Source organism: Talaromyces amestolkiae (assembly GCF_001896365.1).
Source record: "Talaromyces amestolkiae strain CIB chromosome Unknown scaffold32.1, whole genome shotgun sequence".
In the NCBI taxonomy this organism is placed as follows: Eukaryota; Fungi; Ascomycota; class Eurotiomycetes; order Eurotiales; family Trichocomaceae; genus Talaromyces; species Talaromyces amestolkiae.
In genome coordinates this window covers 1-110744 of record NW_024468068.1, presented here as the reverse complement: position 1 = coordinate 110744, position 110744 = coordinate 1, and the positions used below count along the sequence as shown (strand labels likewise).

General features: G+C 43.8%; 32 protein-coding genes across 32 annotated transcripts; 18 read left to right on the top strand and 14 right to left on the bottom strand.

The window, feature by feature from the left end:
* Window positions 1-10201: 10201 nt before the first annotated feature.
* BHQ10_010313 (uncharacterized protein) lies at window positions 10202-11536 on the bottom strand (the record flags this gene model as incomplete). Its single annotated transcript, XM_040872930.1, has 1 exon — window positions 10202-11536. The coding sequence occupies one exon, from the start codon at window positions 11534-11536 to the stop codon at window positions 10202-10204; it is 1335 nt and encodes a 444-aa protein (XP_040738815.1).
* A 696-nt stretch (window positions 11537-12232) lies between these two features.
* BHQ10_010312 (uncharacterized protein) lies at window positions 12233-14262 on the top strand (the record flags this gene model as incomplete). Its single annotated transcript, XM_040872929.1, has 2 exons — window positions 12233-12394; window positions 12451-14262. The coding sequence occupies 2 exons, from the start codon at window positions 12233-12235 to the stop codon at window positions 14260-14262; spliced, it is 1974 nt and encodes a 657-aa protein (XP_040738814.1).
* Window positions 14263-14511: 249 nt separating this feature from the next.
* Window positions 14512-16373, bottom strand: BHQ10_010311 (uncharacterized protein; the record flags this gene model as incomplete). Its single annotated transcript, XM_040872928.1, has 5 exons — window positions 14512-15494; window positions 15557-15601; window positions 15657-15945; window positions 16001-16121; window positions 16177-16373. 5 exons carry the CDS (start codon window positions 16371-16373, stop codon window positions 14512-14514), a joined length of 1635 nt encoding a protein of 544 aa, XP_040738813.1.
* Window positions 16374-21450: 5077 nt separating this feature from the next.
* On the top strand, window positions 21451-29584 carry BHQ10_010310 (uncharacterized protein; the record flags this gene model as incomplete). Its single annotated transcript, XM_040872927.1, has 4 exons — window positions 21451-22023; window positions 22087-23569; window positions 23708-28585; window positions 28656-29584. 4 exons carry the CDS (start codon window positions 21451-21453, stop codon window positions 29582-29584), a joined length of 7863 nt encoding a protein of 2620 aa, XP_040738812.1.
* A 744-nt stretch (window positions 29585-30328) lies between these two features.
* BHQ10_010309 (uncharacterized protein) lies at window positions 30329-31942 on the top strand (the record flags this gene model as incomplete). Its single annotated transcript, XM_040872925.1, has 1 exon — window positions 30329-31942. The coding sequence occupies one exon, from the start codon at window positions 30329-30331 to the stop codon at window positions 31940-31942; it is 1614 nt and encodes a 537-aa protein (XP_040738811.1).
* A 1014-nt stretch (window positions 31943-32956) lies between these two features.
* On the top strand, window positions 32957-37400 carry BHQ10_010308 (uncharacterized protein; the record flags this gene model as incomplete). Its single annotated transcript, XM_040872924.1, has 11 exons — window positions 32957-33620; window positions 33677-33954; window positions 34342-34450; window positions 35021-35322; window positions 35400-35610; window positions 35674-35705; window positions 35761-36617; window positions 36676-36728; window positions 36788-37057; window positions 37124-37263; window positions 37341-37400. 11 exons carry the CDS (start codon window positions 32957-32959, stop codon window positions 37398-37400), a joined length of 2976 nt encoding a protein of 991 aa, XP_040738810.1.
* A 591-nt stretch (window positions 37401-37991) lies between these two features.
* BHQ10_010307 (uncharacterized protein) lies at window positions 37992-39225 on the top strand (the record flags this gene model as incomplete). The annotated part of the gene is made up of 5 exons (XM_040872923.1): window positions 37992-38073; window positions 38139-38383; window positions 38442-38686; window positions 38766-38839; window positions 38924-39225. The coding sequence occupies 5 exons, from the start codon at window positions 37992-37994 to the stop codon at window positions 39223-39225; spliced, it is 948 nt and encodes a 315-aa protein (XP_040738809.1).
* Window positions 39226-39983: 758 nt separating this feature from the next.
* On the bottom strand, window positions 39984-41162 carry BHQ10_010306 (uncharacterized protein; the record flags this gene model as incomplete). The annotated part of the gene is made up of 1 exon (XM_040872922.1): window positions 39984-41162. The coding sequence occupies one exon, from the start codon at window positions 41160-41162 to the stop codon at window positions 39984-39986; it is 1179 nt and encodes a 392-aa protein (XP_040738808.1).
* Window positions 41163-41824: 662 nt separating this feature from the next.
* Window positions 41825-42736, bottom strand: BHQ10_010305 (uncharacterized protein; the record flags this gene model as incomplete). Its single annotated transcript, XM_040872921.1, has 2 exons — window positions 41825-42670; window positions 42728-42736. 2 exons carry the CDS (start codon window positions 42734-42736, stop codon window positions 41825-41827), a joined length of 855 nt encoding a protein of 284 aa, XP_040738807.1.
* A 513-nt stretch (window positions 42737-43249) lies between these two features.
* Window positions 43250-44842, top strand: BHQ10_010304 (uncharacterized protein; the record flags this gene model as incomplete). The annotated part of the gene is made up of 1 exon (XM_040872920.1): window positions 43250-44842. The coding sequence occupies one exon, from the start codon at window positions 43250-43252 to the stop codon at window positions 44840-44842; it is 1593 nt and encodes a 530-aa protein (XP_040738806.1).
* Window positions 44843-45294: 452 nt separating this feature from the next.
* Window positions 45295-46974, bottom strand: BHQ10_010303 (uncharacterized protein; the record flags this gene model as incomplete). The annotated part of the gene is made up of 2 exons (XM_040872919.1): window positions 45295-46307; window positions 46362-46974. The coding sequence occupies 2 exons, from the start codon at window positions 46972-46974 to the stop codon at window positions 45295-45297; spliced, it is 1626 nt and encodes a 541-aa protein (XP_040738805.1).
* A 1281-nt stretch (window positions 46975-48255) lies between these two features.
* BHQ10_010302 (uncharacterized protein) lies at window positions 48256-49465 on the bottom strand (the record flags this gene model as incomplete). The annotated part of the gene is made up of 3 exons (XM_040872918.1): window positions 48256-48489; window positions 48534-49022; window positions 49325-49465. The coding sequence occupies 3 exons, from the start codon at window positions 49463-49465 to the stop codon at window positions 48256-48258; spliced, it is 864 nt and encodes a 287-aa protein (XP_040738804.1).
* Window positions 49466-54729: 5264 nt separating this feature from the next.
* BHQ10_010301 (uncharacterized protein) lies at window positions 54730-55890 on the bottom strand (the record flags this gene model as incomplete). The annotated part of the gene is made up of 5 exons (XM_040872917.1): window positions 54730-55107; window positions 55172-55438; window positions 55506-55551; window positions 55613-55671; window positions 55741-55890. The coding sequence occupies 5 exons, from the start codon at window positions 55888-55890 to the stop codon at window positions 54730-54732; spliced, it is 900 nt and encodes a 299-aa protein (XP_040738803.1).
* A 1599-nt stretch (window positions 55891-57489) lies between these two features.
* BHQ10_010300 (uncharacterized protein) lies at window positions 57490-58713 on the top strand (the record flags this gene model as incomplete). Its single annotated transcript, XM_040872916.1, has 4 exons — window positions 57490-57792; window positions 57875-58008; window positions 58063-58466; window positions 58529-58713. The coding sequence occupies 4 exons, from the start codon at window positions 57490-57492 to the stop codon at window positions 58711-58713; spliced, it is 1026 nt and encodes a 341-aa protein (XP_040738802.1).
* Window positions 58714-62844: 4131 nt separating this feature from the next.
* Window positions 62845-63898, bottom strand: BHQ10_010299 (uncharacterized protein; the record flags this gene model as incomplete). The annotated part of the gene is made up of 3 exons (XM_040872913.1): window positions 62845-62886; window positions 62960-63369; window positions 63463-63898. The coding sequence occupies 3 exons, from the start codon at window positions 63896-63898 to the stop codon at window positions 62845-62847; spliced, it is 888 nt and encodes a 295-aa protein (XP_040738801.1).
* Window positions 63899-67093: 3195 nt separating this feature from the next.
* Window positions 67094-68607, top strand: BHQ10_010298 (uncharacterized protein; the record flags this gene model as incomplete). Its single annotated transcript, XM_040872912.1, has 2 exons — window positions 67094-67291; window positions 67369-68607. 2 exons carry the CDS (start codon window positions 67094-67096, stop codon window positions 68605-68607), a joined length of 1437 nt encoding a protein of 478 aa, XP_040738800.1.
* Window positions 68608-68980: 373 nt separating this feature from the next.
* On the bottom strand, window positions 68981-70747 carry BHQ10_010297 (uncharacterized protein; the record flags this gene model as incomplete). Its single annotated transcript, XM_040872911.1, has 6 exons — window positions 68981-69023; window positions 69086-69442; window positions 69493-70061; window positions 70115-70344; window positions 70405-70502; window positions 70563-70747. 6 exons carry the CDS (start codon window positions 70745-70747, stop codon window positions 68981-68983), a joined length of 1482 nt encoding a protein of 493 aa, XP_040738799.1.
* Window positions 70748-72125: 1378 nt separating this feature from the next.
* BHQ10_010296 (uncharacterized protein) lies at window positions 72126-73851 on the bottom strand (the record flags this gene model as incomplete). The annotated part of the gene is made up of 2 exons (XM_040872910.1): window positions 72126-72986; window positions 73051-73851. The coding sequence occupies 2 exons, from the start codon at window positions 73849-73851 to the stop codon at window positions 72126-72128; spliced, it is 1662 nt and encodes a 553-aa protein (XP_040738798.1).
* Window positions 73852-74775: 924 nt separating this feature from the next.
* Window positions 74776-79375, top strand: BHQ10_010295 (uncharacterized protein; the record flags this gene model as incomplete). The annotated part of the gene is made up of 8 exons (XM_040872909.1): window positions 74776-75195; window positions 75246-75547; window positions 75631-76312; window positions 76381-76486; window positions 77587-77796; window positions 77910-78460; window positions 78539-79166; window positions 79263-79375. 8 exons carry the CDS (start codon window positions 74776-74778, stop codon window positions 79373-79375), a joined length of 3012 nt encoding a protein of 1003 aa, XP_040738797.1.
* Window positions 79376-79826: 451 nt separating this feature from the next.
* BHQ10_010294 (uncharacterized protein) lies at window positions 79827-80834 on the top strand (the record flags this gene model as incomplete). The annotated part of the gene is made up of 1 exon (XM_040872908.1): window positions 79827-80834. The coding sequence occupies one exon, from the start codon at window positions 79827-79829 to the stop codon at window positions 80832-80834; it is 1008 nt and encodes a 335-aa protein (XP_040738796.1).
* Window positions 80835-81288: 454 nt separating this feature from the next.
* Window positions 81289-81744, top strand: BHQ10_010293 (uncharacterized protein; the record flags this gene model as incomplete). The annotated part of the gene is made up of 1 exon (XM_040872907.1): window positions 81289-81744. The coding sequence occupies one exon, from the start codon at window positions 81289-81291 to the stop codon at window positions 81742-81744; it is 456 nt and encodes a 151-aa protein (XP_040738795.1).
* Window positions 81745-84343: 2599 nt separating this feature from the next.
* Window positions 84344-85134, top strand: BHQ10_010292 (uncharacterized protein; the record flags this gene model as incomplete). Its single annotated transcript, XM_040872906.1, has 2 exons — window positions 84344-84471; window positions 84558-85134. The coding sequence occupies 2 exons, from the start codon at window positions 84344-84346 to the stop codon at window positions 85132-85134; spliced, it is 705 nt and encodes a 234-aa protein (XP_040738794.1).
* Window positions 85135-85782: 648 nt separating this feature from the next.
* BHQ10_010291 (uncharacterized protein) lies at window positions 85783-86700 on the top strand (the record flags this gene model as incomplete). Its single annotated transcript, XM_040872905.1, has 1 exon — window positions 85783-86700. The coding sequence occupies one exon, from the start codon at window positions 85783-85785 to the stop codon at window positions 86698-86700; it is 918 nt and encodes a 305-aa protein (XP_040738793.1).
* A 3841-nt stretch (window positions 86701-90541) lies between these two features.
* Window positions 90542-93195, top strand: BHQ10_010290 (uncharacterized protein; the record flags this gene model as incomplete). The annotated part of the gene is made up of 2 exons (XM_040872904.1): window positions 90542-91457; window positions 92963-93195. The coding sequence occupies 2 exons, from the start codon at window positions 90542-90544 to the stop codon at window positions 93193-93195; spliced, it is 1149 nt and encodes a 382-aa protein (XP_040738792.1).
* Window positions 93196-93219: 24 nt separating this feature from the next.
* BHQ10_010289 (uncharacterized protein) lies at window positions 93220-94757 on the bottom strand (the record flags this gene model as incomplete). Its single annotated transcript, XM_040872902.1, has 4 exons — window positions 93220-93356; window positions 93424-93489; window positions 93546-94520; window positions 94580-94757. 4 exons carry the CDS (start codon window positions 94755-94757, stop codon window positions 93220-93222), a joined length of 1356 nt encoding a protein of 451 aa, XP_040738791.1.
* Window positions 94758-96251: 1494 nt separating this feature from the next.
* On the top strand, window positions 96252-97355 carry BHQ10_010288 (uncharacterized protein; the record flags this gene model as incomplete). Its single annotated transcript, XM_040872901.1, has 1 exon — window positions 96252-97355. The coding sequence occupies one exon, from the start codon at window positions 96252-96254 to the stop codon at window positions 97353-97355; it is 1104 nt and encodes a 367-aa protein (XP_040738790.1).
* Window positions 97356-98811: 1456 nt separating this feature from the next.
* On the bottom strand, window positions 98812-99162 carry BHQ10_010287 (uncharacterized protein; the record flags this gene model as incomplete). The annotated part of the gene is made up of 1 exon (XM_040872900.1): window positions 98812-99162. The coding sequence occupies one exon, from the start codon at window positions 99160-99162 to the stop codon at window positions 98812-98814; it is 351 nt and encodes a 116-aa protein (XP_040738789.1).
* Window positions 99163-99287: 125 nt separating this feature from the next.
* Window positions 99288-99866, top strand: BHQ10_010286 (uncharacterized protein; the record flags this gene model as incomplete). Its single annotated transcript, XM_040872899.1, has 1 exon — window positions 99288-99866. The coding sequence occupies one exon, from the start codon at window positions 99288-99290 to the stop codon at window positions 99864-99866; it is 579 nt and encodes a 192-aa protein (XP_040738788.1).
* Window positions 99867-100633: 767 nt separating this feature from the next.
* Window positions 100634-101366, bottom strand: BHQ10_010285 (uncharacterized protein; the record flags this gene model as incomplete). The annotated part of the gene is made up of 2 exons (XM_040872898.1): window positions 100634-101033; window positions 101095-101366. 2 exons carry the CDS (start codon window positions 101364-101366, stop codon window positions 100634-100636), a joined length of 672 nt encoding a protein of 223 aa, XP_040738787.1.
* A 3202-nt stretch (window positions 101367-104568) lies between these two features.
* Window positions 104569-106526, top strand: BHQ10_010284 (uncharacterized protein; the record flags this gene model as incomplete). Its single annotated transcript, XM_040872897.1, has 4 exons — window positions 104569-105053; window positions 105205-105343; window positions 105443-105996; window positions 106058-106526. The coding sequence occupies 4 exons, from the start codon at window positions 104569-104571 to the stop codon at window positions 106524-106526; spliced, it is 1647 nt and encodes a 548-aa protein (XP_040738786.1).
* A 483-nt stretch (window positions 106527-107009) lies between these two features.
* On the top strand, window positions 107010-108124 carry BHQ10_010283 (uncharacterized protein; the record flags this gene model as incomplete). The annotated part of the gene is made up of 3 exons (XM_040872896.1): window positions 107010-107481; window positions 107564-108045; window positions 108098-108124. The coding sequence occupies 3 exons, from the start codon at window positions 107010-107012 to the stop codon at window positions 108122-108124; spliced, it is 981 nt and encodes a 326-aa protein (XP_040738785.1).
* Window positions 108125-108373: 249 nt separating this feature from the next.
* On the bottom strand, window positions 108374-109886 carry BHQ10_010282 (uncharacterized protein; the record flags this gene model as incomplete). Its single annotated transcript, XM_040872895.1, has 2 exons — window positions 108374-109004; window positions 109069-109886. The coding sequence occupies 2 exons, from the start codon at window positions 109884-109886 to the stop codon at window positions 108374-108376; spliced, it is 1449 nt and encodes a 482-aa protein (XP_040738784.1).
* Between the last annotated feature and the right edge of the window lie 858 nt (window positions 109887-110744).

The following is a 110744-nucleotide window of genomic DNA, read 5'->3' as shown; positions in this document are numbered from 1 at the left end:
TATTGCAAATTATATTAATAGTAATATTTCTACTTAATTGTCTTGATTTTAATCTAAATAGTATCATAAGTATTATTTAATTATTTATATTATTCTTTTAGTTARTTTATTTATTTATTAGTGATTTACTATTRATAGKTTATATTTAATTCTATATATCTTTATAATTATTTACTAATATTTTGATCTGAATAGCTTATCTTAATTTAARATAATTATTTTTAGTAATCTAGTCTAACTAAATACTTTTTATAATATWAATATTATATATTATTTAGCTGTTAGATCTTTTAGTATTAATTTTATAATAATATATTTTATTAATCTATTAATAATAATAATAATCTCTATATATCGCAGTCTAGTGATTAAATCTTTTAATTCTAGTAATTCTTATATAAAATTAATTATAAGATTTTTCTATAATTCTTTTAATATTTTTAATAGTTGTATCTTTCTATATGGTTAGTAATTGATTAGCTTATTTCTATTATAATTATTATATTTACTAATATATTCTATAATTCTCTTTCTTATATTTAGGAAATAATATTATCTTTATATCTTTTCTATAGTTCTATCGATTTCTTAGTGTCCTTATAATAGTGGATTGTGATGTTCTCTAATAATTTCTATAATCATTGTTTGAGATATGAGTATAGATCTATTCTATACTACTAATCTATTTTATCATACTACTTCTTTATTCAGAACTATTATACTAATTATTTTATTCTTTTTAATTGCTTATATCATTTACTAATAAAATCCTATTTTATTAATAATAATTATAGTGGTGAGTATTGCTTTATTATTATATTATATTCTATCTTTATCTTTAATTAGTATGTTAGTTTTTGGTTACTTAAGACCTATAGTGTAATCTAGTCTTCTACTAAGGGTATCTATAATAATATTTTCTTTTCCTTTAATATGTTTAATTTGAAACTTAAACTTAGATAAATATTCTACTTATCTAACTTGTTGTCTAACTAGCTCTTTTATTATTATAAAATATTTAAGATTATAATAGTTACTTTTTATAATTATMTCTTCTTTTACCCCTTATAGATAATATTTTTATTATTTAAATACTTCAACTATTATAAGTAATTCTTTATTATAAATATCATAGTTTCTTTCTACTATAGTAAATTTTCTTAAAAAAAAAATAACTAGTCTTTATTTCTTATTATTATCTGGTTATTTAAGAATAATTCCTAATATATATCCTAATATGTCTATTTATATAAAATATAGTTTATTAAGATTATATAGTATAAATATTAGTATATTTTTAATTAATTTCTTAATATTATTAAATACTTTTTCCCTTTACTTATTCTATTTAAATTCTAGATCTTTCTTGAGGAGTTTAGTTAATGGCTAAGCTGCTTTAGAGTAATTCTATAAGTAATATCGAATATATCTACTAGTTTCTAGAAATCCTTATACTTTCTTAATATTTATTAATGTTAGCTAATTCAATATTAAGTCTATTTTCTCTAGTTAGATTTTTAATCCTTCTAAGATATAAACTATTCCTAAGTAATTAACTATAGTAGTKTCAAATTTATATTTMTTAATTTTAAGAATTAATCCTATATCTATAAATTTCTTTATTATAAGTCGTATATATCCATTATATTCTTTTAGCTCCTTAGAGAATATAATAATATCATTAAAATATACTATAATGAACTTATTAAGATATTCTATTAAAATATAAGTTATATATCTTATAAATTCTATAAGAAGTTGTTTTAAATCTATTAATATAACTATTTATTTAAATAATTCTATATTTATTAGGAAAGTAATTTTCTAGATATCCTCTTTAGCAGTTCTAAGGTTATAATAACCTTATTAAATATTAAAGACTGTTATAATCTTTACTMTTTATAATAAATCTTTCTTCTATTCTTAATATAATACTTTATTTATATTATTAATTATTCTGTTATTTAATACTCTATAATTAATCACTATTTATTCTATTCTATCCTTTTTTAACATAAATATAGATAAGCTAGAGACTAGTCCTTATCCTTCACATATATATCCTACAGCTAGGAATTCTCTAATAAACTTATTTTCTAATTCTAGCTAGTCTTATGACTTATATTATTACTTAACTAAAGATAATATAAATTTTAATTTTAATAATATCTATACTTTATATTCTAATATATAGTTTAATAATTAATATTCCTTTTTTATAAATAATTTAATAAAATTATAATATTTCTTAGATAACTTTGTAAGTATCTTCTTTAATTCTTATTTATATTATTCTTTAGATTTTAGTTATATTATAATTTTCTATTTTTTAGATTTCTTATATTTTTCTTTAGATTGCTCCTAATTCTTTTTAAATATAATTTACTTTCTTTTAATTTTATTTTTTATAATAAGCTTTAGCATTTTTTACACCTCTAGTTCATCTAAGCTAGTATTTTTCTTTAGTCCTATCTATAAGAGTGTTTTCTTTAATMTCTTCTATAGACTTATAATTCTTTTATATTCTCTTAATTTAATCCTTAGGATGCGGTTATCGATTAAGACTATTCTAGTTATTTAATTGATAATAGGATTCTGTTTTTATAGCTATAGTATTCCTAATACTATATTATATCTACTTATTATTATAATATTAAATATAGTTATTATTGTGTATAATCTTAATTTTAATAGTATTAGTTTAGTTTTGATTTTATATCCTTATATAATTAAATTTCTATTAATTCCTACAATATCAATTTATTAGTTTATTTTATACTTCTTAATTTATAGCTTTTTTATAATTTCAGGATATATATAGTTTCTAGTAGCTCCTAAATCAAGTAGGATTCGTAATTTTATATTATAAATTTCTACTAAGATAATAATAGTTTAATATTTTTAATTAATTATAATAGCAATTATATATTTTTTTTAATATTATTCTATATAATTTCAGATAGCTCAAATATATTCTTCTAGATAGTTTATATATAGTCTATTATAGTGATATTAATAAAATATTATTTTATATATTTCTTCTAAGAGGTCTGAATAAAATAGATATTTATTTTCTTTATATATATATCTATAAGTTAAGTTTTTATTTAGGTATGTAAACTTMACTTATACTATAATCYCTARTATTCTAGAGAAYTACTAATTAATTTTCTTACTAAAATAGTAGAATTTATATCTATTATTATAGTATATTATTTAATATACTTTAATATATATGCATCCTCCTAAATGTAGATAATGTATACATAAGTAGTTCAGTATATATCCTAGTTGTCTACTATATAGTCAGTGTCTAATAAAGTTCAAGATTCATTCATATATTGCTACTAGGATCTTATTATTATATTTATAAATTAAATAGTCTTAGTATATCTATTTATAATATTTTYTATATTATTTAATATATTCTTTCTAAATATATTAAGATTCTTTCTAGTAGGTTRCTTTAGTAGGTATATAATTATATATATTATTTYTYTAATTCTATTTTATATTCTAAATTTCTTATTTAGTTATCTATATTATCTTATAGCTTTATTCAKTTTTATAGTTATTTATTTCTTATATAATTATATACTAATATTATTTCTTTTCTTTATATATTTTTATAATTTGATTAATTCTTTTATAGAGATCTAGATAGGATTTTAATTATTCTTAATCTAAGACTAGCTGACTTATCACCTATTCATCACCATCTTATAATATTAATTAAGAATAAAATAATTTAATTAGTAAAAAATCTTTATAGTTAGTATTTTTACTAGACTCTTCTACTTCTATAGGTTTTTCTATATTTATAGATACTCATATCTTTTATATCTTATAGCTCTGCTTATTCCTTAAAAGCATATAATAAGCATCCTTATATATAGCTATAGATACTTAGATATTCTTTTCTTTTAATATTCTTTATATTTCTTCTTCATCCAATATTATCTATTCCTATAGAAGTCTTTCTATATTTCTAGATATTTTAATCTTTCTATAATATTATATTACTTCTTTAATATTATTATCTAGATCTATTAGCTTATCTAATGCTTATTGAATTTCTTTCTATAATTATTTCTATTTCTTAGTTTACTATTAGATTCTTTTCTTATACTATTCTAGTAATTTATTATCAGTTTCTAAGATTTCTTTAGTACTACTCTCTTCTAGTGTTATTATATAGATAGCTATTATAATTTATTATTATAAATCTTAATTAACTATTCCTCAGTTCTTTCTTAGCTTTTAATATTTATTTATAAAATATCCTAATATTCTACAGTTAAAGCAGACTTTTTTTTTAACTAATTTTTTTTTTTCTTCTTTAATTAACATAGTATTTATTTATATAATAATATCACTATCTTTATCTCGAGTTCTTCTTTAAGATGTATTTAACTAGTATCCTCCTTGCCAGTATTAATAGCTTTAAGATTAATAGTATCCTTCTTTCTCTAACTATTATATTCAAATCTATAAGTTAATCTATAATATAGCTTCTATTATTTTTTTTAGTATATCTAGCTATAGTATCATCTATAAAATTTAATCCTTTATATTTTCTTTCAAATTCTTATAGAACTAGTTTTATAGTTTTTACTCTCTCTATTATAGCTTACTAAATACTTAAAGGAATTTCATAATATATTCTCTAATAGATCTATACTACTTAATTCTCTTAATTTAATATATAGTATCAAGTTCTTTATTTACTATTCTATATAATTAATTCAGTTTTTCTTCAAAATACGCAAAGCTACTAAAGTAATTAATTATCTTAGGATTATATTAATCTTTATTACTAGTTAGATAATCATTTATATAAGATATAAACTATATTATAGCATCTCTAGTAAGAAAGCTGGTAGCTATTATAACTTTATTAACTTTAGTAGTAATTTATCTGATATTATTTGTAAAATAGATTTATAGCTTTATTAGAAAAACTTTTAGAGTTCCTTATTCTTCTAAGAATAATTCAACCTTCTCTATCCAAAATATGTATATGGGCGTCGACGTCGCCCATTTTGGGTTCGGGTTAGGGTTAAAATTTTACTAATAAAAATCTAGAGTAAAGACTGTGTCGCCTATTTACAGAAATCTGTGTCGCCTATTTAGCATTTCCTAAGTAATCTTGCTCAAAATTGTACTATATGTTTTTCTACTATTTATTTATATATGCTTATTATTTTAGTAGAATATATTAAGCTAATAATTGGTATTAGCATTGTAAAGTAGACAAGTTTAATAATATATTTTTATTAGGGTATAGCTAGAGCTATATTATAGTATATATTTTAGATATAAGCCTACTATTAATTAGCTAGTTATTTAGCTAGTTATTTTGCTAGTTACTTGATCAGTTATTTTACTAATCATTAATAGGGGTAGTATTTATCTATCTAGTCTATAGATTTTTGAATTTATTCCTATTTATTTCTACTATTTTATTTCTATAAAATAGGCTAGATATCCACTATATATAATCTACTACTATTAATAGTATAATGAATATTAATCTATTATAGAATATATATTTTAAGTGACTTGCTGGTTTTCTTATTATGATATATTATGAATACTATTATAATATTTAACCAAGCTAGATTAAGGATTATTTAAAGCATGTTTATAGTTATATATTATCTATAGTCTGAACCTAGCTAGGTGATGAGATCTATAATTAGCCCAATATTATTATTGATCCTATTGAACTAAAGATTCTTTTAATCTAAACCTAAGCTATTCTATAATTAATAAATCCTATGCTTAGATAGTAGTATATATTAATATCTAAATTATATTAGTATATTTACTAGTATAAAGATACTATATATTACTATTAATAAAAAAAGTATTAATAGAGCTGGATAATCTAAAAAGGCTATTCTATCTGATTTTAATAATCTACTATTTAGAAGTATAAGGAATAGATATATTAATCTATATTATATTAGTAACTGTTTTCTAAATAATTAAATTCTTAATATTTTACTATTATTAATAAAAAGAAGAATTCTTATTTTATTCCTATCATATCTAAATTTATAATTTAAGAATAAACCAGCTAGTAGTATACTAAATATAAGAAGTAAACTGCCTAAAGAATCTAGTAGAACTATATAGATAAGACTAATCTATAGCTATGTAGCTATATTAAATAGGTTGGATATTATATTTAGATTTATTTTCTAGTACTTAGTTATTAGAATATATCAATATGCTTATTATAGATAATCTAATAGATTAATCTCTTATTACTATAATAAATAAAATTAAAAAAAAGAAAAAGAAGAGATTAATAAAATTTTATTAAAAAATTTATATATAAAAGTAATTTATTAATGCTAAAATTATATCTTAAATTCTATATTAAGAAAAGTATTATAAAATATAATATTTAATCTATATTTTTAATTACTTTATAACTATAATAAATTATATTTTTAAATTTAGATATAAGTTTTAAATTAATAAGAATTACTTATAATTTTAATTTAGTTCTAAGGCTGTAATCTTATAAGAAAGAAGATAGTTATAAAATTATAGATTAAATAATATTATAATAAGCTCTTTATATCTTAGATATATAATTTATATAATCTTAGCTAGATTTAGTTATATATTAGTTAGCAAACAAACTTCATAGTGAGGCTATAGAGGCCACGATTCCTAGAGAGCAGCAAATAGCTACAAACGCTATATAACCCTACGTTTCTTACCCTACTGAGCACCCGTACTACTACGTCCTTGTAAACCCCTCTTACAGATCATAACACCAGTCCCCGAACCGCCTGCTGCGAGGCAAAAAAGTGATTCAAAAGGATCATCCTAACGAGCGAAGAAGAACGTGGGTTTGGGTTCCATCTCAGAATGAATGTAGTCTTATCCAGAGCAGCTCTGAGAGTAACCAGGCTTTCTTGAGATACAGCTTTCGGAATATAGGACAGCAACTCCTTCGCGTAAGCTGCCACCACCAGCGTAACCTTGTCAATTTTTATTTTTATAAGAGTCAGCATAGTTGTATATACTATAGATCATAAGGTGAGAAAAGTCAGACATTAGTTCTACTGCCTCTATCTTAATATATAATATATTGATTATCTTACAGATAGCCTCTCTCGTCTTTCTACCTTTGGCTAGAGTATTCCCAGATGTAATTGTTCTGTAATAAGTGCATGGATCATCGTCCTTGTGGGCGATATGCTTCTCTTCCCATTCTACTAGACAGCGATCACAGGACAGCGCATTGCCTGGTAGCGTATTCTGTAGATGCGCATGCTCTATAATGAAGAGATGATCTAACTTGATATTCAGCCGGCCGAAAGTTTTCTAGGTTCGCATTCTCTTTTCTATTGCTTCTCAAAGGTAAATAGGGTATTAAGGATCATCATAAAGTTCAGTAGCTCTCATCTAAGCTAGAGCATTCAGTAAGGACTTTGGCAGATTTTCTAAGAAATTTATAAGTTAGATACTAATATTTTTATTAATTTTATCTATATCATATTGAATAACACCACTATAAGAGCTCTTAGAATAACTAATAATCATATTATCTAGATAAATATTATGCTTTATAGAGGGAGCTTCTTTACTAATATTCATTATTAAGCTAATGTAAAGTAACTTACTAAATATTTATATTATATAATTAGTAATATTAATGGCTAAAGTACTCCGATACTGTTTATCTAGTAAATAGATAATTATAATCTAATGCTGGCTGATTCTTGCCAAGATGTATATATTAGTATCAGATTTTCTTTGCTCTTCAAGGATATCAAACTTTCTGTCCAGCATCAAAATGGCAGTAGCCGCCTCGATGAGCAGGGCACATACCCAGCCAACCTGGAACTCACGTTTCGGTAGAGTTTCCATTAAAGGCACAAGTCAGATAGCAAGCATGAACCCGATTCAGTTAAAACACAAGACACGATGGCTCTATATATAATAAGCCAGAAAGATCTTTAGAACACTGGTGTTATTGCAGTTTGGTCGCCTTAGATGGCACTAGGCCAAGAGACAACCACCCTGATCTTTTAAAGCTTACTCTCCTATCAGATCTCAATTTATCTATAGAAATTACTACAAACAATATAATTAATGCTTAGAAGAAATGCAATTATACGCCCTATAAACCAGGATTTCGCTTACTAATTTCCCCCTAAAGGTCTTTCATGACCAAACCTCATATCTCAGAGCACCACCAATAGTTCATTTTCCTCACTTGTATTCATTCATTATGAAAAGAAAAGTTATCATCTCATCTAGACATAATTTAGGCTTTCTGAGAATCGCAAAAGCTTGGACCATGACTAATGTAAGACCAAATGGGCGATCACTTTGATCGGCAGAGCTGTGACGCTCGTTGTATTGGCAAGTTGTTGTGTTGTCTTTGACCGCACTGGATGGCATTTGGTAGCTTGAGCAATCTGGGAGGTAGTTAGTAAGTTCGTTACTGATGATAAAATCTCTGATCACGTGAAGTTGTTATGGCTTCCGTTACTGACCCGCGCTCCCCACGTGAAGAAATGAGACTACAACAGTAATCTTGGTGACTTTACGTAAAATGAGGGTGCTGGAACCTTTTCTATGTACGGAGAAAATGGAGTCAATAGAAATTTAGTTGTTGCTTTGGGCTGGAGTACTGGTGCCGCTCAGCAGGTTGCTATAATTTTTAATATAAATCTTGGGGATCTAATCTACTCCGCAAATTACAACACCACCAGCTCTAGCTCCTACCTCTCTATATACAGCTGGATTAACTCTGCTCAGGCTAAATTCTGCATCGTTAAGAACTATAATAGTTATAATCCTTATGCTAAAGCTATTAGCCTTAGTATCCTATCCTCTAATAGAAGTATATACCAAGTCTACACTAATACCCATATTAATCAGCCATCTATCATAGGAATAAACGCTTTCACGCAGTTCTTCTATATTCGAAAGAGTAAGCACTGATCCAGAACCACCACTACTGGCAACCATTTCAACTTCTAGGCCGAGCATGGCTTTGGCAACTCATACAATTATCAGGTCATGGCAGTAGAGGCGTTCAGTGGCGCGGGCAGTGCCAGTGTATCTTTCGATTGCGTCATGCTGCGACACATCAATTTCTTTTCCAAAATTATAATTTTCTTTGGCACTGGCGATTGCTTTGTCAGCCATTACGCTACTCATACGGGAGCGATGGTCTCTTTGTGAGACAAGTAAGTTACCCTAGCAGAGAACGAAGTAGGGCAGATACATAGATTTTCACACCATCAATGACGAGAATGGCAGTCGCCGTCCTAATGTGGTTGTTAGTGACAGAAGGTTGAAACCTGGATGTTGTTCGAAACTTGCAATTTGGTGAATATAGAAAGCGCAGGCATGAGACAAGGTATAGTAGGAGATGTAAGATCGACGAACGTGCTTAGGGTGAAAAAGATAGTGTAGCTAAGGTGGAAATACCATATCTGTTGTGGAAGTGGAAACTATCTAACATATCCTGTTAAGAACGTCGATAAATATTTGATACCCATGCTAAATATGCCTACCCGTGTACATATTCTGAGAATAGAAGCCCCTTGACAGCTTCTCATCTTAATTGAATCTTGATAATGTGCGGCATTTCATCTACGTAATGTTAATCATACGTTGATTTATGAATAAAAAAAACACAATTTTAATTTTTAAATAGGTATAATATTAATGTAGATATGGACGTCCCATATTGATCAAGAATCCACCAACAATCCAAGACAATGATTGATAAGCTCTAGATTCAAGATATCGCTTGGAGGATTTCACGCAGCTAACTGTAGCTTACCATGTCATGCACGATTCCGCCGCTCACCCAAAAGGAACCGGTACATTACAACTGTAAAGTATCATACACGATAGTCGAGTACAGTTAACTGTAGATTTGTGACAGACGGACGGCTGGGTAAACGATGCACAAGAAGAAATAGAATTACCTCGATAAATATCTGGATAAATTATATCCATGTATTCATTCGTGGAAGGTACCAAATGGTCTGCGTATTCGGATCAAGAGAGATGAGCCAAACGTCATTTTTGAAAGAGAAAAGGAACACCAGTATTGAAGGATGGTGCATCACCGAGTAACTGACTGTTGAGAACATTTCTATAAATAGTAGCTTGTGACCCTTCGACGCATTATATATTTTGTGACGTGTACTGATCAAGCCTTGACCAACAACTTGGGCCCTGCTTTCAGAACGCGAACAAACACGATGATGAATCCAGCCGCAGCGATGGTTACACCTCCGTATACCCAAAGACCAGTCCAATTGAGGGAGCCAGTCGTCCCGAGAATCGCACCAGCACTTGGTCCGCCGATTAACAAGCCCAGACCTCCAATGGCAAAGCCCTGCCCAACGCGTGTACCAATCAATGCCCTGTTAGGCGTAAGCATAGCGAAGCATACCGGCGGTAACGCCACAATAACACCGCTGAAAAATCCTGTTATCACGGCCTCTACTACCATGCCCGCCGTGTTGGTGACACCGAGCATACAGAAGACTGTAACGCTCAGAATAAGAGCCATAGGCGCAAATGTATTAAATACCCCAATGCGATCAGATAGTGCGTTGGGGGCGATTCGACCGAAGATTGACGCTGCGTTGAAAATCGCTACCATGTAGAATCCCAATGAGCTATCCGTGAATCCCTTGTTGATCGGGTAGTAGGAGATGTAGAAGATGAGCACCGAGTTACCAATAAACACAATGAGGACGGCTAATGCGAAGATAATATAGGGTGTATCGGTAAATGAAGCCCAATCGATGACAGCGCGAGGCTTTGGCGGACGTATGCGCTGCTTCATGACAATCACAGGGATGCTGAATGTTCCAAGCGCAATGAAGGCGACGGTTCGGACAGCCCAAGGAAAACCGATGTGGTCGATGAGTCGATAGAGCACAATGGGGTAGATGACACCACCAAGCGATGCACCCGAAGAACCAATGCCAACCGCCAGGCCGAGGTGCGAACTGAACCACGTCGGGAGTAGCGAGACAGTCGGTGTGAAAAGCAGACCGCTGCCGAACCCAACACAGAGAGCCTGTGCTAGCATTGCTTGCCAGTATTCCTTGCAAAGGGAGAGCATCATATAGCCAAATACAATGAGAAAACTACCGGTAAGGAGAAGTAAGCGAAGGTAGCCTCGGTCGTAGATAGGGCCCGCGACGATGCCAGTTAACTGAAGGAGAAAGCATTGGATAGATCCGATCCAGGCGATGTTGGAAGAGGACTGAGTGAACAAGGCCCCCGATTCATAGTACGTTTGGAAGACAGCAAAGGTATTTATCAGTCCCCAAGTATTGAAGAAGATCATGAAGGCCCCAGCGACCTGAAGCCATGCTGTGAGCCCACCATTGGGAGGTGGAGGAGGACCCGTGGGCTTTGTGATCTCAGGCTTGGGAGGTTCAACAGCGTTGGATTCACTGTCTATAGCACTGCTGGGTAGAGCTGCCTCTTTGTTTGTATTGGCTTCGCTGCTTGGATCTGAAGACATGTTTGGTCACTGCACTTCGTAGGGAAAAAGAATCACAGAATACACGGCAACAAGTGTCCTGAGTCGAATGACTATGCTGGTAAATAGCGCCACAGACATTGTGTAGACGAAAGACAACAGTTTTATGCAACACACCCTTAAGGGGCAGGAACATGGTGTTCGTTTGTCCGCCGTCGCGGACCTGGCGCTGACAAATACGTTCACATGCCGCTTCCGCCGTCGCGGGCCTAGAGCTGACAAATGCATGTACATGCCGCTTCCGCCGTGACGGCGGAGAAAGACAGTCAACTCATTTCAGCCCTTGTCTGCAAACCTGATTCTTCCGAAAACACAATACAACTCTGTATTTGACCTCTCTCCGCTACGGGGCAAAGGGAACTCGCCGTGACGGAGAGCTACATAACCACGCAAGGAGCCGCGGTCTTTCGAACACGGTCTATCATGCCCGGTGACACGGAAGGAGAAGCAGCAGCAATGCTAATACCGAACCCGGGTTCAATAACTAATCATCGTAAAATCCGAAAAGGGACGCGGTCGTGTTGGGAATGCAAGCGGCGGAAAATCAAGTGCATTTTCCCTTCCTCGGGTGAGGCCACTTGCATATTCTGCCATCGCCGACGTGTACCATGCATTAGTCAGGAGATCCCAGAGTCCCTAGGCAAAACTAAAGAGGGCAATCGCAGCCTCGGTGATCGTATGGCCAGGATTGAAGATGCACTAAAGGACTTGCTTCATAGCAAGGATACCGAGTACTCTGGTGATGTTGGAGAATATCCCCAGCATAAGGGCCGGTGTCCAGCACATGGAGCATTAGGTCTGACGCCTTTACCAGTCCGAACACCCCTGACTCCTGCAAAGGTGAGTTTATTCCTAGCTTTAATTCTATACGAACCTCTAACTGACTATGGTCTCAGTCGTTAGAAGACTACAGTCTACATCGAGCACTGCTTGCATCTGTGTCACCAGCCGTGTCAGCTTCAGCGGAGACTGATAGCACTAACGCACACCCCTTGCTAGCAGCATTTCCCACCGAAGAGGACGTGAAGATATTGCTCTTTGAAAGCTATAGAACTTCACGCTATACGTTGCTCGTCTATACCCAGCCGCACAGTCAATTGACCCCAGAGAACCTTGGGGCACCGTTTCTCCCTGAACAATGTTTTACTGCCAGTACCCATCCAGTCATCATCGCCAAACGTATGCTCATCCTAGCAATCACAGCCCAGGCCCCATGTGAAGAATTCCTCGGACTTTCGGAGTCACCAACCGTACTCAGTCGCCGCTTAGTTACGGTCGCAGTGTCATGGTTGGCGACCCAGGATGAGATTCACAGTTCCGTCGACAGCTTAGTGTGTATAATTCTCGAAGCTGTCTATGAAACAAATTGCGGCAACTTGCGTAGAGCATGGATTATCTATCGCAGGGCAATGGCGGTTGCCCAAACGATGGGCCTACACCGATCACCAGTACCTCCTGTAAAACAGGTGGATGCTGCACTTAACGTTGACCTGGAGTTCATATGGTTCCGTATCATCTATATGGACAGGTATCTTAGCTTGTTGCTTGGCTTGCCACAAGCAACAAGTGATAAGAGCATAGGAGTTTCATTGAACTCGCAGTTTGAACCGCCGCTTGGTCAATTTGAGCGACAGCTTAACATCGTTGCGTCGCTTATTCTAGAACGCAACGACCGTACCTTTACTATGGACGACATTGTTACAACAAAAACTATAGATTCTAAATTGCTTCAGATATCGACCAATATGCCTGCAAGTTTCTGGCGACCTCCCAATTTCCAGACGCTCGCTGTAGGGTCACCCGATAATCTCCTAGAAGCAATACGGTTATCAGCTCACGTATTTTACTGCGGCTTACTGATCCAGCTTCATCTGCCGTTTATGATGCATGGAATAAACAATAACGTCAATCCTGAGTATTCCAAGATGACGTGCGTTAACGCCAGTAGGGAGATTCTATCTCGTTTCATTGCTCACCGGAACTTCCAGCCCAAGTCATCGTGCTCACGACCCGTTGACTTCTTTGCGCTTCAAGCCTCAATGACACTTTTACTTGCTCATTTGGATTCTCATAACCACCACACCACAACAAATTTTCTAGCCCACCAACGTCTCAGTGACCGCGCCGTGCTGGATCAAGTGTTGGAGAGAATGGATCTGATGAGAGACAACAATAAAGATGTAGTCATGAGAGATGCAGGTGGACTGATTCGTCAATTAATCGAGATCGAGGCGGATGCAGCCAATGGAGGTCGCTATAATGCTAGCACGCTTGTAGTGGATGAACAAGACGGTATGAAACGTATTGCAGATGAGGGTTGTGGCGAACTGCGTTTACCCATTCCATACCTTGGAACGATCAAGATAACTCGACAGGGAACTATCTGCCGCGAGCTATTACAACAGGCCACTACGATAGGGCCGTATCAAACTCCACAGACCAATTTTCCGTCTCAGGAGCCAGTCTACAATTCGTTTGCATCCGTGCATCATACATCACCGTCTTCCAATGTCCACGAGCCATTAAATCAGTTGCAGGTTCCTCCCCGAAGATCTCCATATCCTAGGGAGATAATGGCACCGGCACAGCTCAACAATCAGCTTCATCTTGAAGATGCCTCCGCGGGGATGCATGATTGGGCGTTTCAGGGTACTGATGTGGCTTTCTTTGATAGTTTAATGAGAGCATATCCTGATATAGGACAGTAGTCTGAGATTTCATGTAATTTGCTTTTCAATATTACGATTTTTTCTGGCCTGACTAGTCGCCACTTTATTTGTTTCTTAGGCATGATTCGCCAATTTGTGTATTCTGAAGAAAGGAAAATCGAGCTACCCATTGATTTTTATTCATATTGAACTTGTGAAAAATCAAATTTTCTGCAGTAAGAGATACTAAGCTCCAATTCGTCGAGCTATCCCTTATCATCTGCATTATCTTCCAATAGAAAAAGGCATCTACCTACTGAAAACCTTGAACTCAACACCCTGAGGCTTGTTATATGCTGGAATGAAGAAGTCTCCATTCATCTTCACGTCATGCGCAGTTGTGTTGTAGAGCTTAATGACACCGATTTCATCGCCAATACTGACGTCCGGACTGGCCCATAACCTCCAAGTCTGAGCCATCACCAAACGCATGATTCCATATGCCTGATTCATCCCCAAACAGATGCGACCACCCTTACCAAAGCCCACATTGTACCTGTCCAGCTTCTTACCCTCTTCGCCCAACCAGCGATCAGGATCGAATCTCCAGCTATTAGGGAAATGGCGCTCGTCATGGTGTAATATCACGCTGGTCATACCTACAGAAGTGTTTGGTGGAATTACCCAGGTTTTGGATCGCTGTGTGTCTTGAAATACCAGCGCAGTATCAGGATTCGAGCGGAAGTGTGGCGTTGTATTACCGTAGATTAATCGAGTAGCCTCTTTGAGGACAGCAGTTAAGTATGGAAGACCCTCCAAGGTAGTTAGTGGAATGTTGGCAAGATCATTGACGGTTGGCATGACGCCCTTCAGCTCTTCCTTGAGCTTGCGTAGTACGTCTGGGTTGTCGATCATCCAAAACAATAGATGCTCCAGGGTTGTAGCTGTGGTAAGTGTTCCGGCCATGAGTACCATTTCTGCGTCCTGGGCGACTCGGCCGATTTTCCTTTCAGCGGGAGGCAACTTGGCTGACTCTAAGAGCGATAGAGCTACCGGCTGCGTTTCTTTCCCGGCCCATTCGGTCTTCGGCATGGAAGAGAGCTTCTCGACTTTCTGTCGTGTTATGTGTTTCTGTTCCATGAACATGCTAAGTGATGGGTTAATGTGCTTGATGACGACTTGTGGTAGAGACATCATCAGATCGTTCAACCAAGGCAGACGTTTTGTGACGTGGAATGACATTGCGCCGTTTAAAGAGGCATCACGTTCTGTCGAGTCAAAGTCAGGTGTCTCTACAGGTTGGTTGAATTAGTATGCTTTGCAATTATTGTGCGGGTATTGTAGATATACTTACCAAGTTTGGAAGAATGCTGCCCAAAAGTGAGCATCTGCATCAAGTCTGACACAGAAACTTGTCAGCTCGTATCTACGTTCTCATCTGGGGTTAAATATACCATTACTCAATGCCGCATACATGCAGTTTGCGTTGACTGCCTGATCCGTATCCTTGAAGTTGTTGAGTCGTTGAAGGAGGACATTGAGTCTCTCCTGAATAACCGGCTGCAGCTTTCTTACGTACAAGGTGCTGAAGTACGGGTTGAGGGCAGCGCGACGCATTCGGTGCGTGTCATGATCGATCGTGGAGAAAAGCGAATCATCCAGTCCGAAAAACTTGGTCAAACTCGGTGTTTTGTTCACTCGTCTTTTGCTTGATGCACTAGGGTAAAGCGTATCGTAGAAGTCCTGATTACAAAGTTAGAAGAGAACCATAGGTAGTGATCTCTTGAAGTCAACATACTGGATCTCCAATGTGTAGATCAGTTGGCGAAATTCTGACGATAGGTCCGTACTCTCTGTGCATCGCGGCAACTCTGTAGACATATTTCCCGCCCAGCCAGTTGTTATAGTAGATTTCATATCTACATAGCATCAGCATTCACTGTCGGTCAACATATGAGTTCGGAGAGGAGTTACAAATGAGTGAGAGCTGCGAGACGTGGTCCAGGAAATTGGGCTATAGGGCTCATGTAAAGCCTCCATACTGCGATATACACAAAGAAAGCTGCCATGGCCGTCCCAACAGCCCATGAATAGACGGCCGGGGTATTAATGAAATCCATGAACAGTTTGTTGAAATTTACCTCAGGAAAGGTGGCTGATAAGTAGTCCATGATGATTGAAGAAGACGATTATGCCTTCGGCAATGGTGAGTATTATAACGGTGTGTGATCAGATACAGTATGTTAAATTGTCAAAGTGAGAGTGCTACAAGTCGAATAGACCTCAAATTGAGAGTGAGTATGCATTTATATATACACCCCCTGCGCTCCCACGTAAACAGTTTGAATAGTCTGGTCCACTTTACTTTCAGCTCTCCTATCGCATCTCTACAACACGGGCCAGAAGCTTAACAAGCCTTTTACTCGCCTCAATCTGAGGACTCTCTCTTATCACTTTTAATTAGTCCCGATTATCCACCATGTAGTGTTGCTTACGATGTCTTCTGCCGCTGAAACGGACAGTATGAAATATAGTTACGACGGAGTGCTGCATGTAGTCACCCAAGTCAATAAATATCGCCGGCGAATGAGAAGATTGAGATTCGATAATTACTAAATTGTAATAGCCGACAGGGAAGTCCATTTTTCGGCACTTTGTGTAGACCGGATACTTGTAGGCAATAATTCCAGAAGCTCCAACTATACGTAGATGCTCTGGTCAATGTAGCTGAAAGAGAATGCTCTGAGTATCGGTAAGAGACTGTAATACATCACAATCAGTCTGTCTCATCTGTAATGTACAATCACCACTACTATCAACCTAAGAGGATCGGAATCTCTTGCCGCCTTGGCTCTAGGCCTTGACGTTTGCCAAAATGGGACCAATTTAGGGTCATAGACTGGACTAACGTAACTCTTTGATTTTATGTAGTATCTATGAACGTAATGCAGCTAGAATAGATTAAAATGGCCTGAATCTGGCCTTGGCGGGACTAATGGGAATTCCATGGGTGGGGATTGAATATGCATATTTCCCAATGGAAGTAATATCTTCAGGGTTCCATGGGAATTGTCAAGGTATATTTGACTCTAAAAATCGATGAGTACTATTCTAGCCCTCTTCAGTTCTCTTTGAATATTACTTTTCGCAAGCTCACCTATGAACCTGGATGTGGGAGATCAAAGAAGCCTCAAATCTCAACTGATTACAAAACTAGGTATTCTATTTGACATTCAATGTTAACTGTATGCAGATATATTGGACGGGCTTTTGTGAAAAGAGACAGGGCCATCATTCAGCAAGTCTTTATATTTATAATATAAATCCTAAGTGACTGCAGAATCCTTGATATCTCGTATATACCCTGACAGATCCCCGTTTTGCGCCATCAGGGCCATCAAGGTCATCATATAGACTATATGTGATTGGCCATTGGTATCTGATGCGAGGATAACGGCGGGCTAAGTAAGCACACTTTTACCAACATAGGCGTTCATTCCGCAATTACCCGATTTGGCCACGCGAAGCTGCATGTGCGCGTGTTGGGTTAGGAATCTGCCATCTGCACACTTTAACAAGCACTGGGTATGGCTGGTAAAAAACACATGTGTTGCTCTCCAACATCACGCGCAGCGTTATTGGTTATTAGACTTGATCACGTGAGGATAAAGAAAGATATTACTTTAAAGATATAGGGTGTACAGAGCAACACATTATGATCGGCGGGATACTGTACACGGAACATAAAGAACTAGATGTATAAAGGCGCCCATGCACCATTATGCCTGAACCAAATCCTGCTACGATTCATGAATGTGATAATTTCATGTCCTCGACATGCGCAGTTGGCAACAACTCCAGAATCTGCTTCAGGATTGGTGAGAATCGTCGTTATTATACGCGTAATTCGGGCTATGAACTGCACAAGTCATTGTTGTTGCTTTATAATACTTAATTCCGCCGTCACGGACAATATGGCCGGGTGATCAGTGACCCACTACACTTGGACGTAAGTAGCATCACGGACGTGAAATAACAGTACTTAGCTTAACGACATGCTTCCTTTCGATATGAAGTAGTTGTCTGCTTTTTAAATCTTAGCGGCTTCGTATAGCAATGGTTCTCACATATATGAGCCTAGCTTACGCCCGAGCAATTCACTCACATTACCTTGACTCTGCCCCACGCTTGTTTGTTTTATCCAACATAAAATACAGTGACATTTACGGAGCAGAATGATGCGGCCAATGCCATGTGTTGGTAGTGGCGCCAGACAGGGTTCAAAACCATGATGCCTCCAGAATTCGGCCCCATATTCCTCGCGTTGGCTAGCGATTCTGCTAGGGGCCGCTAAACCCTCAGGCGAGCAATTGATGTTGATAGTGGCGATAAGAAATAGGTAGAGAGGGTCTAATGTCCGGTCGTGAGGATGGAAGTAAGGAAGGAATCAAGGAATCAAGGAAGGTTGGTTGGTTGTTGGTTCGTATTTACCCTTGCTTGCTGATTCTAGGACTGTTATCACTGTACTAACCCGAGATCATCAACTTTTAGCAAGAACATATATATCGCAGGCCATTGGAAACCCCATTTTGGGCCCAGGATCAAACCTTCTGCATCTTAAACTGCATTCGTAAATGGCTTGCCGCTTGGAGGAATTTGTGTAAACATGATTCGAAATGATTCTCATGACAGGCGTGACAAACACTAGTTTTGAGAATTTCTTCCCGGCACATTTACCTGACTATCAAAGCGAGACTATCCACTACAATTTCGATTCATGGACAGGAGGCTCGCTCCATGGATCGCAACTTCCCCCTCACCTTACGCCTACGAATGCCGAAAGGTGTGACGATACACATTTACCTGACTGTCAAAGTGAGACTATCCACTACAATTTCGAATCATGGACAGGAGGTGCGCTCCATGGGTCGCAACTTCCCCCTCACCTTCCGCCAACGGATGCCGAAAGGTGTGACGATATCGAGCAAATTTACAAACAAATTCACCAATCTCTTGACCGACTCATATCGAGAATACCGCTCTGTACTCCGTCACGCCTAAACCAAGTCAGGAACCAGAACTGTAAGCTCATCGCCAAACTCAAGTCGTTGGAAAGTGCAATCAATAAGCACACGACACAAGGGGCCATTTCGAACAATTCAGAATATCTTGGCTATTCACAGGCAAGCAGCGAACCCTCAAGCTTATTACCAGTTCGAGACCCATCCAGTACCGGTGGACATTTTCCTATTGCAGAAACGCAGGACGGGTGGCTAGAAGTTTCGGAGAATTGTGCGACACCTGTGCATAATGCACCGGGCGAGAGGATGCTACATCATGCTTCATGCACGTGGTCCTCACGTGCTTCCTCAAATTCAATTAATCATAGCTCCAAACTTGCCAAAAAGTTGCTCTTAATTGGCAATCAAGAAACTAGGACACAAGTTGCAGAATTCTCTATGCAACTTCAGTTACCTAGGTCTTCCATTGAATTGCCAAGGCTTTCTCAGTTTCCAAAAGTTACAAAATCCGCCGACGGTCATCATTTTTTGCAATTAGTCATCAACTTGGGCCTCACAATCGAGGACAGCATCTTTGTTGAACAAAATGCCAGAATTCGAAAAAGAATTGCCATGGCTCACTTCTATCATGCATACACACTAGCCCAAGAAAATCCCAAAGTCTTCCTTTCGTGGTGTGATCATCAAGGGGTACCAGGCTACTCAATGCTACCCAAGGGAGGTAATAAATCGATCGTGCAACGTCGATTTGCTGACCTAATCTTCTCCCGAGACATGCAACTCGGGTCAGATAATGCAGATAACGCCAAACGACGAGTAGCAAAGGTACAAATGTGGAGGAAGAGCGGAAAGAAATGGGCACAGTTTATTAAGCGTTTCGGCTACGGAATACTTCTACTTCTTCCGCCATGTCTCTCGGATGAAGAGTATGTAATCTTCCCTGGCAGCATGTCGCGATGCCATTAACAAAATCACAGCTTACGAATTGCTTCCGACGAAGTCATCAGCGATGGATTAGACTTGATTGAAAATCGGAAACATTCTTTTATAGATATATTGAATCAAGTGAACAATCTCTTTGAAATTCACTTTTCTTTACCGGATGCCACTGGGGCATCAGTAATACCGGTCTCGCCGACGGCTTAGTGGTTCAGGATGAAGAACGGCCCAGAACATATCATAATCACAATACTTTATTACATGTTCGGGACACTTGGTTGGAATACCGATGTTCCATGAATACAGCGACTGAGATCATAAGATTTGATTTATAGTTGATAGCACACCGTTGGTGTATTTTTAGGGGGCCAACTTTGGGAGTTTAGACTCTTTGAGACATGCCTTTAGAGGCTCTAACCACCTTCCTAGTGGGGATCTTTGTTCTTAGCGTAGAGTGACACATGTATCGGAAGACATAACTTCCTGTAAGAGAGATTAATCCCTATCATAATGATTGAAACAATCTAAGCAAGGTTGTAATGTAACATCAAATGGCCCCAAAATGGTCGAAGGTTGTGAAGTCATAAGATTAGTCCAGAGACCAAGGAATTGTGCGTGGAAATGCGATCATGGAATTCAGCAGGCGCCAAATACATCGTACAGAGAAGCTATCCATTAGATGCGTACAATATTGTTTGTGATGAATTGAGACATAAAACTAACCTATCATGTCCACGAAGAGTTACTCAAATATTCAGCTTGTGATGGCAAAAACTAGCCTGCCACGCAATGGCTTCAATGCAAAACAATGGGTCTTATCTCTGCATACCTAGACTTTAACAATCTGGCCCCTATTCAGTCAATAGCTCAGTGACTTGTGATGCAGATCAAGATATCTATCTTTCCTCTACTGGACCGTACCATTCGAATATTTCGAATACGAGCCTGAAGGCATAGTGTGTGCAATTTTGAAAATACTAACTAAGGCTTCGCTCTTCAAGCAATACATGTGCGATAGAAAAAAGAATTTCTTCAAATTGAACGTAGACCCCCGTTCAAAAATTTTGAAATTTCTCCTTTTCTGCTGGAGAATATCAACTAGAACTCAGATTCCTTTCAACAATATTCGGTCCATAACGCTGTCACCTTCTTTCAACAACAAATCTACTCTATTGGGATCTCTCGCTGTGTGACTCGCATCGTCCTCCGTGACTAAGTTATGTCAGCCTCAATCACCCGAGGACTTCCCTCAGTTCTATTGTTTGGGCCACACACGGATTTCCCTGAAATGAAGGTCTTTGATGAGTATCGCCAATATCTGAACCATACCCCTCGACTTGTAGCACTGAGAGATGCAGTATATGCCTTACCTCAATTCTGGAAACTCTTAATAGAGTTTGACCCTACCTTGTCCCCGGTTCCTGGGTCCAAGTATCTATCTGAATTAGAGCGGTGGCTTCAAGACGGCACTCCACTGGTCCACACACACAGCAAAGCGCCCAATCATTATAGCCTTCCGATCACATTCTTATCACATATCATTCAGTACAGTCGCTACCTAGATCGGCTTGGCGTCGACTCCCACTCAAAGGTCATCAACGAGGTGAAGGAAGGTGGTATTCAAGGTCAGTGCGCTGGTTTTATCAGCGCCATTACGGTGGCTCTATGTAGCGACGATACTAGCCTTGGTAAAATTGCCGCTATTGGTCTCCGTCTGGCTGTGTGCATCGGAGCCTATGTCGACCAAGACAGCACATATTCTTCTGAGGCTACAGATTTCATAGCGGTTGCTATTCGATGGCGTGGAAACAATCCCGATGACAGGACAGGAATCACTACGATTCTACGGTCCATCCCTGATGTAAGTGTTGATTCCCATTGTCTAAGTCATATCACCCTACTCAGGCGCTAAAATTTGCACCAGGCATACATTTCCAGCGTCAACGATGATACAAGTGTGACAGTCATTACCAAAAGCAGTGATTTACCAACCTTGGAAGATGAGGCCTGTAAGCATAACTTGCGAGTCAAGCCGATTCCTGTGTATGGTCGTTTTCACCACCAAAAGCACTCACATGTAGTTGACAAGTTTACGGACTCTGTACTATTTTCTTTGGGGCTGCAGTTTCCTAAAATCAACCAACTCCAAACACCAGTTCGTGACACAGCTACTGGTCATATTATCTCTACAAGTTCATTGTCTCGACTTGCCTTATTGAATACCTTGGTCAATGCCATGGACTGGTACGGAACAGTACGATCTTCCGTGGAGCAGCTTTCCAAGCCCACCTGCAAGATTGCCGTCGCTGGGTTTATTCCATGTGTACCGCAAGCGATCACTCGGAACCAGAATATCAAAGTCTTTGCTTTGTCTAGTGACTATGCTGCATACATTTCTTTGATGGATGCTTCTGTTGATAGCCAAAAGAACGATAGTGGCCCAGATATCATTAGGGCCCATGCCGTGGAAAGCAAAGATGAATTATCCAAATATCCAGAGCACTCAATCGCCATAGTCGGTGTGGCAGGACGCTTCCCAGGAGCTGAGTCAGTGGATGAGCTTTGGGAATTGCTTAAAGACGGCCGGACGATGGTAGAGCCTGCGCCAATCGATCGTTTCAAGCTTCCTCAAACCGGAGCCTATGCCGATAAAAAGTGGTGGGGAAACTTTCTGAAAGACTCGGATGCCTTTGACCATAAGTTTTTTGGAAAGTCATCTCGTGAAGCTGTTGCATGGGACCCCCAACAGCGAATTCTACTTGAGGTCGTGTACGAGGCATTGGAATCAGCGGGCTATTTCGGTGCCTCAAATCCACAACCCTCTGATTACGGCTGCTACATTGGAGCTGTTATGAGCAATTGGTACGATAACATGTCGTGCTACCCTGCGTCTGCATACGGAACGGTTGGTGTTTCTCGTTGCTTCCATAGCGGCCAAATGAGTCACTACTTTGGGTGGACTGGTCCATCATTGTCCATTGATACAGCTTGCTCTTCGTCTCTCGTCGCTATTCATACAGCCTGTAAAGCAATATGGTCTGGTGAATGTTCTCGGGCAGTCGCTGGAGGAACAAATGTATTTGCTAGTCCTTTCGACTATCTGAACCTCGCCGCTGCTGGCTTCCTGAGCCCCTCTGGGCAGTGTAAGCCGTTCGATGCGAATGCAGACGGCTACTGCCGTGGTGAGGCTGTATCAGTCATTGTGCTGAAGCGTCTATCGGATGCTATTGCTGATAATGATCATATTCATGGCGTAATCGTTGGATCTGCTCTCAACCAGAATCATAATTTTGGTGCTATAACTGCACCTAATTCTGATTCGCAGATTGATCTCTACAAGAAGGTTGTTGAACTTAGTCAACTGAAGGCTGAAGAGGTTACATATGTGGAAGCCCATGGAACTGGAAGTAAGCATTGTATTCCTTGTTGTCTTACCCTACCTTACTCCTCGTGGTCACTATGATGATCAAAATACGTGTTTCGACATATTGTTCTCGAGTCAAGGACAAATGATTGGACTTCGAATACTGACCATTTCCAAATAGCTGGCGTTGGTGACCCCATTGAGGTCCGAAGCATCCTTGAGACCTTTGGTGGTCCCCAGAGAGATTCTCTTCTCCATTTTGGCTCTATCAAAGGCAATATTGGACATACCGAGGCGACTGCGGGAATCTCTGGTCTCGTGAAGGTTTTACTAATGATGAAGCATCATATGATTACGACACAAGCGAGTCATACAACTCTCAACCCAAAAATCCCCAATTTCGAACGCGATCAGATGTGTATTTCCCGCGAGAATATACCTTGGAAGGCTTCAAACCTTGTGGCATGTGTTAACAGTTATGGTGCAGCCGGCAGTAATTCGGCTCTTATTGTTCGTGAAGGCCCTTCGATCAAATCTGAGAATGCTCGAGTGAAGCTTTCAAAATATCCTCTGTTCCTTTCGGCTGGATCTTTGAACACTCTTTCGCAGTACAGCAAGAAGCTGCTGGACTGGCTAAGTGTAGTGAAGCCTGACGCTCATTCCAACTTTCTATCGTCGCTGAGCTTTAATCTTGCAGACAGAGGTAATCATCAGCTATCTCATGTCCTGTCAGTAACCTTCAGTACTGTGCAAGATCTCAAGACAAAACTGGAGGCAGCGGTATCTGGTTCAGACCTAGCCACCGTGTCACTGAAGAACAGGAAGCCTATAGTGCTGGTTTTTGGAGGACAAGAAAGTGATTTCATTGATCTCTCAAAAGAGGTTTATGAAGCATCTGCAGTATTCCGAAAGCATCTTGATGCGGTCAACAGTCTTTTGCTTTCTGCCGGCCTTGATAGTTTCTACCCAAGCATATTTGATAGATCTCCATCCCAAGACCTGGTGATGCTTCACTCGGCACTTTTCGCGATTCAGTATGCATCAGCGAAGACGTGGATAGATTGCGGATTAGAAGTAAGCGCAGTTGTTGGCCACAGCTTCGGGCAGCTTACTGCATTGTGTATATCTGGCGTGCTATCGCTGCCCGATGCACTGAAAATGGTTTCCGGAAGAGCGTCACTCATGCAGAAGCACTGGGGCCCTGAACCTGGATCTATGCTATTTTTGCAAGCTAACAGAGCTACTGTTGAGAAACTTCTTCAATCTCTAACCAATGATCCCGAGAATCTCTATGCAGAAATTGCTTGTTACAATGGCCCCGAGAGTCATGTTGTTGTGGGTTCTGAAAGAGCTATTGAGTTTCTTCAAAAGCTTATTTCGAACCCATCAGAATTCCGACATATACGCACTAAGAAGCTTAATGTCACTCATGGTTTTCATTCGCGATATACCGAGTCAATGTTGCCTCATATCGAATCTTTGGCTATGGAACTGGAATGGAGAATTCCAAAGATCCACCTCGAGACCACCGATGAACTCGAGAGCAACGCGAAGCCTGACTTCAGTATAGTTTCAAAGCACACAAGGCAACCGGTATACTTCCAACAAGCCATTACAAGGCTCACTGCCAAGTTTTCTGAGTGCACATGGATCGAGGCTGGTCGTGGATCTTCAGTAATTCAACTCGTAAAGAATTCTGTGCCAAAATCGGGAGCGAATGCTTTCTATTCCCCTCAACTGAGTTCGGCAAATGGGCAAGAGTCTCTCACTGATATTACTGCAGATCTCTGGAGAAATGGCTATTCAACACAATTCTGGTCATTTCACAGAATTCAAAAAGCAGAATATGAGTTTTTAAGCCTACCCCCCATTCAGTTCGAGAAGACACGACACTGGCTTGAATTCAAAGGCAGAGAGCTCGAATCGAAACCCGCTACCGAAGAGCTTGAGAAAGTGGTGGAGCAAAAGCGTGAGCTCCTCACTTTCCGCGACTTCAAGACTAAAGCAAAGAATGATGCAGTTTTTCAAATCGACCCTCATGCAGATCGCTTCAAGTGCATGTTAGGAGGACACGTCATGGCTGGACAGCCTCTTTGTCCTGCATCTTTGTATTTTGAAGTCGTGACTCGTGCAGCTCTATATCTTCAGAACGATACAGAGGCAAAAACATTTGTTCCAGATATGGATGACTTGGTCATGAAGTCGCCAATCGGACAAAGCACAACGAAGACGATATTGCTTACATTAACAAAAGCCAGCGACTTGCCACCTTCTTGGACCTTCTCTATAACAACCGTGGAGACAAAGGTTCCTCAGTCAGAGCCATTTGAGCATTCCACTGGGAAAGTATCTCTGAAGCGGCGAGATGATGCGAACGCCAGTCGAGAATTCAGACGATATGAGAGCTTATCTGGGTTAAGCCGCTATCAAGACATAATTCGCCATAGCGATGCCGAAAAGATGAAAGGCAGCCACATCTATCGTGCCTTCAACAATGTTGTATATTACGGCAAGCCATTCCATGGTATCAAGGAAATAGCTAGCGTTGGTCTAGAATCTGCTGGTATCGTCAAAATAACACCAGCGTTGGAGGATCCAGCCGACCAGCGTCTCACTGATACACCGATGACCGATAGTTTCATGCAATTTGCTGGATTTCTCGTAAACTACTTCAACAATCCAAGTTTTGAAGATGTGTATGTGTGCATGCACATCGAGCATATCGAAATCGGTGGTGGCTTTGACCCCGATGCTGGAGAGTGGTTCGTTCATGCGGTCATGACTGAAGTCAGCCCGACAGAATCTAGTGCAGACGCATACGTCTTTGACTCTAGAACGAACAAGATGGTCATGGGTGTATTTGGCCTGCGATTTTCTAAGATGGCACAGTCTTCACTCGTTAGAATTTTGAAGAGTGTCAACAAGACTGTAACAGACAACAAAGCGCCAGTAAAGGCTACGGTGAGAACTACTATTACTGCTCCAACAGTTCCGAATACCCAACCTCATCCCAATCAAGTGCCACCAGCGCCACCGTCAGTCAAAAAATCTGCTGGCAAGCGTGAGGAGCTTTTTCAGCTGTTATCCAAGATTACAGATGTCCCACGCGAAGAATTGAAGGACACTACAACTTTAGACGACATTGGCATCGATTCGCTCATGGCGACTGAGGTCCTCAACGAAATTCGGGCAACTCTAGGTCTTACCATTGATTTATCTAGCTTTTTGTTCTTCCCTAGTCTCTGTGATCTCACAGGATATGTTAACGAAAAGCTAGGCATCAGTGAAGCTATCGAGGAGGAGGTTGTCTCCCCTCTAGCCTCCGTGGCTCCAAAAATGTCTATCTCAACTGCTGCCGTTACAACTGATTCTGCGGCTACTGTCCGTGCAGTAAAAGCATCTATTGGAAAGCGTCAAGAAGTGTTTCAACTCTTATCTGATGTTACCGATTTCCCTCTTGAGGCACTGACGGATGATACGACCTTAGAGACAATCGGAGTCGATTCTTTAATGGCTACTGAGATTCTGAATGAATTTCAAGCAAACTTTGGTATTACCATTGACCTCTCGACGTTCTTATTCTTCGGATGTCTTGGGGAACTTGTCGATCATGTCAATGCCAAGATGGGCCTCACCGGTGTAGACGATGATGGTACATCGCCCAGTACACCAACTTCGAGTAGGGACTCTATTAGTCAGTCCACAGGCACTAATACACCAGACATTAGCTACACCTCGAGTCCCTCAGAGGGAGAGGCGAAGGTTGAAGAGATAATATTGCCGGACATGCGACCTTCTGTGACTTCGGCACTGGAAGCATTCGAGCAGACACGCTTCAATTACGATAGGATTGCGGAAAGTACTCAGGCTGCCGGATTCTGGGAAACTACTTACCCATATCAGAAACAACTTGTTCTTGCTTACATTGCGGAGGCATTCGCTGAGCTAGACTGTGACTTGAGGAAGGTGCCAGCCGGTGATGTGGTTCCCCAAATCAAAGCCCTACACAGACACAAAAGGCTCGTGCACCACCTCTATCACATACTGGAAGACGGAGACCTGATTACTTCCTCCAAGGACAATAAAAGCTTTGTCCGTACCAGTGTTCCAGTCGATCCAACACCGGCCGAGGCCATCTACAAGCGTATCATTGACTTATTTCCGCAGCATGCTAGTGTCCATAAGTTGACACACGCCATTGGATGTGAATTGGCTAGATGCTTGAGAGGTGCTGCAGATGGAATGCAGATAATATTCGGAAACCGTGACACCAAGAAGACACTAGAAGAATTCTACGAATTCTGGCCATTATTGCGCACACCCACCACTGTCTTGGGCGACTTCTTGGCTAAGGCATTCAGTAGCAAAGTGAACGGTAAGAGGAAATTTCGCATCCTCGAGCTTGGTGCTGGAACAGGCGGTACAACTCGATATATCGTGAATTTCTTGAAACAGCGTGGTATCGACTTCGAATATGTCTTCACTGACTTGAGTACTTCGCTGGTCAATGCTGCGGCCAAGCAGATGCGAGGCACTAGAGAGTTGTCTTTTGATATTTTGGACATCGAGAAACCTCCAAAGACCGAGTATGAGGCTTCATTTCATTGCATTATTGCGTCCAACATTGTCCATGCCACTAGAAGCCTGGATGTTTCCCTCAAAAATGCTCGAAGAATGTTGCGTGATGACGGATTCTTGACGCTTGTCGAGTTTACTCAAGACATGTTCTGGCTCGATATTGTATTTGGTCAATTTGAGGGATGGTGGTTGTTTGATGATGGCCGCGAGCACGCATTGGGTGACGAAAAGCAATGGGAGCGCAAGATGAAAGCCGCGGGCTTCAGCGAAGTATCTTGGAGCGAAGGCACCGCACCAGAGGCAAAGACAGCGCGAGTTATTGCTGCATTTGCAACCGAGCCACGCCCGGCTCCTCACCCGGCGACAGTGAGAGGCGCAATGGAAACGGTCGTTTACAAACAGATTGGAGACCTGAAGATTCATGCTGATGTGTACTATCCAAGCGAAAGGGAATCACTCCCTAATAAGAAGATGCCAATCGGTAAGAGATGGCATTCATCATCAGCCCTTGCACTTTCAATATTGATAGATAGCTAACGGCAGGTTGATAGCTTTGATGATTCATGGGGGAAGCCATATGTTGTTCAGCAGAAAGGATGTAAGACCTGCACAAACACGACTTTTGCTCGGAAAGGGTTTCTTGCCGGTCAGTCTGGATTATAGATTGTGTCCAGAAGTGTCACTCACCAATGGTCCCATGGTGGACGTTTGTGACGCACTGGCCTGGGCTCGCAAGGACTTACCTAATCTCAAATTACGACGCTCTGGGCTTCAGATTGACGGTGAAAAAGTTGTGGTGGTCGGTTGGTCCTCAGGAGGACAATTGGCCATGTCATTGGCCTGGACAGCACCAGAAGCTGGTCTACGGCCTCCTGAATCGATTCTAGCATTCTATGCCCCCACAAATTACGAGGATCCGTGGTGGAAGAACCCGATATACCCCATTGGTGCTCCCTACAAGGGTCAGCAATATAATGTACTTGAAGGTGTCAACGACGAGCCTGTCACAAACTACGATATGGTGGGAGCATGGGAGGAGCCTCTTGCGGATCCACGCAGCATCCATGATGCTCGCACTCGACTTGTGTTGCACATTAATTGGAAAGCTCAAACACTTCCAGTCATCCTTAATGGTTTACCAAGCAAGCGGAAGGCAGCAACTGAGTTTCCGGACGTTAAGAACTGGGACACGCTTCCACAGCCATCTCTTGACCTCATCAGAGTAGCAAGTCCATATGCTCATATTGCTCAAGGCGACTACAATGTGCCGACATTTTTTATTCACGGCACAGCAGATGATTTAATCCCCTGGCAACAGAGCCAAGGTACATATCATAAATTGGTAGATAAGGGTATCGATGCTGGGCTAGTCCTTCTTCAGGATGGTCCACATATCTGTGACTTGAGTAGTGACCCGAATTCGGATGGCTGGAAGGCGGTTCTAAAGGCCTACGAATTCTTGTGTTCGTATGCCTCTTAAACCCCGGATATCTGACCGATGAATACCATTCCATTGAAAGGAAAATATATGACGAAACTGATATTTTCCCGCGTTCGTTATCTACATGGGTATTACCTTTAAGCAAAAATCGAGGCTAACCCAAAGCCAATACAGCTTCAATATTTATGATATGTATAATGTCTGGAGTTATTTAGGGGACGAAGATAACGGATTTGCGGTCCGGATCTACTAGTGTGAATTACATGTCGGTCTACAATTTAGCATTAGTCTATCATAGTCCAGTCCTAAGTGAATGTTATTGTAGTAGTAACTGCATCTTGAGAAATCCAACAGCTCTTGGCGGCTTCTGCCGATCATTGTGCATCAACTATTGTATCACATCGACTACGGTACGTCTGTATCACAGTCTCGTATTTCCTCAGCTCAAGGAGTGGTTAATGCAGAGCCCCTCGTTTGTGACGTATTGGCTTTGCTTGAATCATATTATTTGCTATTGTTTGAGGAGATGGCGTGACGTGAGCTGATGACCAACAAAAGTCTAGTTAATCATAGATAAACGAATGGGTTACTTAGACTATCGAGTCTCTCATCTCGTATAGCGTAATGAGTCTACACCAAGAGGTGGGGTTTGTTACCAGCCATCTGCTCTATATAAAGGGAAAAAGGTCCTCTTTCTTACACTGATCTCCCAAATTATCTTCTCTCATATTCTGATCAAATTCTTGGCTGAAAACTCGAAAAACGCATAGCCATCAAGCAATCATGGAAAATATCCGACAGCCTCAGCACTCAAGTGATGCAGTCACTATCGAATCGGGTTTGTTATCGGGCATTCAACAGCCTAATAACACAAGAGCTTTTCTGGGAGTCCCTTACGCAGCGCCGCCTGTCGAAGAACTTCGCTGGCGGCCACCACAACCTCCATCCTCGTGGGAGGGCGTCCGAGCTGCAGACAAATTTGGACCTAGCTGCATCCAATTCGCACCACCGGCCACGTCCATATATTCCGGTGGTGAGACAGATTTCAGTGAAGATTGTCTCTATTTGAACATCTACACCGGTCCAAAGGATAGTCAGCATAGACCTGTTCTTGTCTGGATTCATTTTGGTGCATTTCTATTCGGGTCCAGCTCCAATCCGGTGTACGATGGAAGCAAGCTAGCCGCCAAAGGAATCACGGTGGTCACCGTGAACCATCGCTTGGGTCGATTCGGATTTCTCGCACATCCAGAACTCAGCACGGAGTCTGGATACAATGGATCTGGAAACTACGGTATCATGGATCAGATTGCTGCGCTGGAGTGGGTGCAACGAAACATCAAGGCGTTCGGTGGCGATCCGCAGAACGTGACCATTGGAGGAGCCTCGGCCGGTGGTGCCAGTACACATATTCTGCGCAGCACACCGCTGGCCAAGCACCTCTTTGCCAAAGTTATTTGTGAGAGTGGACCAGGAGTTGCTCCCGCAATTGATGGTCCTGGCCATGTGGCTGCCTACGTGACGTTGAAAGCTGCAGAAGAGGCCGGGCAAGAACTCTTGAATCACGTTGGAGTCTCGTCGATTGCGGAGTTGCGCAAGATACCCGCCAAGCAAATCACCTCTGTACACCTTCCCCGTAGCAAGGGGCCATGGAAAGCCGACATCTGGCCAGGCACCGCCGGTTTGAGTATGTTTGACACGGCCAACCCGAATCTGGACGGCCATGTACTTCCTGAGTCACCCCTGTCGGCACTAGTATCTGGCAGGGCAGTGGATGTTCCCTTGCTTGCTGGCAATGTCGGAAACGAAGCATCTGGGTTGCCCTATCTTCGTTCTCTAGTCGATTACCACGATTTCGTGAAGAATTCCTTTGGGGAGCACTCTGAAGAGGCGCTTCGTTTGTATCTCGCCAGCTCAGACTCCGAAGTACGCGCTGCATCATCGCAGATCCTTGCGGATCAAGTTTTCACCTACCCCACATGGTCAGCCGCAAGATTTTCCGCCATGAATCAGAAATCGCCAGTGTGGTATTATAATTTCATGCGCGCACCTCCGATCACTCCAGACGCAGACATAATCGAGAAAGCTGGAGCTGGCGCTTTTCACATTGTTGGAATACCTTACGGCTTTGAGACCCTAAATGCGTGGCATTGGGACTGGACCGAAGCTGATTGGGCACTTTCAAAGCAGTTTTCTAATTCTTGGGTTCAGTTTGTGAAATACGGTAATCCAAATGGTGGCGATAGTGATCAGGAGTGGCAGCCCTTAACCTCAAGCAGTAGCTTGATTAAACACTGGAATATCGATACCCATTTAGGGATAGTAGCACCGCGCATCTCAAATATTGCAGAGTTCTTTGACAAGGTGTACGGTGTTGCGAACCAAGTTGCTTTTTAACGTTGATGTTTGCAGTCTGACGATGGTGATATTGGACGGAAGTTAGAGCAGGATCGTATTTGTTACGGTAGTTATAGGAATTTGATACAGCACTAAGCTAGATACGTGCAAGCACACTTCTCATTCAATAATAGCAAGTATAATAATTCGTAGACATCAGTACACGTAGGGGCGTCATAAATCCTATTTTCCGACAAGTTCACATGGATGGTGTCCCTGTTTTGAAGCAAATATCACTCTTCGGCGCTTTCGCGGACGTGTTCGGTGCTCAGACAAAGATTCGATATGAAGTGCATGCAATTTTATTCCTCAGACAGGCCGAATCGTACGTGTATGTGCGCTTTGACAATTTGATATGGAATTTCTCCGGGCATGGCGATTTATGGCCCCTCACAGGTGGCGATATATATATACCTAAAAGAACCGCAGCAAAGTGTCTATAGCCATCTTACCATTTACTTCGCTCTCACACCGCTCTCATTCATCGCTGAGCACCAAAACCGCTTACGCTGTCAATATTATCTGCAGGTTCACAACAGATATCTTTCTACTTATTTTGTAGACCATGATGGATATTCTCATAGCAGGAGCTGGAATAGGTGGATTGACCGCTGCGCTTGCTCTTCGTCGACAAGGACATCGTGTCATTGTATGTACTTATCCGAAGAACCTTAGTTTTCGCATCGCATATCTAACATCGCCATGCATTTAGCTTTTTGAACAGTCAAAGCTGCATCAAGAGACAGGCGCTGCAATTGTCCTAGGTCCGAATTGTAACGGATTGCTGCGCAAGTATAACTTCATTCCTGAAGAGCACGGCGCCACTTCTTGTCTTGGGGTCAGCGATATGTCCATTTGTCACAATTGAGCGCGCCCAACGAATCCGTACACTGACTCACAAGTAGTGGAATTTATATACGGCCGGAGGAAAGCTGACCACAAAAGAAACATTTACAATAGACCAATACCCCAACGTAAGCAGTCCGAGTATTTGGGTGGAGTGATTAAGCTAACATGAAGAAGCCGTACCAATTGATTCAAAGACGACAGCTTCACGAGGGTCTGAAGACGCTTGCTGTGGATGCGGCGCAGCCAGGCCTGCCAGCAACCATCTGGACCTCCAGTCGCGTCGTCTCAGTAGATGCTGAGACTGCAACAGTGCATCTCGAAGACGGCTCCAATGTCAAAGGTGACGTGGTGTTGGGTGCTGATGGGTGGAATTCCAGCACGCGCGCGGCAGTGCTAGACAGCTGCGATTCCACGATCAAACCATTTTCCGCAGGAAAAAATTGTTTTCGATTCCTCATTCCACGAGAAAAGCTTATCGCAGACCCGATCACCAGGCCAGTGTTTGAAATCATGAACACTCTTTGCCTCTGGATGTCGGAGGACACTCGAATGGTGTATTATCCCTGTGATAACAACACAACCATCAACTTTGTCGCGATTCACCCTGCTCACTTGACAGATGCTTCAGTCGGGGACTGGCAGGCTAAAGGAAGTAAAGAGGTAATGACCAGCATCTATGAAAAGTTTGGACCTGCGGTCAGAGCAGTGCTGTCACACGCAGACCCGGAAAAAATCAAACTATATCCCTTGATGGATATGGAACCACTGCCTACATGGACTACTGGCCGTCTCGCGTTGCTTGGAGATGCAGCACATCCATTCCTACCTCGTAAGCATTCAATGCTTTTCTTCCCGTAGGAAGTTGTTTGCTGACCCTACTAATAGATTTGGGACAAGGCGGTGCGCAAGCTATCGAAGATGCGACCTCTCTCGGCGTTTTTCTCACTCCGGATACGAAACCATCTGAAGTGCCGCAACAGCTCAAGTTGTATGAGCTTGCTCGAAAAGAGCGGGCGCATCGTATTCAACAAGAGAGTAGAATATTTGGACTGGACCTTTCTGAATTCCAGAAGGCCGATTTCGATCGACTTGGATCGCGACGAAGTATGTTTGAATTCGACGAGTTTGAGCACTCTAGCCAAATTCTGAGAAGCCGCTCGGCGGTAATAAGTGGTGAAGCTGCTGAAGGTGTGAGGATCTAAAGATTTGCTACGACATGTGGATATCCGGAAGGTATCTGCCGTCCGCTTGGATCCATAGAGCGATATGTATATACACTATCAATTTTTGCCACCTATCTTGCAATTTAACCGTTCTACATTTCAAATTACCTATGAAACTTGTTAATCATGAATTTATTATATAGCTTCATTTCATACCAAGCTGGTGGTATCCCTATCCAAAATACCTGATTGTATTTGTTGGAAGCCTAGTTGTGACAGTGGTTTACAAGGACGTAGTAGTACGGGTGCTCGATAGGGTACGAAACGTAGGGTTATATAACGTTCGCGTTGGCAGCTATTTGCTGACTAAAACATGACTAAGCCTAGCCGATGTCACGTGCGTCACGTGCCTGGAGTACAGAGGGCTTGGTCGCGAGTGGAGCCGGCCCGGATAGCTCCGGGCTTCCGGAGCAGAATGCAGGCGGAATTAACCACCGTATGTAGTATAGCGTACATTTGTCTCCGGAGATATGTCGACTAGTACGGTGGAGMAAGCCGATATGCTTACGTGCCTGCCTACTTTTAGCTTGAGTCCAAAATTCCGGCAACCATCGCCGTGCAACACGTGACATTATCTTATTTGAAACGCACTTAGCGCGTGTACAACATACCTCCGCCAAGGACATGGTCATAATGGAGAGTCGCCTATGAATCCTGCTTTCATACCTGACTACTGCGTGATGAATTCATTGCCACCAACCTCTTCGAACTGATGACATTGCAATGGAGACACCCACACCCCACCAGGTTCACTATGAAGACAGGAGGAGGTTGAGGGCACAATTATCTTGCAACTACTGTAGACTGAAGAAGTAGGTCATGGTCGACGGAAAGTTTCTGAAACACAAGCGTGTGCTAATAGGCTCATCACAAAGGCTCAAGTGTAATCGCGCACTTCCGTGCGATAATTGTCTGAAACGTAACCTGGGGGTTTCTTGCCAATACCCGGATGTTACGGTGCGAAGAACGGCACAAGCACGTCGAGTGACTGGCTCAGATGATATAGCCAACAGAGTACGCCATTTGGAACATCTCATTCTGTCCTTGAGATCTTCGAACTCCGGGCAGCATTCCGAGCTCCAACCTCAGCTACAACCAAGTACCAAGCCTCTTCCAACTGGTGCAGCACTTCTTGAATATGTCGCAGAGCAACCTCAGTCAACCGCTCCCAGTTCTGCAGGTATTCCACTGGAGAAAGAGCCATACGCAGCAGAAGAGGAGAGTGTCACCTCCACTGGCACCATGTTAGCTTATCAGATGGGTACGAGATGGGTGGATTCCTCACATTGGCAAGCCATTCTAGACAACGTAGGTAATTCATCACGAGAGGGGAATCGAGTCATACACAGCTTGTAAAGCATATCCATCTAATGCAACTCAAAAAGTTGACAGAGCTCAGGGGCTGCACGGAATTACTCGATGATCAAAGTAACCATTTCGCTACAGACAACGAGGAAGAGCAAACGGAAGGTCCAGCACTATTCCTTGCCGGGTCTAATTTGATAACTCGATCTGGAATACTCACGTTTCTTCCTCCACGAATTGTCGTCGATCGCTTGGTAGCACGCTATTTCAATTCAAAGGACGCTTCATTAGGTATTGGAACTACGCAGCGACCGGTCACAGGAAGTGTTAGAATATAGGCTAATGACAGCATAGTGGCCCTCCATGTACCGACATTCTACAAAGAGGTGATTCAGTCATAATACGTTTTGTTCTGATAATGACTGACACTTTTGATCACAGTACATGCACTTTTGGGAAAATCAGAATACTGCATCGGTGACGTGGATTGGCTTGTTGTTCACCATTCTTTGCCATTCGCTATTCTTATACCGTCGAGCTGGCGACACCCCTCCCGGCTCTCTGGGCAACACTGCGGAAGTCGGTGATTCTTTTCGTATACAAGCTGCGCATTGTCTTGTTTTGGGCAATTACACTAATCCAGGCGAGTTCAAAGTCGAGACTCTCCTCCTTTACTCGGGAATAGAATTCCTGAGAACCAATGACATGCAAATCGGCACATCGATGCTTCTAAGCCTCATTGTTAGGCTAGCGATACACACGGGCTACCATCGTGATTCGAAAAGTTTCTCTAATATCTCGATACGTGATGGAGAAATGCGAAGGCGAGTTTGGGCATTGATATGGCAAATGGATCATCTTGTGTCGTTTCAAGTCGGTATTCCAAGGATCATCAACGATGCGCAATGTGATACCGAGCTGCCCCGCAACTTGAATGACGAGGACCTTGACGAAAAAACAGCAGTACTACCCCAAGCAAGACCGATGAACGAACGTACACCAGTAACGTACACCATCATCAAGAGTAGATTAATTTCCGTTTTTGGTCGCGTCGTGGAGAAGTCTTACACGGCACAGGGTGGGATACGCGAGACATATGAGGACATAATGCATCTTGATGAGCACCTCCAAAATGTACATGGCTCATTACCAGATTTCTTACGCATTCGGCCAATCAGTATGTCGATCATGGATCCTCCAGACCTCATCATGCAGCGATTCAATCTGGAACTGCTGTATCAAAAGACCCGTTGCATTCTCCATCGCCGATACCTTGTTATTGGGCGTACAAATTTGAGGTACGCCTATTCAAGATGGTCCTGTGTAGACGCAGCGAGGCAGATGCTTCAACATCAGCACGACATATACCATGAGACCTTGCCGGGAGGACAGCTACATAGGGATAGATGGTTTGTGACATCACTCACAAGCCATGATTTTCTCCTCGCGGCAATGATTTTGTGTTTAGAACTGTCTTCTAAGGTGGGGAATGACCGGCAAGATTCACTTCCTGAGGGAGCAAACAGGACATTCGATGGCCGAAAAGATCTATTACACGCCTTGGAAACCTCAAAGAACGTTTGGGCGGCTTGTGTCAACTCTTCTTTCGAAGCCTCTAAGGCATCGGAAGTACTTGCAATTATACTGCGGAACGCAAGAAAGGCAACTGATTCGAATGCTCGAGATAATACAGATGATCATATCGTTAATGAGTCCCTAGATTTGCCTTCTCTTGACTGTAAGTGGTAGCTGCCCGTCTCCTTCAAAATAGTTTTCGATCTTAACGGATGTGTTTCACTCGCAGATCCTGCTGTGCAGTCTTCTGTGCCGAATGAGGATGTAATGGAAGCAAACAGCCAGCAAACAGCCATTCCGAGCGCAGACGAGCAGCCAATGCATATATCATTAAATGAGATGATGGATAATCTAGAAGAGTTCAATTGGGTGAGTATTCAAACCGTTATTTCAGGTTGCCAAATCACCGTTACAAGACTTTTCTGCGGGCACTAACGCCTGAGTAGAGTACATGGGACAGACTGCAATGTTCAGGCTGGAACACTACAGAAGATGAGATGCTCTAAGGGCAAAACAGCTAACGTATAAAGGCTGGACTGATTTGGGTATGATTGGTTTGATATTGCTCAACTCCGACGGTAATAGGATGATCAGGAGCGACAAGATGGTATATTTAGCAATTTAGAAATATACAGTTATCTTATATGACATGCAATATCCGTACGGATGCTGATCAATTTTACAACCAAATGCGTCAGCTCGTAACCGACTTACAAGGCTGTCTTCTCGCGCTCCTGGCCGATCTCGCTTTTCTTACCACTATTCCAAATGGTACCTTTACAGAAGCGGCTTACAGTCTGCGAATTTTAATACAACCGCGGCTCAAGGCAGTCAACCGGAGCTAAATGTGTGTATCCGAATGTAGGCAGGGCTTCCTGGTTTTGTGGGGTTCTGATCCGGAGCCCGGAGATAGATACGGCGCCTACTCCGGAAATGAGACGAAATGCTGCTATATCCAAAAGCCTACGGTGACGTTCTGCACCCATATAAAAAAGTCTAGTTGTCGCGGAAAGCTCACGTTATCCTCACCCCTGGCCTTCCATCAACATCCGAAGTTCTACACACCACGTCACCAACACATCTTGTCGGTTTCCATAATGCCTCGCAAATCTACTACACCGTCCTTCTCTGAGAAGGATATACCCAATTTAAAAGGCTATGTTATTATTGTCACTGGTGGTAAGCAGACGCCTCATCTTCTTAGTTTAAGTAGCAGTCAAAAACCGACCCGTTCTACTTAACAGGTAATTCCGGAATTGGATACGAGACTTCCTTCCAGCTAGCACAACGCGGTGCTCGAGTGTACATTGGCGGTCGCTCTACTGAGCGTGTTGAGGACGCAATCGATCGGATGAATCAAGCACATGGAGCCAAATTGGACATCCGATTCCTACGGCTGGACTTAACTGACTTGAAGTCAGTAAAGTCAGCTGCTCAACAGTTTGCGACTCTCGAGAGACGCCTAGATGTGCTCATAAATAATGCCGGGGTAGCTCTATGCCCGTAATATGTCTACTATATACCTACATGCTGACACCTGGTTATAGATCATGTCAGCGCCATACAAGTTGACAGGTGACGGGTTTGAAAGTCAATGGCAGACAAACTACTTGGCCCCTCACGCTTTGACACATTGCCTCATGCCGCTGCTGCTTTCTACGGCCAGCAGCTCTCCTGACGGAACTCGTGTCCGCGTAGTCAACGTCAGTAGTGACGCGGCATTCTCCGGTCCGAAGACCATCGAATGGAACGATGTGAACATGACCTCAACAAAGGGTGTGATGGAACTTTGGTAAGTTTAGTGTGATCTAGAGAAGAAATTTGATTCTTCTGTAGCATTCCCCTAACCAAGCTAACTTTTGCGTTGAAAGGAAACGCTACGGCCATTCAAAACAGGCTAGTATTCGAGATGCAAAGTATCTTAATGATCTCTACAGCACACAAGGTATGTTGGAACCTTTACCCAGTTACTGAAAATCCCTTTTCTTCACTATAAAGGGTTCATGATTGATGTTATTTTACGCCACAGGTGTTACTGCGTACTCTGTGCACCCGGGCTACGTCCCGTCTAACCTTCAGAGTCACGATCCGACTATAATAGGATCTGCTATTCGGTTAGCAATGAAGCTATCGAGAACGACGGCTTTGCAAGGAGCACTTACAACCTTGTATTGTGCCACGAGCCCTGAAGCTCCTGCTGTAGGTGCTGGCCGGTTCTTTGTTCCTGTCGGCAAGTTGGATGCGCGTGCAGATACTTGGTTTGCAGACACAGAGGGCAACAAGCGCTTGTGGGAGATGGCAGAAGAACAATCCAACACGGGCATTAGTTAGCTTTTTGTAAAATGGCTGCTATAAGTTTTAGAGATGCTAGAACTCAAGTACATCAAGATTGCAGTATAAGTTCTTAAAATCAGATTTACATGCTATAAGAGCTAGCTAACTTGCGGGATCATGAGACTAGAGAAAATATCAAGCATGGCCCTACTTTACATCTTTACCTTATTATCACACAGTATGACAGTTCGTATACAGCTATGACAGATTGGCGAGGTCACAGGTAACTACAGCAATTCATTTGTCACGTTATATAGGTCGGAGGCATAGAATAGAGCGATAATATTGACTCATTCGACAGGGCTGCCTCCAGTCTACCCGGACACCCGTATGTGGATGCTTCGGGAAAATTGCTTATGTAAAAAACAAAAGATTGACATTGATTTTGCAGATAAGTTGTACCAAATTCCTCTTTTATCACATTAAAGACATCAGGTCGTGACAATAAATTGAACGATATATTTAGAATATTGATTATTAGAGTGTTTCCGACCCCAAAGGTATGAATCAAAACCTGTAGAAATCAGAGCTCAGTGCACATGTTCGATGACAATTTGGAAGAGATCCAGACAAGACAATCGGTTTTTAGAGGAATTTATACAGCATTAATTATTCGATTTTATTAATTCAGCTATGAGTCAGCCTCATTTAAGAGTTCACCAGATATCCTAGAACTCAGCCTAGGCATGGCATCGAATTGTGGCTCACATGTTCGACCCAATCTGCCCAATAGACAGTCTCGTTGAAGATATCATTCAAACTTCTTCCAATGTGCTATCATACTTGATACCAGCCAAAGCGCGTGCTTGGTCCATCCAGCCTAGCACCCGCAAGGATTCTTCCATCCCAATGACCTCTCCCTGCCCTGGCGAAGATTTTCTTGCCTGGATCTTTTCCGCAATCACATCAGCTTGGTACCAAATTCCCCAGCCCTTTTCAACTGGTTTCTTAACGATTTCGTTCTTCTCGATGCCGTTCTCATCAATATATTCATCTCCATACCACTGCACATGGAACTCCTGTGGTCGAATGGGGGGAAACGGTACGGCAACTGACGCCTTGGTACCCTCAACTCGGACGGTTGGAGCAGATCTGTTTGCTTGTAGACGTTGATAGAAGGAGGGTTTGCTTGAGCCAGGGATTGTCATGCTAGTTGTGATGATTCCAACTGCTTCTTGATGGTTGGACTCTTTTTGGCGTTTGGAGAGAATAACCGTAGTGATATCGTCCACGTCATTTGGGACGCCAGGAACGCTCATTGTGCTAGCATGGACAACCTCAGTGGTTGTCGTGCCCTCACCCAAGCCATTGAGAGCAAGGTCCGCCCAGGTTAAAGCATAAACACCCTGATCCAGAAGGCTCCCAGCTCCAGCTTGCTTATCCAAAAATCGGGATGAATGAGATAGGTCCTGAGAAACGATCGGGAACGAGAATTCCGCGTATACACGTTTGACTTGCCCGATTTTCGGCAAAAGCTCCTCGCGAAAATATCTTGCGGCAGGGAGATATCTAGTCCACATTGCTTCCATCAAGACCACGCCGTTCTGGATTGCCAACTCTGTCAGCTTCTCGTACTGTTGTCGATTCATGGTTGCTGGCTTTTCCACGAGAACGTTGCGTTTGCAGGATAGTGCCTTCTTGACATGTTGGTAGTGTAGCGGGTGCGGAGTCGAAATGTACACGACGTCAAAGTCGCCCTTTTCTAGCAACTCCTCCCACGAATGATATACAGGCATCGACTCCGCGTGTGGAATCTTGTGTTCTTTGAACCACGACGCAGCCCGTTCCTTCGACCCAGTAGTACTGATGGCAACAAGTTCATGTTGTATACGGTCAGAGTCGTCGCGTGGCAATAAGAGATCAGGCAAGAACACAGATGCGATGTTGGACAGTGAGAGAGCTGCCCATCGGCAGGKAAAACGCTCTTGAGCCATGGCAGTTTGCAGGATTCTATAGAAGACCTCCCAAGCTTGTATTGCCTCCTACGGGAAAGAGCTGGAGCTTCTCTTCCGCCTTTAAGCACAGAGGCAGACTCTTTACCCGATTGTGATGTGCATCGGGCCGAGTGACTCTGCTGGAAACGGTGTATTGGGAAACCCAGGTGTCCGCTGGGATGATCCTTTTAGCCGATTAACAGACATTGGCCGTGGGGGTGAATGTTTCTGGGGGATTGCGGCTGGGCCTCGGAACAAGTCCGACCCCCAAACTCTTGCACTACGCCTGAAACGGCAGGKCTACTTTTTCTTCTAGATTTCCACGGTGAATACTTCTAGCTGAAAGACTAGAAGATGTAGCTAGGAAAACTGCCGGTCAATAATTTTTGGCGCCTTATTATGGAATGTATTCTATCAATAAATCCCTCTCAACTCGTACACCACCACCGCTCCTCTGATCACGTAAATGTAGTATAGAATTGTCTCTTATATATGATTAATTTTAAACTAAAATTCATCTGCTTGACATTTAGAAAAAAGATCTTGGATCGTCAGATACCATTTAAATATCCGGATGATTTTGGACCTATTACCCGATGCATTATCCAGTATCTCTTGAAACGTGCTCAAATTCCATCTTCCTGTATAGCTGAAATGCCTCCTCACGACAATACAGCTTGATGTTTCCACGAACTCGCTCCTCCATCAACCAAGATATCCTGCCCCGTCACCCAGCCAGCAGCGCCTCTAGCACATAAGAACAGTAAAGCGCCTTTAACCTCTTCAGGATTTCCGATACGCCCAAAAAGCGTCTCCTTCTCGAACTGGCCTACTAGCGCCGGCTGCTGGCTTTGCAAACCTCGCATCATGTCGGTCATCATGTAGCCGGGGCTCAGGCTGTTGACACGGATGCCATACGGCGCAAGCTCCATTGCGAGAGGCTTGACCAGACTGCGTACTGCACCTTTGGACGCGACATACGCACTAATGTTTTGTGCCGTGCTGGCGATGTGTGTGGCTATGCTGCCGATGAAGACGATACTGCCGCCGGATTTGGAAGGGTCGATCCCTGAAGTAGGCTTTCCAGCCTCATCGGTAGGTGAAGCTTTAGTGAGTCGTCTGACCATGCTGTTTGCACATGCTTGCGCAACTAGGAATGAGCCCATGAAGTTAACTGCAAAAGTCCGCTCAATATTCTTATCCGTCGTTGTAAGAAAGGTCTCGTCGGTCACGACACCCGCGGCATTAACATTGATGTCGATGGATGGAAATTGAGACTCGATCTGCTCAATGGTCTCCTGGACTGCCGTTCGAGAAGTGATGTCGACTCGGTAATATTCGACCCTCACATCGTGTTTCGCGTGGAGTTCGAGCAATGCAGGTGATGGCTCGGGAAGAATGTCAAGGACGGCAATGTTGCAGCTTGCCGCTGCGAGTGCCTCTGCGAAAGCCAACCCTAAGCCTCGAGCGGCGCCGGTGATCACGGCTGTTTGTCCCGAAAGTGAAAACTGTAAGCACAATCCAATTAACGTCAAGTTCAATAGTTTAAAATCAGAGACACTTACAAGTTCCATCGTCTTTGATAGTCCAGACTCTGCAGCCGTTATTTTTTAAAAAAAAAAAACCTCTAGGCAGAACTAGCAGTAGCTTCGATTTATGCGAATTTTTAATCTATAGCTTATATTGGGATTTCTAGCTAGTTGCTCCCCACAAGATAGCTGTAGAGCAATGAGCAACTCGTGATGTCGAGCAGCATGCAGTAGAGAACGCGGGGTCCCGGGGGGTAAATTGCCCTTTAAGCCTTTAGCCGTTTTGACGATACCGCGTATCTTACCCATTGCAAGAATCCATCAGCCTAMCCAGCCAATAGCCGTTGTCGGCGACTTGTGCAACAAGATGTTTCATGGCTGAGGATACATACATATGTTCTTGCACTGGATATGCCTCAACCGCTACCTAGGTATGTTGAGGGGTAGAAGTGATTTAGTCGTTGCTGGGCCACACCGGACAGTCCACCACAGCAGACACCATAGCAACACAACGTTCTGTTGCTTCTGGTAACAGTGATATTGTTAGCTTTATATGCAATGGAGGGATCTCGAGAATTCACCCATATTGTCGTGGGCGCTGGATCTGCGGGATGCGTTGTAACAGCGAGAATCGCAGAGAATCAAAACTTCAATGTTCTTCTCATCGAAGCGGGCCCGGATTACGATCCAGCGAAGCAAAGTCTACCTCTGGGAGTCCAGAATGCTCGCCGAGTACCTATGAAAGGTCAATCTGAGGTCTTTGATCCGCGGCTCGACTGGAACCTCGTTGTGGATATCCCCGGTGGGCGATCAATGCTGGTTCCGCAAGGGAAGGTTATGGGAGGGGGCAGCAGTATCAACGGAGGAACAGCACTGAGAAGTACCTCTGCTGATTCTACAGAATGGGTGGAGCTTGGTAACGATAGATGGGACTTTGAGAGCGTTTACCACGTTTATCAATCAATGGAAGAAGACGAGGTGAGGGGCACGCGAGGCCCTTGTCCAATCGTTCGAACGCCAGTAGAGGAAGTCGGCAAGATTCAAAATGCGTTCTTGGAAGGAGCAGCCACGTCTGGATTCAGGCAAATTCTTGACTTTAACGCTCCGGGGGCTGAGGGCGTCGGTCCCTCTCCTGTCTGTCGGCGAGGTGATCGACGTATCAGTGCCTCCAACACCTTCATCGATCCTATCCGCGACCAGAATAACTTGACAATTCTGACTACAGCTCAGGTAGAGAGAGTCATTTTTTCCGGAAAGAGGGCAACAGGAGTTGTTCTTATAGATGGCAGAAAGATATTTGCAAGCAAAGAAATCATTGTCAGCGCAGGACCTATCTTCTCTCCGGCGATCCTTCAGAGATCGGGTGTTGGGCCCTCTGCTCTCCTTCATTCACTGGGCTTGACAACTGTAGCGGACTTGCCCGTTGGCAAAAACCTTTCTGATCACTTGTGCATTCCTATCATGGCCAAACCAAGGAAAGGTGCCTATGAAGAGGATGATTACTCTTTGCAGATGCAGGCGCGGTGGTCCTCTTCTCTTCATCCTGGGACAACAGATCTTCAAATAATCTGTTTCAGTTATCTCTATGCTCAAGCGCCTGATCCACAGGTCCAGCATCGCGGTCTTTCGGGGACAGCAACTGGCCATGTGGCTGGGATCGGTTGCAATTTAAACAAACCGACATCGCTGGGAACCGTCACTATAAAGTCCAAAGATTCATGGGAGGCTCCACTAGTTGCACCGAACTATCTACAGACTGATCACGACCGGAAAATAGCTCGAGAAATTGTCCGAAAGGCCTATCGAATTATGACTTCTTCCGCGATGCAGACAGTGCTTGAGCAGCCCATAGGTCTCGATGATACAATTCTTGACTCCGACCAGCTTCTAGACAGATGGATTGACAGTCAATACTCGACGACCTATCATTTCTGTGGTACATGTCGAATGGCTGCCCGAGAGAAGGGCGGCGTCGTTGATCAAAGTGGCCGCGTGTATGGTGTACAGGGACTCCGAGTCTGTGATTCCAGTGTCATTCCGACTGCCCCTGCTGCCAACAACATGTGGCCGACTATGATGTTTGCACAAAGAATTGGTCTCAGCATTAGAGATGGTACGGATGTCGCTATACTGCATCAATCAAGACTATGAAGTATGCTAAGTCACTAGCAAGAATACAGCTGATCATTGTCATCAAGTCATGCCTAGTTAGTACTGTACTAATATGACATTTCAAATATAAATATACTCTGTAACAAAGCAATGTAACTAGCTTGTTTCGTAGTCTTACATTCCATATTTACTATCTAGTTATGGTTCTCTGCTGAATTAGGATGACAGTCTCAGGCTAGAAGACTGCCTCATGGACATTGAATACATCAAGAGTATCGTAGTCTTGTTTTCATTTACGTTATTGCAGTTTTTACCGAAGAAGATGAAGAAGCTTAATGCTGGGTCTTGATGTTAATAGTATACAAAATACACAAAAACCTCACACTGTACAATATGGAAATTGCATAACAGTATTGGTCGATCTGACTACCTTGAAGGCGCAGACAAATTCGTTGCAGGTCCAAGCTGGGATGATTTCAGGATCCCGAATTTCACTTCAACTCGCCACTTTCTTCTTTGTTGTGAACGTCAAGTGCCTCCATGTTACGATCGGTCGCGCCGTCAACTTCGTCTAGCAGTGTCCTCGCGGCAACGGCGATGTTACCACCAGCTTCAGCCACACGTCTGTCATATTCGGCCATATTGGCGCTGACAAATGGACTGTCACTTGTGAACAAGAGGTCAACTTCCTCAAGAGAGCGGCCGGCTGTCTCGACATAGAAGAAGTGGACAATGGGCATGACAACAAAGTTCATACACCCGAAAAATATGAATGACCACCATCCAATGTTTTTCAGCATAATGGGAATGACAAATGTTGTCGTGCCGCAGCCAATGGCCCATCCCAGGATCGTAAAAGAGTATCCTTTGGCACGCACCTCCTGAGGCCAGATTTCTGTACCATATATCCAGCACGGCACGATATTGAACATGGTGAAGAAAAAGACAAATGTAAAGGTGAATGCGGAGCCTGCAGTTCCCAGAGCCCGGGATTTTGCAGGATCTGTAAGGATCCGGTCCTGGGATGTTTTGATGAGAGCTGCGACAAGGAAAAGCGATATTCCTTGGATGATGAATGAGATCTGAAGGGATTTTCTGCGGCCAAGCCGATCGATGACGAGCGAAGCAGCTGCGGTGCCAATCACTCCAAATGTGTTGAGCAGTCCAGACATCCAAGAAGCCTTGTATGAGTCGAAGCTTGAAAGTTTGTAGAGCTCACTCGCCCAAGATACCATGACCAGAATACCAGTCCACTGTTGGATCTGTTGTAGCAGAAGGCCTAGCAGGGCACGACGGCCGAGGTGAAGTTTGCCGGAATACCGGCCAGCTAGGAATATGTTGACATAACTGTTACGCTTGTGGTTTGATGCTTCAACAACAGCCTCAAGCAGTTCCACTTCCTGAAGGATGGCTGCATCGTCAATGTGTTTGTCGCCTCGAATCTTGCACAGGATTTCGACAGCTTCTGACTTTCGGTGATGTGCCATGAGCCATCTCGGGGATTCTAAGATGGTGAATTAGTCAACGTATAGATTGATAAATCCACACTGCAACTTACCTGGAACAAAAAAAATTGTGAGGGCCACCATGAGCATTGGAATACACATGAAGCCGAGAGGAAATCGCCATCTGAATTCTATGGGACTATTACGAATGCCAAAATTGATCCAATTTGCAAGGAAGATTCCGAGAAAGTTGGAAACAAAGACAAGGGAAAAATTCGAACCACGATCGTGCGCCTCGGACAGTTCGGACACCCACGACGGTATCAGGACGTTGATAAAACCTATGCCGAGACCGGAAAGCACGCGCGCGCAGATAAACATATTGGAATTGACCGAACCGCACTGAAGAGCAGATCCCACAAGCGAGAGAATGGCGCCGATGAAGGCTCCTTTCTTCCGGCCCAGTTTGTCGCCCAGCCATCCGCCGATAAAGCCGCCAAACATTGCTCCAAAGTAGTATGCAGCAGCGAGTCCGCCCTGCTTTGTCGTTTGCGTAACTGTGCTTCCGAAACCGATTCCAGACATGGAGATGAAACCCGGTGTGCCAGAGACGCTGCCATAGACACCTTGGTTGTAGCCTTCATATACCAAAGCAATGGCGCTGAAGATGTTCAGTAGCAAGAGCACACCTTTGCCAGGCAAGGCGCGCCATGGTTGGAAGGGCATCGTGATACAGCCGAGTAAGGAATAGATGAGTGAGTTAAGAGAAGGGTAGGTGAATTTGATGAATTGAAATTCACGTGGGCTAGATCTGCAGGATATGCCGATATATATAGTTATCACAACACGAAGCGTGTCTATGGCAATATCGCGCGTTCTCGGGAGACGAGAAAGTCTATCCCACGCCGAATGCGTACTGTGGAGAGCTCTCTCTTCTCTTTCTCCACGGGGAAAAGCATGGGGTAAGCATTCCGGAGTGATTTTTACCAGCCATTCGAAGCCCAACCTGCTTAAACGGCTGACCGGCTGTACGGCTGAACGGCTAATAATCTATAAGAGTCACCTGAAAGTGGGTAAGGGTGTGTGTCAGATAAGTGATATGGTTAAATAAATACTATTTCAGATATTTCAAATTCACTAAGTTTTCTTAAATCCCTAAAAGACTACTAAAATACTATCTAATAAATAGAGATAGAGTACCAAGAAAGGTTTGCCTCGTCAAAGTAGGCAAACGCCGGGTGGTGGTGCAGAATGGAGCGGAATGAATTGACCAATCAGAGGCCAAATAAATCTAACTATATCTTGTCTGTGGTGGCTTTACATAATCTCTTATTTTGCCTGCAGTTACGAAAGCCGAACCGCGGTTCGTCTGAGCTTATTGTGATGGCTGGCGATACTTCCCCCTTCGCAATCGTGATGCATCTCCCTCTCCTCTGCGAAGATCAAAACGTTCCATAGGTCTTTGTTCCGTGTAAGACTGCGCTTGGGCGAGCTTGTGGTTTGAGCCGTTGTATTATTGCTGGTAGTACTACCTCAAATGAAGCGAGTGACCTGACTCCCCAAATTCAGCGGCTCAAGGATAAAGTGGAGAAACCTGCTATTAAAAATTTTGTCTCCACATATATCGTATTCCCTTTTCCTCCTGTTATACTTGTTGTAGCGTATTTCTGATTGCGTGGCCCTGTCATGGGCACCTAGGTGATACCTTGTGGGCGTGTGTTTGGGTCAGGCAAGAACAGATATGGCGGAGTCATAATTCCCATCCAGCTCATGTAGCAACGCAGCGACTAAGAGATTTTTCCAAATGTGTACTAGAGGGCTTTCCTCCTCCTTTGTGTTATTGAAATGGTGAGTCAAGCCACTGTAGTTGTTAGTGGCTGTATCGAGGTATTATATAGCTTCAACCTCCGTCCTACGGAACCTTAGTTTTTAGGTGTAATCGCACCTAACATTGCTTCTCTATCCCTCGCACCTAAGCTAGCAAACTCCCCTCATAATACGAATCCCTCATGGCAGGTTCAGCGGACTTTTATCCTCTTCATACCGACTTTCAAACACCACAAGACTGAGAAAATCCCGAAAACTATGAAACAGGCCCATGGGAGCGTCGCCCCACGCCTGTTGGTACCAACAAGATCGTAGATCCCTCAACTTGTCCCAGCTTCCATGGTATCGCTTCATCTGTTTATTAATAACTTTCTTTTCCAACTCTCCCGCCTTCTGATAGGCCTCTTCTAGGGCCTTCTTTGCGCTCACCAGTTAATCCCCTTGTAAATATCACGTACATATTGTCCCCTGCCCGTTATGCTCGTACATCGCGACCCCCCCCGGCCCTCGATAGTTAGCCGCACGATATGCACAGGTAGACTCGTTTCTGGAAATAGATCAAATTCATAGCCACCCATCCAGGAGAAATTTTCCCAATGTAGCTCGAAGACACTCAAAATAGGGTTGTTGAGCCTGTAGAAATGGGGACCAGAGATTACGGGTTGCGTCCCGTTGGTAAGAGCGTAGAACTTCTTAAGATCATCCGGCAGTGTACAGCCTAACTTCGATTCCACTCTAGCATTTTCGTCTGCCCTTGCCGGTGCGCGAAGAATGGTGCGTGGAAGCGTGGACTCGTCGCCATTACTATAATCCTCCCACATCTCTGGGAAGCGCAGCGTATTCCAATCCAATTCGTCAAGCATTTGCTGGAAACTTTTATCCTTGTACTCATCACCGGGCATTACTAGCTCCTCTTCTAGTCTCTTCTTGGTCACAGTAAGGATAAACTTTATATGTTGCTTTAGCTCATCATCTAATAAATCAAGTTTCTCGCGTAACCAGCCAGACGTGAAATATTTCTTCTATGCAAGCTGGATACAGGATAGGTCTCTGGCTTKCCCATTTGCATAGATGCGATAGGCAATGCAGGCTATGATTTCATCTACTTCAGCGCTTTTGTTGAGAAACAAACAGATGCTTAGAAGACCAGTTAGATATCTCGAGAAAGATAATGCCTGATCGCGATAAGCTTCATTGTTTTTGTTTTGTCAAATATACTAGTGGGTAGCAAGAAAAGTGAAAGACTTACCGAGGCCCCCGTCATGGCATTCAAGTGAGGGTCGGCGGATTCTAGCGTTTTCTTTACCAGACTATTCAAATTCTCAAAGTCGGCTTCTGTCACATTTCTAGTGATATCTATTACCTCTTCTGGTCCAAGACTAGATCGCATTCCTCGAAGGAATTGATCCTCGAGACGCTGCTATTCATCTTCTCCGTTAAGCTTGTCTACTTCTCCTACTTCAGGTAGCAAAGTCTCAACATTTTTCGTACAAGAATGGTGTCACTCTAAGGATCATTTGATTGAATGAATAATTATTATATTCTTCAGCATTCTCTAAGCAGTAGTACTGTGTAGAAACCGCGAAAATGGCTAAGGCCTTATTAATCTGGCCAACTATCGCAAGTTTAATGGCCTTTGGCCGGCAGTGGAAATAACTTTGGTGGTTGAGCGACTAAACAAGAGTGGTGTGAGCGAAGAAGCCGCGTAAGAATCCAGTCATTTTTGCTTATTTTAGTTTTTTTTATTTTCTCCTCTTTGTATTTGCACAACCTCAAGAGTGGATTCTGCTGTCTCGATAAAATCAAAAAGATACATCATGGGAGATCAGATAATGCCACTTGATTTTTTCAGCCGTATCAATCCAGATTCCACTGTACCGTATTTCAGTGGGCTAGCTTCAAAATTCCTGGAGAGACACCACTAAAGCGAACTAGTCTATAAATAGGTAGCAAGGGGCAGTATGTATGTCTCATAGTTTCTACTTGCACATATTCTGATATATTTTAGCAGTATTTACTACCTATGGCTGTGTCTTTGAATTATCAACCGCAGTCTCAGGTGTGTTGAACGCATATGTTGATCCCGTTCCAAACAAGCACTTTTTATATATTGTTTGTAGCTTTCCTAAGAATCCGACTTATTGGGCATTAATAATCAATCTGGACATCACTCTCCACGGAAAGGAGATTTCCTTAATTTTATAAAATTGATTTAAATAAGAAGGTGTAGGAATATTGGAACAACGCTATTACTTTAAACCTCAGCTTTGTAGACTCATATCGACCTAGACGTGAGGTTGCATTTACACCAATGCAGGAACTTGTGTGGTATAAGTAGTATCTGCAGAGGAGTAAAGTGATTGTTGATGCGGCATATGGAGTATGAATAAAACTAATATCATTGTTTAAGAGTTGTTTTGATATAGTTTATATGACTATCATCCTAGCATAGGATGGAAACTAATCCTTGGAAACCACAGCTGTATTAACAAACGTACTGCCTGCGGTTCTCACCGACTCATCGGTCGATGGTAGACTATTCATGGATGAGATAAGATCGTTATTTCAATAGATGTAAGAAATCCGCACGCCACGAGTAAGAACCATGGTCGATGCGTCTCATTAGCGACGGCGCATGTATTTAATGGCAACACCAGAGCTGGAGGACCTCATGCTTCGAAAATTTCTCAAGATGCTTCCAGGTGTCATGTAAAAACAGTGAGATGATGCGTTTAAGTTTGGACTGGCTAGTTCGCTCCACATTCTACCGATTCTAGATAGGCCTAAAATGGTACCATTTTATAACGAAGGTAAGAGAATAGGTGGAACTATTACAGTAAAGCCGTTGTGATAACTTGCTTGTAGGAAGCACTAGAAATAGAACTTTGAAGTTCTGAAATGTACTCTTGATAGGGAATGTACCTAAACCAACACTTACAGTTCAAGCTCGGCAACAAATTCAAAAACTGCAATTTCACATGCCATCTTTCTCATGGGTTGAGCTTTCAAGGCACACCAATAAATTTGTTTTAGATTTGTCAAAAGGCACATAGCTTTGCATTCTTTTTCGATTTACCGCAATTTATCGCTTCTATAGTAGACTGAAATTTGAATTCTCACTTTATGATCAGAATCATGTTAAACATGCGCTTTACCTACTCTCTGTTCATGTCGGTGTTTCTAGAAGGGTGACAGTGACATTATGTTATTTACCCCTGAAACAAGTTAGTAGTCTAGATTTGAAAAGTGCGGGGTAACGCCTTGGCTGGATTTTAGACAACAGACTTCTGAGAGGCTCAAGCAATCGTAATAGGCCGTATCAGGAAATTCAGCCCGCTGCTATGGCCATCTTTTAAAAAATATTAATAATTAAGTTTCCCCAAACTTGTACCAGAGCTGCTTGAGGTCAGTGCTAATAATTAGCTCGTGTGTCATGATGCCCAAAACGATTAGGGTTGTCAACTCCACCAAGGCTGAACTCGTGCACAGGCTCGCTCAGATATCCCCCTTTTCTCATAATTGCTGTGACTAGCCTACACGTCGAAGATCAGGGCAATTTTGGTAGAATATGGTCCTAGTGAAATTTTACTCGAGCTACAATTCGCCTGCTATTCTCTCCGCTTTTCCCTTTCTTATTCTTTCTTTCCAGTTGCAAGGTTCTGGGCTTTAGGGCTGGGTACTCTGATCGGGCATATAATAAGATGATTAAGCTGCTTCCGCCAGGCTATAACAAAATCCGGCCTTTTTTCATTCTTCTGCTAAATCTTCTATGGGATGAAAATAATCCTTCCTTTTTTGTCTGTAACTCGTTCGATCGACGTCAGCAAATATGGACCCTAATAATACTCCTGCTCTACAGTCGCCACCTGGTCAAGTGACCAACCTCAGCAATCCTTACTCCCTTCGATCTGATATGTACGTGGCGGCCGGCGTGGGGCTGGGCATTTCATCTGTCGCAGTCATACTACGAGTCTTCACGAAAGTCAGGGTGCTGCGTTCCATGCAACTAGAAGACTATATATTGGTTCTCTCGTTGTTAGGGTTTTTTGCGTTCACATTCCTCATGATTCATGCTGTTCATTTGGGACAAGGCACACATCAATGGAATGTATCAGTGGCTCATCTCCAGCAAGTCATTCAGGTCGGTTCTATGCCCCCAATTGAAAGTTTCCCTGGACACCACCGCTGAAGGATCTATTCACAGATTGCAAACATCATTGAAATTATATATTGTCCCGTTATTCTAGGAGCGAAGGTTGCAATACTCCTCCAGATGAGACGAATGTTCATTGTAAAAAAGACAGGCAAACTGTTCTGGCTGCATGAGATTCTCCTATGGACGAACATTCTGTGTTATGTTACCCTAACGCTGACCTTTGCATTTGCTTGCATCCCTCGTGAAAAGCTCTGGAAACCCGAATTGCAGGGACATTGCATCTCCTCTAATGGTTCTCTTATTGGATCTTCGTCCCTGAATGTGGTGTCCGATGTGTCCATGTTATTGCTTCCTTTGTCCGTCATTCTACGGCTCCAGCTTCCTCTCAAAAGCAAACTGATCTTAAGCACTGTGTTTGGCACAGGCGTTCTGTATGTTTGACGCTTTTTGTGCCCGACGGATTTAAGAAAGTTCTGACGCATCTATGGTATCAGGGCCTGCATATCTAGCACTTTCCGATTAGTGTATGGGATCCGACTGACAACGACCGATGATTTTACCTGGAGCATCGCTCCTGTTGGATTTTGGGCGTAGGTGCACTCAGATATGCTTTCAATGAGACCAAATTGCTGACGGACACATTCTTAATCTTAAGGATCGGAGAAATATGCACAGTCATTCTGGCTGGCTCTATTCCCATGCTGCCAGGTTTCGTCAAGTTCGTTCGGGGTAGAGACGAAGCTCGATCGGGTTCCTCCTTACCCAGGTCGCGTTCGAGGTGGCCTCACCTGAGCAACGCTACATCAAAACATCACCCTATTGCCAACGAATATTCTCAATGGGAAGACAGCTTTGCTCGTATGGGGGCTACGACAGATGCACACGTTAGCGCATCAGCTCTTATCGACCCAGAGACAGAAGTGGTACCGCTGAGCATTATGAAAACCGTTCATGTAGTAACTAAAAGTAGTTGAGGCTGATTACTGATTGATTGACTCTTACAAATTCACTACTAGACACAGGCTATACTATGTTTGAACCTTTTCCAAAAAGCAAGAATCACACTTGATTTAAATCGATTTCTACAATGCAATAGGCGAACCTTACTTAACTTTTGTGGCTTKAAAAWTCTTATGCGGGCTCGGAATTGAGTTGTTTTGATTCAGAAGCTTTTTGTGCCCCATATTATCAATCACACAACGAAATTCACAAAAAGGATGAACGATGGGTGTTAATCTACAGTGGGATGAAATATGTGTTAACACCCCCCGTATCCGAAATATCCACACCGCCACTGATTCTGCTGTCCAAAACGAGTAACACTAAGTATTACGGGCTAAGACCTGGCTTCTTCGAGGGATAGATAATTGCTATGTAATGAAGGCGGTGAAAATGTGGAAAGCGTTCGGATATGGGGCTTTGCTGTATATCCTATTCGTTCCATTCATTGCCATTTTTTGCCATGTTATAGAGATAAGGAATGCAGAGGATCTAGATAGATAGAGGCCTGTTTACAAGATAGTTTCCCAAATCGCAACAACCAGTCATACATACTCTTGTGAAGACAAGGCTGACTGCAACACATCTACATACCAATATAGTTGGTCATACTGTAGCAAGTTAGAAAGTCCGACTGCAAGATAGTGATACGAGAATGAAGTATCACAATAAGGTGGTATCATCATAATTGTAATAATAAGTGTAGAGTTTATCGAATCTATCGAAGAGATAGGCGCTCGATACCGAAAACAAGTAAGTTATGCAGACTTTATCCTTTATATGATCCCGACCTCCGGATATAGTCCCTAACGATTCTTCGAGAAAAAGAACGGAGGTCTTGAAAAACTCCCACGATTGACTCGAACGTGAACTTTATTGGTCAAGCACTTGAAACTACTACCGTTACTACGTATAATTAGTCAAATTTTAAAAATTATCGTCTCCGGTGTACCGCGAGGGCATTTTGAAACCCTATTGAACCCGAAATTAGCCTTGACATGTGAGGCCCAAATGGACATGGTAGCTCGGGGTAGTATTGAAAAGGTGGTTACAAATAACACCAGACGTTGAAATGACAGAGTTGTTAACACGATCAAGCGACATGACTGAGGCACTATACGAAGCAGTAGCCCTTTTACGGTTCACCTCAGAAACAGAAAAATCATCCCACTGCACCCTATCATAGTCGCTCATATCTCCTCAAAATCTTGTACGGAGTAACAAGCTTCCCAAAGAGATGCGCATCACCGGGCTGACGCAGGGTGTTGTCTACAGCTATCGTCGTAGCCACCCTGATACCATCGATTTTTCCCGGCTGTTGTTGTCCTTCAATGAGATTCTCCTCAGAACCATTCCTAGTTTCATTTACAGTCGTTATCAGATCGCGTTCTGCCATGCCAGTAATTGACTTTTTCAATGGGCGACCACGTCGGTTGGCAGACCGGTCGTTAAACCCTTTACTGGAACCACCGGGAACGGATGAAGAATTCTGTGTCCCCTTAGCCAACTCGGGTGCTGAGTGGTACGGGTGCTGAGTGGTAAGGGTTCTCGGACAATTTGTAGCCTGCACTGCCATTCGAGTACCCAGAAAGATCAATTACCCGCGAAAAGAGGGCTTTCATAGCTGGCAAGTTCACGGCAACCACAGCTGACTGAATCTCAAGCGCGGCAACAACTACCATATTGCCGAGGATATAAGAAATATAATCGGTGCTTCCAAGCTCTTTGAGTACAACGAAACGACATAGAGCAACAATGACGGCGGAGGCACCGAAGCCGATCACACTGAGAACGGCCATTTTCCGGCGAAAGGGCATTTGAAGCGACATGACAGTGGGAATTGGAAGGAATAGAATAGCCAAATCAGTTATTGTATTCTATTTATAGTCAATGAAATGAAAGCCGTGGGTCAGAATTAGTCATTAGTGAGAAATTACTTACCAGAGCTGATGGCAGCATCAAGACTATATCTTCCTCGATACATTTTGCATCTGGATAGTTTTCAGGATGTAGTACAGCATCAAATGGGATATATTGCAAAAATGCTAGTAGCCAGTTTGTGATGGTGACCATGGTGTTGAGAGCCATGGTACCATAGACCAGTCGTCGGAAGTTGGCGTCTGGGGAGAGACGAAGATAGAAAAAGAGAAAAGACATCTTGATGGTCCAGTGAGTAAACATATAAAATATTTCTTCGACGATGAGCCACTGTATTTGGAATCAGATCTGTAAAGGAGAACGGGCGTAAGATGAAGGTGGCTTGTCATGAGCAAACCTTTTCGATATTGTAAATTTGATAATCGTTCAGAGTACTCACGTGTCTACAGCAATTAGAAACTTTCCCCTTATCCGGCTTGATACAATGGATCATTGATAACTTACAGGCCACAGCCGTAATGCAAGAATATGTACAAGATGGTCTGCTGCATGGTGTTGACCAGCTGAAGAAATACGCGTCAGCTTCAGCCCAATTAGCACCCAAAAAGGTAGAACCTCGAGTCTTCGCTTACCAACAAAAGTAATGCCGCAACATCGTCGCGGCCAAAAGTCCTTAACAAGATTGCTCGACAGTACAATCGCAAGAAAATTGAGCTAGTGCCAACGGCAAACGCAAGAGATATAACGATGTAGGCAACAGGTTGTAAGTTACTGATTGCCATTTTTCTCAAGCGTTGACAGAGAGAAGTCAGTGTTGAGATAATAAAATTGAACAAAAGCAGCATGTTAAAAGGAAAAACCTCCCCCTATCTCTATGACCGTTGAGTACTCCCTGCAACCGAAGACAATCCATCTTTACCGTTTCCCGTCATCCCTTCACTTTCTTAGGAAATGATCAGACAATTCTACGAAATTGTAAAACTTCCCACCGCTGATATCTTACTTTTTCAAGCTTTAGCTGCGTCAAGTTAGAAATCGACTACGTACTCCTTGAAATACATCCAACAGACAATTGTGTCGATCTTAAGAACTTGACGAGATATTTTGGTAGGCATCGATGAGAACGGGCTTTCGAATTTCATTATGAAACTGTCTAACCCTTTGCGGCTATCGCTCGAAGTGTCAACCACCCATAATATTCAATATGTTGCAGTTAACTCGCTCAGTATTAATAAATACCTGGTATGACAGCTGGACCGCTTCAAGCTGGGGCCGCTTGTCGAATAGGAATCTTGCCGATTACAACATTTATCCACTAGCTATACAATGCTACTTTTATGACCGATGTGGATACGACCAACATCTATGTCGTTGTGCGTAGTTTTCGTTTCTTCTTGTCCCGGCTGCAGCCCAGGATGCCGTTAAAGAAATTGGAGGAAGGCCCTGCATTATTCCCTACCACTTTTCTCTTCTTCTTTTCAACTTCTCGATTTCCTTGCTCTTCTTAATTYCCCCAAGCGCCTCTTCTCAAGCCATATTAAACTGCTTTTCCAGTTGCATCTTAATCTGATTCGTAATGGCTACCTTAGCCATCCACAGTCTGAAAAATGCTCTAGAAGCAGACCTCATATCAATTGCTATCTCAATGGCCATACTGGCCGCTACATTGCATTGGTTTGTTTTTCGTATAACTACCGTTGAGAATTATCTTGCACCTTTGCTATGGTTTATCTCGTGGCAATGTCCATTGTTGGCTCTGCATACTTTACTATAGCAAACTTTTCGATCCTCCAAACGCTGTTTCGGCTTACTGTAGTTGTGACATCATTCAATGGTGGTTTGATTCTCAGCATTGCAGTGTATCGACTGTTCTTTCATCGTATCCGTCGATTCCCTGGTCCCCTCTGGTCAAAACTCAGCCGATTCGCCGATGTAGCCCTGGCGGCTAAGGAGGCGAAGTATTACCGCGAGGTAGCGACGATGCGTGAGACTTACGGTGATTTCATACGAACTGGTAAATGCATTCTCTTTATTTCCTCTCCTGCATTTGAATTTTCGCAACATGAAATATATCAACACCTGAATAGGCCCCCGAGAAATTTGCATTGTACGCAAATCTGCCGTTTCACTTATCTATGGCCCACAATCTTCGTGCTTGAAGACAACCTGGTATGCCCAAGTGTCTCCAAATCCTAAAAAGTGCTCGATTCATATGACCCGGGACTTTGATGACCATCGCAAGAGAAGAAAGGCATGGGATCGCGGCTTCAGCATTAAAGGTATATCTATCGCTTCCCTGATCGTCCCTCTACCGAGATTCAAAAAGGCTGATCTGTTCGCGTCATATAACATTGTCAACCTACGAGCCCCGGATCAAAGCCATGGTTGATTTATTTGTTTCGCAAATCCAGGCCAATGAACACTCTCCGCTGGACGCAACTGCCTGGTCGATGTTTTTAAGCTTCGATATCATGGGTGAAGTTGATTTTGGCAAGGATTTCAAAAATTTGAGGACAGGAAAAGAGAACCCAGCAATCCAGGCTATACATGAGCATATGACGATTCTGGGTGTGCTCAGCCACGTGCCGTGGATGTTGTATCTCATATCCAGCATTCCAGGGGCAACGGCGGCCTATGCAGGCTTTTTCAAATGGTGTGGAAGTGAAATTGACTCGAAGCAGAAGGTATATCATATTTTGCCATGCTTTTTTCATCTCAAGGTACATAGCGACTTCCACGGTTGTTTGCTAAAGTTTGTTGTTCCAGACGTGGAATCCAGATGACTACCCACAAGACATTGTATCCTGGCTGTTGAAGTCATATGTTGAAAAAGATATATCGGCGTCGCCTTCGCTCGAATCTCTGCACGAAGACTCGCGTGTAGTAATTATAGCTGGGAGGTATGCGTAAAATACACTGCGATTAGGCTTCTTTTCGAATGCTGACACTGCTAGCGAAACTACGGCCACAACTCTCGCATCAATCTTCTTTTACCTCGCTAAATACCCCGCCACGCTCAAAAATTTACAGAGTCATTTAGATAAAGCACTTCCACGTGGTGCTTCAGAATGGTCGTACGAAAAGGTCAAGTCCGTCACCTTTATCGATGACATCATCAATGAAGGCCTCCGTCTCAAGCCAGCCTTGTTAATCGGCGGATACCGCTGTACACCAGCACAAGGTCTTCAAATTGATGAAGTTTATATTCCTGGTGATATTAATGTGTTTGTGCCCATGCAGTTGATCCAGACTGATGAACGATACTATGCAAATGCTCGGGAATTTATTCCGGAACGATGGGGAGAGCGAAAAAAAGAAATGGCTACTAGTGACGCTCCCTTTTTTCCATTTTCTCTAGGTTGGTCTTATTTTCCCTTCTTCACCACATTGAATAAGAAAGTAGCTGATATATTGTGATAGGTGCATACAGCTGCCCTGGCAAAAACTTGGCCCTTCAGAGTCTGAGGATTGCAATCTCGATCATTGTGCAGCAATTCAACGTCAGTTTCGCAGAGGGAGAAACCGGTGAGGACTTTGACAAAAACGCACTTGATACATTCACCACCACGCTGCCTCCTCTAAAGCTCCAATTTTCTCGTCGTTGAGAATTTAAAGGAGTGGCCCATGAATGATTACCCGCACATTGAACCCATATTCCCCCCCCCCGAGTCAATTGATTTTTAAGTACGACATCTATGGATAGATCTTTCCTAACTTTTGGAAAATAAACCCATGAGAACACAACAAGATTTCATACCTAGATACACTTCCATTCGGTGCGGTGGAGGTAATCGCTAAGTAGTAACTGTCACTCCGGATTTTATCCACGTACGGGTCCCCAAACCTTCGCGTACTAGCTTTGCCATTGCCAAAGCCTGGCTGATTCCCATGCCATGTCCAACCTTTTCTAGGCACATGATTGCCCAGCTCTTGAGCTGTGGCGAGGCAATCTCACAGTCAGCAGCCTCGAATAATGGCCAAAATAAGACATGTCCAGCTGCAATACCGATCCCATTGATGTTGACGGAGTCAATGTGTGATGGACTTTTTGAAATTCCAAAATGGTAAGGAACACTAGCACACACGTCTTCAATCATTGATATCAAAAAACGCCTACTTCTGGTGGCCAAATTAGAGTATGTAAAGGGCTGTGTGGAAAGCCTGGTATCAGGATCAGTCTCGATGTGTAATTCACAGTTATCCAATATGATCTCGTGAATGACCATTCGAGCAGTCCGCCAATTATTCCATACTGCGCAGGAAAATAAATTTTTGTATATGTGATACTTATTTCCGTAAGTACCAATAACACAACTCATTTGATTGTGGCTTTCCGCAGGGAAGTTGAGCGTCTCGTATCTAGAATCGGACTTAATGCGACTTGCCCATGCCTGCATTTCTGCGTCAAGGGTAAGCGCAAAACTAATCCTAGCGGCAGGATCATCAATGATGCCCTTTTTGATGTTTGCACAGAAACTGGATAGTCGAATAGTAAGTGTGGCTAATTCATCTGCATATCGGGATGTTGGTTCCTCTAAATTGCAAGCCTTTTCGCATAGTGCAGCGAGTACTGCGGAGGTGTAACTCTCCTGGAATATATTGTGCAGTATCTTTTGACGTCAAAAACCGAGTCTTCAATGGTTCTTACGTAAGGTTGTTGTGTAAACTTACTACCTGGGTTCGCATTAGGCGGAAGAGATGCAACCCTCGAGGGCTATGAAGTTGTTCTTCTCCACGCCACTCAAGCAGCTTAGCTGCACCTTGTATATGTTTCATCCATCGATAAATAGACTCTGGATCATTGAAGGTGACCACCTGGGTAAGGTCTTTAGCTTTCGACTAATAATAATGCTAGAAATTCAGAACACGACTGACCTCGAACATCCCCAGAAACATGACTGCCATCAAAATGTGATCGGTCTTTGACAATATAGGATCCATGATACCCTTATTTGTTGCTGATAATGCTTTGATATATTCTTCGCGAGCCGCTAACATTAATGGAGGGCTCATTCTCATGTTTGCCATGGCAGACAGTCCCAAGGCGGTTATAGCCGAGGTTAATGCAATGTCGTCTTTTCGCAGTGTGTCGTCACCATATAACCATAACCAGTTTTGAAGGTAATTCTGATGCACAAAGCACACAGCTTGCTCATGCATCGCTATGGATAGCCCAGGCCTAACACTTTTCCTCATATAATATCCTTCACTTTGACCGCGAAGCGAATGATCCTGTTTCTGAGTCCTATGTCGAATCGCTTGTTGATTTTCCACTTTACGACCCACATCTTCACTTTCGTCTAGAAATAGAAGCGAACGCAGGTCCCGATAGCCTGGACACTCTACGTGCGCACGAATGCATTGCGAGCACGATGGCTTTTCCTGACTACACTGTGTAACGTTAATTTTGCTGTACTCCCAAAGGCCGATGTCTGGCAGCATAGAATACACAAACCTTAAGTGCCCTACTTCTACAACGGCCGCACCTAGGACTAGGTTTACCTCTATACACCATCCCGCTCGGCGGCTGAAACAACGAATGGAAGGTCCGAATAACAGTAATTTTTGCGTTTGGAGGCTGACCAGTCTGTACCGATACAGCTGAAAGTAGTATGCAGCTAGTAGCTTCGATCGATATGCATCCGTCGAAGGATAGATTACGGTGTTGATGCAGGTTATATGCCATTTTAATTCTCCAGCCGTCAGCGATGTGGGCAGAATGGACTATTCCAAATCGGGTATGCTTCCAGTAGCGCCGAAAGTGGCGCATGAAGCGGGAAACAAACAGCACTGTGCGGGGAGACCCCGCTGGGACAGTTGGCCAATTAAAGCGCAAACCTGGTGAGTTACAACATGGACTAAGGCAGAAAGATTTCTCCTCATTCGAGCTCATTCGAGGCTCACATTAGAGTCTCGGTCGGGTGAGATCCAAGAATGGATGTGTAATTCTATAAAGAGCCTGTCGTTAACCTTATTCCGGTCGTTCTAGCGTAACGATATCATTAGGAAACCTTGAATTTGAACTCAGCTAAGGGCTAGCTCCATTTGATTACATGCCTTTTGTATGCTACGTACTACAGTATCACTATCAGTCCTGGCTCTATACTAGTTGAGCGTGGAATTCAGTTTTATATTTTACGCATCTGTTGACCACCTTGCGTCATGATATTATGCACCAACCTAGTCAATGTCGAGATAAAATTGTCAACCAATGTTGACATGGATGGAACATGGGTACGCATACAACGTTAGGAGTGAACTGAAAAGCGCCTAAACAGGCAATGGTTTGCTTGGATGTTGCAGAAGAGCTTCAGCTAAGTAAAAATTCGATGCTGGAAAGTATCAGATCTTGCCACCACCGGCATAGCACTAGATGGGAAATGCGAACCAAGTTTTTCGCCACAAAACAATAGACTCATCAGTCTTGATGAGAGGACCTTTGTCATGGAGGCGAGAGGAATTAAAACAGTACCTGAATGTCATATCAGCATGAGATTAGTATGATCTATTGCCTCAAATGACAGAGAAGAGAACCGACGTGAATCCGGAGTAGCCAGAACCTCAAGCTCTCCATCAAGGAAGGATCGCAGTCGTTTTTGTAGCACCGGATGTAACCGTAAAATTTGAGTCAGTCCGTTGACATTGAGACCTTTTCCATACAATCGTGGCCTGATGATATCGACCTCGTTGTGATCAAAGTTATTCAGGGTATGCTTGAAGCTGAACATCTAACAATGCATGTTGGCATGTTCACTCTTCCAATAATCCTCCTCCAAACAGTCTTTGCTCTGAAAAGGGCTATTTCCTTATATCTGCGTATACCGCTCGCTGAGATAGCACTGGCGTGTCGCTCAATTCAAGCAGTCTCTTTCTGTCCCCGGCAATGATGATTGGAGGCGTGCTCTATGGTTTGTAGTACCTGCCATTGCTCTTCCCATCAGGTGGTCAGTGAATTTTCTACCCCCATCCTATGCTTGCAGGTTAGGGAGGACACACAAAATCGCGAATTGCGGATCTCAGCTTTGAATTTGATGATACGGCGGAAACAATGTGTTCGGCAAGTTTCGAGCTCTAGACAGTCAGTTCAACTCTTTTCAGCATCATCAACTTATCCTGAATTTGAGGACGTGTTCATGCCTGTAGAGCAAAGAAGAGCTCAGACAGAATCAATCCTATTACGCTGACCCAAAATAGCCATGTTGTGAAATTGTCAAAGTCCATGATAACTAGATGTCGGATTTCGGGGTTTGACGTTGAGAATTCAATTTAAACTGCCAACGAGTGTGTCCATATGAGATAATAGAGATGAAATACACATCTCCCTTTATTATATGGTGGAAACTATGTTCGCATCCATGACTATGAGCGGAGAGCATGACTGACGTGACGGTCCGAATTGAGCTTTCTACACAAATCTCCTTAACTAATGTCAAAACATACTGAAACGGTAGATTTACATCGATCCGTCGACATAATCATCCTTGACCTTGACGCATAACTGACAGGCTCTCAAGTCTAGACCATTACAAATACCGCCCCATCTCTGGCTAGGCCCCAATACTGAAGGGGCTTGTACATTAGGGGTATTACGGTATCAATCGCTGATAGCTAGACAGGGTATGGAGTACAAAAAATATAATTATAGACTAAGGTAGATCAACTAGCATAAAGGTAAACTAATAACTTTCCTCCTGCAAACTACCACCTAGAATAATACCTCCGAGGCTATACAGGGTTCACAATTTATCCAGCCCAGTACCCTTGGCGACACCCCTGTCCTATAATGATGAACAAGCGATTATTAGCTAAAGCCTGTGGCTCGTATTTGTATATCATGAATTGACTACCTACCATGATGGATGCTGGCAGGTAGCTGGACCCGAATTTGGTTTCACTGGCATTATTGCCACACCAGAATTTACCCATGACGCCCTTCGTAATCTGATCGACGACTTTGTTGCTGTAAGCCATTAGGGGCATTCGGTCCACGCCATCTTTACCTTGAGCCCGAGACGCAATGATATCCTCAATTGAACTGTACAAAGAATCATCAGGCAACTTAAAGTCTCCAAAATAGGTCTGACCCTGTGATTTCACAGCCCCCGTTACGATAGATAAGACTCCAACATTGAAAGGGCCGAGCTCCAGACGGAGAGTCTCAGCAATGATCTCAATAGATCGCTTTGAGGCAGCGTAACTTCCTGCTCCAATGTATGTGGGTTGGCTTTCAGAATAAACATGTCCATATCCACTGGCCGGATCTGCATGCGCCAAAGCAATATGGCAGTGGGGAATAGACGATGAGGTTGCGTGGCATAACACAGTACCTTTAGTGCAAATGGGATTTCACTTACCCATCCAGGGAACATTGATATAGCCCGAAATTGACGTGATAAAGACAATCCGGCCTTTGGCCTCAATGAGAAATGGTGCGAAGGCCTGGGTGACTGCCACCGGTCCCCAAACATTAGTGTCAAAAATAGCCCGGGTGGCGTTAAGGTCTTCATCTAGAATGGGCATGAAATGGTTACGCCCTGCATTATTGATGAGATAGTCTAGGGTGCCACCCGTTTGATCACGGACTACTCTAGCAGCTGCAGCAATTTGATCTTTTTCCGTCACATCTAGCGCTAAAAGCTCGACATTGGAGAGGCCTTCCAGCTTGGACATCTTTTTGACATCTCGAGTAGTGGCAAAGACAAGGTAGCCTCGTTGCTGTAATGTCAACGCAAGCCCATAGCCAATACCATCGTCACTGCACCCGGTGATGAGGACGGACTGCTGAGGCATGACGACCAAAACGAGAAGGGGTCAAATAAGAACGAGTGAGGAAGGGAAAAAGGAGTTTAGACTTTCGTGCTCGCTAGAACAAACCAAAGGGCGACTGAGTATGATTTGAAGAAGAAACAAAAATCAACTTAGTAGAAGTAAAGGGTTTTAGGTGATAAAATATATTTGCTGTCCGATGTTTCACTAGAAAATGACTATCATCCGACCGGTCCACTGTTCAATGTTGAGGTTTGAAGTACAAAACTGCCTGTAAATAAATGTGCTGGCTATTACTCTCAATCATCCACATAGATCATCTGCGGGGTTGAGAGAATTAGAAGCTAGGGGTGTAAGATAAAAGGCAATTATCCTGACTGGTCCATCCTTTAACCCATCCTGATCCCTGCAGCAATCTAAGCCCAAGCAGGAGGATATACATGTATCTGGTATGTATCGGCGAATATTCGTGGGCATTGCGATGAAATAGGCGAGGTGATGCCTTGAGGTAGATGGTGGCTCAATGGGTGCCTCAAAGATAAGTAATTTTACTGGGTCCTGACATGGTAGAAATATCTATTTTTATATATGTGGCTATGCAGTGGTGCGTTGCATGATTATAAGTCTGTCTTGCGTTCGTTTAACTAAAAAAGGTCGCCAAAAACACTACTACAGAGACTAGGTGACGGATCAGACGGCATTTAAACCATGTCGATTACCCTGGTCGATCAAGGCCGCCGTACTGTGGGTAATTTCTTCCACTCGCCAGTACTGGGACTTGTCTGGTAAGGCACGCAGCAGCCATTGATCGGAGGAATCGTTGGCGAGGCCGGCGTGAATGCGCTTACCTGACCCAAGCCGGGATGAGTGCGAGGAAAGCTGGCTCAGAGCGCTGCCTTTGGTGCGGAAAAAGAGGACCATAGATGGCATGCAGCTTGCTGTAATCCCGACACACATTTCAACCAAACACAAGATGAGCACAGGAAGCGTATAATAATTGAAATCATCTACCATGTAGTTTCTTGCCGGAGAATGTTCAGCTTCGCATCTCAGCTAACCCAGTGCTCCAGTAAAAAGAGTCGGAGCTCTAAGGAACAGTTCGCCATCACGATAACTGGTAAGTCCATCTATGTGCTCACCAATCCGAGGATGTAGCGGAGACGTATCGCCACGAGGATACTCTGTCGATGGACCTGGTAGTGAGGGATTTGTACTCACGCACTGGAATTTCGATGGCGTAGGTCAAACGGCTTTTTACTGCGAGTGCGGAGTCGCCGCACAACAAGGGATTGCCTCGTCCTCTCCACTATGTTGATATGTCGATGGAATACTTTCGTCGGCAGCTGTCACCGGGGGAGTCGCTTGATCGCTGTTTTAATGAGGCTGCTCCTCCTGCAATTATGAAGGCAATTTCGACGTACTCCCACCCATCCGGCAATCCTGCACAATGACGGTGGCTCTCTCGTGGTCTCGTTGGAGAATCATTGTATTGATGCTTTTATCAGTGGCGTGATAGTCACTTACTACGGTCCAAGTATCTGGTAAGTGAATCCCCATTTCGTGCACTCATTTATGAAATGGGAACGGCTGAACTGGAAGTACATCTTCCAGCTGCCGAGTTTTCTCAGCAAGGTCATGCTGGATGCAAGAAATGAATTGATCGACACGTTCGTCACCTACTTTGAAATAGACCGTATCCAACGGAATTGCGGTAATTTCTTTGTAGATTCAGTGGGAAAGTGCTTCGAGAGGCAGAAATGGGAAGTGAGGAGATTGAAACAATATTGTTCTTGTACTCTTGGGTGTACGCCATCTATTCCTTCATTGGTATTGTTCTGGCCCAACTAGATGTTTGATGGTAGCTAACTCAATTTGTAGAATTCTAGGCAACATGCATAAGACCGCGTTCTGGATTATGTCACATCTCATCTACGACCAGAGCTTACTTGAAGCAATCCGCAGTGAGGTTCTTCCGACCGTGAATAGAGGGGAGATCAATCACGAGCATCTCTCCAAGAATTGCCCATTGCTTGGCTCGCCTTACGCAGATGTCCTTCGCGCTATACTAGGTAGTCCTATGGTGCGCGACATATTGGAAACCACCACAACAGCGGGAAAGACGCTGCGAAAAGGAGACCGGATCTTGGTAGGCAATATTAACATCACTAGCACTTCCAAGCTGTTACTGACTATATGCGCCCCCTATGTAGGTATCATATTGTCAGCTTCACCTGAACACTGAAGTTTGGGGATCGAGTCCCGAGTTGGTGCAGCCTGATCGGTTTTGCAGGATAAAAACCTCAAGACGAACATTAGTCACAGACTATTGGGAGGCGGCAGCACGCTCTGTCCGAGTAGATTCTTTGCAAAGAAGGCCATATTTACCTTCATCGCCGTGCTGCTGGTTCGGTACCCGACCATTCACATCGACGAAGAAATAAGAAACAAAATACATCTAAAAACTGTGGTCTAAGGTTAGGCCATTTCCCCCGCTCTACGAAAGAAAGCCATACGGCTCTTGCTCTCCAAATTCCAGTCTGCTGTTGGGGCAGACCGACTGAATTTACAATAATTTTTTTTGTGATTTTGAAAATGCTGTCCTTATCCGAATCGTATCGACGTTGTTTGTAAAGAAGGTAGTTCCAAATGATGGACCAGGCCCGTTAAGAATAGCCTCGTGAAGTCAACAGTGACTAGTATAAGATCGCTTGTTTCTCTGCGACAAAGACTGGATAACGTATTGAATGCTTAGAAGTACCAGGCTGCTGTGTCGGTAAACGCTTACTGAGCTGCTCAGTGAGCATAAGACCGGACTGAAATCTACTCAGTGAGCCGGAACGTGAGCGCCCTCACAAAAGCGGGGCAAGCTGGAACAGGTAAACCCCACCCGGCAGGGAAAACATAGTTGGTATAGTTACCTAGACACGTATATTGAGCTAGAATTAACCGGATGAGAGAGACAGCTTTTCCAAAGATTGATTGGTTTGCATTCCGAATTCGCTTAAATTGCACGGAAAAAGGAAATTTCGGAGGGAAAATACTTACCAGGTTGGGGTTATAATTCAAGAATTCCCGGTCCTTCCATTTCATAAGGCATGCGCCTTATCTCGACCAAGCTCTGATTCTGGGCAGGTTTTATTATCTCAATTCTCTAGTCACAGCCTTTAAGCTCAGTCCTTTTCAGCGGTCATAATTATATACGTTACCAATATAACTGAAATGGCATCGTTAAAAGTGGCAAGTCTGTGGCTCTTGGTAGCCCTTGCGACAGAACAGGCCACCGGATTCGGGCTACCGGACGTCCTTGTCAAGGACGTTGTTATTATTGGCGGAGGTGCATCTGGTGCCTACGCTGGCGTCCGACTGCGAAATGACTTCGGCAAGAGCGTAGCAATTGTAGAGATGCAAGACAGACTGGTAAGAAAGGCTACACAACTACTACGAATTGAACGTTTATCAATCACGTGAGATATTGACATAGCTCTTTTATATAGGGTGGTATGGTCAACACTTATGTTGATCCTGCTACAGGCATTCCGTATGACTACGGTGTTGAGTCCTTCCTGGATCTAGGCAACGCAACGGGCTTCTTCGATCGTTTTGGCATTGAAACGGCCCCTTTAAGTCAAGCAAACGTCACCACCGAATACATTGATTTCAACACTGGGGCGATTGTTAACCTCACCTTACCCTCCTTCACCGATGAGTTGGCTGCTTTTCAAAAATTCATCGACGTGGTAGAGCCATGGACGGACTTTTTACAACCAGGCTACTGGAACTTCCCCCAGCCAGCCGATATTCCCAATGATTTGCTCGTCCCGTATGGTGATTTCATTACTAAATACGGACTCGAGGATGCGATTCCTTTGATCTATGAGACAACAGGGCTGGGTCTCGGAAATATGACTCAGGCAACGACCATGTTCGAGCTACAGGCGTTCGGCACATACATGGCACAAGCAATAGTCGGCCAGCTTAACTCCTACCATCCTGCCACTGGGGGTAATCAAGCGCTCTACAACGCTATTGAGAAGGACTTAGGTAATGATGTGTTGTACAACAGCACAGTCTTGCAGAGTCTACGTACCACCTGGGGGGTCTTTCTAACGGTCCGAAATAATGCCACTGGCCAAATCACCCTCATTACTGCCCGACAGCTCCTAGTCGCCATCGAACCTACTACGCAAAATATGGCCCCGTTTGACCTAGACGACAACGAAAAAAATATACTTTCAAAGTTTACCTACACCAGGGAGTATTCTGGCATTGTCAATAATTCGGCCTTTGCCGCACCGATGTCGTATGCCAATATGGCTGCTGGTGCTGCTCCGGACAACTACCTCGTTTTACCGAATGCTCCATTTACAAATACAATTAGCTACCTAGGAGGTGATAACCTCTTTCATGTTATCATTGTCGGTGACGATACGCTTGATGAGGCCGGGGCGAAGGCTTTGATGCAGCTGAATTTCGAAACGTTACTCAAGGCCGGCAGGCTAAAAGAATCCTACAATGGCCAGCAGATCAACTGGGTTGCATTCTCAAACCATGGACCGATGCACGCGCGTGTGTCTGTAGAAGACGTTCAGGGAGGCTTCTTCCAGGATCTTAACGCACTGCAGGGACAAAGATCAACTTGGTGGACAGGAGGCGCCTTCTCTTGTAACTTCCAGACGACCTTGTGGGAGTTTGATGAAACTCTTATTCCGAAGATTATTGCCAACCTCGATTGAAAATGTTTCTTTTATAATAAGGTTGCATAAATTGAATGCAACAAATTTATATCATTGGCTTTCGTTAAGAAAGCACTATAAATATAGATATATACACTAACGTAGTATCTTATTCATAACTCCAGCGCAAATATGAGCAAACACTAAGGTAGGTAGATAATAGTAGCTATTCATGAATTGAAGCAGACTCCACAAATGGTCGTGAATCTTGACATAATATGTGTAAAGACCATAGTAATTCGATGAGATGATGTTTGCTTCATACTATATCAGTATGAGAGCAGTTTGCTCCACCAGTGGGCCTCAGGGACGCATAGCTCAAGAATTATCAGAATATCCTCCGTTCGACTTCTTTGCAAGTCTCCAATACGCTTCACTCCGGCGCTGCCTGAACGACTTTCCCCATATGATCATAACTACAAAAGCAAGGCAAGCGGCTAAACCCACGAATGCGGCGGATATAAAACAATTTTGGTACCCCATGTTGTCGATCCATGGGGTAATACCATAACCAATTGCAAAAGACATGGTGTTGCGTACAATAATGACTGTTGCCATGGCCTCTCCGCTGATTCCGTGATAACTATCGATGAGATAATTAACACTAAGTGTTATTCCAGTAGTACTACTAAACGATAGCAGGAACATCGCCACGATCAAACCAAACCAGTGTACAGCATGGGCTGCTCCAACACCCCAAAGAATCAGAGCTCCAGGGACAATTGCAGTTGTAAGAATGAATGGGTATAGTCGTTGCTCTGCCTCCATAATACCGTTGTTGCGCCGAGCGAGTTTGATGGTAAGATAGTCACTGAACCGCCCCGTGAAGAGAGCCCTAGATGCGAAGTTAGTCAAGCCAAAGCGGACAGACAGAACCTAACTCACGCGGCGATAACGCCCAGACAGCAAGAAACATAGCTTAAGCCTATCATGGAGGAGCTAAAGTTATATGGGGCCCCCCCAAGGATGATTGACGCTGTCGCATTCATCACGTTGAACCATATCAGATAACTACCGTACGAGAATCCAGCGTAGAATATAACGGGCCAACTGAGATATTTCAAAATCTGGACTGCTGATTTGAACGGATTCTCCCCAGCACATGTCTGCCACAATGAAAGTTTCTGAATAAAGGTTTTCGTAGTACTGAATGAAGTTACTGGCGCGTCATCAGTCGTAGTAGCAGAATTGGGTTTTTTTTCATCCCCTTGTTCAGATATCGCAGGTTCAAAAGTTTGCACCACGCCGACATATGGGCGCTGATAGTTGGTTTCTTCCATGAAGAGAAAGAGAAACACGGTCACAGCTGCAGACCAGATGGCGGGTACGTAAAAGACCCATTTCCACCCAGCATGGTCGGCAATAAATCCACTGATGACAGGTGCAAAGAACGCACTTCCCGAAAGCGTTAGGCTATAAAAACCCATGTACAATCCGCGTTCGTGGGTAAAGTACTGCGCTGCGTCAGCTGCATGTTGAAATGTATCCATTCGTAAATGACACTCACCACATCAGTAACGGAAACTTCTGGCAGGGCCTCAATAGGTGCAGCCAGAATTCCCGATACCACGCACTTTGCAATCCACTCTCCATTACTATGGGCAAAGGGACTCCAAACCAAGCACGCCACGGTGCCGACCATCGATATCAGGTAGGTTAATCTCTTTCCATATCGCAAAGCGAATGGTTGCCAGAATAGCAAGCCCCAGCCGCAAAGGAGAAAAACATATCCAGTTCCTAGCCAGATATTTAGTCAGGGGACATTCAACAAAGGGGGGGCGGGATGTTGCTACTAACCGGCATTAAGATTGCTTACTGAGACACCACTTGCTTCGGACAGTGGAACCAAAACGGAGGCGATCGCCGCAGATATCAGGCCAACAGAGAAGGTGTATCTTTCAGAATGGATTTAGTCCATTTTCTGAGTAACAGGGCAAGGTATTCAAATGACTCACAGGTTGACGCAGATTGTTGATAACAGCTTGCGACGTGGTGCCCAGTTGAGCGGGTCCTCGGGGTCGGATGAGGGTGTGGGCACAAGCACAATATCTCCATTACCTGAATGCTTCGTCTGCATCGAATGATCGAGATCAATGAGATGAATCGTCCCGGGGACCGAGTCGTTCAGTGTTGTAATCATTATGAAAAGCGAACACAATAGCTAAGAGAAACGCTATGTTCAGAGCGAAACGGAAATGGAAGTCATCAAGAGCAGGCTGCTATACGATATTTATAGCGAGGTATCTTTGGATCAAAAGAGGAAATGCGAACAGCAATCTGAACTTGGCGGTTGCATTCATGGTTGGTAGATAGATTAAGATTCCCTCTCGATTTAATCAAATTGGATAACTCAATTTCCTCGTGGTATCATGGAGAGGCGATAGTCGGCGAGGACTCAAGTGTCCAGAAACATACAGTAAATTTCATTTGTTTGTTAGCACAAAAGAATAAGCAGTCCACCATTCGACAATCTCGCCGACAGGAGCCATGTCAACGCCACAAATCCCAGGCGGAAGGTAGGGGATACATTAATGTGGAGAAGCGATAAGTGTATCGCCATTTTCCCACTTGGAACTGATAGCAAAGTTTCTATAAACGGACTAGTGCTGCAGTACTCCTCCGATTACCACGACTCCGCAAATCATCCAGAACAAGCCGGACAGACCAGAGGCTATCATGGACACATAGATACGTTGGGAAATATACTTTGCCTAGCATCTGATGTATGGTACTCCTGAGTCCTGATAGCAAGAAGCCGCCCTAGTACCTGCTGTTGTTATGACACAGGGCTCGGCAAAAATTCCGCGGTGCTTTTCCCACCATACACCATAGCTGAAGCATCGATTCAGGGTTTGATAGTCAAGTTTCAGCAAGCGTGAACCATCTGCTGATAGCTTATTCTCCTGTGTATGTAACTCTAAAAATATTTGTATATGGCTCTCGATTTTCTATCATCTGGCCAACTCCGGGTGATTGAGACCAAGATACAAACGGCCGACTGCATGATTGAACATTTGACGAAACACCAAGACGATTTTTCGAGCTCCAGTATCATCTTCCTTCTATTACAGGAAGCTTACATGAGAGGACGAAAGAATTCAAAGACAAAATCAATCTTCCTGGGAAAAGATTCGCGATGCGAATGAAGAGATGTTACAGAAATCGATTACATACTCAGGAAGTCAAAATAAAAATTTTGAGTTGGGGGACGCGAACTCTTTCTGCAACTCAGCAGCTTTAAGTGCTTGGTCGACGCGATTTGCTCAAAATTTCGAAGGCAAATATGTCAAAGCTCAAATGCTGCTAGGAGTTGCACCCACTGCGTAGTTTTCATTGTTTCCAATTATTGATTTTCCAAATATTATGTACAACAAGATAGGTAGCTTATCGAAGACAATGCTTTTGAATGCACTAAGCTTTTAAGCTTGAGGATCGTGTGCCTTTGAGGCGTAAGATGAATAATTCAAGGAACAATTCAGAGTCGTTGCAGACTCATCAAAGGTATTAGCATCTAAAACTTAGATTGGCACGCATTCCCCAGGATACCGTTTACTCAAGACCATCCAGTTCCAGTCCCCACCTGAATCCCTTGCTTGCCAGACCCTATTCACGACAAAATCCCTAGTTTGAATTGCCGTACCAGTTTTCCTAGTGCTATAAATTGCATTGAAAATCTCAATGACAATACCTCGATCCTCTTGACTCTGCATCTCGCAGCTTGCGATGAAGGCGGGCCATGTTGACAGTCGTAAGTCATCAGGCTCTCCGTTCAGGTGAACTAAAACTTCGCAGGCCATCTGAAACGCTTCTTTATCAGCATCTACTGAGCTTCCAGCAGGCTGAAACAAGCGGTGCAGCATTAATAGAGCGGCTGTCTTTGTCGCATAAGCGTGTGCTAGCAATCGTCTCGAAGTGCACGCTGACACACCATAATCGATACTTGGACGCCAGATCTGGATTTTGACGCGTAGCTCGTGTGTATATTGTGAGACGGGAGATATGTTTGCCACAGATTGTGAAGCCAGTTCTACATGCTCTTGTTCATTAGCTATGGCGCGCTCAGTGTCTGCTTTTTGGTTTAGGTCTGCTGCTAGTGCGCACAGTTCTTCAAGCATTGGCATGAGAGTAGTGGTGTATCCCATAAATTTATCGGCWTTTTTCTGAGCGTACTCATCAAGCCATATCCTTGTTGGAATGGCATTTCGTGAACATTGACTCAGAGACACCATTATGTCCTGTCTTGCCAGAGTTCGGATGAAGTACTTGGCAAGCGGGCCTAATATTAGATCAGATGCAAGGTAGTTATTGATTATACGCGCCGCATATCCGGTTATAATGGGAAACGTGTGATCAAATGCTTCACATTTTGTGTCGACAATCTGTTAGTAATTAGTACGTAGTCAACAGTTAGTCTCAGGTGTTACTTCAAAAAGTATTTCGTACCTCCATGGCTGCTAGTGCTAATGACATGGTCAGTATTTGCTCCAACTCACGGCTGGGATTCTTCACTCTTAGACGAGCCAGAGTTCTCGCTCTACGGTCCAATGCTAGCGGTAATACGGGAACTTGGCCATCTTCGTTGAGATAGATGCTCCCGACGGAATATAGAGCATCTGCAATGGCGGCGGGGTTATCCTGCAGTACAAGCAAAGTCGCGGCTTTCATTTCATTAATGAATTCAGCGCTTATAACCATCTCAGCCGGATGTCGATCAAAAAAGACGTTGATAGTGGGACCGTCAGCTTCAGAAATTACACCCGGAGGAATTTCCGGTAGTGATCGTGGAAAAAAATCCAGCGATGCTTCTAGAACATGAGGCATATTTGCCATAAGTAGATCCATCTTCTCATTCAGACCTAGAGATTTGGCTTCTTTGGCGATTCTCGGCTGGATATCATATCCTAGTGCGTCTGTTTTATTTCCATTCGACCCAACTGATGAAAATATTGATTCGCGTTGATTCGCGTGCGCAGCGTCATTTGAAGGGGATTCGAGTTTGAGATTTGAACGTGTATAGATAGCCGGTTGTAGTTGCTTTTTCTTACCGGGAATCTTTCCCAGGGCATCGTAGGGGTACCCCTGACAGACACGTTGTCGACGAGCACAGGTGCCACATGAAGGTCGGGCTTCATCGCATCTGATCTTGGCTGATTTGCAATCGATGCAGCCAGCCTTCGATCTTCGTCGGATGTCAAAGGTGTCTGGATTCAATGAGAACACGTGTCCAGTCCAGGGGCCTGTCATGACTAAGATAGTGAAACATGAGTGTAGAGGAGACGGAGCAAATTTATGTGTGATACAGGAAGAGATCGCTACATGGCTCGATGAGTATTAAGCTATCGCTCTATCGTCGTGCAGAATGATGCCGATTAGCGTCGGAAAATCGGCCGATGTGGGTTCCTATGATAGATAAGACGTTCGAGCGTCGAATTTGAACATTGAGGTGGATACTAAATATGTCTCTTCACCATAAAAACTCTTTGTCCTCATCTGAGCCATACCAGTGTTATTGGCGGAGAACCAGCAGAGTTCTATCGAGCCATTGTGGAGGATTAGCCATGTGTGTTTCGCAGTCCACTGAAATTTATGCCGAGATCCGGTTTTCCCAGCTAGTGAGTGCGGGGTAGCTTTTTAAGATAGCATATATACTCATTTAAGACAATGGACCATGCAGCCGAATAGCTACTCCGGACACAATCCTCTGCTGCATGCGCAAAATTCCTCTTCGAGACCCGTTGATGAAAGGAAATTTAGGGTTAGACGTGGAGGAGGCGGCCTGAGGCAAGCAACCCCACTCTGTCGCGCTAGTCCAGAAACGGCCTTATGCTATCTCTCGCTATCTTATCGCTCACTACGGTACAGAAGGACTAAAATTGATAGTGAACCATCATTGGAAAATAGCTTCAAGGGCATGGGGCAGCTGGTTTCAGGTTTCTTGGCTTATTCCATACATATCAGTCTTGAAAAAATCTATCTGGTATTCCCAAACGAGACCACTGTGGATAAAAATTAATTAAGAGTACCTAGACGTGTAGGAGCTATTGATAATAAAAGCATACCGCCTCATGTGTTTTCGTTCACCAGCTGATAGTCAGACTTTCAACAATTGAATCCTAATCTACTTAGTTACCTGGTTTATAATTGCGAAACTCCTGCGATATCCTTAGTATGGGCCCTGTATCTTCTTCACGACCGTGGCAAGAAATTGCAGCCGCGAAGCAAGCTGAGCAATTGTCCCGAATCCCCTCTGAGTGGAGGCTTTCGGATGAAACCCTCAAAGATGCCGCAAATACTGTCGATCTAAGACCGATCGCAACGTCTAGTGGCATACTTTCCCTTAGAGAGCTTAAGATTACCGGAACCTACGACGCAATGGAGCTCGGTGCCGAAATTGCAAAGGGCACATATACTGCTGTTGAAGTTACAACCGCATATTGCAAGAGAGCGGCCATTGCGCAACAGCTCCTGAGCTGCCTGACCGAGATCCGATTTCTAGAAGCCATCGAGGATGCTAAGGAGTTGGATGAAGAGTTTGTAAGGACAGGGAAACCGGTCGGCCGCTTGCACGGGGTGCCGATGACCTGCAAGGTTTATCATCTAAGGCCCAACACCGAAACCACAAGATTAACTTTGTCTAGGAATGCTTCCATCTGAAAGGGTTTGATTCGAGCAATGCCTATATATCCCGATGCTTTGATCCTGCAGCCTACGATTCATACTTAATTCAACTGCTTAAAGCCGAAGGCGCAGTGTTCATTGCGAAATCCAACATCCCCCAGAGCATGTTGGCCGCAGAGGCACATAACAATGTTTTTGGCCAAACCAAAAATCCTGTGGTCTCTCATCTCAATTGTGGTGGAAGCAGTGGCGGAGAGGGTTCAGTATTAGCATATAATGGCAGTGCATTGGGCATAGGCACCGATGTCGCCGGTTCTATCAGGTCAGCAAAATTTGCTTTATACTATTTTCATCATCAGGATATGTAATCATTTGATGGTACTTTCTGAACTGACGAAAGAACAGATGTCCATGTGCAGCAAATGGCGTCTATGGAATGAAGCCTTCTTACGGAATATTTCCCATGATCTTCTATGCGGCATCTAACTGGCCAGGAATGAATACTGGCATCCCGGCTGTCTGTGGACCCATGGGAAAATCAGTGAGAGATTTGAGCCTCTTTTACCGAATTGTCCGTGACGCAAAACCATGGCTATACGACCCTGCACTCGTACCGCAGAGGTTCGAATGCCAAACTATGGATAGACGCCCAGTGATAGGAGTCTTTGCACAAAGTGGCGGGTGCACACCGCMCCCTCCAGTTCGCCGCGCCATCGAGGAAGCCACTACAAAGTTGAAGGAGGCCGGTTTTGAAATTAGGGAATTCGTTCCTCCAAACTTTGCCGAAATTCGTGACTTGTCGCACGAGTTGCTCTCCCTTGATGGACTATCCTACGCCAAAGGAGAGATGGAGAAAGCCGGCGAMCCGCCGGTTCCCTCCGTACTCACGTCTGGTTTCKGGGACAAGCCGCGAAAAACTTTCGAAGAAGCATGGGCTTTGAATGCAAGAAAAATGCAACTCCAAAAGACGATGCTTGATGCGTGGCAGGAGGCGAAGGTCGATATTGTCTTGGGCCCAGCGGGTGCACACACCGCAGTCAAACCTAACGAATGGATCAATTACATGTATACTGTAGCATGGAATGCGGTAGATGTGAATTACCCCTAACCTTTCGAGTTACTTCATCGAAGAACTATCAACTAACAACATGGCAGTATCCCGCCATTATCGTTCCATTCACAACCGTTACCCCCGAAAAAGATCCAAAGGACATGTCTTTTAACCCCCAATCTGCACTAGACGCGCAAAATGAAGCCCTGTGTGAGTTCCATGTACCCAAACCAAATCCTTGCCACTATTCTTTACGCACTTTCTTTTTCAAGGAGAGTAAATGTCTGATTATATTTAAAAGACGACCCAGATCTAATGGCCGGAGCTCCTGTCGCCGTTCAATTGATAGGACCACGTCTCAGTGACGAGCAGTTGTTACGGGACGCCGAACTGATTGACGCTGTTTTAAGGTCTTGAGCATTGACATCTGGAATGAAGGGGCTTCCTCAATTGATGCATATGCCCGTATGACGTCTGGTTTATTCTATGCTTAGGAAAAGATGTGCTGTTTCCGGGGGTGAAGTAGTACAAGTATGCAAAAAATAAAGTACGCGTTGAATCCGAGCAGTTGATCTAACCATGAAGAAGAATTCAATACGATAGTTTAATAGAAAAGGTTCACCATCGAGGCCACGTGAATATTTTCATAAAGGCTGTGTGTTGATCCCTTCACTCATCTCTTTGATACCTCGTTTGTGACGTTGTACAAAGACTTTACGCGCTATTGAACTCCTTTGGTCCGCAGAAAACAACGATCGCTCAAATGCTCTAAGTCCGAATAGTAGCTGCATCCCTAGCTCCCCGACAGTCTAGAAGTCTGGCCGGAGATAAATTCGGAACCACAGCCGATTCATGAATCATGAAGCTCTCTATTGATAGCCAATTGAAAGAGAAGACATCTCCTCGTGCGTGTTGACCCCCACGATTATGACGGGTCGCGCTTCCTAGCGCCAATATAAAGTATTTTAGTATCACATTAACACCGCACGTAGCCTTGTTAAGCACGCCATGCCGACCAAGCCGTACCACAGCAATTTAAACGGTGGAGCACAACATTTTGAAGATTGCTGATTGATTAGATCCGACGACAGGCACGTGGGAACAGATCGAAATCAAGGGAGCAGCGCCTCTGGGCTGTTGTGAACTAAGATAAGTACGGTATAAGAAAAACGTTATCCATATGGATGTCACTTTTTTCTTTTTTGAAAGAGACCCTGTTCCGCTAATCTTATTTTTTTCGCGCATTATGCCCTCTATGCTGGGGTATCTGCCCACCGTACTGGCGGCCGCTGGCTGCGTCGTAAACGCAGCTCCAGCGACAACATCATCTGCTGTCAACACCACGGTGTGCAATGGACAAACATATGTCTATGAAGAGCTGGCCGGCTACGGCTACCTAGCCAGCGATTTCAGGGATCGTTATGGCGACAGCGTCAGTCTTGGATCTTCCATTGCTATTGATAAGAGTACCTGGTCTCAAAAAGGAAACGTCTACGAAGGCGTTATGTACGCTTTACCGGGTAGGACCTCCAGAGACCACAAATTTACGCTCATGTAGCTATTGTATTTAATTTTGAGCCTACTACCGTAAAGAACTTGTTGTGACGCTTGCTAACTTGTATTTGAACAACAGATCGCGGCTGGAACACCAACGGCACCCTCAACTTCCAAGGTCGTATCTACAAATTGTGGTTAACGCTTACCCTGGATGAGAAGGCAACAGTTGAAAAGCCTTCGGGGCCAAATTTAGATATCAAGTATCTAGATAGCATTCTGCTGCGCGATATCTATGGCCAGTATATGACCGGCCTGGACGCGGACGCCGATGGTCCTTATTTGTCCTATCCAGAAATTTTCCCTTTCCCACGATTTCCGGAGGTCCCATCGGCAAGGTATTCTGGCAATGGTTTTGGTGGTGCTGGTGCTGGTGGCTTTCACTTGTCCCTTGATTCCGAAGGTCTGGCGCTTGGGGTAGATGGCACATTCTGGGTTAGCGACGAATATGCACCTTATATCTATCAGTTCTCCGCAGACGGACTTCTCTTGCAGGCTATCAAGCCTCCTGCCGCATTTGTGCCAATGCGCAACAACTCCGTCAGTTTCAGTGCCGACTCCCCGCCAATTTATGATCCAGACCTTGAAATCATTCCTTCTGATAACCCAACAGGAAGAGATAACAACCAGGTAAGTGAAAAATTTTCGATACTATTGTAGAAGTTGCAAGAGTCTTGAAGCTCATGTATCTTTCGTTCCATTTCTTAGGGTTTCGAGGGTCTTACCATCTCGAGCGATGGTACCAAACTCTTTGCTCTCACCCAGTCTGCACTTAACCAGGACGGTGGCACTAAAAAGAAGCAAAGACGTTACGCTCGCCTCGTAGAGTACGATCTCACTTGGACCAAGATTAATCCTACTTATGTTGCTGAGTTCGTTGTCCCATTGCCGCTCTACGACGACAACGCACAGGTTGCTGCCCAATCTGAGATCCACTACATTTCGGACACCCAGTTCCTTATACTTGCTCGTGACAAGAATGCTGGCCACGGACAAGATTCTTCTGAGAGTGTTTACAGAAATGCCGACGTCTTTGATATTTCTGCGGCTACTAACATCAAGTCCGATATCTACGATGCGTATAACGGGACAATTTCACCAAGCGGGGTTTTGAACTCAGATATCACGCCAGCTCAATACTGTACTTGGCTAGACTTCAATGTCAACAGCCAACTGAACCGTTTTGGTGTGCACAACGGAGGTGATCAGAACTCGACTCTCTTGAACGAGAAATGGGAGAGTCTCGCCTTGCTCCCAGTGGATCTTAACGGCAAGAATGAGAAGAACGAGTATTTCATGTTCTCATTCAGTGATAACGATTTTATTACACAGAATGGTAAGACTTTCCCTTGGTTTTCTCCTTCTTCGATTTAACTGTATATATAAAGAAGTAAGTTGTTTCACGTGCTAAGGCTCTATTTGTGATTCTTAGGGTACATGAACTTCGGGCGCTACCGCTATGCTGATGCCAGCGGCTACAACTTGGACAACCAGGCGTTGGTCTTCAAGGTCCAGCTGCCAAGCGGTGCAAAACCTCTTGTCTAGGTATATGACTCAATGGAAAGATGGATAGGTACCTGTTTAGACGGAATCTATTTACATTTCAAAAGAGCCTTTCAGGGTTAGTGTTGGTTTCTTCACTATACTAAAAAGTACAGTGTATTATTAATTAGGATCAAAAAGTGCACTCTATTTCAGTACATATCTTGAGGTAATTGGACAATGTTATCTAACCGGGTAGGAATCAATTATTCTCATCTGAGTTTGTTCTGTTGATCACATGAAGGTGCTTTCACAGGACGCGGGTAAATTCATGGCCGTGAAAATGAGATCATTCCAACCCGGAGTGGAGGGGAAGTTTAGTGAACATAACCAAGGTGGGCCTGCCCCGACTTGGTTTTCGTTTTTCTTTGACTTAAAGAAATGACCAACTTCTGCTCGTAGACCTCAGTAGACTCAAGAAACATTGGAAACTCCATAACGACAAGCGTTAAGCATGCCGTGCCGACCAGCAATAGCCTCCATGTCCCTGGGCCGCGCCTGGGTTCATCATCTGCCTGAAAAGTTGAAGCAGGCATCCGAAGCCGGGTTTGAGGGGATCGAGATATTTTACGAAGATCTAGAATATTTTGCTAGTAATTACGGTGACAACAAAAAAGAAAGCAGTCTGCTGGCAGCTGCGCAAGCCATCCGTGATATTTGCGACGACAACAAATTGACCATCATCGGCTTGCAGCCTTTTTTGTTCTATGAAGGCCTGGTCGATACAAAGGAACACGCATCACGAATTACGAAGCTGAAACTATGGTTCAAACTCGTGAAAATATTCGGAACGGACACTATTCAAATACCATCGAATTTTCTGCAGGAGGGTATTACTGGTGACCTGGATGTGATCGTGCAAGATATGCGAGAGGTGGCTGATTTGGGCCTCCAAGAGTCTCCAGTCGTTCAATTTGCATACGAGAATCTAGCGTGGGGAACTTATATCGATACCTGGGAGAAGATGTGGGAGGTTATTGAACGTGTCGACCGACCCAACTTTGGATGTTGTCTCGACACTTTCAACATTGCAGGCCGAGTCTGGGCTGATCCTGCAAGCCCAGACGGCAAGACACCTAATGCTGAGGAAGATTTGAGACTATCGATGGAAAAACTACGCAGAACCATCGATATACGCAAAGTCTTCTACGTACAGGTTGTAGACGCTGAACAGATGACAGAACCGCTGATCAAAGGACACCCGTATTATGCAGAGGATCAGCCTGCAAGAATGTCGTGGAGCCGAAATGCTCGACTTTTTGTCTATGAAACTGACCAGGGAGGTTATCTTCCAGTTGTCGAAATCGCAAAGGTAATACTCAAGGACTTGAAATTCGATGGTTGGGTTTCAATGGAATTGTTTTCGCGTACCCTTGCGTACACCGAATCTACAATACCTCATAGCCATGCTCAAAGAGGCATTGCAGCATGGAAGAAACTCAAATCAGAACTGGTACTTTAACTTGCGCCTTTTGATTTTTCTTGATCTTACTCTTTGTAGAAGGCAGTCATTTTTTAGTCAAGAATCATCTGTTTTTCACTCTCACCAATGACTAGAGTGAACGAGCCTACCTTCATGGATAAAAACTCTTATATGAACTGACTTTTCACGTAAGAGAATTATAATAAATATCAATATGCGAATATTTAATACTAAGCATTGATAATTCTTATCAAAGTTCACCATCTTTACTTTCTGATTAGTGAGAGACTTGTTTAGCCGGTACTCTACCGAGAAATTCAGATTATCGCATACCAGTAAAATTCTCGGGAAACATAATAACCGATGATGTTGAATCCCGAGAGTTTCTATAATTCGGCAACAGGAGTTAATTTCAAGCAAGATCTACTCAGTTCTACACATTGCAGCCTTTGAAATTGCTACAAGTATACCTTCTCATTATTCCTCCAGAACCATGCCGTCAATCCTTGTCATCAACGGACCAAACATCAACCTTCTCGGAACACGAGAACCTCATTTGTATGGAACGGCTACATTAGCAGACGTTATAAACAACTGCTCGAGAATAGCGACAGAGAATGAGACCGATTTTGATGCCCTGCAATCCAATCACGAGGGGATTATCATTGATCGAATACATGAAGCGCGTGGAAAGGTCGATTACATTATCATCAATGCTGGCGCTTTCACGCATACAAGCGTTGCTATCCGCGATGCGCTTGCTGGCGTGTCAATTCCTTTCATTGAAGTACACATAAGTAACGTGTACGCACGTGAATCTTTCCGCCATCGCGGCTATCTTTCAGATAAGGCAGTTGCTTGTATTGTTGGTTTGGGTATATACGGCTACGATGCTGCGATGCACTTTGCAATCCGAAAGATAAATGAGAAGTCAAAGGAGCAGGCATAACTCCAAAATTAATTCATCTTTCATTGGGAACATCTTTTGGGGGCCATGCTGTTAAGGCCGATACACACCTATGTATGCAGGTCCAGCTAAAAAATTGGGGATTAATATCTATAGGGGAGCTACCTGAAAGACCAACGAAACCTCCGATTTTTGTTATTCTACCATGAAGTCTTAATGGATGTAACAGCCAGATCCGATCCGGTAACTTCTGAGAGAGCCGTTTAACCCAGAGGGTAGTTCAAACTACTAATATGTACATTTAAGAAAAATTGGTAAACAACAATGGAAGATTCATGTTTAATCAAGATCTAAATCCCAGACAATCAAGAGAAACCCCGTTTTGATTTGAGTAACGTGGATTTTGTAAATTACCTCATCTTCTTGGAACATATCGAACTTACGGTCCCATGTCTTACAAGATATGATAAGTTAGGTTTGAAAGAGTCAATAATGCATCGCGACATAAGTTAACATTTCGCAATGCTAACAAAGCCATTTGGCTTTCTATTTGAGTCCTATCTCATTGTCTCGGATTCATGTACACGTAAGGCCTCTGTAATTGCTAGCACCGGGGCACGATATCCTGTCCATAACTCAAACTGACCATATGCTTGTCTTTTCAGTACATCCAGGCCAGAATAGACCGACCATAGTTCCAGTCGATGAGCAACTTGCATCATAGCAGTAATTTTCGGTCGGTAAGCCATCTCCACAAGTACACCTGGCTGATTCGCCGCAAATATTCCGTGAGGTATATCAACCTCAGTAATATAATCTGCGGGGACACATGCAACTATGCAGTTAACTGGCGTTGAAACGTCTTGCAAAGTCCTAAAGACAGAGAACTCTACGGTAGGAAAACTCGAGACCATCTCTGTCGCACGCTCCATGGTGCGATTCACGACAATGATACGTGAGAAACCAAGGTCCCGAAGGGCGTAGATGGCGGCCCTGGCAGCGCCTCCGGCCCCTAGCACAATAGCAGATTTCAAGTAGCTGATTTGGATATCGCTGTTTCGTATGCATTTTTGGATACCGAGCCAATCTGTATTCTCGCCAGTCAATATTTTTTTGGTAGGCTCCTTCTCAGACTCTCTCACTACAACAGTATTCACCGCCCCGATGATCTTGGCATTTTCAGATATAGAGTCTAAAAATGGCTGGATATTCAATTTGTGTGGGTAGGTAACTGACGCACCCCCAAAATCCCTGCTTTGCAAGAGGTCTTCCACTGAGTGATCAAGATGTGGCGTCTCATAAATTGAGTAATTGTGTGGTAGCCCCAGTTCAGCAAAAGCAGTGTTATGTATCACTGGGGACAGTGAATGAGAGATGTTATTTCCCAAGATAACAAACTTTTTGGGTGGTATCTTTCCAATTAGATGTCGAACCTGGTTTATATTTTTAACAGACATTTGTCCGGGAGCTGTGGGAACTGGAAGTAGAGGATGGGTCACGATGGATATTGGCCCTAAAACCCTAGATAGTTGACCCTTTGGTCCCATGCCAACTGCAAGAATAGGCTTTTTACTGCGCTCCTGATGATATCGTACAAATAACATCATTTCGTGGTTGTCGCTCTCATCGGTGTGCATTATGCCGAGTTTGATGATATCTGCAAAACCTCATGTTAGTTATCACGGCGATAGCTGCATATCAAAGGCTTGTCCTTTGAAGTATGACTGATGTTGCTCACCTCCAAATCTCATCGCCTTATAGTAGGGCACATTTAGCGAGGATAGGGTCCATGGGACATTCCCCGTCCAGTCATGGAAAGACGCTATCACTTTTGTTCCTCTATTTTTCCCGATTATATCTGATACCAGAGAATCCGGCCAGGTAACTTCTATGTCGATGTATTCACAGCTGGTTTCTATTGCAACTAACATCAACTCGCGAGCCTCGTCAATTGCGTCATCAGGGAACTTCCCCCCTTGGCTTGCAGTTCGTATCGTGAAAATAATCGGAAGAACTGTCATTTTCCTTAGAGCCTTTATTTGCAAAATCACGTAGTCGACCGGTGGAGTGGATGTAGTAGATGTAGTGCTACTAAGAGAGAGATGATCTACTCTTAGCTCCATAACATCAGCTCCGTACATGGCTCTTTCGAATTGGGCGCAATCAAGTTGAGTCACATCGGGGCATGCCAGAGCAACGATGAAGCTCTGCTTCTCCGAATTGTATCGTTTCGACAATGGATCAGTCGCCGATACTGGTGGGGTCGCCATTTTGGTGGCAGAAGGCCACAATTGTGCAGAATGGGAGTAGTGAAGTCTCAGCTCGCAAATATGTACCAACCCATCTCTTTAATATACAAGCAATTAATCTCCTTCCGGTTCATAAAATAAAAAAAGATAAATCCTTAATTAAGTTTGTTGATGTGATGCTAGCAGTAAAATATTTTACCGATGGTCAATACGGCTCTAATCTTACCCGTCAGTCATTTATCATTTTCAGAACGACCTTCCTATAAATCGGACCTACTTTTTTTTACGAATATTCGCAGACAGGGTCGAGATTAGATTTACTAGAAACTCCTATTCATATCATTATACTTTAAAGTGGCGTGTAAAAGGCACAACCGAGAGACATTGTCATCATGGTTGATCTCCATTCTCTCCCTAAGGACTCCAGACCAAGCCACGCTGTGCGCAACAATGGTCCTGACAGCCTCGCCCTTGAGAGATACAAGCTAAGGGAGCTTGCAGAAGGTTGGCCCATGTACCGGTACGTTTAGTGAATGCCCATTGACTGCAACATAGTGTCAACGTTTGGGTGATTTTGAATTGCTGACACTCGAATGTACATGAAAGCGATGCCTGTGAGTGGGAGAACCTGCTATCTATCTTCCATCCCGATGCATTTATCTACACCACCTGGACCGGCAAAACACATCATCTCGATTTCATCAAAGCGTCTCAGGCTGGTATGGATAAGGGTGTATTCATAATGCATCGAATTCACGGCTCGACTACGGACATTACTTTGGATGCTAAACGCGCTGTGACAAAGATGAAAGCGACTATAACACAAAGATTTGAAATTGAAGGAACTGAGGTTGATGCAGAATCGGACTGCCGGTTTTGCTTCTTTTGGGAGAGGCAAGAATCCGGTGACTGGAAAGCACGCTTTGTTCGTCATTGGTACGAAAAAGACAAGTTGATTCCAGTAAATCCGGCAAAGATTCCCCCTTTAGATGAAGAAAAACTCAAAGAATACCCCATCGGGTATAGGTACTTAGCGTACTGTCAAGAACTTACAATGGGAGTTAAAGTTCTTTTAGATATGCCCGGGCATCGGAGAGAAGGTAGCAACGTCAACGGCAAGAAGCATGACCTTCTCTATTGGCAAGCAAAGCAATGGCTCGACGGAGATTCGATTGACTTATGAACTATGTGATATTTTGTGTATCTTTATTTTAAAAATGCCTAGCTTGGTCCTGAATATGTCCTGCCCGGTTATGATTTACATTTACAGTAAATAGTACAGCATATTACGTAGTCTAATAATTGCTGAATCATAGCCGATCATGGCAGATCCCATGGATGCACAGCATGCAAGGGGATAGATGCAGATGTTGGGAATCCGTCTCCAAAGTCTCATCTGCGCAGCAGAGTGTAGGTCTGGGGCCCTGGGAAAAGTAACCTGTCATTATGGCGAGCGTAAACCTAGGATCTTAACATAGCCGTTGATGTGGACCGGAACAGGAAAGTGTTTTCTAATAACATACAATGTCTGCGAAGAGTCGGAATATTGTTTAATCGATACTTGAATACAAGCTGCAAGGATTCGCGAGTCGTTGCTGAGACGCATTTCATGTGGCTAAATTCAATGCCGACGCTGACTTTGAGACCCAGACCTCAAAAGGGAAATGGGAGAATATAGATCCGCTAGTGGCTTAATTTTAATAAAATTATGATATCAGCCTCTGACTGAAAGTAAAATATCCAGTGCACTACAAATAAAATATTCGCACGCGTGTCTCTCTCTCCTTGTGTGTGTGTACTGCATAACGTACTCCTTGTTCCACCGCGCATCATGGCTTCCATAACGACATCTTCGACGGACCAACGGGCTTTCTTATACCTAGTGGGCGTAGGTGTCACGCACTCGATAGCTCCTCCTATGCACAACTACATCGCGGAAGCATTGGGTTTTGATTGGAAATTCATTGCTCAGGAATGCCACACTGTGGAAGATGCTCTTGAGCTGTTCCGGCTACCAAATTTTGCAGGAGGTGTTGTGACGATGCCCTACAAGAAAACTATTATGGAGCACTTGGATGCACTTGATGAATATTCTGTGAAAATTGGAGCTTGCAACAATGTCTACAAGACTGTAGATGGCAAGCTTCGTGGGACAAATACCGACTGGCGAGGGATAAAGGGTTGCTTGTTAGACTCGACATCAGAAGGGAAGGGTAAGCCAGCCCTCATAATAGGCGCTGGCGGAGCATCGCGGGCCGCAGTGTATGCACTCTATGACCAACTACAATGCAATCCTATCTACATTGTGAATCGTGACGAAGATGAAGTAAAAGCCCTGCTACACGATACTAAAAACTACGACGGCGATCTCTCAATCGTGCATCTGACATCAATTGAGCAAGCACGTGAGATTAAAGAGGCACCATTCTACATCGTTGGCACTGTACCGGATTTCGAGCCACGGACACCTGCAGAACTATCTACGCGCGATATCCTTGAGTATTTCCTTAAATCGGGTCCTAAAGGTGTTCTGTTAGACATGTGCTTCAAACCACGAAGAACCCGCATTCTAAAATTAGGTGAATACCACGGTTGGAATACTGTCGATGGCACCATGATAATCGCTCATCAAATCGATGAACAATACAGACTATGGTGTGGTGAGGTAAAGGCCAAACAGATACCAATACAAGGGGCCTGGGCAGTATTAAGAAAAGCTGCAGATGAAAGCCCAAGTATCAACTTTTGATCAGAACAAGTATTTGTGATACAAGAACCAGAGATGAGACTTTCCAATTTGAATGATTTTGACCGGGGCATATGCAGCCTTGATATAGCCAGCAACAAAGTAGATCTAGAACGGAAATCCGAGGGAAAAAAAAATCATTGGTATATTTATGATTTGTAAAATATCAATTATTATGCTCGTAGACCTACGCCGAAGGACCGCTGCATGTCGTGATCTTGAGAGTGTTTAATATAAATAAAATCATACCTACAATTAGACATATTTACGGGTATGCGATGAATTTAGCCGCCATGATCACTTGCGGGAGATGTTATCCTATATTTTCTACTAAGTTATTCACTTACTGGTATAATTTAGGCGACTAGATAGTGGACCTAGAGTTAGGTATTACTGACAGCTTCGGCAATGATTTCTAGACGATGTGAAACGGGTTATGAATGAAACTTTAAATTTTCTTGTATATTCATCTACGATCCCTTTCATGTATATCATGATGATTCAGGGCATAATATAAGCTTAAAGTAAGCCTATGAGATCGGAGCAATAAATATAATTTTCACTAGATTCGACAGACAGATAGGAAGGAATCGGTTACTTAGCAATATAATCAAATACTCATTATATTGATATCGGACAATCCTTCCTCACATGACTATCTTTTATCGAGCAACATACAGCGGGAAAAAGAGGCCAGCAATAATGATTGGTGGGGGAGGAACTGCTCGGAGCGCCATTTATACCTTATACCATCTTCTTGTGTCGAGGGGATATATATGCCACACCGATTAGAGAGTGATCTCAATGAGATTCCAGCTTTGTTTGCCAGCAAAAAGTCTGATACATCATCAGGTGTCAATGCATTTGGCGCAAAATTACGTGGAATTCACTCCCTGGAGGAAGCGAAATTGCTACCCACGCCAGTCCATGTTGTGGGTGCAATCCGGGATTTTGCATATCAAACCGATGGTGAGAGAACCGCATAAGCAATAGTTCAACAATTCATGGATGGGTCGGATCATGCTGACAAAGTATATTAATGGAGATGTGCTACCATCCTAACATCCGAACTTCATAGTTTGACTTCGTCGAAAAAAAGGTTAGAATGGAGTACCAGGCATGGTTGCCATGATATGGCAGGGCATTGCGCAGCACATTCTATGGCCCGAAAATGAATTCCCAGATTTGCACTTGATAGCGTAGGAGCTATGTGAAATCGTGGAGGAGTAAACAGTGAATCGATATTCAAAGTAGCACACTTGATGCGGTCTCAAGCCTTCTTATCTCAGATCCTTTCTTTGCCTCCCAGGGCAGCCCTCAGCGGACGTCAAAATTTTTGATTTCGTGACAAAATATGTAATACCTTGCGAGATACTAAGAGATTTCTTCGTTACGTTTCATAGCCTGCTTTTCCAAGCGGCTGATCCAGGAAATTAAGTAAATCATCGTCCACCGAGTCATGTAAAAATCCCAAGTTGCGGGCGAATGACGAGTCTGGAAAATTTCTGTGAACAGAATTAGATTATACCAAATTGATTTTTCCATGTATGCTTGGGCCTCGGACATACCTTTCTAATGGATATGAAGTCACAATCTGCTCACATAAGGCTTCGAATGGAATCTCCCTAGACATGTCTGTGTGATCAACGAGATCGACTGATCCCATCATATCCGAATATATTTCTGATTCTTCTACCGCTTGCATGTGGTACATTGAAGACTTGTCAGTATTACTGTGGCTTGCGAGTGCAGAAATTGCGAGAGGTAGTCCCTTCCAGTGAACCACCCTGTCTTTTAAGTCACCAGGACTTGGAGCGCTGTCCATTATTCTTCTTAATGATTCACTCATATTTATGCATGTTTGGTCGCTGCTTTTCGACATGTGTAGATCGACCAATTTCCGAGCTTGTGTCACAAATCCTAAGAATAATGGAGGCACCCACGGATTTCCTGTCAGTTTGAGATATTTTTCCAGCAGTTCAATTGACAACTTTGCGGTTTCGGCGCATAAATCCATAGAAGAAAATTCCACATTACAGCTTTTTATAAGCAGCGTCGATATCGCAAAGTTGATGGATAAATGAAGGACCAAAATAGGTGGTTTCAACGAGTCTGGAGAATCCGTCCACTGGCAATAGGTAGGAAGGTTTCTCCGCCAATTTTGTAGGTGCTGTAGGTCTGAATCTATAATTTCCTGGTCTATAATTTCAGAACTTGAGAACTTGGAGGTATGACACATAAGCTCGAAGATGAGTTTAAATGTGCTCAGCGCCCGCAGTGGACTCCTGGAAGATAAATGAGCGTCATTTTGCGGTGGAACAGTCCATATATCCCATTCTTCCAGACCGTCCTCGTCTTCTTCATCTTGATTATTGAAGATACCATGGTTTGTTAGCTGGTCATCCGAAAAGCAAGGCCGTCGATCAAGCAGCGTAGAGACAAAGTTTTCTAGAATGATGCATCCTTGAAAAACCTGCTTGTACTTTTTTGAGTGTATCATGGGACCCAAAAGATCTATCATTCTCACAGCCTGGGCAGTCAACATCCAGGCGGCATGTATATGACCATTTTTCAGACGCAGGAGAGCAAGTATCAAAATTGATTGAACATGGCCTATACTAAAATCCTCGTCGTCAATAAGAGCCCGAGCTCTAATACTGATTTCCAAGTTCTGTGGATTGAGAACGGCATGCCTCTGAGATGGTTGGGGCTGGGATGCGAGTGTATATGCTATAAGCGCCCACAACGACATGCGATGCCCCGTCTCGATGACCTGCCGATCGTTGGCCTTCGATCTAGGCTGACCATGCATGACTCGTAATAGCTTCTGGCGTTCGAGGATGGGAAACCACGAATGTGTGTATGCGAAGTATTCCTCCATCAGCTCAATAGTATTAGGGGGAAAGGGTTGCTTGAAAAGGTCGAATAAATCTGGGGCATTTGTCCTGGAATTCTCCCTCGTGTGTTCAACTGTCGAATTCGTTTGAACGCCCGGTAGAACATTGCTTTGTGGGAAAGAAGTTCCGGTGTTAGCGGTGCCTATTATTGAATCACAAGACGGTCTAGACGGAGACGTCTCCGTTGCATCGTCTTCTGGCAGAGGACTTCCATCCCCGAGGTAAGAAGATTGACGTTGAATGACAGAATGTATTCTTCGAAAAGACGCAGAGGTACGCCATGATTTTATGCAAGATTCGCTGTCCGGTCCGCCGAGTAGACAATCCTTTGTTTCCTGTCGACGGAGGAGCCTCTCGATCTGAACCTCAGTGTCGGGATGACATCGCACAATGAGACCCAACAGAGTCTCCAGCCCTCGCACATAGCCACTCTGTAGCCCCCTACGCTTTGCGATATTGTCGTAAACACACTTTCGTCCAGCAGATTGGCACATCAAACATGAAGGCTGTTCCCCGTCGCATTTCGACTTTCTCGTGCGGCATGGCATGCATGCGCGGCTGATGCGTTGTCTCTTTCCGGGTGGCATATCTTGAGCAAGTGATACAAAAAACAAGAAACTAGAAGCCTTTATCGTCTTTAGTCCTTATATTGACTGCAATTACCTGTTTTATCGATGGCGTTAGGGGACCAAAAATCTGGGGAAGAGAAACCCGTTTCTGACGGCGACATCACGTGAGCGGAGGTGGATTTAACCGAGGTTTTTATTTACGGCGGCAAAAAACGAACGTCACGCTGCACTAAGTGAAATCGAGCCTATATTTTTGTTAATAAGAACATCCTTGCGCGTTGCTATACCAATATATGGCATGATATAACAAGTTCCAATGTTTTTCACTGACAATTCCGAGCAGGATGATTCGAATTTGCGCCTGAAAACGACGTAAAAATGGGGGGTCATAATCGCCGTACGGCCACACAGGCCTACAGCCCTGACGCTTCTTTGGTGCTTATCGGATTCTTCGGAGCTGGGAAGAGGACGCTCGGTGTAATAGCGTCTGTGGCTCTACGTCGTTCCTTCATTCACTATGACAGTTACTTTGCTAAAAAAGTCGGTTCTACGCCACACGCCTATCTGAAGACTCATGGTTCAGCGCGATATCGTGAAACAGAGTATGATATCACAAAAGAAATACTTACTAAGCATCGTTCTGGATGCATTATTGTTGGAATCGGTGCTATGGGAGGTCAACGGCTGAAAACCCTGCTCGAGGAATTCGCTCGTAGCTATCCAGTCGTCCATGTGAGAAGAGACAGAGCCGACATCCAGCGATTGCTTGAAGAACAATTTGAACTTCCATTTAGGACAGGCAATGGGTTCTATGAATCGTGTTCCAATTATGATTTCTATAACGTTACACAACACACAGACTCTGCAGACACTGTCTCGCCATATTGGAGACTCAAAGAGACAGCCAGCTCCTTCAAAAGATTTCTTTTCGGGCTATATGGTATCAAAATGAGCCGGCTCCACTCAAATGATCCTCTGACCTCTGCGTATACGTACATGGTACAGGTTCCCCCTGCGTGGATGGAGAGCAGCGACATGAACCCTGAAGAGCTGGAGTCTGGAGCGGATGCAATAAATCTTGCTGTTCGCCTCGACATCGAAAATACGTTAGAGGATCTTTCACGAAAAGTTGCCATGATCTGGAAACACTCACGCGCCCCGGTGATCTTCGATGTTAAACTGAATCCTAGAAACAACGACCTATATCAGTATTTCACACTCCTTGAGGCGGGTCTTCGCATCAGTCCAGACTTTATGACTATCGATCTAGGATTATCCGACGAACTTATAGAACGTTTGTTTTCTCGACAAGGCTCTGTAAGGTTTATAGCGTCATATTATATCGAGCATGGTTGGCAGCCAAGTCATGTTTGCGATCTATGTAAAAGAGCGATTGAAATCGGCTTCTCCGCAATACGAATAGTGTCCACGCCAAGAAGTTCAAGCGACAACTTCAATATGACTTCCATGGCGATGACATTGACTAAGTCCCTGGACTTTCCAATTATTGCCTATAATACTGGACAGCTCGGACGTGCCTCTGTATGTTTCAATCAAGTACTATCGCCGGTACTTCTTCCATCCGTACATGGAGATGGAATCTTTATGCAAGATGCACAGGCTGCTCTCTACACTTCTTTCGTACTACCCAAGTGTCTTTTCACCATATTCGGAAATAGCTTGCGTCACAGTCCATCGCCGGCCATGCACAACGCTGCATTCACAGCTCTGGGAATGCCACATGCGTACCAGAGCCTGGAAAGTAGCGAGTTCAAAGATATATGGAGCCTGCTAAATAACGAACAGCATCGTGGGGTAGCTGTATCAATACCATACAAGACAGCAGCGCTGTCTTTATTGGATGAGATCAGCCCCGAAGCAAGAGACATTCAAGCTGTTAATACTATACTCATAGTAAGGTCATTGGAACCTGAAGATGGAGTACCCAAATATGTGCTCAAAGGTCATAACACAGATTATATCGGCATTCGAGAATGTATACACAGAAACATATCTCCTGCTAACGCCATCAGGGAAGGAAGCACGGCACTCATTATTGGGGCCGGTGGTATGGCTCSTGCAGCCATATACGCTCTTTTCGAATTGGGACTGCACGATGTTTGTGTATACAATCGAACGCTGCAACACGCCAACGCTCTTGCTGATTACTACAAAAAGTGGGCCGTATTAAAATCAGCATCGAAGTTGGGCCATGTAGCTCGACTGCGAGTTTTATCTTCGTTGGAAACCGACTGGCCAATGACGATGAGACAGCCCGCTGTTATTATATCTTGCATTCCACCTTACGATAAGAATGAAGGATCTCAACCTTTTGTCCTCCCGGACCATTGGCTCCAGAGCCCTACGGGAGGTGTTTTTATCGATGTATGTTCGATATCTTTGATCAAATAATGATTAATTGAACTACTGACTGATGACATTATAGCTCGCTTACCAGAGAAAAGATACGGACCTATCAATACAGATGAGATCAAAAGTATCCCAAGGCTGGATTCTGGTAGACGGATTAGAAGTTCTGCTTGAGCAGGGAATTGTCCAATTCGAATTGTTTACCGGGCGCCCTGCTCCCATACACGTGATGAGACGCGCAGTACAAGATTTACATGAAAATAGAATCCAGTGACTTGAGCGGCATGCTTCTGTATAAATTAATATATGAACAACATTTCTATATGTAATATGAAACGTATATTCCATGAATGAGAATTTCACAAAGCATTCAGTTGTCACTTAGCGAAATCAAAGGGATTTCATTGCAGTAAAACTAGAACTTCTTAGGAACCAAAGTCACGGAAGGGCTCGAAGAAGGAGTCCTTGACGGGGTTCTAGACGCGGTTCTAGATGGACTCCAAGAAGGTGAGCGGGATGAAGACAAAGATGATGCCGTCGCGATGGATGTCACCACGGCAGGGGATGAAGTTGCAACTACTGGTGACGAAGTTGTCGCGGGTGAGCCAATTCCAATACAGTCTGTAGGTAGAGAAATGGTCTCAGACTATGAGGTCAATTAGAAATCAACTCTTATCACTCGCAGTCTATGCTTCTGAGCTTACCGTTATAGTCACTGTGGCTACATCACTGACACTGGCCAAAAACCAGACACCAGCTGACGGAGCAAGCTGAACTCCAAATTCATTATGCTCTGGGTCTTTGGCACAAGCTCCAGATGGCGCTTCACAATTGTCAGTATAGGATTATAGTGCATGGCACCCCTAGAGAAACCAGATTCGGTTACGTACAGTCAATCGCAGAGAGCGTGGCACCAACTAAAGGTTGCAAGCCGATTCCAGCCGATAACCCTTTCCCTATACCCAGAAGTAAGCAATCAATAGTCTTGAAGGAATTGCCCTAGATCTCTTACCAAGCACTGTCAGGTCAAACTCGACGTCAGCTAGTAGGCTGAGAGAAATACCCGCACCAATTGAAGCTGATACAGATGGCGTCAATCCAGCCACCTGTGGAGTCCAACCCGAAGCATTGAAGTGCGATGGGGAAAGAAGGTCGATATACATCTCAGCGGAGTTATCGACGCTAACGTTCACACCAGTTGTTACGGATGCAGTACCCTTCAATGGGCCAATATTCAGAGCTCCGGTGAAGGCAATTTCGGGACCCATATCAACAATACTAGCGACTGTGATGCCATCAATTGGGATCCGAAGAAAGGTATCTTTGAACGATAGGCTTCCACCTATATTACCACTAAGCGAGATTGTAGGATCTAGAACCACTGAAACATCCTGAGGGACTATGGTAAGAGTTGCATCCACAGGGATACCCAACTCAGTTTTTATATCGAAGTCAAAGGCGAAATCACCTGCAGTGTAACAAGTCTTACAAGTGAGACCTACTGAGAATGTAGGATCGATTGGGAAAGACCAGTTGCCAAATCCGAGTTGGTGATTAAAGTCCAAAGTGTAGTCACCGGTGTAGTCGCGTCGAGATAAATCAGTCTGAGGTACTGCACCTAAATGAAGATGATAGTTGGATGCAATATCGCTCCATTCAACACGTGAGCCAGATAACACAGCCGTGATTGTTGCGTTATTGTAGTCGATAGATGATACAGAGAAGGGCTGACGATCCTCATTCCAGCCACACTGGCCGGCACCCGCAACTAGCATGAGAGTATTGTTTGCAGCTTGATTTATCCAGCTCCATTGACTATGCAGCTGCGCATATGCTGGTGCATCTTTAAAGTGCAGAGTCACTGTAGAATTGGAGCATTGAATCGATGTGGTCGAATCTTGAAGCCGCTCAAGGTTAAAAATGCTCTCTGTTTCATCCGACGCATAAAGAGTGAATGTTGCGAGAGCTGCCCGGTCGTCAGTTGCGCCTAGATATATCGATGTTAGTCTAGTTTACATGCATCAGTATCTCTATCTTAGCACATACCACCCCATAAGAACGATTCACTTGATTGCAAGCCTAACGAAGTAGAATGTACTGCTCCTGCGGTAAGGCTAGTAGAAGTTACTGAAACAATTGGCTGTAGCTTCAATGAGTGACTCAAACCGCAAAAAAACGAGAGAATCCACAGGGATAGTTGTAAATGAGAGTATTGTGGTGCCATATTGACAGCAAATCTTTTGGAACCGAATTGGAAGAAAATGAAGGGAAACAGCAAACACAACGGGGAATGCCTGAATGAAACGAATGACCTTTTCGAACCTACCTGCGATTGTCGAGGTTCATTGATCCAGGAACTGAAAATTTTCGATCATTTTTATCAAGGGACGTTCGCTATTTAAGATTCCATTCAAGGGTCTGTTTCAGGATGTCAAAGCCCGTTCCTGGGCTGTGACTTTTGCATGCAGCCCCAATTTTGACAGCTTTCAAGCAACAAGGCTTGTAGATGCTGTGCAGGATGAGCAGGGTAACATTAGCAGAGATGACATCTACCTTCGGCCCCCTACTAGTAATGTAAGCAGGATTGATGATCAGAGTTCCCCTGAGGCTTATTACTCGTGACACTGCGGGCTACAAGCAATTTATGCTTTTATATTTAATTTATGCTAATTCTACTAGTAACCTACGGGGTACTTAATTGAGTAATAGCCTAGAAGCTCTCTTAGCGTTGAGGTCGGTGCTAGAAGGATCAGTGGATCTGTGCCTGGCAGGATGCTCTGCCTATCATAGCCCGAAGTGGATGGAGCGGATTGAACCGGCGTTACAGTTATCGACATCGTGTTTCAGACAATGCAACGCTTCATGTCAGCATGGTCTTATGCCGATCCAGGGTCCAATTTAAATATAGAATTCGAGCATTGGGCGAGTACAAATCCTACATATTTGCGTATCTCGAGACAATCGGGTACTTCACGATCATGCACCTGCATTCCGCTATGATCTCTGCGCTAGATGGCCACCAGATTTAAAAACTCAAACGAACCGTGTCAATCACGAAGATACTTTCATCATTCGTATTGACTGAATTGAAGGATGCTATTCGATGCATATAACAACTTAGCTAGTTACGTAGGCACATTAGCAATACATTATCCATTTACCAATATGATTTCCTGCTTAGATACAGCCACATATCATTCAGTCTCTAAATATGGGAAACCTGCATTATACACTATTATGCGTTGTTTGAGTGCAAGTCGACGCCCAGGTGGTATCGATTTCTACGACATGCCTGTGCATTGACCCTGATACCCTGATACGTACGATGTCGATCCCTGCACAGTGTTATTATTGCTTCACGGTTCTACAAGTAAGCCCGACGAATAGACTCAACATTCTTTCAATCCTCGGAATTATGGAACAACAATGCCGGTCACTTCAAAAGAAGCTTTCTATCAGACAATGATTACTGATCACACGTTGTATACGGCTACGCAGATTCCTCGATTACTGAACAATGATTACTATACATGAAATATTTTCTGAGCGAAGTTAATAACTATAAAACCATATTGTCATATTACTTCCTCTTATGGAATATTCGCGAGGAGATGAAGAGTTTCTTCAAAGAAAATAAAAACGGAAGTTTTTCTTATCATAGAGCAGAAATTATACACATCTTGAGTTCACCAACCACACTCGGCTTCAACTCCTTGCGATGTCACAATACGCGACCTCAAAGATCTTTGTTATCGGCGGAACGGGCGCCCAAGGAATTCCTGTCATTCGAGGTCTTGTGTTTGACAAGGGATACCACTGCAAGATCCTCACTCGTGACCTGAGCTCGTATCGCGCCAAAGAACTTAGTGCTTTACCGAATGTGTCATTTGTTGAGGGTTCTTTTGCCGACGAAGCAACCCTCCGTACAGGCTTCCAAAGCTGCGATGGAGCATTTGTTAACTTGGACGGATTCAACACGGGAGAGAAGGGCGAAACATATTGGGCCATTCGCTGTTACGAACTAGCACTTGAATCTGGTATAAAATTTTTTGTATACGGGAATCTCGATTATGTCTACAAGAAGTCAGGCTACGACCCGAAATTCCGTACCGGTCATTACGATGGTAAAGGTCGAGTAGGGGAGTGGATTCTACAGCAAAATAAAGACAACGGACACAGAATGGGCGCTACCCTGTTTACTACAGGCCCATATATGGAAATGGCAATTGCGAAAGGCACACCAATGACCCCAACAGTTGAGGACGGAATCGTCACATGGCGTGTGCCTCTGGGTGCTGGAGCAGTGGTACATGTTGCCCTCGAGGATTGTGCTTATTATGTCCGCTGGCTTTTTGATAATGCGGAACGTGCGAGTGGGATGGATCTTGAGGTCGCCATTGCACACATTGGGTATAATGAAATGGCAGAAGCCTTTGCGAAAGTGACCGGCCACCCGGCTCAGTACATCAATACAGACCTTGACGAGTACTGGAAGACCGGCCCATTAAGCCGTATCTCAGAAGCGTCGGCCGGATATAGTGCTGATCTGAATGATAAATCGACGATGACCACAAAGGAGAACTTCACGGGGTTCTGGAATATGTGGAAGTTCTCCGGCAGTAATCTCGGCGTAGTGCGCAGAGACTATGCTCTTTTAGATGAGATTTTTCCTGGGCGGATCAGGAGTGCTGAACAGTGGTTTAGAAGAGAAGATCAAAGGGGTAGAGAAAAAGGGCTAGGTGGATTGTGGGAGAGGGTACAGGCAAACAATATCAAGCCTATTCTCAAGATTGCGGAGGACGGGATGCGCGGTCGTCTCTAATCATTTTTCGAGATGAGAAAGTAGGAAAGGTCGGTCATCTGCTGATCATGCGATGACGCACCAATCAGACTAGGTATTACTCACCGAATATTTAAATTCTGTTGATAATTCGCGAATCTAAAATTAAATTGTCAATGTCAAATTCCCCCAAGCAATGAGCACAGCCTACAAGCTATGTCTGTCACCAGTTGTCAACAGCAATAGAGATGGAAACACTCTCAATTGATCAGAAAAAGTCGTACAAATGGCGAAGCATTGCTAAATATCGGTAAACCGATCGGATCAATAACCTATGCTTCCTTATTTCGTCAAACAACGAAAACTGCAAGGGAAATCCTCGGACTAAGTAATGCTTGCATGGAATAATCTTTGTTCAAAACAGATCTACATTTTAACGACGAGACGTATCTCTCATTCCTCATAAATGAGATTTGGCGCTGCAACTCAGAAGTAAGGACGCCGCTACTTTTTAACTATTGGCCAGCAGCACGATCTCGGGGACTTGGTTTATCCACAACTCTTTCGGAGTCGGACATGCAAGTAAATCTCTTGCATGCGGCGCGGTAGTCGCAAATCGCTCTTTTACTAGTACAGGCATCGTTATTGACACCAAACTTTGTAAATAATGTTAGTGCTCTGAGTTACAAACGCTCCTTGGGACGGTGAGTGAAAATGGCACAGATCCAGCAGTCTTCTCGAGCAATACGTCCTATATGGAAAATATGGTGCTGCAGGTTCATACATAGCGATTGGAAAGAAGATCGTTATCGACAACGAAATTGGTAAGGTGTTTAAAGTAACCCCGGCAAATCACCCCGAAGCAACCCATGGGCCCGACAAATTATTACTCCGAGCGCCATTTGCCGGTGCTTTTTTCGGTGACACGAGAGTGATATATAGGAAGACCTATCGGGTAAGTTAGTCCATGAATTCTAAATATTTCTTGTTGGCAGATCGGTCACTGTCCACAGTAAGCTCCGCCACATACGGAGTGAAAAGGCAATTCAAGGAGTGTCGTGCCTGGCATATTGGTATATGGCTCTTTTACAGGAGGGCAGGCAGTAAAACATCGTGAAATAATGTCACTGCGAACAGAATTTGTGGAGATGTTTCAAATATCACCTACGATACTGCTCAGCGCCCTGGTGGTGTTAGGACTGGTAAATCCTACGAGAATCTGATTTGATAATCAAGAACTAAATTCGTGACCCGAGAGCATATTCGTCTTTCGTGCAGAGAACGGTGCCTTATCAAAGTATCCTGGGCCGCGGATATCGAAGTACACCGATCTTGTCGCCAAATATCATTTTCTCTCGGGTGATCGGCCCTTATACGTGCATAAGCTTCATAAGAAATATGGTAACGTCGTGCCCAGTTCTTAGATTCTGACGTCCGCTAATACCAGCGTTCTTTTCGCGACCCAACAGGTCCTGTAGTGCGAATCAGTCCCTATGAACTAGACATTTCCGAAATCAACGCGGTCAAAGAAATCCATCGAGTTGGCGGCCATTACCGCAAATCCAACTTTTACAGCAACATTGGACATCGCAGCATCAAAACCCTCTTCAGCACAACCGATACGCAACACCATGCCGTGCGCCGGCGTCTCCTTTCGGCAGGAATGGCTCATACCAACCTTGTACGCGTAGAACCGGCGGTACAGGATCGTATTCAGCTTACCATAAAACAAATGGATGGCGAAATGTCTCGCCGTGGGGCGGTTGACATTTTCAAGTGGTGGACTTTTATGGCTACTGACGTTATTGGAGAGCTGAGTTTTGGCCAGTCGTTTCAGACTTTGGAACATGGCGAGGTATGTTTGAATGAACGCAAGACTAGAAGAATTATTCGCATGATCATCATGAAGAGAAAGCTAAAATAGAAACCTAGAAAACCCAATATGTAAAAGACTTGGAGAATATGTCTTCTTTCATGGCCGTTAGAGTGACATTCCCAACTCTAATAGCATACTCCGCCATCTTACCGATACCCCTGTTCAAACGAGTACAGGAAGCTGGGCGTCGCATGGCTCAGTATGCCCACCAAGCGATCAAGAACTATCAATCGGTGATTCAGAAAAACCCAGAGAATCCCAAACAGACACTCTTCACGAAGATGTTTAACGGAGGACCAGAGGGACTCCAGCTTCAAGAGATTATTCCTGAGGCCGGTGGTTATATTGTGGCCGGAAGTGATACGACGGCAATTACATTGACCTATCTTGTGTGGGCAGTTTGTCGAAAGCCATTTATCAGAGATAAACTAGTCGCTGAAGTCAGCGCATTACCACCTCATTTTACCCAGGATTCTGTCCGTGATCTTCCCTATCTTAACCAGGTTATACAGGAGGCTCTGCGTATACATTCTGCTGTTCCTAGTGCACTTCCACGCGCTGTACCACCCGAGGGTGCTAGTCTAGCTGGATATAGGATTCCTGGAGGTGTCACAGTGTCCACCCAGGCATATACTCTACATCGCGACCCTGATGCGTTTCCCAATCCTCATGTGTGAGTGGTTTCTAAACCTTATTAACCGTCATTCTGCCTTTGGAAGCATGGAAGGATGTTCAACATCGTATCACTAACCATTGATGTCTGAATGTAGCTTTGACCCAAGTAGATGGGAGCATCCAACGAAAGAGATGAAGCATATGTTTATGCCGTTTGGTGGCGGGTCTCGCAGTAAGTCTTTTATTGCAAATTTCTACCATCGACACTCAGGATCATTGAATCGCTAAATAAAATACTTACTAGTATGTATCGGTATGCATCTTGCCTGGATGGAGCTACTGCTTGCAACTGCTCTGTTCTTTCGAACGTTCCCAAAAGCAAGGGTTTCGGAGAAGGAAGGAATGTGCGAGGAAGATATGGAGGCCAAAATTTTTTTCTTGGTCTCTCCGAAAGGCCGTCGATGCTTGATTGAAACGCGATAAAAACTGGTTGACTACTGAAGGGGTAGGTGTTAACACCTCAATTGTCAATGGGTAAAAGTTTATGGCCGTTCCAAGACATGTGCATCATTACTAATTTGCTTTTGACTTCAAAATGAATGACTGAATTGATGTTGCTCGCGTTGGAAATCCCGGTGCTACACATAGGGGATAATGCTTTCAAACCTGTGCAATCAGAGAGACAGTGATTACTATGAAACACTTATTCCTTTTGATAGTGGACTAATGAAATTTCGAACATGAAAATTCTTCTCATTCCTCCCATGGGTCATTATGATGTGCCGATCGATGAAGGGATAATTGTTCAACAAACTTCATTGAAAAAGGCTCAAGACACGGTGATTGTGCTAGAACCACTACTCTCGTATCCTTCGGTGGACACGATCATATAGTTATAAGTTCCCATCTCAAGTCCAAGTGCCTTCCATGCTGCAAAGTGGTTGGCCGTGGTGACAGTTCCGCCGACTCGTTTCTCTGTACGAACTGACCAGTACTGATTGAAGGTTGAAGTTCCCTCGATGGAAGGTTGATTGACGCGTTGTGTGGAGTAGATATCGTACGTGCCACCATCGCTAGTAACTTGGCCAAGTGAAGTAAGACCAGATGCTGGGTTATATGTGCCGTAGGACTCCAGGATGTAATATTCGACAAGAGGATCGGTTGTCCAGCCGTAGATAGCAAGATAGGCATTTCCAGAGGTATCGAATTCTCCGGAGTACGTAACGGTCCTGCAGATTTTGATGTGAGTATGTACAATGTAAGCTTCGAACGTAAAGATAGAATGCTTACTGTGCATTGGCTGGATTCCAGCCCTTGCCAGATGTAAAGTCCCCGCAATCGACCCAGGTCACACTGTACTCGCCATTGGCACCATTCGTGTAAGTTACCTCTCCTCCGCCGTTGGTCCAGAACGAGTAATAATAGCCATTGTTCGTTCCCGTCTGACTGGTCGTGATCGATTGACGCTTGCCAAGGTCTCCTGCAGCACGTTGAGCAAGTTCTGATGGTAAGGCGACCGCAGCAGTCGCACAGAGGCCAAGTGTAGCTATAGAGAGCTTCATCCTGCTTATAATAATACTTTGTGAATGCTGAGAATTATGGAGATTCAAACAATGGAGGAATTCACTGGCAATTCTTTTGTTTTAGAAGACATATTCTATCGGGGATGTTCCACATATTTATATACCAGCTTCTCAATTCTCATTTAACAATAACAGACTGGACGTTTCATCACGCCCTATAATGCATCGCACCCATCCATATGACCCCTTTCAAGGTCTCCATCGCGGAGTTTCGGTGACTCGAGGGTATTCGTAATGGAGCGCTTTTCTGTCGCCGATCTGGGGTCAACTTCGCGTAGCGGGAAATTTGTGGCTGAATTCTCCTCAATGTTTCAGTCACGATGTTCAACGAATTAATCTGTATGGCCACAATCCTTGATGTTGAAGAAAACACGCAGAATTGTTGCGTCAATTAATGTATAAACCGACGAAGTCTTAATAGCCGTCTTGGTTGCATAGGTACACGAACCCTGAAACAGATTCGTTTGGTATTTATTAGATGAGTAGACTTCTATTTGACTCGTTCCATGTTGATTCAAGTTGTTGCATAAAGCGGAGTTGTTCTGTTCCAAAGCTGGTTGGATCATTCGTCACCTCAAGTTTCAGGTAAAATGAGACCATGATTTCCGTTGACGCATTTGGGCTGAACTCCCGAGGTCATATGCCGGTAGAGCGCTGGTGATCGACAATGTTTATTGTCTAATCGAAGTTCAAACATAAAAAGTGTCGATATTGATCAGCGAAAATGTCCTTGAAGATCTTTTTAATTTTAGATAAGTCCCTGGTCAGCGACTTGTGTATTTAGCCTTGACCAACCAACAAGGTATCAGCCTACACTTGCCTATGTGACTAATAATGACCATGTAGGCATGAATCAACGATTCAATTCCTTTCATATAAACTCCCCACGGTATTGCTCAAATCACGGATGTTGGTGTTGGTCATGGTGTCGATGAGATTGCCCACCACTGCTTTTAGTGGCCTGCGTACTAGGGTTGGCATGTCAAGGAGCAGGCCGTGACGGAATCCGGATAGACGCGTGCAATATTGAGCCATAATAATATGTGAAAGGACGTATGTCTATAGCTAGACACTGTGGCAAAAGAAGTAGAGAAAAAAAAGAGAGGTAGTGAAGAAAAGCGAGAGAAGCCTGCAATCCTGCCTAGTCCGAAGTTGTCTACTGCCTAAGTACTTGGAAACAAGACAATCTGGAACCTAAGACGCATGTTATACATTCATCCTGTATTACCGAGATTATGCGCCAGAACTGCGCAATAAGAAAGGGCTAGAGTACGTATGGCGCAGGCCTACATAAATGGAGCCACAGGTAAGACGAAGCGGAAATGCTGGAAAACATTAAGAATTGTGAGCGAATTCATGAGTACACAAGTCGTCAAATTTGATTTCAGGAGAAATTCCAAGCCCTTATCATGGCATGACCGAAGGATCCATGGCCTGTAAGCGCAACGATGACCCTGTGCTCTGTTCGTAGATAAGAGCGTGTGTACGACCTCAAAAGTCACCGGCGCATCAATGGGCGTTGGATAAAGGTCTATCTCTCGATAAGACGGATAAATTGAATTGGATGTCAGCTATCTAGGGATATCTTCAAGTCGGATGTAATTGCCAGATGGGTCGTAGTCGACGTGGTAGATGGTAATCAGGAATGAGGAATTCGGTCCTTCTCCGTGCAGGGCGTACGCGCTTTGTAGAATAGCATACTATGTGTATCTTGCTACTTACAGTTCCTTGAGCCAAATGCATAGGAATACTGAGATAGGAAGTCGCGTGCCTTATCAGCTACAACAGAGACGATTTTTTGTATCTGTCGATGTAACGCTTGAGAAGGCTTTCGCTCAGTTAGGAGAGGAAGTCCTGGCTCTTATCAACTAATTGAGGTCGATGATTGGCTGTGGATTGGTATTTGATACATGGTGCTAAGCTGTTTGAAGCCTTGGCAGGTCGAATGCCGCAATTTTATTGGATAGTGAGTCGTACAGATGTTACTCTAGCGTGTATAAGTTGTAACGGTGTATGTTGACAGCCAATAAGTCTTGGATGTCTCACCCACTCTATGTATACTAAGTGTATTGTACCGTAATACGTAGCTGTACATACGGCGGCCGGAACAACGCTCATGCCGGCGTTTGCGATGTTCCTGAAAAGCCTAACTCTATTGATCATCACCATCTTCAACCAATACTATGTATGCGTACTACCCAGATTGAAGAGCTCCATATCACGTGGCACTGTGCCTGTGGTCCAAGCACAATGATGGCAGTGGCTGCGTCGCGTAAGGAAAAGTCGATTTTAGCGCAACGCCAGAGCCGCCAAGAGGCGCGCCATTCCCGACTGGCAAAATCGCGCACGCCATGATTGGCTTGAAACTAACAAAACAATCCGTCTCTTCGTCTGGCCGTATCAGCATGTCAGGATGTGCATGGGGTGGATGGGACTATTCCACTGGGCATGGCGCTGTGCGGTGGCTAATCATACCTACCAGACTTTTGCAGGATGCCCTTCCCAGTGCGCACGGTGCGTAGTACGTGGAATCTACACACGACGAGCACTAGAAAAGACTTCCTTGAATGATGGATACATTCACCAACTATCATACCTTGTCCCAAGTCACTACGGAGTACAATGAAATGACTCGTTAAAGAAACTCTCTAATGACTCGCAAACAGGTCTGATCAAGCCAAGGCTGAATGCCAAATGGGGCATGGGGAAAAGATTCGGGAAGTTCCCTGACTCCGACATCTAAGCCCACGCGATGGCGTGAACTTACTGTATGGAATCTTACAACTATGGAGTCTTGGTGGAGTCATCTCCATGTCGCTAGACCAGTCATGGGGCTAGTTTCTGGCCCTGGATATACTAGTAATTATTGATCCAAGCGCGATTGGCTTATCAAAGTCGAGAGACAGGACGATGTAATTTCAATCATAGTGTGATTTTCGATTGGGAAATGTATTAAAGACAGAGAAGGATGCTAAAATAAAACATTCCGAAAAGTTTGAACGAAAAAAAAGCATTGAAAAAGCAGCGCGGTGGTTTTGTTATTACCCCAGCTGTCTTTCTTTTTCTTCTCTTCTTCTCTTCATCTCTTTTCTTTTTCTGTTTCTTTTTCGTTAACGCTTATTTAAGCTTGTTTACCCACCTCGGCCTTACAAGTACACCACTTGCGCAACGTCTAGACGCCATGGAAGGCGCGCGAAAGTACCCCGAGGACAAGGCCGTCGGGCCCGATGTGACACAAGATGTGAGCAGTGGCGAGTTGATAGACGACAATCATGGATTGAAGCGACACTTGAGCAACCGTAAGGTCCAAATGATCGCTATAGGTGGTGCCATTGGAACCGCCATGTTCGTCAGTATCGGTGGCGCATTGAATACGGGAGGTCCGGCCGGCTTACTGTTGGCTTACGGGTTGTATTCATGCGTGATCGCCCTCGTTAATAATTCCATGGCCGAGATGGCGATTTACATGCCTGTCAACGCCTCCTTCATCCGCCACGCTTCGGTCTGGGTCGACGATGCCTGGGGTTTCATGGCCGGCTGGAACTTTTTTCTCTACGAGGCCATTTTGATTCCATTCGAGATTAGTGCCTTGAACCTGGTCATCCGATTTTGGAGTGACTCTGTGCCGGTTGGAGCTATTTGCGCTGCTTGTATTGTGACTTACGGGTATGTGCTCTACCCAACCCCTCTGCACATGTTCCATTCCTATCTTCGGATGCCTTCGACTAGTCTTTTCTATAAACCCATTTACTGATTTTCTTGTGCCCGTTTTGGGTTTTGTATCTTCGTGAAGTATTATCAACCTAGCAGCCGTTAGATGGTACGGAGAAGCCGAATTTTGGCTATCTTGGGGAAAACTTCTTCTAATGGGGATTGTTTTTGCTTTCACTTTTGTCACCATGGTTGGAGGTAACCCTAAGCACGATGCATACGGTTTCCGGTACTGGAACAATCCTGTAAGCTTCCCCGCGCGCCCATTATCTTTTCGAAATGATGTTTTATGGCTTTGCCAATATTTTTCCCTAATACGACCTTACTCTAATTCGGCACTTCAGGGCCCATTTGCCGAATATCTATCTGGAGGTGCCATGGGCCGATGGGAAGGTTTCCTTGGAGCTTTGTGGGCTGCTAGTTTTGCTATCGTTGGCCCAGAATATATGGCCATGGTAGCTGGAGAGGCCAAACTTCCTCGTATTACGGTCAAACGTGCTTTCAAAGCTGTGTATATCCGCTTCGGTGTTTTCTTCATTGGAGGTGCCATCTGCGTCGGGATCGTGCTCCCATCCAACGACAAGACCCTCGTTGCCAATGAAGGTAGCGGAACCGGTGCTGCTTCGCCATATGTCATTGCCATGCAAAACCTCGGTGTCAGCGGTCTGCCGCACTTGGTCAATGCATTGCTAGTAACGTCTATATACTCTGCTGGTGACGCATACGTGTATTGCGCCTCCCGAACTCTGCACGGATTAGCCCACGATGGACACGCTCCTGCTTTCTTGAAGAAATGCACCAAATCAGGTGTCCCAATCTATTGCCTTCTGATCACTATGCTCTTCCCATTTTTGTCTCTGCTCCAGCTATCAAATGGTGCTTATGTGGTCCTTACCTGGTAAGTGGCACCTGCCCCAATTTCTGAAATACAACATACTCACAATTGCAACCTTTTACAGGCTTATAAACATCGTTACAGCCGGTGGTATTATTGATTACATTGTTATCTGTGTCAACTACATATTCTTTTGGCGTGCCTGTAGAGCCCAGGGAGTCAACCGTCGCGAATTCGCATACTACGCCTATCTCCAACCTTGGAGTACTGTCTTCGCCCTCTGCTTCGAGATTTGCGTTGTTGTATGCTACGGCTACGTCAACTTCATGCCTGGGAGCTTCGATATCTCTTCTTTTTTCACTCACTACGCTATGGTCTTCGCAGCTATTATTCTCTTCTTCTTCTGGAAGATTTTCAAGCGCACCAAATTTGTTAAGCCTCACGAAGCAGATTTGGTCTGGGATCGACCGGCTATTGAGCAATATGAACTGACGACTCTTGATCAGGATATTGGTTTCTGGAGAGAAATTCTAGAGATTGTTGGCTTGAAGAAGAAGAAGAAGGTGTCAGGGGAAGAGGCAATGACTTTTTAGGCATTCTACATATTTCAGAGTGCTGTTACCGGAGACGATCAATGGCGTCCCTCGCCGTTGATCGGATAGAAAAGTTTGACGATATATACCTAGGTATTCCAAGGTTGAATACGACGAGAACCATGGATGTTTTGATAGTTTTATACCAATGATACCCATTCATACTATCACAGCTATTTTACACCATTTTATGGCCTTAAATGATTCCAGCGAGCACTGCCCGAATATTTCGGAACCAAAACTGTACAGATAGACATTGTCCCAAAATCATTTTGACAGTGATCGATTTGCGTAAGGTATTATGCGCCGGCAAAGCTTACCCCGCAAACGATCATCTCTGTATAATTGGGTCTACAAATGGGACCTTATCCACTTGAAAGAATACAACTGATTAGACTGTGAGGAGTATTTCTGCAACAATTATTGTCCTGATTGACAGCAACAATTGATACGCACCTTCTCATTCTCGGATCCCTTGTCAACATGGAACCCTATCCGTTCAAGTTCGACACCGAAGAAACAATCCATCCAGCCCAATCCGACCAGTCCGATGTTACACTACACTTGAAGAATGTTCGCGGGCGTATACCATCTCCGCAGGCGTGTCGCTTGCGAAGTCTATGGTTAGAGGCACACAAAGACCCAGCAAAAATACTAGCCTTCCCTTGCTCATATGACGGACTGTCATCTCGACTAATTGAAGAAGCTGGCTTTCCGATGATCTTCATATCCGGATTCGCCGTGTCTAGTGCCCATGGACTTCCGGATACTGGATATATCGCGATGCAGGAAATGTGTGATAAGATTCAGGAAATTGCTAGGCAAGTCTCTATCCCGATTTTGGCGGACGGTGACACCGGATATGGCAGCCCGATGAATGTTAGACGAACTGTAGAATCGTTTGCGAAAGCTGGTGCAGCGGGAGTTATGATTGAGGATCAAACATGGCCGAAGCGTAAGGACTACCATGATTGTTATCAATGCCTAGAGTATTATTTGAGATATAGGGATCTTGCTAAGCCCCATTGTTCATTCAGGCTGTGGTCACACCAAAGGTAAATCCGTTGTTTCTCGAGAGGAAGCCTATGCAAGAATTCGAGCTGCCTGCGACGCCCGCAATCACGGTCAGGATATATTCATTCTAGCACGCACCGATGCCCTAGTTGTCGGCTGGGACGAAGCCATCACTCGCGCCAAAGAGTTCAAGCGCATAGGCGCAGATGCGATCTTTGTCGAAGCACTTCCAGATCGAGCAGCAATGAGAGAGTCTATAGCGGAGATTGACATGCCTATGCTAGCGAATATCATTGAAGGAGGCAAAACGGAGAATTTGTCTGCCAAGGAACTCTCCGAATTGGGGTTTGCGGCCGCGGCGTACCCGTGGACGCTAGTGGCGGCCAAGTTGAAGAGTATTCGTGATGCTCTGGAAAGTCTCAAAAGGAGTTTCATGGTAGGACCACCAGATATGATTCTGTCATACGATGAGGTTGTCAAGGGCGTTGGGTTTGAGGAGTATTGGGTACGTTGCGTTCATCTACTATAATTTGGATCATGATTGATAAATTCTATAGGAACTAGAAGAGAGGTATAAACATTGAGGGAACTTTTCCTTTGGAAACAACCTTCAAGATATCAGGAGTTGAGGCTCAATTGAAGTCATAAGAAACTTTTTCAAGGATCGACGTATCAGCGGCGAGAGAAGAGATATGTACTTCGGGCAATCAATTGCCACAGACGCGATATTATCATGCTTTTTTAGAGAGAATGATCAATGAATGGATGCTAAAGCAATAGCCTACGCTGTTACGCTGCAACATGCTAAATCAATGAGTTCAAGGATAAGACCACTACGTATTACCCCCCCATCCCATAGTCATATTCCAATCCTGTCTGACTTCACTCACCCCTCGAGCTAACCCGATTACCGAATCCACAAATGTGCCATCTCCACGATCAACTCGTCGTCTTCGTTCAAGCTCAGCGTCCGACTCGGTTGTGCGAGCGCGGAGTACTTGCTCTGTTGTAAGACCTTGCAGGCGTTCTGCATCTTGAAGTAGGAGAATCTCGTTGTCTTTGCGTCGCCCCCATGCTGCTTGTTTGACAGCCGGGGCCCAAAATTCAGCCAAAGTGTGCTCATCACGACCACGAGCATATATCCTCCTCGCAATAGCGCCCGTGCCTTCATCAACAGTGTGCGATGAATACCAGCACGAGTAGACCACAGCGTATTTCTTCTCCAACAGCCATATTATGGGCCATGTGATAATCCATAGCTGCAGAATAATACAAGCCCAAAACACCATCCAATTATTGCGCAATTTGTTAACCCAGTGGGGTGAGTAGATTGTAACTTTGCCGTTGACGATCTCCATCTCCGCAGTGATCTGGCCTCTGTAGTTTGTCTCTCGGATTTGAGACTTCAAGTAATCTGCCATAGATCCCTCTTTGAAATTGTGAACGTGACGAGTCAGGGTGAACCTACAAAATAGTAAATCGAAAGTTTTTATGACCAGAAAATAAAAGCGAGAGGTAAGATACTCACGATTTGACGGGCGACGGATCATTGCAGTATCTCTGACACCACTCCAGCAAACCACTTTTATCTCCCTGGATCAGCCTCTCCTGTTCTGCGTCAGCTGGAGGAAGGCCCTCTTCTTCATCTCGATACGAAGCATCCCGATCCAGCGTAGCCGAAGATGGTGCGACTAGTCCCCCTTTTGGCCCTTTCCAGACAAGAGTCTTCCTCCGCGTTCCTCTGTACGTTTTTCTCTCATCGTAATCCATAGACACACTCGCTCTAAACCAGGTGGACTGGGGGAGGACATCTCGTGTAGCCGTCGTCGGTAGGCTTTCCCATCCAGTTAGCAGCGTTTCTGCGAGGTCAAGGCGGAAGTTGAAGTCTGTGACGGCATTGCTTTGTTTTTTGTTGTCTTTATTGTTGGTCGATGTCTCGGTGTGACTACCATGAATGATAACCTGTGGACGTGGCGGTAGGCGGACTTGCTGTGCCATCAAAGCAGCCAGCTCCTCGGCGTAAAGAGTATACTCTGGCTGTAAAGTGACAATATGTGTATTCCGTACACTTGACCTCACGCTCTGAGCTCTCCTGCCGCCAATCAATCTGTAATCAGCATCGATCAACCTTGCACTGGGAACCGATACACCTGCGCGAGTGCGGCTGTTCGATGACGATCCGGAGATCGGCCCGTTTTCGTTGATCGCCGCATCGTAGGATGGAGGGTCCTCGTAGTTGTCATCGTCGACAAGCAAGTCGGTATCGTCATGATCCAGAAGTTGCAAAGAATGGACGGACTGCGAGGATGAACCTGCCGCCGGCTGAGCGGGTGTCAGCTTGCCCATTGTGTACTGCTCGTTGTTATTGTTGAAAGACAAAACATGAGCTCGTTAATTTATCTTTGAGAGGGTGCCTGGGCGGCGGGTGCCTGGAGAGTGGGGTGAGAAACATAGGTATCGCCAAGCTGCCCGATTGGCCAATAGCGTCGCACCACCTCGTACTCTGAGGCTGCAAATTCCACGCTAGCCGTACCGTACCGTCCCAATACGTGATTTTTTAACGCATCGTGTATTGCCATACGAAAGGAAAGATACGGCACTAACTGGATATGGGTAGGTGTCCGTGTGGCTTTGAAACCCGGTCAATATAGTACAAATATAAGGAGTACTCTCTGCATACTCTCTGAACAACTCTAAAGAATATACCTCGCTGGGATCATTTTGTGATAGATTAGTATTGTGTTACATCAGCAATCCAATTCCCTCTTCAATAATGTATCATGCAATCATACCTAGACATCACGTTCGGGAAGGTCCTTTGTTCGTTAATTAATACACCATTCGGACATTTCAATCACGCCCAGTCCAATACGACATCAGAATCGGACAATGGAGGAGGTGCTTGCCTATATGTTAGCAACTATGCTTGTCCTTGTTCACGGGACGATCCTGTTGCCATCCATCCTTGATATATTAACCCCGCTGTTCACCCGGTCATATGCTCGCCCAAAATGCAATTGAGATCGGGAAGAAGGACACGTACTGCGTGTCATCATCATACATGACTGCATTGCTCTACCTACGTCGATCGCTCGAATTATTTATTCCTCATTGGGTCTTAAGCGACTGCTCAAGTGTCGATAATTTCCCCCCCCCCTCATTGGGTCTTAAGCGACTGCTCAAGTGTCGATAATTTCCCCCCCC